Source organism: Urocampus carinirostris, chromosome 19 (assembly GCF_059441175.1).
Source record: "Urocampus carinirostris isolate Australia breed hairy pipefish chromosome 19, RoL_Ucar_1.0, whole genome shotgun sequence".
NCBI classification, from domain to species: domain Eukaryota; kingdom Metazoa; phylum Chordata; class Actinopteri; order Syngnathiformes; family Syngnathidae; genus Urocampus; species Urocampus carinirostris.
Genome location: NC_142367.1, coordinates 6,900 through 151,078, shown reverse-complemented (window position 1 = coordinate 151,078; position 144,179 = coordinate 6,900). Strand labels below are relative to the sequence as shown.

General features: G+C 45.2%; 1 protein-coding gene and 1 pseudogene across 3 annotated transcripts; both read left to right on the top strand.

The window, feature by feature from the left end:
- Nucleotides 1–32,281: 32,281 nt before the first annotated feature.
- On the top strand, nucleotides 32,282–122,252 carry LOC148346825 (uncharacterized). 3 transcript variants are annotated; one of them, XM_088323451.1, is made up of 7 exons: nucleotides 32,282–32,395; nucleotides 105,314–105,474; nucleotides 118,738–118,920; nucleotides 119,379–119,526; nucleotides 119,626–119,672; nucleotides 119,831–119,952; nucleotides 121,953–122,252. In XM_088323451.1, the coding sequence occupies exons 1-7, from the start codon at nucleotides 32,347–32,349 to the stop codon at nucleotides 122,065–122,067; spliced, it is 825 nt and encodes a 274-aa protein (XP_088179577.1). In that variant the 5' UTR covers nucleotides 32,282–32,346; the 3' UTR covers nucleotides 122,068–122,252. The 3 variants fall into 3 exon arrangements, with proteins under 3 accessions (XP_088179577.1, XP_088179576.1, XP_088179578.1); XM_088323450.1 differs by having other exon boundaries at nucleotides 119,623–119,672; XM_088323452.1 differs by lacking the exon at nucleotides 121,953–122,252 and adding an exon at nucleotides 120,056–120,685 and having other exon boundaries at nucleotides 119,623–119,672.
- On the top strand, nucleotides 105,487–108,677 carry LOC148346826 (uncharacterized; annotated as a pseudogene).
- Nucleotides 122,253–144,179: the final 21,927 nt, after the last annotated feature.

The following is a 144,179-nucleotide window of genomic DNA, read 5'->3' as shown; positions in this document are numbered from 1 at the left end:
CACCCACCACATTTTAAGAGGAAAACCGATTTTGTACTTACACAAGCCGCACCTGTATATAAGCCGCATGCGAACCCAAACCCGACTTTAAGTCCCGCGATTGAGACTAAATGTCCTTCATTAAAGTACACAGTCCAAAAATCACAGCCAGCAAAATGAACGGAAAATGATACCCGTACTTAAGGTTTGATGCAGACCTGCAGAGTCCGGGTCCTGTCTAAAGTAATCCAAGGAAAAACATGTATATTTCCAAATTTAATTTAATCTTCCTCCTTAGAACTGAAGCCATCATGGGGCGGCAGTGGCTCAGGGGGTAGAGAGCTCGCCTTGGGATCAAGAGATCGCAGTTCGAATCCCGGCTCCTCAGTGTTACATGTCGAAGTGTCCTTGGGTAAGACACTGAACCCCTAAAGCCCGCAATAAGCAGGTTAGCGCCTTATATGGCTGCACGGCCACTATTGGGAAAATGTGAAGCACACTGTAAAGTGCTTTTGACTTGAAAAGCGCTGTATAAATGCAGATCATTTCATCAAAGTCGTCTTCCTCGGTGTCGGAAAGAAACTTTGTCATTTAGATGTCGTCCCACGCTCCCTTATTCCAAAACACGCTAGCAACACGCTCGCAACACAGGAAACGGGTCTGGTAAAGTTTACGTGCAGTAGCTCTGTTTCCTTCTTTATCGGACTGCTCGATTGCTTTTAGCTTGAAAGCTGCGTCATGTGCCTTTCTTTTTGCATTTTGCATGATGAGGGTATGTTTACGCTAATTTAATTTGTGCAAAAGCCAAGAAGTTGCAGTCTTCCTCGGGGCATATATTATAACGGTCTAAATCTTACCTTTTGTACTCGAGCGTCGCTGGCAGCCGTTAGAAAAATTTCATAAATTGGCCGCATCACTGAATAAGCTGCAGGGTTGAAAGTTTGGGAAAAGAGTAGCAGCTTATATTCCGGAATTTACGGTATATATATATATATATATATATATATATATATATATATATATATATATATATATATATATATTTGGGGACTCCAGCAACTGTTGATATTAGGCTTCATTATTTAAAATAATTGAATAAATGTTATCAATACACAAAAGAGATGTAACACCAGAAGCATCTCTCAAAGAGAATAAAGCACCGCAGTGGATGCGCTTTATAACAGTCAACAGAGTTATGTGCATGACACAAGAACAGGAGCTTTACCAAGGGCGAAGGAGGTGCAAAGGCCGTGTCCCACCCACGGACTTGCTCTGACAACCCAAAAAAATATTTATGTAGTGGTGAGAGCAATTTGAAAAAAAGAAGAAAAAAAATCAATCAAAATAATAACAAAATTAAAAAGAAAGAAAAAGCTGGAAAAAAAACTAAGCAATAGAATAATTAAAAAAGAAGGCAAAAGAAAGGAGCTGAATAAAAACGTGAGAAGAATAGGAAAAAGCAAGAAAAGGTAAAATCTTGGGGAAAAAACATAAGACGGTCAGTTGGATGCTGACTCAATTAATTACTATGATGAGCACTTGAAAGCAGTGACCACCGACTATCCAGCGGAAGCTGTAAGCACTACATTTGGTCAGACCTGCCTTTACCTTGATTGGATTTTTTGATGTTGTCCTTTCTCCATTGGAGCACTTTATGTTCACCCCCCCATTAAAAAGAACTCAGGTTGTGTCCGCACCTGTGTCCTGTTGATGGCCACTCAGAGGTCGAGGGGCTACATAATACTCCTGGATATTTGAATGCATGGAGGGCGGGGTATGGTTGCAATGACTTTAAAGACACCCATCAATTCATGCTTCACAACAAGTTAGCTGGAGGGTCATTGTGTCGACCAGTCTGTTTACTCACCCTACAAGGGCATTGACTTTAATCCATGCAATTGTAAGTGCTACTTGTTGGGGTAATAGCACAGGCATGGAAGGTTATCAAGCTGAACAACATCAAACAGCACTACTCTCTTAATGCAACTGCATAACTTGGATAATGTTTTTAGCAAACTGTGATGTCCTCAAAAGTTGCACTGATGTTTTTTATTCTCATAAGTGCTTCATTTTGGGGTTGTCTCAGCTTTGCATGATCCTACGGGTGGGTTTTTTCGATTAAAGACAATCTTAAACCTTGTGTTGATGGCTTCTGCAGTTATTGCTATTGTTTATGTCATGTTGACGCACCAGTGCCTTGCCTAAGTGATGAAATCTCGGCTAAGCTTTCTTTTAATGAAGAATTACTCGCTATATGGAGCTGCATAACTTTTTTTTAGCAAACTTTGATGTTCTCAAAAGTTTCACTGATGTTTTGTAATCTCATAAGTGCTTCCTTTTGGGTTTCTCTCAGCTGCAAATGATCCAATGGGTGGGTTTCTCTGATTGACAACGATCAGAAAGAATCGTGTGGATGGCCACTCAATGTTTGAGGTGCTGCATAATACTCCTGGATATTTGTATGCATGGAGGGCGGGGCACGTTTCCCAGATTGATAATAATCTCACATGTTATTTTTGATGCCTTTTTATTTTTGAGGGACTTCAGATTACTCCTGGACATTTGTATACATGAAGGGCGGGGTAAGGTTGCAATGACTTTAAAGACAACCATCAGTTGCTACACAACAAGTTAGCTGGAGGGTCATTGTGTCGACCAGTCTGTTTACTCACCCTTCAAGGGCACTGACTTTAATCCATGCAAGTAACAAGTAAGTGCTACTTGTTGGGGTAATAGCACAGGCATGGAAGGTTATCGAGCCGAACAACATCAAACGGCACTACTGTCTAAATATAACTGCATCACTTGGATAATGTTTTTAGCAAACTGTGATGTCCTCAAAAGTTGCACTGATGTTTTTTTATTCTCATAAATGCTTCATTTTGGGGTTGTCTCAGCTTTGCATGATCCAACGGGTGGGTTTTTCCGATTAAAGACATTCTCAAACCTTGTGTTGATGGCCTCTGCAGTTATTTCTATTGTTTGTGTCATGTTGACGCACCAGTACCTTGCCTAAGTCATGAAATATCGGCTAAGCTGTATTTTAAGGAAGAATTACTCGCTAGATGGTGCTGCATAACTTGTTTTTAGCAAACTGATGTCCTCAAAAGTTGCACTGATGTTTGTAGTAACATAAGTGCAGTTGTCTCAGCTGTGCATGATCCAACGGGTGGTTTTTTTTTCAATTAATAACAATTTCAAAGCTTCGTGTTGATGGCCACTCAACGGTCGAGGGGCTGCATAATACTCCTGGATATTTGAATGCATGGAGGGCAACAGTGCCTTGTCTAAATCATTAAATCTCGGCTAAGCTTTCTTTTAACGACAAATTACTCGCTAGATGGAGCTGCATATCTTGTTTTTAGCAAATTCTGATGTTCTCAAAAGTTGCACTGATGTTTTGTATTCTCATAAGTGCTTTCTTTTGGGCATCAAACAGCAGTTGTAGAGGTTATTTAGCATGGAAATGCTTTAAATGTGTCCTTTTTGTTTTGTTTTATTTCAATTCCATTGGTTCATTTGTCACCAAAATTGCTCTGACAAAAGCACTTGTTTGTATTTTGAGAATAATAAGTGCTTCTTCTAGGGGTAGTTTTGTTGTCTTTGTACAAGGACTGGTCAGAAATGAAAATGTCTTCTTCTGTGACAGGTTTCAATTGACCACGAGTGAAGGTGTTCATCTCACAAGCTTTCCACACACTGCAGGGATTTCCTATGTGTAAGAGCTGATCTCATTTTTGATTACCACAACCCGACTGGAAACACTGACTTAAACTATTGCTGTGGTAATTGCTTTGGTTTAGGTCATATCTACGCACGAGTTCCTTCCGCCATTCATGAGAACTCGGGTAACCTGTCTTTTAAGGAAGAATTACTCGCTAGATGGAGCTGAATAACTTGTTTTTAGCAAACTCTGATGTTCTCAAAAACTGCATTGATGTTTTGTATTCTCATAAGTGCTTCCTTTTTGTTTTTTCTCAGCTGCAAATGATCCAATGGGTGGGTTTCTCTGATTGACAACAATCACATTGCAATGACTTCAAAGACACCCATCAATTTATGCTACAAAACAAGTTAGCTGAAGGGTCATTGTGTCGACCAGTCTATTTACTCACCCTACAAGGGCACTGATTTTAATACATCAATTGTAAGTGCTACTTGTTGGGGTAATAACACAGGCTTGAGCTATGAACTGAACAACATCAAAAGGCAATACTTTCTAAATGCAACTGCATGACTTGGATAATGTTTTTAGCAAACTGTGATGTCATCAAAAGTTGCACTGATGTTTTGTTTTCTCAATAGTGCTTCTTTTTTAGGGTTATCTCAGCTGTGCATGATCCGACTGGCGGGTTTCTCAAATTGATAACAGTTTCACATTTTCGAGGGACTGCAGAATACTCTTGGACATTTTTGTGCATGGAAGGGGGGGGGGTAAGGTATCAATGCCTTTAAAGACACCCATCACTTCATGCTAAACAACGAGTAAGCTGGAGGAACATTGTGCAAACCAGTCTTTTTTTTCACCCAACATGAGCACTGAATTGAAATTATGCAATACTAAGTGCTACTTGTTGGGGCAATAGCACAGACATGAGCTATGAGCTGAACAGCATCAAACAGCACTTGTAGAGGTCATTTAGCATGGAAATGCCTTAAATGTGTCCTTTCGGTTTTGTTTTTTTTCAATACCATTGGTTTATTTGTAACCAAAATTGCTCTGACAAAAGCACTCGTTTGTATTTTGAGAATAATAAGTTCTTCTTGTTGGGGTAGTTATGTTGTCTTTGTACAAGGACTGGTCGGAAATGAAAATGTCTTCTTCTGTGACAGGTTTCAATTGACCACAAGTGAAGGTGTTCATCTCACAAGCTTTCCACACACTGCAGGGATTTCCTATGTGTAAGAGCTGATCTCATTTTTGATTACCACAACCCGACTGGAAGCACTGACTTAAACTATTGCTGTGGTAAGTGCTTTGGTTTAAGTCACTTTTACACACGACTTCCTTCCCCCATTCATGAAAACTCTGCTTTACTGTCTTTTAAGGAAGAACTACTCGCTAGATGCAGTTGCATATTTTGGATGTTTTAAGCAAACTGTGATGTCCTCAAAATATGCACTGATGTTTTGTAGTCTCATAAGTGCTTCTTTTTGGGGCTGTCTCAGCTGTGCATGGTCCAATGGGTTGTTTTTTTTTCAATTAATAACAATCTCAAAGCTTCGTGTTGATGGCCACTCAATGGTCGAGGGGCTGCATAATACTCCTGGATATTTGATTGCATGGAGGGCGAGTAAGGTTGCAATGACTTTAAAGACACTCATCAATTCATGCTACACACTAAGTTAGCTGGAAGGTCATTGTGTCGACCAGTCTGTTTACTCACCCTACAAGGGCACTGACTTTAATCCGTGCAATTGTAAGTGCTACCTGTTGGGGTCATAGCACAGGCATGGAAGGTTATCGAGCCCAACAACATCAAACGGCACTACTCTCTAAATGCAACTGCATAACTTGGATAATGTTTTTAGCAAACTGTGATGTCCTGAAAAGTTGCACTGATGTTTTTTATTCTCATAAGTGCTTCATTTTGGGGTTGTCTCAGCTTTGAATGATCCAACGGGTGGCTGTTTCCGATTAAAGACAATCTCACACCTTGTGTTGATGGCCTCTGCAGTTATTGCTATTGTTTATGTCATGTTGACGCACCAGTGCCTTGTTTTGGGTTTGTCTCAGCTGCAAATGATCCAATGGGTGGGTTTCTCTGATTGACAACAATCAGAAAGAATCGTGTGGATGGCCACTCAATGTTTGAGGGGCTGCATAATACTCCTGGACATTTGTATGCATGGAGGGCGGGGCACGTTTCTCAGATTGATAATAATCTCACATGTTATTGTTGATGGCCTCTTTATTTTTGAGGGACTTCAGATTACTCCTGGACATTTGTATACATGGAGGGCGGGGTAAGGTTGCAATGACTTTAAAGACACCCATCAATTCATTATACACAAAAAGTTAGCTGGAGGGTCATTGTGTCGACCAGTCTGTTTACTCACCCTACAAGGGCACTGACTTTAATACATGCAATTGTAAGTGCTACTTGTTGGGGTAATAACACAGGCTTGAGCTATGAACTGAACAACATCAAACCGCACTACTTTCTAAATGCAACTGCACAACTTGCACAATGTTTTTAGCAAACTGTGATGTCCTCAAAAGTTGCACTGATGTTTTGTTTTCTCAATAGTGCTTCTTTTTAGGGTTGTCTCAGCTGTGCATGATCCGACTGGCAGTTTCTCAAATTGATAACATTCTCACATGTTATTGTTGATGGCCTCTTTATTTTCGAGGGACTGCAGAATACTCCTGGACATTTGTATGCATGGAGGGCGGGGTAAGGTATCAATGCCTTTAAAGACACCCATCACTTTGTGCTAGTCAAGTCAAGTCAAATTTATTTAAATAGCCCTTAATGAAAAAAATGTCTCAAAGGACTGCACAGGATTACAGTTACAAAATTACACAATTACCTGATCTTAAACCAGCATGCGGGCAAGGAAAACCTCAGTGTGAGGAGAAAAGAGAAACCTTGAGAAAGGACCTCACATGTGGTAATCCCCCTTCCAGGATTGACCAGGGTGAATTACAATTAGTATTACTGTACACATAATAGTAAACATTAGGTAAGATGTTTAAAATGTCCGGAAAGTGCATGAAATCAACAACGCCCCCAGCCTGCAAACCAGTCCAGAAAGTCTATGACGGCCATGACGCTGCCTCCCGTCTCTGCCAGCTGGTAAATGCAGGGGTTGACATGCTGCATGTCAGACGCCGGTCCGCTGACCCATCCTCAATCATCCTTCTCCTTCGTATCAGCCAGGCAGGCGTCGGAAAAAGACAGGCCAATACAGAATATGAGGTGGGCATCAATCAAATGCTTTGGAATAGAAGTGTGTCTTAAGCCTCGATTTAAAAACTTCCGTTGAGGTTGCAGATCTTATCTCCAGAGGCAGGGCGTTCCATAACACCGGGGCCCGGATGGAGAACGCTCTCGAGCCCGCAGACTTCTTGGCTCTCGGAGTCACAATTAGACCGGCATTTTCCGAGCGCAGACTCCGTGCAGGAACATAGGGGGAAATCAAATCTGAAAGATAAGAGGGTGCAAGCCCATGCAAACATGTATATGTTAATAAGAGAACCTTAAAGTCACATCTTAAGTGGACTGGGAGCCAGTGAGAGTTGGCCAATACAGGAGTAATATGCTCAAACTTTTTGGTCTTAGTCAAAAGTCTACCTGCCGCATTCTGAACAACAAGTTAGGTGGAGGAACATTGTGCAAACCAGTCTGTTTATTCACCCAGCATAGTCACTGACATCTTTCCCAACACATTTCCAATGGTAGCTGCATTGCTGCAAAAACGCCACCGGAGACACTCAGTAAATCGGCTGCCGTTCATTTCCAACGGCTGGATGTATTTCCAATGGTAGCCGCATTGCCCCAAAAACGCCACCGGAGGGCACTCATTAAATCGGCGGCCGTTCATTTCCATCGGCTCGATGTATTTGCAATGGTAGCTGCATTGCCGCCAAAACGCCACCGGAGGGCACTCATTTAATTGGCGGCCGTTCATTTCTAACGGCTCAATGTATTTTTGAAGGTAGCTGCATTGCCCCAAAAACGCAACCGGAGTGCACTCATTAAATCGGTGGGCGTTCATTTCGAACGGCTGGATGTATTTCCAATGGTAGCTGCATTGCCCCAAAAACGCCACCGGAGAACACTCATTAAATTGGCGGCCGTTCATTTCCAACGGCTCGATGTATTTCCAATAGTAGCTGCATTGCCGCAAAAACGCCACCAGAGGGCACTCATTAAATCGGCGGACGTTTATTTCGAATGGCTGGATGTATTTCCAATGGTAGCTGCATTGCCGCGAAAAGCAACGGGAGGGCACTCAATAAATTGGTGGCATTTCATTTCCAACGGCTCGATGTATTTCCAATGGTAGCTGCATTGCCGCAAGAACGCCACCGAAGGGCACTCATTAAATTGGCAGCCGTTCATTTCCAACGGCTTATTGTATTTCCAATGGTAGCTGCATTGCTGCAAAAACGCCACCGGAGACACTCATTAAATCGGCTGCCATTCATTTCCAACGTCTCGATGTATTTCCAATGGTAGCTGCATTGCCGCAAAAAGCGACCGGAGGGCACTCATTAAATCGGCGGCTGTTAATTTCCAACGGCTCGATGTATTTCCAATCGTAGCTGCATTGCCGCAAAAACGCCACCGGAGGGCACTCATTAAATCGGCAGCCGTTCATTTCGAATGGTTGGATGTATGTCCAATGGTAGCTGCATTGCTGCAAAAACGCCACCGGAGACACTCATTAAATCGGCTCCCATTCATTTCCAACGTCTCGATGTATTTCCAATGGTAGCTGCATTGCCGCAAAAAGCGACCGGTGGGCACTCATTAAATCGGCGGCTGTTAATTTCCAACGGCTCGATGTATTTCCAATCGTAGCTGCATTGCCGCAAAAACGCCACCGGAGGGCACTCATTAAATCGGCGGCCGTTCATTTCGAATGGTTGGATGTATGTCCAATGGTAGCTGCATTGCCGCAAAAACGCCACCGAAGGGCACTCATTAAATTGGCGGCAGTTCATTTCTAACGGCTCAATGTATTTTTAAAGGTAGTTGCATTCCCCCAAAAATGCCACCGGTGTGCATCATTAAATTGGCAGGCGTTCATTTCGAACGGCTGGATGTATTTCCGATGGTAGCTGCATTGCCGTAAGAATGCCACCGGAGGGCACTCATCAAATCGGCTGCCGTTCATTTCCAACGGCTCATTGTATTTCCGATGGTAGCTGCATTGCCGCAAATACGCCACCCAGGGCACTCATTAAATCGGCTGCCGTTCATTTAAAACGGCTCGATGTATTTCCGATGCTAGCTGCATTTCCGCAAATACGCCACCCAGGGCACTCATTAAATCGGCTGCCGTTCATTTACAACGGCTCGATGTATTTCCAATGGTAGCTGCATTGCTGCAAAAACGCCATCGGAGGGCACTCATTAAATCAAATGCCGTTCATTTCCAACGGCTCGATGTATTTCCATTGGTAGCTGCATTGCCGCAATAATGCAACCGAAGTGCACTCATTAAATCGGTGGGCGTTAATTTCGAACGGCTGGATGTATTTCCAATGGAAGCTGCATTGCCGCAAGAACACCACTGGAGGGCACTCAGTAAATTGGCGGCTGTTAATTTCCAACGGCTCGATGTATTTCCAATCGTAGCTGCATTGCCGCAAAAACGCCACCGGAGGGCACTCATTAAATCGGCAGCCGTTCATTTCGAATGGTTGGATGTATGTCCAATGGTAGCTGCATTGCTGCAAAAACGCCACCGGAGACACTCATTAAATCGGCTCCCATTCATTTCCAACGTCTCGATGTATTTCCAATGGTAGCTGCATTGCCGCAAAAAGCGACCGGAGGGCACTCATTAAATCGGCGGCTGTTAATTTCCAACGGCTCGATGTATTTCCAATCGTAGCTGCATTGCCGCAAAAACGCCACCGGAGGGCACTCATTAAATCGGCGGCCGTTCATTTCGAATGGTTGGATGTATGTCCAATGGTAGCTGCATTGCCGCAAAAACGCCACCGAAGGGCACTCATTAAATTGGCGGCAGTTCATTTCTAACGGCTCAATGTATTTTTAAAGGTAGTTGCATTCCCCCAAAAATGCCACCGGTGTGCATCATTAAATTGGCAGGCGTTCATTTCGAACGGCTGGATGTATTTCCAATGGTAGCTGCATTGCCGTAAGAATGCCACCGGAGGGCACTCATCAAATCGGCTGCCGTTCATTTCCAACGGCTCATTGTATTTCCGATGGTAGCTGCATTGCCGCAAATACGCCACCCAGGGCACTCATTAAATCGGCTGCCGTTCATTTAAAACGGCTCGATGTATTTCCGATGCTAGCTGCATTTCCGCAAATACGCCACCCAGGGCACTCATTAAATCGGCTGCCGTTCATTTACAACGGCTCGATGTATTTCCAATGGTAGCTGCATTGCTGCAAAAACGCCATCGGAGGGCACTCATTAAATCAAATGCCGTTCATTTCCAACGGCTCGATGCATTTCCATTGGTAGCTGCATTGCCGCAATAATGCAACCGAAGTGCACTCATTAAATCGGTGGGCGTTAATTTCGAACGGCTGGATGTATTTCCAATGGAAGCTGCATTGCCGCAAGAACACCACTGGAGGGCACTCAGTAAATTGGCGGCCGTTCATTTCCAAAGGCTAAATGTATTTTTAAAGCTAGCTAGATTGCCCCAAAAACGCAACCGAAGTGCACTCATTAAATCGGTGGGCGTTAATTTCGAACGGCTGCATGTATTTCCAGTGGTAGATGCATTGCCGCAAGAACGCCACCGGAGGGCACTCATTAAATTGGCGGCCGTTCTTTTCCAACGGCTGGATGTATTTCCAATGGTAGCTGCATTGCCGCAAGAACGCCACCGGAGGGCACTCATTAAATCGGCGGCTGTTCTTTTCGAACAGCTTGACGAATTTCCAATGGTAGTTTCATTGCCCCAAAAACGCCACCGGAGGGCACTCATTAAATCGGCGGCGGTTAATTTCAAACGGCTCGATGTATTTCCAATGGTAGCTGCATTGCCGCAAGAACGCCACCGGAGGGCACTCATTAAATCGGCGGTCGTTCATTTCCAACGGCTCGATGTATTTCCAATGGTAGCTGCATTGCCGCAAAAACGCCACCGGAGGGCACTCATTAAGTCGGCAGCCGTTCATTTTGAATGGCTGGATGTATTTCAAATGGTAGCTGCATTGCCGCAAGAACGCCACCGGAGGGCACTCATTCAATTGGCGGCCATTCATTTCCAACGGCTTATTACATTTCCAATGGTAGCTGCATTGCTGCAAAAACGCCACCAGAGACACTCATTAAAATGGCTGCCATTCATTTTCAACGGCTCGATGTAGTTCCAATGGTAGCTGCATTGCCGCAAAAAGCGACCGGAGGGCAGTCATTAAATCGGCAGATGTTCATTTCCAACAGCTCGATGTATTTCCAATGGTAGCTGCATTGCCGCAAAAACGCCACCGGAGGGCACTCACTAAATCGGCGGGCGTTCATTTCGAATGGCTGGATGTATATCCAATTGTACCTGCATTGCCGCAAAAACGCCACCGGAGAGCACTCATTAAATCGGCGGCTGTCCATTTCGGATGACTGGATGTATTTCCAATGGTAGCTGCATTGCCGCAAAATACCACTATAGGGAACACATTGAATGGGCAGGTGTTCATTTCGAAAGGTTGGATGTATTTCCAATGGTAGCTGCATTGCCACAAAAACGCCACCGGAGGGCACTCATTAATTCGGCGACCGTTCATTTCAAATGGCTAGATGTATTTCCAATGGTAGCTGCATATCCGCAAAAACGCCACCGCAGGGAGCTTATTAAATCGGCGGCCGTTCATTTCCAACGGCTCAATGTAACAACGCCACCGGAAGGCAATCTTTTAGTCAGCAGCCATTCATTTCGAACGGCTGGATGTATTACCAATGGTAGCTGCATTGCCCCAAAAACGCCACCGGAGGGCACTCATTAAATCGGCAGACGTTCATTTCGAACAGCTCGATGTATTACCAATGGTAGTTGCATTGCCCCAAAAACGCCACCGGAGGGCACTCATTAAATCAGCAGCGATTCATTTCCAACTCCTCGATGTATTTCCAATGGTAGCTGCATTGCCGCAAAAACAAAACCGGAGGGCACTCATTAAATCGGCGGCCGTTCATTTCGAATGGCTGGATGTATTTCCAATGGTAGCTGCATTGCCGCAAAAACGCCACCGGAGGGAACTCACTAAATCGGTGGGCGTTGATTTCGAATGGCTGGATGTATTTCCAATGGTAGCTGCATTGCCGCAAAAACGCCACCGGATGGAACTCACTAAATCGGCGGGCGTTATTTCCAACGTCTCAATGTATTTTCAATGGTAGCTGCATTGCAGGAAAAAGGCAACCGGGGGGCTCTCATTAAATTGGCGGCCGTTCATTTCCAACGGCTGGATGTATTTCCATTGGTAGCTGCATTGCCGCATAAACGCCACCCGAGGGCACTCATTTAATCGGCGGGCGTTCATTTCGAACGGCTGCATGTATTTCCAATGGTAGCTGCATTGCCGCAAAAACGCCACCGGATGGAACTCACTAAATCGGCGGGCGTTCATTTCCAACGTCTCAATGTATTTTCAATGGTAGCTGCATTGCAGGAAAAAGGCAACCGGGGGGCTCTCATTAAATTGGCGGCCGTTCATTTCCAACGGCTGGATGTATTTCCATTGGTAGCTGCATTGCCGCATAAACGCCACCCGAGGGCACTCATTTAATCGGCGGGCGTTCATTTCGAACGGCTGGATGTATTTCCGATGATAGCTGCATTGACGCAAAAACTCCACCGGGGGGCAGTCATTAAATCGGCGGCCGTTATTTTCCAACTGAGGGGACTCATTAAACTGATGGCTGTTCATTTTGAATTGCTGGATGTATTTCAAACGGTAGCTGCAATGACGCAAAAACGCCACCTGAGGGCACTCATTAAATCGGCTGGCATTCATTTCCAACGGCTGGATGTATATCCAATGGTAGCTGCATTGCCACAAAAACGCCACCGGAGGGCAGTCATTAAATCGGCGGCCATTAATTTCCAACGGCTGGATGAATTTCCAATAGTAGCTGCATTGCCGCAAGAACGCCACCGGGGGGCACTCATTAAATCGGCGGCCGTTCATTTTGAACGGCTTGATGTATTTCCATATGTAGCTGCAATGCCGCAAAAACGCCACCGGAAGGCACTCTTTAAATCGGCGGCTGTTCATTTCCGACGGCTGGATGTATTTCCAATGGTAGCTGTTTTTGGGCAAAAATGCCAACGGATGGCACTCATTAAATGGCGGCCGTTCATTTCCATCGGCTCAATGTATTTTTAATGGTAGTTGCATTGCCCCAACAAAGCCACCGGAGGGCACTCATTAAATCGGCGGCTGTTCATTTCCGACGGCTGGATGTTTTCCAGTGGTAGCTGATTTGGGGCAAAAATGCCAACGGAGGGCAAACATTAAATGGGCGGTTGTTCATTTCCAAAGGCTGGTTGTTATTCCAATGGTAGCTGCATTGCCGCAAAACGCCACCGGAGGACACTCATTGAATTGGCGGTTGTTCATTTCGAACGGCGGGATGTACTTCCAATGGTAACTGCATTGCTGCAAAAACGCCACCTGAGGGAACTCATTAAATGGGCAGGCGTTCATTTCGAAAGATTGGATGTATTTCCAATGGTAGCTGCATTTCCCTAACAATGCCACAGAGGGCACTCATTATATAGGCGGCCATTTATTTCGAATGGCTGGATGTATTTCCAATGGTAGCTGCATTGCCGCAAAAACACCACGAAAAGGTCACTCATTAAATCAGCGGCCGTTCATTTCGAATGGCTAAGTGTATTTCCAATGGTAGCTGCATTGCCGCAAAAACGCCACCGGAGGGAGCTCATTAAATCGGCGGCCGTTCATTTCCAACAGCTCAATGTATTTTCAATGGTAGCTGCATTGCCCCAACAACACCACCGGAAGGCACTCTTTTAGTCGGCAGCCATCCATTTCGAACGGCTGGATGTATTTCCAATGGTAGCTGCATTGCCACAAAAACGCCAACTGAGGGGACTCATTAAATCGGTGGCCGTTCATTTTGAATGGCTGGATGTATTTCCAATGGTAGCTGCATTGCTGCGAAAACGCCACGGGAGGGAGTTCATTAAATCGGCGGCCGTTCATTTCCAACGGCTCTATGTATTTTCAATGGTAGCTGCATTGCCCAAACAACGCCACCAGAGGGCACTCTTTAAGTCAGCTGCCATTCATTTCGAACGGCTGGATGTATTTGCAATGGTTGCTGCATTGCCGCAAAAACGCCACCGGAGGGCACTCATTAAATTGGCGGCCGTTCAATTCCAACGGCTGGATGTATTTCAAATGGTTGCTGCATTTCCGCAAAAACGCCACCGGAGGATCCTCATTAAATCGGCGGCCGTTCATTTCGAACGGCTGGATGTTATTTCAATGGTAGCTGCATTGCCGCAAAACGCCATCGGAGGACACTCATTGAATTGGTGGTTGTTCATTTCGAACGGCGGGATGTACTTCCAATGGTAACTGCATTGCCGCAAAAATGCCACCTGAGGGAACTCATTAAATTGGCAGGCATTCATTTCCAACGGCTGGATGTATTTCCAATGGTAGTTCTATTTGGGCAAAAATGCCAACGGATGGCACTCATTAAATCGGAGCCGTTCATTTCCAACGGCTCAATGTATTTCCAATGGTAGCTGCATTCCCACAACAACGCCAACTAAGGGGACCCATTAAATCGGTGGCCGTTCATTTTGAATGACTGGATGTATTTCCAATGGTAGCTGCATTGCCGCAAAAAAGCCACTGGAGGGAGCTCATTAAATGGCGGCCATTCATTTCCAACGGCTCAATGTATTTTTAATGGTAGCTGCATCGCCCCAACAAAGCCACCGGAGGGCACTCATTAATTCGGCTGCCGTTCATTTCCAACGGCTCATTGTATTTCCGATGGTAGCTGCATTGCCGCAAATACGCCACCCAGGGCACTCATTAAATCGGCTGCCGTTCATTTAAAACGGCTCGATGTATTTCCGATGCTAGCTGCATTTCCGCAAATACGCCACCCAGGGCACTCATTAAATCGACTGCCGTTCATTTACAACGGCTCGATGTATTTCCAATGGTAGCTGCATTGCTGCAAAAACGCCATCGGAGGGCACTCATTAAATCAAATGCCGTTCATTTCCAACGGCTCGATGTATTTCCATTGGTAGCTGCATTGCCGCAATAATGCAACCGAAGTGCACTCATTAAATCGGTGGGCGTTAATTTCGAACGGCTGGATGTATTTCCAATGGAAGCTGCATTGCCGCAAGAACACCACTGGAGGGCACTCAGTAAATTGGCGGCCGTTCATTTCCAAAGGCTAAATGTATTTTTAAAGCTAGCTAGATTGCCCCAAAAACGCAACCGAAGTGCACTCATTAAATCGGTGGGCGTTAATTTCGAACGGCTGCATGTATTTCCAGTGGTAGATGCATTGCCGCAAGAACGCCACCGGAGGGCACTCATTAAATTGGCGGCCGTTCTTTTCCAACGGCTGGATGTATTTCCAATGGTAGCTGCATTGCCGCAAGAACGCCACCGGAGGGAACTCATTAAATCGGCGGCTGTTCTTTTCGAACAGCTTGACGAATTTCCAATGGTAGTTTCATTGCCCCAAAAACGCCACCGGAGGGCACTCATTAAATCGGCGGCGGTTAATTTCAAACGGCTCGATGTATTTCCAATGGTAGCTGCATTGCCGCAAGAACGCCACCGGAGGGCACTCATTAAATCGGCGGTCGTTCATTTCCAACGGCTTGATGTAATTCCAACAGTAGCTGCATTGCCGCAAAAACGCCACCGGAGGGCACTCATTAAGTCGGCGGCCGTTCATTTTGAATGGCTGGATGTATTTCAAATGGTAGCTGCATTGCCGCAAGAACGCCACCGGAGGGCACTCATTCAATTGGCGGCCATTCATTTCCAACGGCTTATTACATTTCCAATGGTAGCTGCATTGCTGCAAAAACGCCACCAGAGACACTCATTAAAATGGCTGCCATTCATTTTCAACGGCTCGATGTAGTTCCAATGGTAGCTGCATTGCCGCAAAAAGCGACCGGAGGGCAGTCATTAAATCGGCAGATGTTCATTTCCAACAGCTCGATGTATTTCCAATGGTAGCTGCATTGCCGCAAAAACGCCACCGGAGGGCACTCACTAAATCGGCGGGCGTTCATTTCGAATGGCTGGATGTATATCCAATTGTACCTGCATTGCCGCAAAAACGCCACCGGAGAGCACTCATTAAATCGGCGGCTGTCCATTTCGGATGACTGGATGTATTTCCAATGGTAGCTGCATTGCCGCAAAATACCACTATAGGGAACACATTGAATGGGCAGGTGTTCATTTCGAAAGGTTGGATGTATTTCCAATGGTAGCTGCATTGCCACAAAAACGCCACCGGAGGGCACTCATTAATTCGGCGGCCGTTCATTTCAAATGGCTAGATGTATTTCCAATGGTAGCTGCATATCCGCAAAAAACGCCACCGCAGGGAGCTTATTAAATCGGCGGCCGTTCATTTCCAACGGCTCAATGTATTTTTAACGGTGGCTGCATTGCCCCAACAACGCCACCGGAAGGCAATCTTTTAGTCAGCAGCCATTCATTTCGAACGGCTGGATGTATTACCAATGGTAGCTGCATTGCCCCAAAAACGCCACCGGAGGGCACTCATTAAATCGGCAGACGTTCATTTCCAACAGCTCGATGTATTACCAATGGTAGTTGCATTGCCCCAAAAACGCCACCGGAGGGCACTCATTAAATCAGCAGCGATTCATTTCCAACTCCTCGATGTATTTCCAATGGTAGCTGCATTGCCGCAAAAACAAAACCGGAGGGCACTCATTAAATCGGCGGCCGTTCATTTCGAATGGCTGGATGTATTTCCAATGGTAGCTGCATTGCCGCAAAAACGCCACCGGAGGGAACTCACTAAATCGGTGGGCGTTGATTTCGAATGGCTGGATGTATTTCCAATGGTAGCTGCATTGCAGGAAAAAGGCAACCGGGGCGCTCTCATTAAATTGGCGGCCGTTCATTTCCAACGGCTGGATGTATTTCCATTGGTAGCTGCATTGCCGCATAAACGCCACCCGAGGGCATTCATTTAATCGGCGGGCGTTCATTTCGAACGGCTGCATGTATTTCCAATGGTAGCTGCATTGCCGCAAAAACGCCACCGGATGGAACTCACTAAATCGGCGGGCGTTCATTTCCAACGTCTCAATGTATTTTCAATGGTAGCTGCATTGCAGGAAAAAGGCAACCGGGGGGCTCTCATTAAATTGGCGGCCGTTCATTTCCAACGGCTGGATGTATTTCCATTGGTAGCTGCATTGCCGCATAAACGCCACCCGAGGGCACTCATTTAATCGGCGGGCGTTCATTTCGAACGGCTGGATGTATTTCCGATGATAGCTGCATTGACGCAAAAACTCCACCGGGGGGCAGTCATTAAATCGGCGGCCGTTATTTTCCAACTGAGGGGACTCATTAAACTGATGGCTGTTCATTTTGAATTGCTGGATGTATTTCAAACGGTAGCTGCAATGACGCAAAAACGCCACCTGAGGGCACTCATTAAATCGGCTGGCATTCATTTCCAACGGCTGGATGTATATCCAATGGTAGCTGCATTGCCACAAAAACGCCACCGGAGGGCAGTCATTGAATCGGCGGCCATTAATTTCCAACGGCTGGATGAATTTCCAATAGTAGCTGCATTGCCGCAAGAACGCCACCGGGGGGCACTCATTAAATCGGCGGCCGTTCATTTTGAACGGCTTGATGTATTTCCATATGTAGCTGCAATGCCGCAAAAACGCCACCGGAAGGCACTCTTTAAATCGGCGGCTGTTCATTTCCGACGGCTGGATGTATTTCCAATGGTAGCTGTTTTTGGGCAAAAATGCCAACGGATGGCACTCATTAAATGGCGGCCTAACAACGCCACAGAGGTCAATCATGATATAGGCGGCCATTCATTTCGAATGGCTGGATGTATTCCCAATGGTAGCCACATTGCCGCAGAAACGCAACCGGAGGGCACTTATTAAATAAGCAGCCATTCATTTCCAACGGCTGGATGTATTTTCAATGGTAGCTGCATTGCCCCAAAATACCACTGGAGGGAACACATTAAAAGGGCAGGCGTTCATTTCGAAAGGCTGGATGTTTTTCCAATGGTAGCTGCATTGCCGCAAAAACGCCACCGGAGGGCACTCATTAATTCGGCGGCTGTTCAATTCCAACGGCTGGATGTATTTCAAATGGTTGCTGCATTTCCGCAAAAACGCCACCGGAGGATCCTCATTAAATCGGCGGCCGTTCATTTCGAACGGCTGGATGTTATTTCAATGGTAGCTGCATTGCCGCAAAACGCCATCGGAGGACACTCATTGAATTGGTGGTTGTTCATTTCGAACGGCGGGATGTACTTCCAATGGTAACTGCATTGCCGCAAAAATGCCACCTGAGGGAACTCATTAAATTGGCAGGCATTCATTTCCAACGGCTGGATGTATTTCCAATGGTAGTTCTATTTGGGCAAAAATGCCAACGGATGGCACTCATTAAATCGGAGCCGTTCATTTCCAACGGCTCAATGTATTTCCAATGGTAGCTGCATTGCCACAACAACGCCAACTAAGGGGACCCATTAAATCGGTGGCCGTTCATTTTGAATGACTGGATGTATTTCCAATGGTAGCTGCATTGCCGCAAAAAAGCCACTGGAGGGAGCTCATTAAATGGCGGCCATTCATTTCCAACGGCTCAATGTATTTTTAATGGTAGCTGCATCGCCCCAACAATGCCACCGGAGGGCACTCATTAATTCGGCTGCTGTTCATTTCCGACGGCTGGATGTATTTCCAATGGTAGCTGCATTGCCCTAACAACGCCACAGAGGTCAATCATGATATAGGCGGCCATTCATTTCGAATGGCTGGATGTATTCCCAATGGTAGCCACATTGCCGCAGAAACGCAACCGGAGGGCACTTATTAAATAAGCAGCCATTCATTTCCAACGGCTGGATGTATTTTCAATGGTAGCTGCATTGCCCCAAAATACCACTGGAGGGAACACATTAAAAGGGCAGGCGTTCATTTCGAAAGGCTGGATGTTTTTCCAATGGTAGCTGCATTGCCGCAAAAACGCCACCGGAGGGCACTCATTAATTCGGCGGCTGTTCATTTCGAATGGCTAGATGTATTTCTAATGTTAGCTGCATTGCCGCAAAAACGCCACCGGAGGGAGCTCATTAAATCGGTGGCCATTCATTTCCAACGGCTCAATGTATTTTTAATGGTGGCTGCATTGCCCCAACAACGCCACCAGAGGGCACTCTTTAAGTCAGCTGCCATTCATTTCGAACGGCACGATGTAATTGCAATGGTTGCTGCATTGCCGCAAAAACGCCACCGGAGGGCACTCATTAAATTGGCGGCCGTTTAATTCCAACGGCTGGATGTATTTCAAATGGTTGCTGCATTTCCGCAAAAACGCCACCCGAGGGTACTCATTAAATTGGCGGCCGTTCATTTCGAACGGCTTGATATATTACCAATGGTAGCTGCATTGCCGAAAAACGCCACCGTAGGACACTCAAAAAATTGGCGGTGTTTCATTTTGAACGGCGGGATGTACTTCCAATGGACGCTGCATTGCTGCAAAAAAGCCACTGGAGGGAGCTCATTAAATGGCGGCCATTCATTTCCAACGGCTCAATGTATTTTTAATGGTAGCTGCATCGCCCCAACAATGCCACCGGAGGGCACTCATTAATTCGGCTGCTGTTCATTTCCGACGGCTGGATGTATTTCCAATGGTAGCTGCATTGCCCTAACAACGCCACAGAGGTCAATCATGATATAGGCGGCCATTCATTTCGAATGGCTGGATGTATTCCCAATGGTAGCCACATTGCCGCAGAAACGCAACCGGAGGGCACTTATTAAATAAGCAGCCGTTCATTTCCAACGGCTGGATGTATTTTCAATGGTAGCTGCATTGCCCCAAAATACCACTGGAGGGAACACATTAAAAGGGCAGGCGTTCATTTCGAAAGGCTGGATGTTTTTCCAATGGTAGCTGCATTGCCGCAAAAACGCCACCGGAGGGCACTCATTAATTCGGCGGCTGTTCATTTCGAATGGCTAGATGTATTTCTAATGTTAGCTGCATTGCCGCAAAAACGCCACCGGAGGGAGCTCATTAAATCGGTGGCCATTCATTTCCAACGGCTCAATGTATTTTTAATGGTGGCTGCATTGCCCCAACAACGCCACCAGAGGGCACTCTTTAAGTCAGCTGCCATTCATTTCGAACGGCACGATGTAATTGCAATGGTTGCTGCATTGCCGCAAAAACGCCACCGGAGGGCACTCATTAAATTGGCGGCCGTTTAATTCCAACGGCTGGATGTATTTCAAATGGTTGCTGCATTTCCGCAAAAACGCCACCCGAGGGTACTCATTAAATTGGCGGCCGTTCATTTCGAACGGCTTGATATATTACCAATGGTAGCTGCATTGCCGAAAAACGCCACCGTAGGACACTCAAAAAATTGGCGGTGTTTCATTTTGAACGGCGGGATGTACTTCCAATGGACGCTGCATTGCTGCAAAAACGCCACCTGAGGGCGCTCATTAAATTGGCAGGCATTCATTTCCAACGGCTGGATGTATTTCCGATGATAGCTGCATTGCCGCAAAAACTCCACCGGAGGACAGTCATTAAATTGGCGGCCGTTAATTTCGAATGGCTAGATGTATTTCCAATGGTAGCTGCATTGCCGCAAAAACGCCACCGGAGGGAGCTCATTAAATCGGCGGCCGTTCATTTCCAATGGCTCAATGTATTTTCAATGGTAGCTGCATTGCCCCAACAACACCACCGGAAGGCACTCTTTTAGTCGGCAGCCATCCATTTCGAACGGCTGGATGTATTTCCAATGGTAGCTGCATTGCCACGAAAACGCCAACTGAGGGGACTCATTAAATCGGTGGCCGTTAATTTTGAATGGCTGGATATATTTCCAATGGTAGCTGCATTGCTGCGAAAACGCCACCGGAGGGAGCTCATTAAATCGACGGCCGTTCATTTCCAACGGCTCTATGTATTTTCAATGGTAGCTGCATTGCCCAAACAACACCTCCAGAGGGCACTCTAAGTCAGCTGCCATTCATTGTGAACGGCTGGATGTATTTGCAATGGTTGCTGCATTGCCGCAAAAACGCCACTGGAGGGCACTCATTGAATTGGCGGCCGTTCAATTCCAACGGCTGGATGTATTTCAAATGGTTGCTGCATTTCCACAGAAACGCCACCGGAGGGTACTCATTAAATTGGCGGCCGTTCATTTTGAACGGCTAAATGTATTACCAATGGTAACTGCATTGCCGCAAAACGCCACCGTAGGACACTCAAAAAATTGGCGGTTGTTCATTTCGAACGGCGGGATGTACTTCCAATGGACGCTGCATTGCCGCAAAAACACCACCTGAGGGTACTCATTAAATTGGCAGGCATTCATATCCAACGGCTGGATGTATTTCCGATGATAGCTGCATTGCCGCAAAAACTCCACCGGAGGACAGTCATTAAATCGGCGGCCGTTAATTTCCAAAGGCTGGATGAATTTCCATAGGTAGCTACATTGCCGCAAAAACGCCACCGGAGGGCACTCATTAAATCGTCGGCCGTTCATCTTGAACGGCTGGATGTTTTTCCAATGGTAGCTGCATTTCCTCAAACACGCCACCGAAGTGAACTCATTAAATCGGCAGCTGTTCATTTCCGACGGCTGGATGTATTTCCAATGGTACCTGTATTGGGGCAAATATGCCAACAGAGGGCACTCATTAAATCGATGGCCGTTAATTTCCAACGGCTCAATGTATTTCCAATGGTAGCTGCATTGCCACAAAAACGCCAACTGAGGGGACTCATTAAACTGGTGGCCGTTCATTTTGAATGGCTGGATGTATTTCCGATGGTAGCTGCATTGCTGCAAAAACGCCACCTGAGGGCACTCATTAAATTGGCGAGCATTCATTTCCAACGGCTGGATGTATATAATAATAATAATAATAATAATAATTTCCTTGTATTGTCATTCTGTGTAACAATGTACACAGAACGAAATGTCGATTGCACCTGACCCGTTGTAGCGAGCCGATGCAGCCGCAGCCAACAGAGGGCGCCGCCGACCACGTTATCCAATGGTAGCTGCATTGCCACAAAAACGCCACCGGAGGAGACTCTTTAAATCGGCGGCTGTTCATTTCCGACGGTTGGATGTATTTCCAATGGTAGCTGTATTGGGGCAAAAATGCCAACGGATGGCACTCAATAAATCGGAACCGTTGATTTTCAACGGCTCAATGTAATTCCAATTGTAGCTGCATTGCCACAAAAACGCCAACTGAGGGGACTCATTAAATCGGTGGCCGTTCAATTCGAATGGCTGGATGTATTTGCAATGGTTGCTGCATTGCCGCAAAAACGCCACCGGAGGGCACTCATAAAAATGGCGGCCGTTTAATTCCAACGGCGGGATTATTTCAAATGGTTGCTGCATTTCCGCAAAAACGCCACCGAAGGGTACTCATTAAATCGGCGGCCGTTCATTTCGAACGGTTTGATATATTACCAATGGTAGCTGCATTGCCGCAAAACGCCACCGTAGGACACTCAAAAAATTGGCGGTTGTTCATTTCGAACGGCGGGATGTACTTCCAATGGTAGCTGTATTGGGGCAAAAATGCCAACGGATGGCACTCATTAAATCGGAACCGTTGATTTTCAACGGCTCAATGTAATTCCAATGGTAACTGCATTGCCGCAAAAACGCCACCTGAGGGCACTCATTAAATTCGCAGGCATTCATTTCCAACGGCTGGATGTATTTACGATGATAGCTGCATTGCCGCAAAAACTCCACCGGAGGACAGTCATTAAATCGGCGGCCGTTAATTTTCAAAGGCTGGATGAATTTCCAAAGGTAGCTACATTGCCGCAAAAACGCCACCAAAAGGTCACTAATTAAATCAGCGGCCGTTCATTTCGAATGGCTAGATGTATTTTCAATGGTAGCTGCATTGCCCCAACAACACAACCGGAAGCCACTCTTTCAGTCGGCAGCCATCCATTTCGAACGGCTGGATGTATTTCCAATGGTAGCTGTATTGGGGCAAAAATGCCAACGGATGGCACTCATTAAATCGGAACCGTTGATTTTCAACGGCTCAATGTAATTCCAATGGTAACTGCATTGCCGCAAAACGCCACCGTAGGACACTCAAAAAATTGGCGGTTGTTCATTTCGAACGGCGGGATGTACTTCCAATGGACGCTGCATTGCCGCAAAAACGCCACCTGAGGGCACTCATTAAATTGGCAGGCATTCATTTCCAACGGCTGGAAGTATTTCCGATGATAGCTGCATTGCCGCAAAAATTCCACCGGAGGACAGTCATTAATTTGGCGGCCGTTAATTTCCAAAGGCTGGATGAATTTCCAAAGGTAGCTACATTGCCGCAAAAACGCCACCGGAGGGCATTCATTAAATCGGCGGCCGTTCATTTTGAACGGCTGGATGTATTTCCAATGGTAGCTGCATTTCCGCAAACACGCCACCAAAGTGCACTCATTAAATCGGCAGCTGTTCATTTCCGACGGCTGGATGTAATTCCAATGGTACCTGTATTGGGGCAAAAATGCCAACAGAGGGCACTCATTAAATCGGTTGCCGTTAATTTCCAACGGCTCAATGTATTTCCAATGGTAGCTGCATTGCCACAAAAACGCAACCGAAGGGCACTCATTAAATCGGCGGCCGTTCATTTTGAACTAATTAAATAAGCAGCCGTTTATTTCCAACGGCTGACTGTATTTCCAATGGTAGCTGCATTGCCCCAAAATACCACTGGAGGGAACACATTGAATGGGCAGGCGTTCATTTCCAACGGCTGGATGTATTTCCAATGGTAGCTGCATTGCCGCAAAAACTCCACCGGAGGGCACTCATTGAATTGGGCGCTGTTCATCTCCAAAGGATCGATTTATTTCCAATGGTAGCAGTGTGGCCGCAAAAACGCCACCAGAGGGCACTCATTAAATAGGCGGTTGTTCATTTCAAACGGCGGGAGGTACTTCCAAGGGTAGCTGCACTGCCGCAAAAACGCCACCTGAGGGCACTCATTAAATTGGCGGGCGTTCATTTCCAACGGCTGGATGTATTTCCAATGGTAGCTGCATTGCCGCAAAAACGCCACCGGAGGGAGCTCATTAAATCGGCAGCCGTTCATTTCCAACGGTTCAAATTTATTTCCAATGGTAGCTGCATTGCCCCATCAACGCCAACAGAGGGAACTCTTTAAGTCAGCTGCCATTCATTTCGAATCGGCTGGATGTATTTGCAATGGTAGCTGCATTGCCACAAAAATGCCACCGGAGGGCACTCATTAAATTGGCGGTCGTTCAATTCCAACGGCTGGATGTTTTTCCAATGGTTGCTGCATTTCCGCAAAAACGCCATCAGAGGGCACACATTAAATGTGCGGGCGTTCATTTCGAAAGATTGGATGTATTTCCAATGGTAGCTGCATTGCCCCAACAACACCACAGAGGGCACTCATTATATGGGCGGCCATTCATTTCGAATGGCTGGATGTATTTCCAATGGTAGCTGCATTGCCCCCAAAACGTCACCGGAGGGCACTCATTAAATAAGCAGCCGTTCATTTCCAATGGATGGATGTATTTCCAATGGTAGCTGCATTGCCCCAAAATACCACTGGAGGGAACACATTAAATGGGTAGGCGTTCATTTCGAAAGGCTGGATGTATTTCCAATGGTAGCTGCATTGCCGCAAAAACGCCACCGAAAGGCACTCTTTTAGTCGGCAGCCATTCATTTCGAACGGCTGGATGTATTTCCAATGGTAGCTGCATTGCCACAAAAATGCCAACTGAGGGGACTCTTTAAATCGGCGGCTGTTCATTTCCGACGGTTGGATGTATTTCCAATGGTAGCTGTATTGGGGCAAAAATGCCAACGGATGGCACTCATTAAATCGGAACCGTTGATTTTGAACGGCTCAATGTAATTCCAAATGTAGCTGCATTGCCACAAAAACGCCAACTGAGGGGACTCATTAAATCGGTGGCCGTTCATTTCGAATGGCTGGATGTATTTGCAATGGTTGCTGCATTGCCGCAAAAACGCCACCGGAGGGCACTCATTAAAATGGCGGCCGATTAATTCCAACGGCTGGATGTATTTCAAATGGTTGCTGCATTTCCGCAAAAACGCCACCGAAGGGTACTCATTAAATCGGCGGCCGTTCATTTCGAACGGCTTGATATATTACCAATGGTAGCTGCATTGCCGCAAAAACACCTCCGGAGGGCACACATTAAATGGGCAGGCGTTCATTTCCGAAGGCTGGATGTATTTCGAATGGTAGCTGCATTGCCGCAAAACGCCACCGTAGGACACTCAAAAAATTGGCGGTTGTTCATTTCGAACGGCGGGATGTACTTCCAATGGACGCTGCATTGCCGCAAAAATGCCACCTGAGGGCACTCATTAAATTCGCAGGCATTCATTTCCAACGGCTGGATGTATTTACGATGATAGCTGCATTGCCGCAAAAACTCCACCGGAGGACAGTCATTAAATCGGCGGCTGTTAATTTTCAAAGGCTGGATGAATTTCCAAAGGTAGCTACATTGCCGCAAAAACTCCACCAAAAGGTCACTCATTAAATCAGCGGCCGTTCATTTCGAATGGCTAGATGTATTTTCAATGGTAGCTGCATTGCCCCAACAACACCACCGGAAGGCACTCTTTTAGTCGGCAGCCATCCATTTCGAACGGCTGGATGTATTTCCAATGTATTGGGGCAAAAATGCCAACGGATGGCACTCATTAAATCGGAACCATTGATTTTCAACGGCTCAATGTAATTCCAATGGTAACTGCATTTCCGCAAAACGCCACCGTAGGACACTCAAAAAATTGGCGGTTGTTCATTTCGAACGGCGGGATGTACTTCCAATGGACGCTGCATTGCCGCAAAAACGCCACCTGAGGGCACTCATTAAATTGGCAGGCATTCATTTCCAACGGCTGGATGTATTTCCGATGATAGCTGCATTGCCGCAAAAACTCCACCGGAGGACAGTCATTAAATCGGCGGCCGTTAATTTCCAAAGGCTGGATGAATTTCCAAAGGTAGCTACATTGCCGCAAAAACGCCACCGGAGGGCATTCATTAAATCGGTGGCCGTTCATTTTGAACGGCTGGATGTATTTCCAATGGTAGCTGCATTTCCGCAAACACGCCGCCGAAGTGCACTCATTAAATCGGCAGCTGTTCATTTCCGACGGCTGGATATATTTCCAATGGTACCCTTTATTGGGGCAAAAATGCCAACAGAGGGCACTCATTAAATCGGTTGCCGTTAATTTCAAACGGCTCAATGTATTTCCAATGGTAGCTGCATTGCCACAAAAACGCAACCGAAGGGCACTCATTAAATCGGCGGCCGTTCATTTTGAACGGCTTGATGTATTTCCAATGATAGCTGCATTGCCGCAAAAATGCCACTGGAGGAGACTCTTTAAATCGGCGACTGTTCATTTCCGACGGCTGGATGTATTTCCAATGGTAGCTATATTGGGGCAAAAATGCCAACGGATGGCACTCATTAAATCGAAACCGTTGATTTTCAACGGCTCAATGTAATTCCAATTGTAGCTGCATTGCCACAAAAACGCCAACTGACTGGACTCATTAAATCGGTGGCCGTTCATATCGAATGGCTGGATGTAATTCCAATGGTAGCTGCATTGCCGCAAACAGGCCACCGGAGGGAGCTCATTAAATGGCGGCCGTTCATTTCCATCGGCTCAATGTATTTTTAATGGTAGCTGCATTGCCCAAACAAAGCCACCGGAGGGCACTCATTTAATCGGCGGCTGTTCATTTCCGATGGCTGGATGTATTTCCAATGGTAGCTGTATTGGGGCAAAAATGCCAACGGAGGGCACTCATTAAATCGGTGGCCGTTACTTTCCAACGGCTCAATGTATTTCCAATGGTAGCTGCATTGCCACAAAAACGCCAACTGAGGGGATTCATTAAATCGGTGGCCGTTCATTTCGAATGGCTGGATGTATTTCCAATGGTAGCTGCATTGACCCAAAAACGCCACCTGAGAGCACTCATTAAATGGGCGGCTGTTCATTTCGAATGGCTGGATGTATTTCCAATGGTAGCTGCATTGCCCCAAAATACCACTGGAGGGAACACATTGAATGGGCAGGCGTTCATTTCCAACGGCTGGATGTATTTCCAATGGTAGCTGCATTGCCGCAAAAACTGCACCGGAGGGCACTCATTGAATTGGGCGCTGTTCATCTCCAAAGGCTCGATTTATTTCCAATGGTAGCAGTGTGGCCGCAAAAATGCCACCAAAGGGCACTCATTAAATAGGCGGTTGTTCATTTCAAACGGCGGGATGTACTTCCAAGGGTAGCTGCACTGCCGCAAAAACGCCACCTGAGGGCACTCATTAAATTGGCGGGCGTTCATTTCCAACGGCTGGATGTATTTCCAATGGTAGCTGCATTGCCGCAAAAACGCCACCGGAGGGAGCTCATTAAATCGGCGGCCGTTCATTTCGAATGGCTGGATGTATTTCCAATGGTAGCTGCATTGACCCAAAAACGCCACCTGAGAGCACTCATTAAATGGGCAGCTGTTCATTTCGAATGGCTGGATGTATTTCCAATGGTAGCTGCATTGCCGCAAAAACGCCACCGGGGGGGTATCATTCAATCGGCTGCCGTTCATTTCCAACGGCTGGATGTATTTCCAATGGTAGCTGCATTGCCCCAAAATACCACTGGAGGGAACACATTGAATGGGCAGGCGTTCATTTCCAACGGCTGAATGTATTTCCAATGGTAGCTGCATTGCCGCAAAAACTGCACCGGAGGGCACTCATTGAATTGGGCGCTGTTCATCTCCAAAGGCTCGATTTATTTCCAATGGTAGCAGTGTGGCCGCAAAAACGCCACCAGAGGGCACTCATTAAATAGGCGGTTGTTCATTTCAAACGGCGGGATGTACTTCCAAGGGTAGCTGCACTGCCGCAAAAACGCCACCTGAGGGCACTCATTAAATTGGCGGGCGTTCATTTCCAACGGCTGGATGTATTTCCAATGGTAGCTGCATTGCCGCAAAAACTCCACCGGAGGGAGCTCATTAAATCGGCGGCCGTTCATTTCCAACGGCTCAATATATTTCCAATGGTAGCTGCATTGCCCCATCAACGCCAACAGAGGGCACTCTTTAAGTCAGCTGCCATTCATTTCGAAACGGCTGGATGTATTTGCAATGGTAGCTGCATTGCCCCATCAACGCCAACAGAGGGCACTCTTTAAGTCAGCTGCCATTCATTTCGAAACGGCTGGATGTATTTGCAATGGTAGCTGCATTGCCGCAAAAACGCCACCGGAGGGCACTCATTAAATAAGCAGCCGTTCATTTCCAACGGATGGATGTATTTCCAATGGTAGCTGCATTGCCCCAAAATACCACTGGAGGGAACACATTAAATGGGCAGGCGTTCATTTCGAAAGGCTGGATGTATTTCCAATGGTAGCTGCATTGCCGCAAAAACGCCACCGAAAGGCACTCTTTTAGTCGGCAGCCATTCATTTCGAACGGCTGGATGTATTTCCAATGGTAGCTGCATTGCCACAAAAATGCCAACTGAGGGGACTCATTAAATCGGTGGCCGTTCATTTTGAATGGCTGGATGATTTCCAATGGTAGCTGCATTGCTGCGAAAACGCCACCGAAGGGAGTTCATTAAATCGGCGGCCGTTCATTTCCACCGGCTCAATGTATTTTCAATGGTAGCTGCATTGCCCCAACAACGCCACCAGAGGGCACTCTTTAAGTAGCTGCCATTCATTTCGAACGGCTGGATGTATTTGCAATGGTTGCTGCATTGCCGCAAAAACGCCACCGGAGGGCACTCATTAAATTGGCAGCCATTCAATTCTAACGGCTGGATGTATTTAAAATGGTTTCTGCATTTCCGCGAAAACGCCACCGGTGGGTCCTCATTAAATCGGCGGCTGTTAATTTCGAACGGCTGGATGTATTACCAATGGTAGCTGCATTGCCGCAAAAACGCCTCCGGAGGACACACATTAAATGGGCGGGCGTGTATTTCCAATGGCTGGATGCATTTCCAATTGTAGCTGCATTGCCGCAAAATGCCACCGGAGGGCACTCATTAAATTGGGGGTTGTTCATTTCGAACGGCGGGATGTACTTCCAATGTTAGCTGCATTGCCGCAAAAACGCCACCTGAGGGCACTCATTAAATTGGCGCGCAATAATTTCCAACGGCTGGATGTATTTCCAATGGTAGCTGCATTGCTAAAAACGCCACCGGAGGGCAGTCATTAAATCGGCGGCCGTTAAATTCCAACGGCTCGATATATTTCCAATGGTAGCTACATTACCAGAAAATACGCCACCGGAGGGCACTCATTAAATCGGCGGCTGTTCATTTCCGACGGCTGGATGTATTTCCAATGAAGCTGTATTGGGGCAAAAATGCTAACGGAGGGCACTCATTAAATCGGTGGCTTATAATTTCCAACGGCTCAATGTATTTCCAATGGTAGCTGCATTGCCACAAAAACGCCAACTGAGGGCACTGATTAAATCGGTGGCCGTTCATTTCGAACGGCTGGATGTATGCTAATGGTAGCTGCATTGCCGCAAAAACGCCACCGGAGGGCACTCATTAAATCGGCGGCCGTTCATTTTGAATGGCTGGATGTCTTTCCAATGGTAGCTGCATTGCCGCAAAAACGCCACCGGAGGGAACTCATTGGTGGCCGTTGTTTGCCCAATTCCGACTCCCGTACAGAATCCCACCTCTCGCGTGAACGCACATTCTGCTCCGCTTCCAACAAAAGCGATCGTATTCTATATAAAACGCTTATTAAAACAATAAAGCGAGCTATTCATAACAATGGGGGTTGTCTAGATAACGCGTTTATTTAAACATTAAAGCGTGATCGTATTCTACAAAATGCGTTTGTTCATGCGGATGAAAAAGTCACCAACGTCAATGGACGCTTCCGACAAATGCAATCGTATTCTATATAATACGCTTTTTAAAAAAATAAAGCGAGCTAATTGTAATAATTGGGAGATCCTAGTCTATATAACGCGTGTATTCAAATAATAAAGTGCGATCGTATTCTACAAAATGCGATTGTTATCGTGGATGAAAAATTCACCAACGTCAATGTAAGCTATGATTTCCGCAATCACAACTAATTGTACACAAATAGCATTTATTTGATGTACTATAATAGCCTTATGTAATGTCTTTTTTATTGTGAATGAAACCGTGGTTGCATTGGATCCCGCGGTGTAAACAAATGGTTGTTGTTTTTTTCATTTAAAATTGGACTTCCCTGCCTATACTGTTTGCAAAATAAGACACGCTTTAAACCTTATGTTTTGGGGTTTTGGGATCCAACTACAGAGGAATACCTCCACTTTGCGATGTGTTACTGAATAGGTGTTCGACAGATCTAGTTCGTTTTTATTACTACTATTAATAATAATAATAGTAGTATTATGAGAAACGTCTGAAAGTTTTCAAATTCACTGTGCTGACATATTGATGCCACAGAAGGTTACTCTACAAGTTACAAGTCTGTATCTCCAACAGAGTCTATTTTAGCAAGGTAGTCAGATTTTTGCCTGCCCAAATTCCCCCCGCTAACTCCTGAATAAAAACTCCAAATGACCACAAATTCACTGTGATGACTTATTGATGCCACAGGAGGTTGCTCTTGAAAGTACAAGTCTGTATCTCCAACAGAGTCTATTTTAGCAGGGGAGTCAGATTTTGGTGGGTATGATGCCTGCCCATCCCCCCCCCCCCCTGCTAACTCCTGAATTAAAACTCCAAATGACCCCAAATTCACTGTGCTGACTTATTGATGCTACAGAAGGTTACTCTAGAAATTACAAGTCTGTATCTCCAACAGAGTCTATTTTAGCAGGGGAGTCAGATTTTGGTAGGTAAGATGCCTGCCCATCCCCCCCCCTGCTAACTCCTGAATTAAAACTCAAAATGACCCCAAATTCACTGTGCTGACTTATTGATGCCACAGAAGGTTACTCTAGAACAGGGGTCGGGAACCTATGGCTGGCGAGCCATATATGGCTCTTTCTATGAGTATCTGTGGCTCAGAGACCAATTTGATTGCATGCAAAATTTCTCCATCTTGTTCAAAACCGGAGTTGTCTATCCTATTCAGGTACACGTAGACCAAATCAAAACTAAATCCGAAGGTAACACTTCACAGTATATATAGGGCACGTTTTTCACTACAATTTACAGTCAAAGTGTCACACAAAAAAAGGGGGAAAAAAAACTCGTTTTGGCTGTACAACGCTAAAGAATCCTTTATTTAAAAGTTCACAATACAATCTGTGTTCAGTGTTCAGATACTTTATGATGAATCCACAGAACTGTAAATACGCCAAAACACCGGAAGAGAACTTAGTCATTTGATTGGGTGAGTGGGAGGGATGGGTGGAGCTATGCAAAAAGTACAAGCATTCCCTCCCATCTCTCGCCAAAGGTAAGCACATAAGGCTCCCTATTCTCAGAATGTTGTGACGTTTTTACAAAATAAATGCTTGCATCTGGTTTTGAAACCAATATGTATGAAAAAAAAAGGTCAAAAGGAGTTGAACCGATCTTGAGTAATTGCAAGAAAGAGACAAGTTTAAAGTGGTCTGTTTGTTGAATTTGGGACAGGGGCTCTGGCATTATTCTCTTTTCATAATTTTTATCAAATCATCAAAAATAAATGTGCTGAAGACTAAGCTTTTGTCTGGGGCGCCGGTTTAGCAATTTAGTAAATTTGTCTTATAATATATGGTGTGGCTCTTTCCCAAAATAAAATTAATATTTTTTGCTTTTATGGCTCTTTGAGTCAAAAAGGTTCCCGACCCCTGCTCTAGAAGTTACAAGTTTGTATCTCCAACAGAGTCTATTTTAGCAGGGGAGTCAGATTTTTTTGCCTGCCCAAATCCTACCACCAATGCTAACTCCTGACTAAAAACTCCAAATGACCCCAAATTCACTGTGCTTACTTATTTATGCCACAGAAGGTTACTCTTCAAGTCACAAGTCTGTATCTCAAACAGGATCTATTTTAGCAGGGGAGTCAGATTTTGGCAGGTAAAATGCCTGCCCAATTTCTCCCCCCCATGCTAACTCCTGAATTAAACCTCGGAATGACCCCAAGTGTGGTGTCGTGTAATACACTTCCTTTCCTGCGGTGTCGCTGTATACTAATGTGCAGCCTTGTACTTGTGCTTGAGAACTACCGAGGAAGAAGTTAAGTAGACACTCTATGGATGTACCGTCCGTGCCTGTCCTGAATCTATTACTACAATCCTACTACATAAACAACATATCGGCGACGAAGATGACTTGGATCAGAATCTCACAACCACTTGCTTTGCTTGAAACCCCAGGTGAGCGTACAATGTTGTACATCACGTGGATTTAGATGTTCGAAAATTAGCTGCTAGCATTGACTGCAAACAACATACCGGACAAACGAAAACGTGCACTACTGCTGCACTGTTCAGGCACAGAAGGTCAGAGAATTTTTCTTTCCCTTCCCGACACTGGCACTTGTTACAAATCCGCCTGTGATGCGCCAGAAAACTTTCTTTGTACCGAAGATGAATGTCGTGGCTGAGAGTAGCAAGTTCCGTCAGCGTGCTCAGAGACCGGGCGAGACGACTGGTCAGTTCATTGCTGCATTGAGGGAATTAATTACAAACTGTGACTTAGCACGTTTGCTGATGATATGATTAGGGATCAATTCATTGATCGAGGATCAGAGAACGCTTGCATTGCAGCAAAAACGCCACCGGAGGGCACTCATTAAATCGGCAGCCATTCATTTCCAACGGCTGGATCTATTTCCAATGGTAGCTGCATAGCAGCATAAACGCCACCGGAGGGATCTCATTAAATCGGTGGCCATTCATTTCAAACGGCTGGATGTATTTCCAATGGTAGCTGGCATGCCGCAAAAACGCCACCAGAAGGCACTCATCAAATTGGGCGCCGTTGATTTCCAGAGGCTCGATGTATTTCGAATGGTAGCTGCATTGCCGCAAAACGCCACCGAAGGGCACTCATTAAATCCGCGGTTGTTCATTTCGAACGGCGGGATGTACTTTCAATGGTAGCTGCATTGTAGCAAAAACGCCACCTGAGGGCACTCATTAAATCAGCGGTTGTTCATTTCCAGCGGCTGGATGTAATTCCAATGGTAGCTGCATTGCCGCAAAAACGCCACCGGAGGGCACTCATTAAATCGGCGGTTGTTCATTTCGAACGGCGGGATGTACTTCCAATGGTAGCTGCATTGCCGCAAAAACGCCACCTGAGGGCACTCATTAAATTGGCGGGCATTTATTTCCAACGGCTGGATGTATTTCCAATGGTAGCTGCATTGCCGCAAAAACGCCACCGGAGGGCAGTCATTAAATCGGAGGCCGTTAATTTCCAACGGCTGGTTGAATTTCCAATTGTAGCTGCATTGCCGCAAAAACACCACCGGAGGGTACTCATTAAATTGGTGGCCGTTCATTTCGAATGGCTGGATGTATTTCCAATGTTAGCTGCATTGCCGCGAAAACGCAACCGGAGGGAGCTCATTAAATAGCGGCCGTTCATTTCCAACGGCTCAATGTATTTTCAATGCTACCTGCATTTCCCCAACAACACCACCGGAGGGCACTCTTTAAGTCAGCTGCCATTCATTTCGAATGGCTGGATCTATTTCCAATGGCAGCTGCATTGCCGCAAAAACGTTACCGGAGGGCACTCATTAAATCGGCGGCCGTTCATTTCGAACGGCTGGATCTATTTCCAATGGTAGTTGCATTGCCGCAAAGACGCCACCGGAGGGCATACATTACATGGGCGGGCGTTCATTTCGAAAGATTGGATGTATTTCCAATGGTAGCTGCATTGCCCCAAAAATGCCACCGGAGGTACCTCATTATAGAGGCGGCCGTTCATTTCGAATCGCTGGATGTATTTCCAATGGTAGCTGTATTGCCAAAAAACGCCACCGGAGGGCACTCATTAAATAGGCGGCCGTTCATTTCGAAAGCCTGGATGTATTTCCAATGGTAGCTGCATTGCCTCAAAAACGTCACCGGAGGGCACTCATTAAATTGGTGGGTGTTCATTTCCAACAGCTCAATGTAGTTCCAAAGGTAGCTGCATTGCTGCAAAAACGCCACCGGGGGGTCTCATTCAATCGGTTGCTGTTAGTTTCCAACGGCTTGATGTATTTCCAATTGTAGCTGCATTGCAACAAAAACGCCACCGGAGGGAACTCATTAAAACGGCAGCTGTTCATTTCCAACGGCTGGATGTATTTCCAATGGTTGCACAGCATTGCCGCAAAAACTCCACCGGAGGGAACACATTAAATAGGCGGGCGTTCATTTCGAATCGCTGCATGCATTTCCAATGGTAGCTGCATTATCGCAAAAACGCCCCCGAAGGGCACTCATTAAATCGGCGGCCGTTCATTTCGAATGGCTGGATGTATTTCCAATGGTAGCTGCATTGCTGCAAAAATGCCACCGGAGGGCACTCATTAAATCGGCTGCCGTTCATTTCCAACGGATGGATGTATTTCCAATGGTAGCTGCATTGCCGCAAAAATGCCACCGGAGGAAACTGATTAAATTGACGGCCGTTCATTTCGAACGGCTGGATGTATTTCCAATGGTATCTGCATTGCTTCAAAAACGCCAACAGAGGGCACTCATAAAATCGACGGCTGTTTATTTCCAACGGCTGGATGTATTTCCAATGGTCGCTGTATTGCCACAAAACGCCACCGGAGGGCACTCATTAAATCGGCGGTTGTTCATTTCGAACGGCGGGATGTACTTCCAATGGTAGCTGCATTGCCGCAAAAACGCCACCTGAGGGCACTCATTAAATTGGCGGTTGTTCATTTCCAACGGCTGGATGTATTTCCAATGGTAGCTGCATTGCCGCAAAAACACCACCGGGGGCACTAATTAAATCGGCGGCAGTTCATTTTGAATGGCTGGATGTATTTCCAATGGTGGCTGAATTGACGCAAAAACGCCACCTGAGGGCACTCATTAAATCGACGGTTGTTCATTTCCAACGGCTCAATGTGTTTCCAATGGTAGCTGCATTGCCGCAAAAACGCCACCGGAGGGTTATCATTAAATCGGTGGGCATTCATTTCCAAATACTGAATGTATTTCCAATGTTAACTGCATTGCCGCAAAAACGCCACTGAGGGCATTCATTAAATTGGCGGCCGTTCATTTCCAACGGCTCAATGTATTTCCAATGGTAGCTGCATTGGCGCAAAAATGCCACCGGAGGGGACTCATTAAATCGGCAGCCTTTCATTTCCAAAGGTTAGATATATTTTCAATGGTAGCCTCATTGCAACAAAAACGCCACCGGAGGCACTATTAAATCGGCAGCCGTTCATTTCGAACGGCTGGATGTATTTCCAATGGTAGCTGCATTGCCGCAACAACGCCACCGGGGGCACTCATTAAATCGGCGGCAGTTCATTTTGAATAGCTGGATGTATTTCCAATGGTGGCTAAATTGCCACGAAAACGTCACCGGAGGGCACTCGTTAAATCGGCAGCCGTTCATTTCGAACGGCTGAATGTATTTCCAATGGTAGCTGCATTGCCGCAAAAACACCACCAGAGAGCACTCATTAAATCGGTGGGCGTTCATTTCCAACGGCTCAATGAATTTCCAATGGCAACTGCATTGCCACAAAAATGCCACCAGGGGGCACTCATTCAATTGGCTGCCGTTCATTCCGAACGGCTGGAGGTATTTCAGTTGGTAGCTGCATTGCCGCATAATGCCACCGGAGGGCACTCATTAAATCGGCGGTTGTTCATTTCGAACGGCGGGATGTACTTCCAATAATAATAATAATAATAATAATTTCCTTGTATTGTCATTCTGTGTAACAATGTACACAGAACGAAATGTCGATTGCACCTGACGTTGTAGCGAGCCGATGCAGCCGCAGCCAACAGAGGGCGCCGCCGACCACTTTTTAAGTCTTAGGAATGACTCGGCCGGGGCGCGAACCACCGACCTCCCAGTCTCAAAGCGGGCGCCTTACCATCTAGGCTACTGAGCTGGTATAGCTGCATTGCCGCAAAAACGCCACGGGAGGGCACTCATTAAATCGGCGGGCGTTCATTTCAAGCGGCGGGATGTACTTCCAATGGTAGCTGCATTGCCGCAAAAACGCCACCGGAGGGCACTCATTAAATCGGTGGCCGTTAATTTCCAACGGCTCAATGTATTTCCAATGGTAGCTGCATTGCCGCAAAAACGCAAATTGAGGGCACTCATTAAATTGGTGGCCGTTCATTTCGAATGGCTGGATGTATTTCCATGGTAGCTGCATTGCCGCAAAGACACCACCGAGGGCACTCATTAAATAGGCAGGCGTTCATTTCCAACAATTCAATGTATTTCCAATGGTATCTGCATTGCCGCAAAAACGCCACCGGAGGGAACTCATTAAATCGGCGGCCGGTCATTTCCAACGACTCAATGTATTTCCAACGGTAGCTGCATTGCCGCAAAGACGCCACCTGAGGGCACTCATTAAATCGGTCGCCGTTCTTTTCGAACGGCTCAATGTGTTTCCAAACGTAGCTGCATTGCCGCAAAAACGCCACCTAAGGGCACTCATTAAATCGGCGGTTGTTCATTTCCAACGGCAGGATGTATTTCCAATGGTAGCTGCATTGCCGCAAAAACGCCAATGGAGGGCAGTCATTAAATCGGCAGCCGTTCATTTCCAACGGCTCAATGTATTTCCAATGGTTGCTGCATTGCCCCAAAAACGCCAACTGAGGGAACTCATTAAATCGGCAGACGTTCATTTCGAATGGCTGGATGTATTTCAGATGGTAGCTACATTGCCGCAAAAACGCCACCTGAGGGAGCTCATAAGTCGGCAGACGTTCATTTCCTACGGCTCAATGTATTTTCAATGGTAGCTGCATTGCCTCAAAAACGCCATCGGAGGGCACTCATTAAATAGGCGGCTGTTCGGTTTCAAACGGCTGGATGTATTTCCAATGGTAGCTGCATTGCTGCAAAAATGCCACCGGAGAGCACTCATTAAATCAGTGGGCGTTCATTTCCAACAGTTCAATGTATTTCCAATGGTAGCTGCATTGCCACAAAAACTTCACCGGGGGGCACTCATTCAATTGGCTGCCGTTCATTTCGAACGGCTGGAGGTATATCAGTTGGTAGCTTCATTGCCGCAAAATGCCACCGGAGGGCACTCATTAAATCGGCGGTTGTTCATTTCGAACGGCGGGATGTACTTCCAATGGTAGCTGCATTGCCGCAAAAACGCCACCTGAGGGCACTCATTAAATTGTCGGTTGTTCATTTCCAGCGGCTGGATGTATTTCCAATGGTAGCTGCATTGCCGCAAAAACGCAACGGAGGGCATTTATTTAATTGGCTGTCATTGATTTCCAACGGCTCAATGTGTTTCCAATGATAGCTGCATTGCCGCAACAAGGCCACCGGGGGGCACTCATTAAATCGGCGGCCGTTCATTTCCAACGGCTTAATGTATTTCCAATGGTAGCTGCATTGCCACAAAAACGCCACCGGAGGGCACTTATTAAATCGGCCGCCCTTCATTTCCAAAGGCTCGATATATTTCCAATGGTAGCTGCATTGCAACAAAAACACCACCGGAGGCACTATTAAATCGGCAGCCGTTCATTTCAAACGGCTGGATGTATTTCCAATGGTAGCTGCATTGCCGCAAAAACGCCAATGGAGGGCAGTCATTAAATCGGCAGCCGTTCATTTCCAACGGCTCAATGTATTTCCAATGGTAGCTGCATTGCCCCAAAAACGCCAACTGAGGGAACTCATTAAATCGGCAGACGTTCATTTCGAATGGCTGGATGTATTTCAGATGGTAGCTACATTGCCGCAAAAACGCCACCTGAGGGAGCTCATAAGTCGGCAGACGTTCATTTCCTACGGGTCAATGTATTTTCAATGGTAGCTGCATTGCCTCAAAAACGCCATCGGAGGGCACTCATTAAATAGGCGGCTGTTCGGTTTCAAACGGCTAGATGTATTTCCAATGGTAGCTGCATTGCTGCAAAAATGCCACCGAGAGCACTCATTAAATCAGTGGGCGTTCATTTCCAACGGTTCAATGTATTTCCAACGGTAGCTGCATTGCCACAAAAACTTCACCGGGGGGCACTCATTCAATTGGCTGCCGTTCATTTCGAACGGCTGGAGGTATATCAGTTGGTAGCTGCATTGCCGCAAAATGCCACCGGAGGGCATTTATTTAATTGGCTGTCATTGATTTCCAACGGCTCAATGTGTTTCCAATGATAGCTGCATTGCCGCAACAAGGCCACCGGGGGGCACTCATTAAATCGGCGGCCGTTCATTTCCAACGGCTCAATGTATTTCCAATGGTAGCTGCATTGCCACAAAAACGCCACCGGAGGGCACTTATTAAATCGGCCGCCTTTCATTTCCAAAGGCTCGATATATATCCAATGGTAGCTGCATTGCAACAAAAACACCACCGGAGGCACTATTAAATCGGCAGCCGTTCATTTCAAACGGCTGGATGTATTTCCAATGGTAGCTGCATTGCCGCAAAAACGCCACCGGGGGCTCTCATTAAATCGGCGGCAGTTCATTTTCAATGGCTGGATGTGTTTCCAATGGTAGCTGCATTGCCTCAAAAACGCCACCGGAGGGTTCTCATTAAATCGGTGGGCATTCATTTCCAAAAGCTGAATGTATTTCCGATGTTAGCTGCATTGCCGCAAAAACGCCACCGAGGGCATCTATTAAATTGGCGGCCGTTCATTTCCAACGGCTCAATGTATTTCCAATGGTAGCTGCATTGCCGCAAAAATGCCACCGGAGGGCACTGATTAAATCGGCCGCCTTTCATTTCCAAAGGTTAGATATATTTCCAATGGTAGCAGCATTGCCCCAACAACGCCACCGGAGGGCACTCTTTAGGTCAGCGGCTATTCATTTCGAGCGGCTGGATGTATTTCCAATGGTAGCTGCATTGCCGCAAAAACACCACCGGAGATTAATCATTAAATCGGCAGCCGTTCATTTCGAACGGCTGAATGTATTTCAAATGGTAGCTGCATTAGCGCAAAAACGCCACCAGAGAGCACTCATTAAATCGGTGGGCGTTCATTTCCAACGGCTCAATGTATTTCCAATGGTAGCTGCATTGCCACAAAAATGCCACCAGGGGGCTCTCATTCAATTGGCTGCCGTTCATTTCGAACGGCTGGAGGTATTTCAGTTGGTAGCTGCATTGCCGCTTAATGCCACCGGAGGGCACTCATTAAATCGGCTGTTGTTCATTTCGAACGGCGGGATGTACTTCCAATGGTAGCTGCATTGCCGCAAAAACGCCACCGGAGGGCACTCATTAAATCGGCGGGCGTTCATTTCAAGCGGCGGGATGTACTTCCAATGGTAGCTGCATTGCCGCAAAAACTTCACCGGAGGGCACTCATTAAATCGGTGGCCGTTAATTTCCAACGGCTCAATGTATTTCCAATGGTAGCTGCATTGCCGCAAAAACGCAAACTGAGGGCACTCATTAAATTGGCGGCCGTTCATTTCGAATGGCTGGATGTATTTCCAATGGTAGCTGCATTGCCGCAAAGACGCCACCTGAGGGCACTCATTAAATCGGTCGCCATTCTTTTCGAACGGCTCAATGTGTTTCCAATGGTAGCTGCATTGCCGCAACAACGCCACCGGGGGGCACTCATTAAATCGGCGGCCGTTTATTTTGAATGGCTGGATGTATTTCCAATGGTGGCTGAATTGCCGCAAAAACGCCACCAGGGGCACTCATTAAATAGGCAGGCGTTCATTTCCAACAATTCAATGTATTTCCAATGGTATCTGCATTGCCGCAAAAACGCCACCGGAGGGAACTCATTAAATCGGCGGCCGGTCATTTTGAATGGCTGGATGTATTTCAGATGGTAGCTACATTGCCGCAAAAACGCCACCTGAGGGAGCTAATAAGTCGGCAGACGTTCATTTCCTACGGCTCAATGTATTTTCAATGGTAGCTGCATCGCCGCAAAAACGCCATCGGAGGGCACTCATTAAATAGGCGGCTGTTCGGTTTCAAACGGCTGGATGTATTTCCAATGGTAGCTGCATTGCTGCAAAAATGCCACCGGAGAGCACTCATTAAATCAGTGGGCGTTCATTTCCAACGGTTCAATGTATTTCCAATGGTAGCTGCATTGCCACAAAAACTTCACCGGGGGGCACTCATTCAATTGGCTGCCGTTCATTTCGAACGGCTGGAGGTATATCAATTGTTAGCTGCATTGCCGCAAAATGCCACCGGAGGGCACTCTTAAATCGGCGGTTGTTCATTTCGAACGGCGGGATGTACTTCCAATGGTAGCTGCATTGCCGCAAAAACGCCACCTGAGGGCACTCATTAAATTGGCGGTTGTTCATTTCCAACGGCTGGATGTATTTCCAATGGTAGCTGCATTGCCGCAAAAACGCCACCTGAGGGTACTCATTAAATCGACGGTTGTTCATTTCCGACGGCTGGATGTATTTCCAATGGTAGCTGAATTGCCGCAAAAACGCAACCGGAGGGCACTCATTAAATTGGCGGCCGTTCATTTCGAAAGGCTGGATGTATTTCCAATGGTAGCTGCATTGCAGCAAAAACGCAACGGAGGGCATTTATTTAATTGGCTGTCATTGATTTCCAACGGCTCAATGTGTTTCCAATGATAGCTGCATTGCCGCAACAAGGCCACCGGGGGGCACTCATTAAATCGGCGGCCGTTCATTTCCAACGGCTCAATGTATTTCCAATGGTAGCTGCATTGCCGCAAAAACGCCACCTGAGGGCACTCATTAAATTGGCGATTGTTCATTTCCAACGGCTGGATGTATTTCCAATGGTAGCTGCATTGCCGCAAAAACGCCACCTGAGGGTACTCATTAAATCGACGGTTGTTCATTTCCGACGGCTGGATGTATTTCCAATGGTAGCTGAATTGCCGCAAAAACGCAACCGGAGGGCACTCATTAAATTGGCGGCCGTTCATTCCGAACGGCTGGAGGTATTTCAGTTGGTAGCTGCATTGCCGCATAATGCCACCGGAGGGCACTCATTAAATCGGCGGTTGTTCATTTCGAACGGCGGGATGTACTTCCAACAATAATAATAATAATAATAATTTCCTTGTATTGTCATTCTGTGTAACAATGTACACAGAACGAAATGTCGATTGCACCTGACCCGTTGTAGCGAGCCGATGCAGCCGCAGCCAACAGAGGGCGCCGCCGACCACTTTTTAAGTCTTAGGAATGACTCGGCCGGGGCGCGAACCACCGACCTCCCAGTCTCAAAGCGGGCGCCTTACCATCTAGGCTACTGAGCTGCTATAGCTGCATTGACGCAAAAACGCCACGTGAGGGCACTCATTAAATCGGCGGGCGTTCATTTCAAGCGGCGGGATGTACTTCCAATGGTAGCTGCATTGCCGCAAAAACGCCACCGGAGGGCACTCATTAAATCGGTGGCCGTTAATTTCCAACGGCTCAATGTATTTCCAATGGTAGCTGCATTGCCGCAAAAACGCAAATTGAGGGCACTCATTAAATTGGTGGCCGTTCATTTCGAATGGCTGGATGTATTTCCATGGTAGCTGCATTGCCGCAAAGACACCACCGAGGGCACTCATTAAATAGGCAGGCGTTCATTTCCAACAATTCAATGTATTTCCAATGGTATCTGCATTGCCGCAAAAACGCCACCGGAGGGAACTCATTAAATCGGCGGCCGGTCATTTCCAACGACTCAATGTATTTCCAACGGTAGCTGCATTGCCGCAAAGACGCCACCTGAGGGCACTCATTAAATCGGTCGCCGTTCTTTTCGAACGGCTCAATGTGTTTCCAAACGTAGCTGCATTGCCGCAAAAACGCCACCTAAGGGCACTCATTAAATCGGCGGTTGTTCATTTCCAACGGCAGGATGTATTTCCAATGGTAGCTGCATTGCCGCAAAAACGCCAATGGAGGGCAGTCATTAAATCGGCAGCCGTTCATTTCCAACGGCTCAATGTATTTCCAATGGTTGCTGCATTGCCCCAAAAACGCCAACTGAGGGAACTCATTAAATCGGCAGACGTTCATTTCGAATGGCTGGATGTATTTCAGATGGTAGCTACATTGCCGCAAAAACGCCACCTGAGGGAGCTCATAAGTCGGCAGACGTTCATTTCCTACGGCTCAATGTATTTTCAATGGTAGCTGCATTGCCTCAAAAACGCCATCGGAGGGCACTCATTAAATAGGCGGCTGTTCGGTTTCAAACGGCTGGATGTATTTCCAATGGTAGCTGCATTGCTGCAAAAATGCCACCGGAGAGCACTCATTAAATCAGTGGGCGTTCATTTCCAACAGTTCAATGTATTTCCAATGGTAGCTGCATTGCCACAAAAACTTCACCGGGGGGCACTCATTCAATTGGCTGCCGTTCATTTCGAACGGCTGGAGGTATATCAGTTGGTAGCTTCATTGCCGCAAAATGCCACCGGAGGGCACTCATTAAATCGGCGGTTGTTCATTTCGAACGGCGGGATGTACTTCAATGGTAGCTGCATTGCCGCAAAAACGCCACCTGAGGGCACTCATTAAATTGTCGGTTGTTCATTTCCAGCGGCTGGATGTATTTCCAATGGTAGCTGCATTGCCGCAAAAACGCAACGGAGGGCATTTATTTAATTGGCTGTCATTGATTTCCAACGGCTCAATGTGTTTCCAATGATAGCTGCATTGCCGCAACAAGGCCACCGGGGGGCACTCATTAAATCGGCGGCCGTTCATTTCCAACGGTTCAATGTATTTCCAATGGTAGCTGCATTGCCACAAAAACGCCACCGGAGGGCACTTATTAAATCGGCCGCCCTTCATTTCCAAAGGCTCGATATATTTCCAATGGTAGCTGCATTGCAACAAAAACACCACCGGAGGCACTATTAAATCGGCAGCCGTTCATTTCAAACGGCTGGATGTATTTCCAATGGTAGCTGCATTGCCGCAAAAACGCCAATGGAGGGCAGTCAATAAATCGGCAGCCGTTCATTTCCAACGGCTCAATGTATTTCCAATGGTAGCTGCATTGCCCCAAAAACGCCAACTGAGGGAACTCATTAAATCGGCAGACGTTCATTTCGAATGGCTGGATGTATTTCAGATGGTAGCTACATTGCCGCAAAAACGCCACCTGAGGGAGCTCATAAGTCGGCAGACGTTCATTTCCTACGGGTCAATGTATTTTCAATGGTAGCTGGATTGCCTCAAAAACGCCATCGGAGGGCACTCATTAAATAGGCGGCTGTTCGGTTTCAAACGGCTAGATGTATTTCCAATGGTAGCTGCATTGCTGCAAAAATGCCACCGAGAGCACTCATTAAATCAGTGGGCGTTCATTTCCAACGGTTCAATGTATTTCCAATGGTAGCTGCATTGCCACAAAAACTTCACCGGGGGGCACTCATTCAATTGGCTGCCGTTCATTTCGAACGGCTGGAGGTATATCAGTTGGTAGCTGCATTGCCGCAAAATGCCACCGGAGGGCATTTATTTAATTGGCTGTCATTGATTTCCAACGGCTCAATGTGTTTCCAATGATAGCTGCATTGCCGCAACACGGCCACCGGGGGGAACTCATTAAATCGGCGGCCGTTCATTTCCAACGGCTCAATGTATTTCCAATGGTAGCTGCATTGCCACAAAAACGCCACCGGAGGGCACTTATTAAATCGGCCGCCTTTCATTTCCAAAGGCTCGATATATATCCAATGGTAGCTGCATTGCAACAAAAACACCACCGGAGGCACTATTAAATCGGCAGCCGTTCATTTCAAACGGCTGGATGTATTTCCAATGGTAGCTGCATTGCCGCAAAAACGCCACCGGGGGCTCTCATTAAATCGGCGGCAGTTCATTTTCAATGGCTGGATGTGTTTCCAATGGTAGCTGCATTGCCTCAAAAACGCCACCGGAGGGTTCTCATTAAATCGGTGGGCATTCATTTCCAAAAGCTGAATGTATTTCCGATGTTAGCTGCATTGCCGCAAAAACGCCACCGAGGGCATCTATTAAATTGGCGGCCGTTCATTTCCAACGGCTCAATGTATTTCCAATGGTAGCTGCATTGCCGCAAAAATGCCACCGGAGGGCACTGATTAAATCGGCCGCCTTTCATTTCCAAAGGTTAGATATATTTCCAATGGTAGCAGCATTGCCCCAACAACGCCACCGGAGGGCACTCTTTAGGTCAGCGGCTATTCATTTCGAGCGGCTGGATGTATTTCCAATGGTAGCTGCATTGCCGCAAAAACACCACCGGAGATTAATCATTAAATCGGCAGCCGTTCATTTCGAACGGCTGAATGTATTTCAAATGGTAGCTGCATTAGCGCAAAAACGCCACCAGAGAGCACTCATTAAATCGGTGGGCGTTCATTTCCAACGGCTCAATGTATTTCCAATGGTAGCTGCATTGCCACAAAAATGCCACCAGGGGGCTCTCATTCAATTGGCTGCCGTTCATTTCGAACGGCTGGAGGTATTTCAGTTGGTAGCTGCATTGCCGCGTAATGCCACCGGAGGGCATTCATTAAATCGGCGGTTGTTCATTTCGAACGGCGGGATGTACTTCCAATGGTAGCTGCATTGCCGCAAAAACGCCACCGGAGGGCACTCATTAAATCGGCGGGCGTTCATTTCAAGCGGCGGGATGTACTTCCAATGGTAGCTGCATTGCCGCAAAAACTTCACCGGAGGGCACTCATTAAATCGGTGGCCGTTAATTTCCAACGGCTCAATGTATTTCCAATGGTAGCTGCATTGCCGCAAAAACGCAAACTGAGGGCACTCATTAAATTGGCGGCCGTTCATTTCGAATGGCTGGATGTATTTCCAATGGTAGCTGCATTGCCGCAACAACGCCACCGGGGGGCACTCATTAAATCGGCGGCCGTTTATTTTGAATGGCTGGATGTATTTCCAATGGTGGCTGAATTGCCGCAAAAACGCCACCAGGGGCACTCATTAAATAGGCAGGCGTTCATTTCCAACAATTCAATGTATTTCCAATGGTATCTGCATTGCCGCAAAAACGCCACCGGAGGGAACTCATTAAATCGGCGGCCGGTCATTTTGAATGGCTGGATGTATTTCAGATGGTAGCTACATTGCCGCAAAAACGCCACCTGAGGGAGCTAATAAGTCGGCAGACGTTCATTTCCTACGGCTCAATGTATTTTCAATGGTAGCTGCATCGCCGCAAAAACGCCATCGGAGGGCACTCATTAAATAGGCGGCTGTTCGGTTTCAAACGGCTGGATGTATTTCCAATGGTAGCTGCATTGCTGCAAAAATGCCACCGGAGAGCACTCATTAAATCAGTGGGCGTTCATTTCCAACGGTTCAATGTATTTCCAATGGTAGCTGCATTGCCACAAAAACTTCACCGGGGGGCACTCATTCAATTGGCTGCCGTTCATTTCGAACGGCTGGAGGTATATCAGTTGTTAGCTGCATTGCCGCAAAATGCCACCGGAGGGCACTCTTAAATCGGCGGTTGTTCATTTCGAACGGCGGGATGTACTTCCAATGGTAGCTGCATTGCCGCAAAAACGCCACCTGAGGGCACTCATTAAATTGGCGGTTGTTCATTTCCAACGGCTGGATGTATTTCCAATGGTAGCTGCATTGCCGCAAAAACGCCACCTGAGGGTACTCATTAAATCGACGGTTGTTCATTTCCGACGGCTGGATGTATTTCCAATGGTAGCTGAATTGCCGCAAAAACGCAACCGGAGGGCACTCATTAAATTGGCGGCCGTTCATTTCGAAAGGCTGGATGTATTTCCAATGGTAGCTGCATTGCAGCAAAAACGCAACGGAGGGCATTTATTTAATTGGCTGTCATTGATTTCCAACGGCTCAATGTGTTTCCAATGATAGCTGCATTGCCGCAACAAGGCCACTGGGGGGCACTCATTAAATCGGCGGCCGTTCATTTCCAACGGCTCAATGTATTTCCAATGGTAGCTGCATTGCCGCAAAAACGCCACCTGAGGGCACTCATTAAATTGGCGGTTGTTCATTTCCAACGGCTGGATGTATTTCCAATGGTAGCTGCATTGCCGCAAAAACGCCACCTGAGGGTACTCATTAAATCGACGGTTGTTCATTTCCGACGGCTGGATGTATTTCCAATGGTAGCTGAATTGCCGCAAAAACGCAACCGGAGGGCACTCATTAAATTGGCGGCCGTTCATTTAGAACGGCTGGAGGTATTTCAGTTGGTAGCTGCATTGCCGCATAATGCCACCGGAGGGCACTCATTAAATCGGCGGTTGTTCATTTCGAACGGCGGGATGTACTTCCAACAATAATAATAATAATAATAATTTCCTTGTATTGTCATTCTGTGTAACAATGTACACAGAACGAAATGTCGATTGCACCTGACCCGTTGTAGCGAGCCGATGCAGCCGCAGCCAACAGAGGGCGCCGCCGACCACTTTTTAAGTCTTAGGAATGACTCGGCCGGGGCGCGAACCACCGACCTCCCAGTCTCAAAGCGGGCGCCTTACCATCTAGGCTACTGAGCTGCTATAGCTGCATTGCCGCAAAAACGCCACGGGAGGGCACTCATTAAATCGGCGGGCGTTCATTTCAAGCGGCGGGATGTACTTCCAATGGTAGCTGCATTGCCGCAAAAACGCCACCGGAGGGCACTCATTAAATCGGTGGCCGTTAATTTCCAACGGCTCAATGTATTTCCAATGGTAGCTGCATTGCCGTAAAAACGCAAATTGAGGGCACTCATTAAATTGGTGGCCGTTCATTTCGAATGGCTGGATGTATTTCCATGGTAGCTGCATTGCCGCAAAGACACCACCGAGGGCACTCATTAAATAGGCAGGCGTTCATTTCCAACAATTCAATGTATTTCAAATGGTATCTGCATTGCCGCAAAAACGCCACCGGAGGGAACTCATTAAATCGGCGGCCGGTCATTTCCAACGACTCAATGTATTTCCAACGGTAGCTGCATTGCCGCAAAGACGCCACCTGAGGGCACTCATTAAATCGGTCGCCGTTCTTTTCGAACGGCTCAATGTGTTTCCAAACGTAGCTGCATTGCCGCAAAAACGCCACCTAAGGGCACTCATTAAATCGGCGGTTGTTCATTTCCAACGGCAGGATGTATTTCCAATGGTAGCTGCATTGCCGCAAAAACGCCAATGGAGGGCAGTCATTAAATCGGCAGCCGTTCATTTCCAACGGCTCAATGTATTTCCAATGGTTGCTGCATTGCCCCAAAAACGCCAACTGAGGGAACTCATTAAATCGGCAGACGTTCATTTTGAATGGCTGGATGTATTTCAGATGGTAGCTACATTGCCGCAAAAACGCCACCTGAGGGAGCTCATAAGTCGGCAGACGTTCATTTCCTACGGCTCAATGTATTTTCAATGGTAGCTGCATTGCCTCAAAAACGCCATCGGAGGGCACTCATTAAATAGGCGGCTGTTCGGTTTCAAACGGCTGGATGTATTTCCAATGGTAGCTGCATTGCTGCAAAAATGCCACCGGAGAGCACTCATTAAATCAGTGGGCGTTCATTTCCAACAGTTCAATGTATTTCCAATGGTAGCTGCATTGCCACAAAAACGTCACCGGGGCGCACTCATTCAATTGGCTGCCGTTCATTTCGAACGGCTGGAGGTATATCAGTTGGTAGCTTCATTGCCGCAAAATGCCACCGGAGGGCACTCATTAAATCGGCGGTTGTTTATTTCGAACAGCGGGATGTACTTCCAATGGTAGCTGCATTGCCGCAAAACGCCACCTGAGGGCACTCATTAAATTGTCGGTAGTTCATTTCCAGCGGCTGGATGTATTTCCAATGGTAGCTGCATTGCCGCAAAAACGCAACGGAGGGCATTTATTTAATTGGCTGTCATTGATTTCCAACGGCTCAATGTGTTTCCAATGATAGCTGCATTGCCGCAACAAGGCCACCGGGGGGCACTCATTAAATCGGCGGCCGTTCATTTCCAACGGCTCAATGTATTTCCAATGGTAGCTGCATTGCCACAAAAACGCCACCGGAGGGCACTTATTAAATCGGCCGCCCTTCATTTCCAAAGGCTCCATATATTTCCAATTGTAGCTGCATTGCAACAAAAACACCACCGGAGGCACTATTAAATCGGCAGCCGTTCATTTCAAACGGCTGGATGTATTTCCAATGGTAGCTGCATTGCCGCAAAAACGCCAATGGAGGGCAGTCATTAAATCGGCAGCCGTTCATTTCCAACGGCTCAATGTATTTCCAATGGTAGCTGCATTGCCCCAAAAACGCCAACTGAGGGAACTCATTAAATCGGCAGACGTTCATTTCGAATGGCTGGATGTATTTCAGATGGTAGCTACATTGCCGCAAAAACCCCACCTGAGGGAGCTCATAAGTCGGCAGACGTTCATTTCCTACGGGTCAATGTATTTTCAATGGTAGCTGCATTGCCTCAAAAACGCCATCGGAGGGCACTCATTAAATAGGCGGCTGTTCGGTTTCAAACGGCTAGATGTATTTCCAATGGTAGCTGCATTGCTGCAAAAATGCCACCGAGAGCACTCATTAAATCAGTGGGCGTTCATTTCCAACGGTTCAATGTATTTCCAATGGTAGCTGCATTGCCACAAAAACTTCACCGGGGGGCACTCATTCAATTGGCTGCCGTTCATTTCGAACGGCTGGAGGTATATCAGTTGGTAGCTGCATTGCCGCAAAATGCCACCGGAGGGCATTTATTTAATTGGCTGTCATTGATTTCCAACGGCTCAATGTGTTTCCAATGATAGCTGCATTGCCGCAACACGGCCACCGGGGGGAACTCATTAAATCGGCGGCCGTTCATTTCCAACGGCTCAATGTATTTCCAATGGTAGCTGCATTGCCACAAAAACGCCACCGGAGGGCACTTATTAAATCGGCCGCCTTTCATTTCCAAAGGCTCGATATATATCCAATGGTAGCTGCATTGCAACAAAAACACCACCGGAGGCACTATTAAATCGGCAGCCGTTCATTTCAAACGGCTGGATGTATTTCCAATGGTAGCTGCATTGCCGCAAAAACGCCACCGGGGGCTCTCATTAAATCGGCGGCAGTTCATTTTCAATGGCTGGATGTGTTTCCAATGGTAGCTGCATTGCCTCAAAAACGCCACCGGAGGGTTCTCATTAAATCGGTGGGCATTCATTTCCAAAAGCTGAATGTATTTCCGATGTTAGCTGCATTGCCGCAAAAACGCCACCGAGGGCATCTATTAAAATGGCGGCCGTTCATTTCCAACGGCTCAATGTATTTCCAATGGTAGCTGCATTGCCGCAAAAATGCCACCGGAGGGCACTGATTAAATCGGCCGCCTTTCATTTCCAAAGGTTAGATATATTTCCAATGGTAGCAGCATTGCCCCAACAACGCCACCGGAGGGCACTCTTTAGGTCAGCGGCTATTCATTTCGAGCGGCTGGATGTATTTCCAATGGTAGCTGCATTGCCGCAAAAACACCACCGGAGATTAATCATTAAATCGGCAGCCGTTCATTTCGAACGGCTGAATGTATTTCAAATGGTAGCTGCATTAGCGCAAAAACGCCACCAGAGAGTACTCATTAAATCGGTGGGCGTTCATTTCCAACGGCTCAATGTATTTCCAATGGTAGCTGCATTGCCACAAAAATGCCACCAGGGGGCTCTCATTCAATTGGCTGCCGTTCATTTCGAACGGCTGGAGGTATTTCAGTTGGTAGCTGCATTGCCGCTTAATGCCACCGGAGGGCATTCATTAAATCGGCGGTTGTTCATTTCGAACGGTGGGATGTACTTCCAATGGTAGCTGCATTGCCGCAAAAACGCCACCGGAGGGCACTCATTAAATCGGCGGGCGTTCATTTCAAGCGGCGGGATGTACTTCCAATGGTAGCTGCATTGCCGCAAAAACTTCACCGGAGGGCACTCATTAAATCGGTGGCCGTTAATTTCCAACGGCTCAATGTATTTCCAATGGTAGCTGCATTGCCGCAAAAACGCAAACTGAGGGCACTCATTAAATTGGCGGCCGTTCATTTCGAATGGCTGGATGTATTTCCAATGGTAGCTGCATTGCCGCAACAACGCCACCGGGGGGCACTCATTAAATCGGCGGCCGTTTATTTTGAATGGCTGGATGTATTTCCAATGGTGGCTGAATTGCCGCAAAAACGCCACCAGGGGCACTCATTAAATAGGCAGGCGTTCATTTCCAACAATTCAATGTATTTCCAATGGTATCTGCATTGCCGCAAAAACGCCACCGGAGGGAACTCATTAAATCGGCGGCCGGTCATTTTGAATGGCTGGATGTATTTCAGATGGTAGCTACATTGCCGCAAAAACGCCACCTGAGGGAGCTAATAAGTCGGCAGACGTTCATTTCCTACGGCTCAATGTATTTTCAATGGTAGCTGCATCGCCGCAAAAACGCCATCGGAGGGCACTCATTAAATAGGCGGCTGTTCGGTTTCAAACGGCTGGATGTATTTCCAATGGTAGCTGCATCGCTGCAAAAATGCCACCGGAGAGCACTCATTGAATCAGTGGGCGTTCATTTCCAACGGTTCAATGTATTTCCAATGGTAGCTGCATTGCCACAAAAACTTCACCGGGGGGCACTCATTCAATTGGCTGCCGTTCATTTCGAACGGCTGGAGGTATATCAGTTGTTGGCTGCATTGCCGCAAAATGCCACCGGAGGGCACTCTTAAATCGGCGGTTGTTCATTTCGAACGGCGGGATGTACTTCCAATGGTAGCTGCATTGCCGCAAAAACGCCACCTGAGGGCACTCATTAAATTGGCGGTTGTTCATTTCCAACGGCTGGATGTATTTCCAATGGTAGCTGCATTGCCGCAAAAACGCCACCTGAGGGTACTCATTAAATCGACGGTTGTTCATTTCCGACGGCTGGATGTATTTCCAATGGTAGCTGAATTGCCGCAAAAACGCAACCGGAGGGCACTCATTAAATTGGCGGCCGTTCATTTCGAAAGGCTGGATGTATTTCCAATGGTAGCTGCATTGCAGCAAAAACGCAACGGAGGGCATTTATTTAATTGGCTGTCATTGATTTCCAACGGCTCAATGTGTTTCCAATGATAGCTGCATTGCCGCAACAAGGCCACTGGGGGGCACTCATTAAATCGGCGGCCGTTCATTTCCAACGGCTCAATGTATTTCCAATGGTAGCTGCATTGCCGCAAAAACGCCACCTGAGGGCACTCATTAAATTGGCGGTTGTTCATTTCCAATGGCTGGATGTATTTCCAATGGTAGCTGCATTGCCGCAAAAACGCCACCTGAGGGTACTCATTAAATCGACGGTTGTTCATTTCCGACGGCTGGATGTATTTCCAATGGTAGCTGAATTGCCGCAAAAACGCAACCGGAGGGCACTCATTAAATTGGCGGCCGTTCATTCCGAACGGCTGGATGTACTTCCAACAATAATAATAATAATAATAATTTCCTTGTATTGTCATTCTGTGTAACAATGTACACAGAACGAAATGTCGATTGCACCTGACCCGTTGTAGCGAGCCGATGCAGCCGCAGCCAACAGAGGGCGCCGCCGGCCACTTTTTAAGTCTTAGGAATGACTCGGCCGGGGCGCGAACCACCGACCTCCCAGTCTCAAAGCGGGCGACTTACCATCTAGGCTACTGAGCTGGTATAGCTGCATTGCCGCAAAAACGCCACGGGAGGGCACTCATTAAATCGGCGGGCGTTCATTTCAAGCGGCGGGATGTACTTCCAATGGTAGCTGCATTGCCGCAAAAACGCCACCGGAGGGCACTCATTAAATCGGTGGCCGTTAATTTCCAACGGCTCAATGTATTTCCAATGGTAGCTGCATTGCCGCAAAAACGCAAATTGAGGGCACTCATTAAATTGGTGGCCGTTCATTTCGAATGGCTGGATGTATTTCCATGGTAGCTGCATTGCCGCAAAGACACCACCGAGGGCACTCATTAAATAGGCAGGCGTTCATTTCCAACAATTCAATGTATTTCCAATGGTATCTGCATTGCCGCAAAAACGCCACCGGAGGGAACTCATTAAATCGGCGGCCGGTCATTTCCAACGACTCAATGTATTTCCAACGGTAGCTGCATTGCCGCAAAGACGCCACCTGAGGGCACTCATTAAATCGGTCGCCGTTCTTTTCGAACGGCTCAATGTGTTTCCAAACGTAGCTGCATTGCCGCAAAAACGCCACCTAAGGGCACTCATTAAATCGGCGGTTGTTCATTTCCAACGGCAGGATGTATTTCCAATGGTAGCTGCATTGCCGCAAAAACGCCAATGGAGGGCAGTCATTAAATCGGCAGCCGTTCATTTCCAACGGCTCAATGTATTTCCAATGGTTGCTGCATTGCCCCAAAAACGCCAACTGAGGGAACTCATTAAATCGGCAGACGTTCATTTCGAATGGCTGGATGTATTTCAGATGGTAGCTACATTGCCGCAAAAACGCCACCTGAGGGAGCTCATAAGTCGGCAGACGTTCATTTCCTACGGCTCAATGTATTTTCAATGGTAGCTGCATTGCCTCAAAAACGCCATCGGAGGGCACTCATTAAATAGGCGGCTGTTCGGTTTCAAACGGCTGGATGTATTTTCAATGGTAGCTGCATTGCTGCAAAAATGCCACCGGAGAGCACTCATTAAATCAGTGGGCGTTCATTTCCAACAGTTCAATGTATTTCCAATGGTAGCTGCATTGCCACAAAAACTTCACCGGGGGGCACTCATTCAATTGGCTGCCGTTCATTTCGAACGGCTGGAGGTATATCAGTTGGTAGCTTCATTGCCGCAAAATGCCACCGGAGGGCACTCATTAAATCGGCGGTTGTTCATTTCGAACGGCGGGATGTACTTCCAATGGTAGCTGCATTGCCGCAAAAACGCCACTTGAGGGCACTCATTAAATTGTCGGTTGTTCATTTCCAGCGGCTGGATGTATTTCCAATGGTAGCTGCATTGCCGCAAAAACGCAACGGAGGGCATTTATTTAATTGGCTGTCATTGATTTCCAACGGCTCAATGTGTTTCCAATGATAGCTGCATTGCCGCAAAAACGCCACCTAAGGGCACTCATTAAATCGGCGGACGTTCATTTCCAACGGCTCAATGTATTTCCAATGGTAGCTGCATTGCCACAAAAACGCCACCGGAGGGCACTTATTAAATCGGCCGCCCTTCATTTCCAAAGGCTCGATATATTTCCAATGGTAGCTGCATTGCAACAAAAACACCACCGGAGGCACTATTAAATCGGCAGCCGTTCATTTCAAACGGCTGGATGTATTTCCAATGGTAGCTGCATTGCCGCAAAAACGCCAATGTTGGGCAGTCATTAAATCGGCAGCCGTTCATTTCCAACGGCTCAATGTATTTCCAATGGTAGCTGCATTGCCCCAAAAACGCCAACTGAGGGAACTCATTAAATCGGCAGACGTTCATTTCGAATGGCTGGATGTATTTCAGATGGTAGCTACATTGCCGCAAAAACGCCACCTGAGGGAGCTCATAAGTCGGCAGACGTTCATTTCCTACGGGTCAATGTAATTTCAATGGTAGCTGCATTGCCTCAAAAACGCCATCGGAGGGCACTCATTAAATAGGCGGCTGTTCGGTTTCAAACGGCTAGATGTATTTCCAATGGTAGCTGCATTGCTGCAAAAATGCCACCGAGAGCACTCATTAAATCAGTGGGCGTTCATTTCCAACGGTTCAATGTATTTCCAATGGTAGCTGCATTGCCACAAAAACTTCACCGGGGGGCACTCATTCAATTGGCTGCCGTTCATTTCGAACGGCTGGAGGTATATCAGTTGGTAGCTGCATTGCCGCAAAATGCCACCGGAGGGCATTTATTTAATTGGCTGTCATTGATTTCCAACGGCTCAATGTGTTTCCAATGATAGCTGCATTGCCGCAACAAGGCCACCGGGGGGCACTCATTAAATCGGCGGCCGTTCATTTCCAACGGCTCAATGTATTTCCAAGGGTAGCTGCATTGCCACAAAAACGCCACCGGAGGGCACTTATTAAATCGGCCGCCTTTCATTTCCAAAGGCTCGATATATATCCAATGGTAGCTGCATTGCAACAAAAACACCACCGGAGGCACTATTAAATCGGCAGCCGTTCATTTCAAACGGCTGGATGTATTTCCAATGGTAGCTGCATTGCCGCAAAAACGCCACCGGGGGCTCTCATTAAATCGGCGGCAGTTCATTTTCAATGGCTGGATGTGTTTCCAATGGTAGCTGCATTGCCTCAAAAACGCCACCGGAGGGTTCTCATTAAATCGGTGGGCATTCATTTCCAAAAGCTGAATGTATTTCCGATGTTAGCTGCATTGCCGCAAAAACGCCACCGAGGGCATCTATTAAATTGGCGGCCGTTCATTTCCAACAGCTCAATGTATTTCCAATGGTAGCTGCATTGCCGCAAAAATGCCACCGGAGGGCACTGATTAAATCGGCCGCCTTTCATTTCCAAAGGTTAGATGTATTTCCAATGGTAGCAGCATTGCCCCAACAACGCCACCGGAGGGCACTCTTTAGGTCAGCGGCTATTCATTTCGAGCGGCTGGATGTATTTCCAATGGTAGCTGCATTGCCGCAAAAACACCACCGGAGATTAATCATTAAATCGGCAGCCGTTCATTTCGAACGGCTGAATGTATTTCAAATGGTAGCTGCATTAGCGCAAAAACGCCACCAGAGAGCACTCATTAAATCGGTGGGCGTTCATTTCCAACGGCTCAATGTATTTCCAATGGTAGCTGCATTGCCACAAAAATGCCACCAGGGGGCTCTCATTCAATTGGCTGCCGTTCATTTCGAACGGCTGGAGGTATTTCAGTTGGTAGCTGCATTGCCGCTTAGTGCCACCGGAGGGCACTCATTAAATCGGCGGTTGTTCATTTCGAACGGCGGGATGTACTTCCAATGGTAGCTGCATTGCCGCAAAAACGCCACCGGAGGGCACTCATTAAATCGGCGGGCGTTCATTTCAAGCGGCGGGATGTACTTCCAATGGTAGCTGCATTGCCGCAAAAACTTCACCGGAGGGCACTCATTAAATCGGTGGCCGTTAATTTCCAACGGCTCATTGTATTTCCAATGGTAGCTGCATTGCCGCAAAAACGCAAACTGAGGGCACTCATTAAATTGGCGGCCGTTCATTTCGAATGGCTGGATGTATTTCCAATGGTAGCTGCATTGCCGCAAAGACGCCACCTGAGGGCACTCATTAAATCGGTCGCCATTCTTTTCGAACGGCTCAATGTGTTTCCAATGGTAGCTGCATTGCCGCAACAACGCCACCGGGGGGCACTCATTAAATCGGCGGCCGTTTATTTTGAATGGCTGGATGTATTTCCAATGGTGGCTGAATTGCCGCAAAAACGCCACCAGGGGCACTCATTAAATAGGCAGGCGTTCATTTCCAACAATTCAATGTATTTCCAATGGTATCTGCATTGCCGCAAAAACGCCACCGGAGGGAACTCATTAAATCGGCGGCCGGTCATTTTGAATGGCTGGATGTATTTCAGATGGTAGCTACATTGCCGCAAAAACGCCACCTGAGGGAGCTAATAAGTCGGCAGACGTTCATTTCCTACGGCTCAATGTATTTTCAATGGTAGCTGCATCGCCGCAAAAACGCCATCGGAGGGCACTCATTAAATAGGCGGCTGTTCGGTTTCAAACGGCTGGATGTATTTCCAATGGTAGCTGCATTGCTGCAAAAATGCCACCGGAGAGCACTCATTAAATCAGTGGGCGTTCATTTCCAACGGTTCAATGTATTTCCAATGGTAGCTGCATTGCCACAAAAACTTCACCGGGGGGCACTCATTAAATCGGTCGCCGTTCTTTTCGAACGGCTCAATGTGTTTCCAAACGTAGCTGCATTGCCGCAAAAACGCCACCTGAGGGCACTCATTAAATTGGCGGTTGTTCATTTCCAACGGCTGGATGTATTTCCAATGGTAGCTGCATTGCCGCAAAAACGCCACCTGAGGGTACTCATTAAATCGACGGTTGTTCATTTCCGACGGCTGGATGTATTTCCAATGGTAGCTGAATTGCCGCAAAAACGCAACCGGAGGGCACTCATTAAATTGGCGGCCGTTCATTTCGAAAGGCTGGATGTATTTCCAATGGTAGCTGCATTGCAGCAAAAACGCAACGGAGGGCATTTATTTAATTGGCTGTCATTGATTTCCAACGGCTCAATGTGTTTCCAATGATAGCTGCATTGCCGCAACAAGGCCACCGGGGGGCACTCATTAAATCGGCGGCCGTTCATTTCCAACGGCTCAATGTATTTCCAATGGTAGCTGCATTGCCACAAAAACGCCACCGGAGGGCACTTATTAAATCGGCCGCCTTTCATTTCCAAAGGCTCGATATATTTTCAATGGTAGCTGCATTGCAACAAAAACACCACCGGAGGCACTATTAAATCGGCAGTCGTTCATTTCAAACGGCTGGATGTATTTCCAATGGTAGCTGCATTGCCGCAAAAACGCCACGGGGGGCACTCATTAAATCGGCGGCAGTTCATTTTGAATGGCTGGATGTGTTTCCAATGGTAGCTGCATTGCCTCAAAAACGCCACCGGAGGGTTCTCATTAAATCGGTGGGCATTCATTTCCAAAAGCTGAATGTATTTCCAATGTTAGCTGCATTGCCGCAAAAACGCCACCGAGGGCATCTATTAAATTGGCGGCCGTTCATTTCCAACGGCTCAATGTATTTCCAATGGTAGCTGCATTGCCGCAAAAATGCCACCGGAGGGCACTTATTAAATCGGCCGCCTTTCATTTCCAAAGGTTAGATGTATTTCCAATGGTAGCAGCATTGCCCCAACAACGCCACCGGAGGGCACTCTTTAGGTCAGCGGCTATTCATTTCGAGCGGCTGGATGTATTTCCAATGGTAGCTGCATTGCCGCAAAAACACCACCGGAGATTAATCATTAAATCGGCAGCCGTTCATTTCGAACGGCTGAATGTATTTCAAATGGTAGCTGCATTAGCGCAAAAACGCCACCAGAGAGCACTCATTAAATCGGTGGGCGTTCATTTCCAACGGCTCAATGTATTTCCAATGGTAGCTGCATTGCCACAAAAATGCCACCAGGGGGCTCTCATTCAATTGGCTGCCGTTCATTTCGAACGGCTGGAGGTATTTCAGTTGGTAGCTGCATTGCCGCTTAGTGCCACCGGAGGGCACTCATTAAATCGGCGGTTGTTCATTTCGAACGGCGGGATGTACTTCCAATGGTAGCTGCATTGCCGCAAAAACGCCACCGGAGGGCACTCATTAAATCGGCGGGCGTTCATTTCAAGCGGCGGGATGTACTTCCAATGGTAGCTGCATTGCCGCAAAAACTTCACCGGAGGGCACTCATTAAATCGGTGGCCGTTAATTTCCAACGGCTCATTGTATTTCCAATGGTAGCTGCATTGCCGCAAAAACGCAAACTGAGGGCACTCATTAAATTGGCGGCCGTTCATTTCGAATGGCTGGATGTATTTCCAATGGTAGCTGCATTGCCGCAAAGACGCCACCTGAGGGCACTCATTAAATCGGTCGCCATTCTTTTCGAACGGCTCAATGTGTTTCCAATGGTAGCTGCATTGCCGCAACAACGCCACCGGGGGGCACTCATTAAATCGGCGGCCGTTTATTTTGAATGGCTGGATGTATTTCCAATGGTGGCTGAATTGCCGCAAAAACGCCACCAGGGGCACTCATTAAATAGGCAGGCGTTCATTTCCAACAATTCAATGTATTTCCAATGGTATCTGCATTGCCGCAAAAACGCCACCGGAGGGAACTCATTAAATCGGCGGCCGGTCATTTTGAATGGCTGGATGTATTTCAGATGGTAGCTACATTGCCGCAAAAACGCCACCTGAGGGAGCTAATAAGTCGGCAGACGTTCATTTCCTACGGCTCAATGTATTTTCAATGGTAGCTGCATCGCCGCAAAAACGCCATCGGAGGGCACTCATTAAATAGGCGGCTGTTCGGTTTCAAACGGCTGGATGTATTTCCAATGGTAGCTGCATTGCTGCAAAAATGCCACCGGAGAGCACTCATTAAATCAGTGGGCGTTCATTTCCAACGGTTCAATGTATTTCCAATGGTAGCTGCATTGCCACAAAAACTTCACCGGGGGGCACTCATTAAATCGGTCGCCGTTCTTTTCGAACGGCTCAATGTGTTTCCAAACGTAGCTGCATTGCCGCAAAAACGCCACCTGAGGGCACTCATTAAATTGGCGGTTGTTCATTTCCAACGGCTGGATGTATTTCCAATGGTAGCTGCATTGCCGCAAAAACGCCACCTGAGGGTACTCATTAAATCGACGGTTGTTCATTTCCGACGGCTGGATGTATTTCCAATGGTAGCTGAATTGCCGCAAAAACGCAACCGGAGGGCACTCATTAAATTGGCGGCCGTTCATTTCGAAAGGCTGGATGTATTTCCAATGGTAGCTGCATTGCAGCAAAAACGCAACGGAGGGCATTTATTTAATTGGCTGTCATTGATTTCCAACGGCTCAATGTGTTTCCAATGATAGCTGCATTGCCGCAACAAGGCCACCGGGGGGCACTCATTAAATCGGCGGCCGTTCATTTCCAACGGCTCAATGTATTTCCAATGGTAGCTGCATTGCCGCAAAAACGCCACCGGAGGGCACTCATTAAATCGGCCGCCTTTCATTTCCAAAGGCTCGATATATTTTCAATGGTAGCTGCATTGCAACAAAAACACCACCGGAGGCACTATTAAATCGGCAGTCGTTCATTTCAAACGGCTGGATGTATTTCCAATGGTAGCTGCATTGCCGCAAAAACGCCACGGGGGGCACTCATTAAATCGGCGGCAGTTCATTTTGAATGGCTGGATGTGTTTCCAATGGTAGCTGCATTGCCTCAAAAACGCCACCGGAGGGTTCTCATTAAATCGGTGGGCATTCATTTCCAAAAGCTGAATGTATTTCCAATGTTAGCTGCATTGCCGCAAAAACGCCAACGAGGGCATCTATTAAATTGGCGGCCGTTCATTTCCAACGGCTCAATGTATTTCCAATGGTAGCTGCATTGCCGCAAAAATGCCACCGGAGGGCACTGATTAAATCGGCCGCCTTTCATTTCCAAAGGTTAGATATATTTCCAATGGTAGCAGCATTGCCCCAACAACGCCACCGGAGGGCACTCTTTAGGTCAGCGGCTATTCATTTCGAGCGGCTGGATGTATTTCCAATGGTAGCTGCATTGCCGCAAAAACACCACCGGAGATTAATCATTAAATCGGCAGCCGTTCCTTTCGAACGGCTGAATGTATTTCCAATAGTAGCTGCATTAGCGCAAAAACGCCACCAGAGAGCACTCATTAAATCGGTGGGCGTTCATTTCCAACGGCTCAATGTATTTCCAATGGTAGCTGCATTGCCACAAAAATGCCACCAGGGGGCTCTCATTCAATTGGCTGCCGTTCATTTCGAACGGCTGGAGGTATTTCAGTTGTTAGCTGCATTGCCGTTTAATGCCACCGGAGGGCACTCATTAAATCGGCGGTTGTTCATTTCGAACGGCGGGATTTACTTCCAATGGTAGCCGCATTGCCGCAAAAACGCCACCAGAGAGCACTCATTAAATCGGTGGGCGTTCATTTCCAACGGCTCAATGTATTTCCAATGGTAGCTGCATTGCCCCAAAAACGCCAACTAAGGGGACCCATTAAATCGGTAGACGTTCATTTCGAATGGCTGGATGTATTTCAGATGGTAGCTACATTGCCGCAAAAACGCTACCTGAGGGAGCTCATAAGTCGGCAGACGTTCATTTCCTACGGCTCAATGTATTTTCAATGGCAGCTGCATTCCCGCAAAAACGCCATCGGAGGGCACTCATTAAATAGGCGGCTGTTCGGTTTCAAACGGCTGGATGTATTTCCAATGGTAGCTGCATTGCTGCAAAAATGCCACCGGAGAGCACTCATTAAATGAGTGGGCGTTCATTTCCAACGGTTCAATGTATTTCCAATGGTAGCTGCATTGCCACAAAAACTTCACTGGGGGCACTCATTCAATTGGCTGCCGTTCATTTCGAACGGCTGGAGTTATATCAGTTGGTAGCTGCATTGCCGCAAAATGCCACCGGAGGGCACTCATTAAATCGGCGGTTGTTCATTTCGAACGGCGGGATGTACTTCCAATGGTAGCTGCATTGCCGCAAAAACGCCACCTGAGGGCACTCATTAAATTGGCGGTTGTTCATTTCCAACGGCTGGATGTATTTCCAATGGTAGCTGCATTGCCGCAAAAACGCCACCTGAGGGTACTCATTAAATCGACGGTTGTTCATTTCCGACGGCTGGATGTATTTCCAATGGTAGCTGAATTGCCGCAAAAACGCAACGGAGGGCATTTATTTAATTGGCTGTCATTGATTTCCAACGGCTCAATGTGTTTCCAATGATAGCTGCATTGCCGCAACAAGGCCACCGGGGGGCACTCATTAAATCGGCGGCCGTTCATTTCCAACGGCTCAATGTATTTCCAATGGTAGCTGCATTGCCGCAAAAACGCCACCGGAGGGCACTCATTAAATCGGCCGCCTTTCATTTCCAAAGGCTCGATATATTTCCAATGGTAGCTGCATTGCAACAAAAACACCACCGGAGGCACTATTAAATCGGCAGCCGTTCATTTCAAACGGCTGGATGTATTTCCAATGGTAGCTGCATTGCCGCAAAAACGCCACCGGGGGCACTCATTAAATCGGCGGCAGTTCATTTTGAATGGCTGGATGTGTTTCCAATGGTAGCTGCATTGCCGCAAAAACGCCACCGGAGGGTTCTCATTAAATCGGTGGGCATTCATTTCCAAAAGCTGAATGTATTTCCAATGTTAGCTGCATTGCCGCAAAAACGCCAACGAGGGCATCTATTAAATTGAAGGCCGTTCATTTCCAACGGCTCAATGTATTTCCAATGGTAGCTGCATTGCCGCAAAAATGCCACCGGAGGGCACTGATTAAATCGGCCGCCTTTCATTTCCAAAGGTTAGATATATTTCCAATGGTAGCAGCATTGCCCCAACAACGCCACCGGAGGGCACTCTTTAGGTCAGCGGCTATTCATTTCGAGCGGCTGGATGTATTTCCAATGGTAGCTGCATTGCCGCAAAAACACCACCGGAGATTAATCATTAAATCGGCAGCCGTTCATTTCGAACGGCTGAATGTATTTCCAATGGTAGCTGCATTAGCGCAAAAACGCCACCAGAGAGCACTCATTAAATCGGTGGGCGTTCATTTCCAACGGCTCAATGTATTTCCAATGGTAGCTGCATTGCCACAAAAATGCCACCAGGGGGCTCTCATTCATATGGCTGCCGTTCATTTCGAACGGCTGGAGGTATTTCAGTTGGTAGCTGCATTGCCGCTTAATGCCACCGGAGGGCACTCATTAAATCGGCGGTTGTTCATTTCGAACGGCGGGATGTACTTCCAATGGTAGCTGCATTGCCGCAAAAACGCCACCGGAGGGCACTCATTAAATCGGCAGGCGTTCATTTCAAGCGGCGGGATGTACTTCCAATGGTAGCTGCATTGCCGCAAAAACTTCACCGGAGGGCACTCATTAAATCGGTGGCCGTTAATTTCCAACGGCTCAATGTATTTCCAATGGTAGCTGCATTGCCGCAAAAACGCAAACTGAGGGCACTCATTAAATTGGCGGCCGTTCATTTCGAATGGCTGGATGTATTTCCAATGGTAACTGCATTGCCGCAAAAACGCCACCGAGGGCACTCATTAAATAGGCATGCGTTCATTTCCAACAATTCAATGTATTTCCAATGGTATCTGCATTGCCGCAAAATGCCACCAGAGAGCACTCATTAAATCGGTGGGCGTTCATTTCCAACGGCTCAATGTATTTCCAATGGTAGCTGCATTGCCCCAAAAACGCCAACTGAGGGAACTCATTAAATCGGTAGACGTTCATTTCGAATGGCTGGATGTATTTCAGATGGTAGCTACATTGCCGCAAAAACGCCACCTGAGGGAGCTATTAAGTCGGCAGACGTTCATTTCCTACGGCTCAATGTATTTTCAATGGCAGCTGCATTGCCGCAAAAACGCCATCGGAGGGCACTCATTAAATAGGCGGCTGTTCGGTTTCAAACGGCTGGATGTATTTCCAATGGTAGCTGCATCGCTGCAAAAATGCCACCGGAGAGCACTCATTAAATCAGTGGGCGTTCATTTCCAACGGTTCAATGTATTTCCAATGGTAGCTGCATTGCCACAAAAACTTCACCGGGGGGCACTCATTCAATTGGCTGCCGTTCATTTCGAACGGCTGGAGGTATATCAGTTGGTAGCTGCATTGCCGCAAAATGCCACCGGAGGGCACTCATTAAATCGGCGGTTGTTCATTTCGAACGGCGGGATGTACTTCCAATGGTAGCTGCATTGCCGCAAAAACGCCACCTGAGGGCACTCATTAAATTGGCGGTTGTTCATTTCCAACGGCTGGATGTATTTCCAATGGTAGCTGCATTGCCGCAAAAACGCCACCTGAGGGTACTCATTAAATCGACGGTTGTTCATTTCCGACGGCTGGATGTATTTCCAATGGTAGCTGAATTGCCGCAAAAACGCAACGGAGGGCATTTATTTAATTGGCTGTCATTGATTTCCAACGGCTCAATGTGTTTCCAATGATAGCTGCATTGCCGCAACAAGGCCACCGGGGGGCACTCATTAAATCGGCGGCCGTTCATTTCCAACGGCTCAATGTATTTCCAATGGTAGCTGCATTGCCGCAAAAACGCCACCGGAGGGCACTCATTAAATCGGCCGCCTTTCATTTCCAAAGGCTCGATATATTTCCAATGGTAGCTGCATTGCAACAAAAACAACACCGGAGGCACTATTAAATCGGCAGCCGTTCATTTCAAACGGCTGGATGTATTTCCAATGGTAGCTGCATTGCCGCAAAAACGCCACCGGGGGCACTCATTAAATCGGCGGCAGTTCATTTTGAATGGCTGGATGTGTTTCCAATGGTAGCTGCATTGCCGCAAAAACGCCACCGGAGGGTTCTCATTAAATCGGTGGGCATTCATTTCCAAAAGCTGAATGTATTTCCAATGTTAGCTGCATTGCCGCAAAAACGCCAACGAGGGCATCTATTAAATTGGCGGCCGTTCATTTCCAACGGCTCAATGTATTTCCAATGGTAGCTGCATTGCCGCAAAAATGCCACCGGAGGGCACTGATTAAATCGGCCGCCTTTCATTTCCAAAGGTTAGATATATTTCCAATGGTAGCAGCATTGCCCCAACAACGCCACCGGAGGGCACTCTTTAGGTCAGCGGCTATTCATTTCGAGCGGCTGGATGTATTTCCAATGGTAGCTGCTTTGCCGCAAAAACACCACCGGAGATTAATCATTAAATCGGCAAACGTTCCTTTCGAACGGCTGAATGTATTTCCAATAGTAGCTGCATTAGCGCAAAAACGCCACCAGAGAGCACTCATTAAATCGGTGGGCGTTCATTTCCAACGGCTCAATGTATTTCCAATGGTAGCTGCATTGCCACAAAAATGCCACCAGGGGGCTCTCATTCAATTGGCTGCCGTTCATTTCGAACGGCTGGAGGTATTTCAGTTGGTAGCTGCATTGCCGCTTAATGCCACCGGAGGGCACTCATTAAATCGGCGGTTGTTCATTTCCAACGACTCAATGTATTTCCAATGGTAGCTGCATTGCCACAAAAACGCCACCGGAGGGCACTCATTCAATTGGCTGCCGTTCATTTCGAACGGCTGGATGTATTTCAGTTGGTAGCTGCATTGCCGCAAAATGCCACCGGAGGGCACTCATTAAATTGGAGGTTGTTCATTTCCAATGGCTCGATGTATTTCCAATGTTAGCTGCATTGCCGCAAAAACGCCACTAGAGAGCACTCATTAAATCGGTGGGCGTTCATTTCCAACGGCTCAATGTATTTCCAATGGTAGCTGCATTGCCCCAAAAACGCCAACTGAGGGAACTCATTAAATCGGTAGACGTTCATTTCGAATGGCTGGATGTATTTCAGATGGTAGCTACATTGCCGCAAAAACGCCACCTGAGGGAGCTCATAAGTAGGCAGACGTTCATTTCCTACGGCTCAATGTATTTTCAATGGCAGCTGCATTGCCGCAAAAACGCCATCGGAGGGCACTCATTAAATAGGCGGCTGTTCGGTTTCAAACGGCTGGATATATTTCCAATGGTAGCTTCATTGCTGCAAAAATGCCACCGGAGAGCACTCATTAAATCAGTGGGCGTTCATTTCCAACGGTTCAATGTATTTCCAATGGTAGCTGCATTGCCACAAAAACTTCACCGGGGGGCACTCATTCAATTGGCTGCCGTTCATTTCGAACGGCTAGAGGTATATCAGTTGGTAGCTGCATTGCCGCAAAATGCCACCGGAGGGCACTCATTAAATCGGCGGTTGTTCATTTCGAACGGCGGGATGTACTTCCAATGGTAGCTGCATTGCCGCAAAAACGCCACCTGAGGGCACTCATTAAATTGGCGGTTGTTCATTTCCAACGGCTGGATGTATTTCCAATGGTAGCTGCATTGCCGCAAAAACGCCACCTGAGGGTACTCATTAAATCGACGGTTGTTCATTTCCGACGGCTGGATGTATTTCCAATGGTAGCTGAATTGCCGCAAAAACGCAACTGGAGGGCACTCATTAAATAAGCGGCCGTTCATTTCCAACGGCTCAATGTATTTCCAATGGTAGCTGCATTGCCGCAAAAATGCCACCGGAGGGCACTGATTAAATCGGCCGCCTTTCATTTCCAAAGGTTAGATATATTTCCAATGGTAGCAGCATTGCCCCAACAACGCCACCGGAGGGCACTCTTTAGGTCAGCGGCTATTCATTTCGAGCGGCTGGATGTATTTCCAATGGTAGCTGCATTGCCGCAAAAACACCACCGGAGATTAATCATTAAATCGGCAGCCGTTCCTTTCGAACGGCTGAATGTATTTCCAATAGTAGCTGCATTAGCGCAAAAACGCCACCAGAGAGCACTCATTAAATCGGTGGGCGTTCATTTCCAACGGCTCAATGTATTTCCAATGGTAGCTGCATTGCCACAAAAATGCCACCAGGGGGCTCTCATTCAATTGGCTGCCGTTCATTTCGAACGGCTGGAGGTATTTCAGTTGTTAGCTGCATTGCCGCTTAATGCCACCGGAGGGCACTCATTAAATCGGCGGTTGTTCATTTCGAACGGCGGGATTTACTTCCAATGGTAGCCGCATTGCCGCAAAAACGCCACCAGAGAGCACTCATTAAATCGGTGGGCGTTCATTTCCAACGGCTCAATGTATTTCCAATGGTAGCTGCATTGCCCCAAAAACGCCAACTAAGGGGACCCATTAAATCGGTAGACGTTCATTTCGAATGGCTGGATGTATTTCAGATGGTAGCTACATTGCCGCAAAAACGCTACCTGAGGGAGCTCATAAGTCGGCAGACGTTCATTTCCTACGGCTCAATGTATTTTCAATGGCAGCTGCATTCCCGCAAAAACGCCATCGGAGGGCACTCATTAAATAGGCGGCTGTTCGGTTTCAAACGGCTGGATGTATTTCCAATGGTAGCTGCATTGCTGCAAAAATGCCACCGGAGAGCACTCATTAAATGAGTGGGCGTTCATTTCCAACGGTTCAATGTATTTCCAATGGTAGCTGCATTGCCACAAAAACTTCACTGGGGGCACTCATTCAATTGGCTGCCGTTCATTTCGAACGGCTGGAGTTATATCAGTTGGTAGCTGCATTGCCGCAAAATGCCACCGGAGGGCACTCATTAAATCGGCGGTTGTTCATTTCGAACGGCGGGATGTACTTCCAATGGTAGCTGCATTGCCGCAAAAACGCCACCTGAGGGCACTCATTAAATTGGCGGTTGTTCATTTCCAACGGCTGGATGTATTTCCAATGGTAGCTGCATTGCCGCAAAAACGCCACCTGAGGGTACTCATTAAATCGACGGTTGTTCATTTCCGACGGCTGGATGTATTTCCAATGGTAGCTGAATTGCCGCAAAAACGCAACGGAGGGCATTTATTTAATTGGCTGTCATTGATTTCCAACGGCTCAATGTGTTTCCAATGATAGCTGCATTGCCGCAACAAGGCCACCGGGGGGCACTCATTAAATCGGCGGCCGTTCATTTCCAACGGCTCAATGTATTTCCAATGGTAGCTGCATTGCCGCAAAAACGCCACCGGAGGGCACTCATTAAATCGGCCGCCTTTCATTTCCAAAGGCTCGATATATTTCCAATGGTAGCTGCATTGCAACAAAAACACCACCGGAGGCACTATTAAATCGGCAGCCGTTCATTTCAAACGGCTGGATGTATTTCCAATGGTAGCTGCATTGCCGCAAAAACGCCACCGGGGGCACTCATTAAATCGGCGGCAGTTCATTTTGAATGGCTGGATGTGTTTCCAATGGTAGCTGCATTGCCGCAAAAACGCCACCGGAGGGTTCTCATTAAATCGGTGGGCATTCATTTCCAAAAGCTGAATGTATTTCCAATGTTAGCTGCATTGCCGCAAAAACGCCAACGAGGGCATCTATTAAATTGGCGGCCGTTCATTTCCAACGGCTCAATGTATTTCCAATGGTAGCTGCATTGCCGCAAAAATGCCACCGGAGGGCACTGATTAAATCGGCCGCCTTTCATTTCCAAAGGTTAGATATATTTCCAATGGTAGCAGCATTGCCCCAACAACGCCACCGGAGGGCACTCTTTAGGTCAGCGGCTCTTCATTTCGAGCGGCTGGATGTATTTCCAATGGTAGCTGCATTGCCGCAAAAACACCACCGGAGATTAATCATTAAATCGGCAAACGTTCCTTTCGAACGGCTGAATGTATTTCCAATAGTAGCTGCATTAGCGCAAAAACGCCACCAGAGAGCACTCATTAAATCGGTGGGCGTTCATTTCCAACGGCTCAATGTATTTCCAATGGTAGCTGCATTGCCACAAAAATGCCACCAGGGGGCTCTCATTCAATTGGCTGCCGTTCATTTCGAACGGCTGGAGGTATTTCAGTTGGTAGCTGCATTGCCGCTTAATGCCACCGGAGGGCACTCATTAAATCGGCGGTTGTTCATTTCCAACGACTCAATGTATTTCCAATGGTAGCTGCATTGCCACAAAAACGCCACCGGGGGGCACTCATTCAATTGGCTGCCGTTCATTTCGAACGGCTGGATGTATTTCAGTTGGTAGCTGCATTGCCGCAAAATGCCACCGGAGGGCACTCATTAAATTGGAGGTTGTTCATTTCCAATGGCTCGATGTATTTCCAATGTTAGCTGCATTGCCGCAAAAACGCCACTAGAGAGCACTCATTAAATCGGTGGGCGTTCATTTCCAACGGCTCAATGTATTTCCAATGGTAGCTGCATTGCCCCAAAAACGCCAACTGAGGGAACTCATTAAATCGGTAGACGTTCATTTCGAATGGCTGGATGTATTTCAGATGGTAGCTACATTGCCGCAAAAACGCCACCTGAGGGAGCTCATAAGTAGGCAGACGTTCATTTCCTACGGCTCAATGTATTTTCAATGGCAGCTGCATTGCCGCAAAAACGCCATCGGAGGGCACTCATTAAATAGGCGGCTGTTCGGTTTCAAACGGCTGGATATATTTCCAATGGTAGCTTCATTGCTGCAAAAATGCCACCGGAGAGCACTCATTAAATCAGTGGGCGTTCATTTCCAACGGTTCAATGTATTTCCAATGGTAGCTGCATTGCCACAAAAACTTCACCGGGGGGCACTCATTCAATTGGCTGCCGTTCATTTCGAACGGCTAGAGGTATATCAGTTGGTAGCTGCATTGCCGCAAAATGCCACCGGAGGGCACTCATTAAATCGGCGGTTGTTCATTTCGAACGGCGGGATGTACTTCCAATGGTAGCTGCATTGCCGCAAAAACGCCACCTGAGGGCACTCATTAAATTGGCGGTTGTTCATTTCCAACGGCTGGATGTATTTCCAATGGTAGCTGCATTGCCGCAAAAACGCCACCTGAGGGTACTCATTAAATCGACGGTTGTTCATTTCCGACGGCTGGATGTATTTCCAATGGTAGCTGAATTGCCGCAAAAACGCAACTGGAGGGCACTCATTAAATAAGCGGCCGTTCATTTCCAACGGCTCAATGTATTTCCAATGGTAGCTGCATTGCCGCAAAAATGCCACCGGAGGGCACTGATTAAATCGGCCGCCTTTCATTTCCAAAGGTTAGATATATTTCCAATGGTAGCAGCATTGCCCCAACAACGCCACCGGAGGGCACTCTTTAGGTCAGCGGCTATTCATTTCGAGCGGCTGGATGTATTTCCAATGGTAGCTGCATTGCCGCAAAAACACCACCGGAGATTAATCATTAAATCGGCAGCCGTTCATTTCGAACGGCTGAATGTATTTCCAATGGTAGCTGCATTAGCGCAAAAACGCCACCAGAGAGCACTCATTAAATCGGTGGGCGTTCATTTCCAACGGCTCAATGTATTTCCAATGGTAGCTGCATTGCCACAAAAATGCCACCAGGGGGCTCTCATTCATATGGCTGCCGTTCATTTCGAACGGCTGGAGGTATTTCAGTTGGTAGCTGCATTGCCGCTTAATGCCACCGGAGGGCACTCATTAAATCGGCGGTTGTTCATTTCGAACGGCGGGATGTACTTCCAATGGTAGCTGCATTGCCGCAAAAACGCCACCGGAGGGCACTCATTAAATCGGCAGGCGTTCATTTCAAGCGGCGGGATGTACTTCCAATGGTAGCTGCATTGCCGCAAAAACTTCACCGGAGGGCACTCATTAAATCGGTGGCCGTTAATTTCCAACGGCTCAATGTATTTCCAATGGTAGCTGCATTGCCGCAAAAACGCAAACTGAGGGCACTCATTAAATTGGCGGCCGTTCATTTCGAATGGCTGGATGTATTTCCAATGGTAACTGCATTGCCGCAAAAACGCCACCGAGGGCACTCATTAAATAGGCATGCGTTCATTTCCAACAATTCAATGTATTTCCAATGGTATCTGCATTGCCGCAAAATGCCACCAGAGAGCACTCATTAAATCGGTGGGCGTTCATTTCCAACGGCTCAATGTATTTCCAATGGTAGCTGCATTGCCCCAAAAACGCCAACTGAGGGAACTCATTAAATCGGTAGACGTTCATTTCGAATGGCTGGATGTATTTCAGATGGTAGCTACATTGCCGCAAAAACGCCACCTGAGGGAGCTATTAAGTCGGCAGACGTTCATTTCCTACGGCTCAATGTATTTTCAATGGCAGCTGCATTGCCGCAAAAACGCCATCGGAGGGCACTCATTAAATAGGCGGCTGTTCGGTTTCAAACGGCTGGATGTATTTCCAATGGTAGCTGCATCGCTGCAAAAATGCCACCGGAGAGCACTCATTAAATCAGTGGGCGTTCATTTCCAACGGTTCAATGTATTTCCAATGGTAGCTGCATTGCCACAAAAACTTCACCGGGGGGCACTCATTCAATTGGCTGCCGTTCATTTCGAACGGCTGGAGGTATATCAGTTGGTAGCTGCATTGCCGCAAAATGCCACCGGAGGGCACTCATTAAATCGGCGGTTGTTCATTTCGAACGGCGGGATGTACTTCCAATGGTAGCTGCATTGCCGCAAAAACGCCACCTGAGGGCACTCATTAAATTGGCGGTTGTTCATTTCCAACGGCTGGATGTATTTCCAATGGTAGCTGCATTGCCGCAAAAACGCCACCTGAGGGTACTCATTAAATCGACGGTTGTTCATTTCCGACGGCTGGATGTATTTCCAATGGTAGCTGAATTGCCGCAAAAACGCAACGGAGGGCATTTATTTAATTGGCTGTCATTGATTTCCAACGGCTCAATGTGTTTCCAATGATAGCTGCATTGCCGCAACAAGGCCACCGGGGGGCACTCATTAAATCGGCGGCCGTTCATTTCCAACGGCTCAATGTATTTCCAATGGTAGCTGCATTGCCGCAAAAACGCCACCGGAGGGCACTCATTAAATCGGCCGCCTTTCATTTCCAAAGGCTCGATATATTTCCAATGGTAGCTGCATTGCAACAAAAACACCACCGGAGGCACTATTAAATCGGCAGCCGTTCATTTCAAACGGCTGGATGTATTTCCAATGGTAGCTGCATTGCCGCAAAAACGCCACCGGGGGCACTCATTAAATCGGCGGCAGTTCATTTTGAATGGCTGGATGTGTTTCCAATGGTAGCTGCATTGCCGCAAAAACGCCACCGGAGGGTTCTCATTAAATCGGTGGGCATTCATTTCCAAAAGCTGAATGTATTTCCAATGTTAGCTGCATTGCCGCAAAAACGCCAACGAGGGCATCTATTAAATTGGCGGCCGTTCATTTCCAACGGCTCAATGTATTTCCAATGGTAGCTGCATTGCCGCAAAAATGCCACCGGAGGGCACTGATTAAATCGGCCGCCTTTCATTTCCAAAGGTTAGATATATTTCCAATGGTAGCAGCATTGCCCCAACAACGCCACCGGAGGGCACTCTTTAGGTCAGCGGCTATTCATTTCGAGCGGCTGGATGTATTTCCAATGGTAGCTGCATTGCCGCAAAAACACCACCGGAGATTAATCATTAAATCGGCAAACGTTCCTTTCGAACGGCTGAATGTATTTCCAATAGTAGCTGCATTAGCGCAAAAACGCCACCAGAGAGCACTCATTAAATCGGTGGGCGTTCATTTCCAACGGCTCAATGTATTTCCAATGGTAGCTGCATTGCCACAAAAATGCCACCAGGGGGCTCTCATTCAATTGGCTGCCGTTCATTTCGAACGGCTGGAGGTATTTCAGTTGGTAGCTGCATTGCCGCTTAATGCCACCGGAGGGCACTCATTAAATCGGCGGTTGTTCATTTCCAACGACTCAATGTATTTCCAATGGTAGCTGCATTGCCACAAAAACGCCACCGGGGGGCACTCATTCAATTGGCTGCCGTTCATTTCGAACGGCTGGATGTATTTCAGTTGGTAGCTGCATTGCCGCAAAATGCCACCGGAGGGCACTCATTAAATTGGAGGTTGTTCATTTCCAATGGCTCGATGTATTTCCAATGTTAGCTGCATTGCCGCAAAAACGCCACTAGAGAGCACTCATTAAATCGGTGGGCGTTCATTTCCAACGGCTCAATGTATTTCCAATGGTAGCTGCATTGCCCCAAAAACGCCAACTGAGGGAACTCATTAAATCGGTAGACGTTCATTTCGAATGGCTGGATGTATTTCAGATGGTAGCTACATTGCCGCAAAAACGCCACCTGAGGGAGCTCATAAGTAGGCAGACGTTCATTTCCTACGGCTCAATGTATTTTCAATGGCAGCTGCATTGCCGCAAAAACGCCATCGGAGGGCACTCATTAAATAGGCGGCTGTTCGGTTTCAAACGGCTGGATATATTTCCAATGGTAGCTTCATTGCTGCAAAAATGCCACCGGAGAGCACTCATTAAATCAGTGGGCGTTCATTTCCAACGGTTCAATGTATTTCCAATGGTAGCTGCATTGCCACAAAAACTTCACCGGGGGGCACTCATTCAATTGGCTGCCGTTCATTTCGAACGGCTAGAGGTATATCAGTTGGTAGCTGCATTGCCGCAAAATGCCACCGGAGGGCACTCATTAAATCGGCGGTTGTTCATTTCGAACGGCGGGATGTACTTCCGATGGTAGCTGCATTGCCGCAAAAACGCCACCTGAGGGCACTCATTAAATTGGCGGTTGTTCATTTCCAACGGCTGGATGTATTTCCAATGGTAGCTGCATTGCCGCAAAAACGCCACCTGAGGGTACTCATTAAATCGACGGTTGTTCATTTCCGACGGCTGGATGTATTTCCAATGGTAGCTGAATTGCCGCAAAAACGCAACTGGAGGGCACTCATTAAATAAGCGGCCGTTCATTTCCAACGGCTCAATGTATTTCCAATGGTAGCTGCATTGCCGCAAAAATGCCACCGGAGGGCACTGATTAAATCGGCCGCCTTTCATTTCCAAAGGTTAGATATATTTCCAATGGTAGCAGCATTGCCCCAACAACGCCACCGGAGGGCACTCTTTAGGTCAGCGGCTATTCATTTCGAGCGGCTGGATGTATTTCCAATGGTAGCTGCATTGCCGCAAAAACACCACCGGAGATTAATCATTAAATCGGCAGCCGTTCATTTCGAACGGCTGAATGTATTTCCAATGGTAGCTGCATTAGCGCAAAAACGCCACCAGAGAGCACTCATTAAATCGGTGGGCGTTCATTTCCAACGGCTCAATGTATTTCCAATGGTAGCTGCATTGCCACAAAAATGCCACCAGGGGGCTCTCATTCATATGGCTGCCGTTCATTTCGAACGGCTGGAGGTATTTCAGTTGGTAGCTGCATTGCCGCTTAATGCCACCGGAGGGCACTCATTAAATCGGCGGTTGTTCATTTCGAACGGCGGGATGTACTTCCAATGGTAGCTGCATTGCCGCAAAAACGCCACCGGAGGGCACTCATTAAATCGGCAGGCGTTCATTTCAAGCGGCGGGATGTACTTCCAATGGTAGCTGCATTGCCGCAAAAACTTCACCGGAGGGCACTCATTAAATCGGTGGCCGTTAATTTCCAACGGCTCAATGTATTTCCAATGGTAGCTGCATTGCCGCAAAAACGCAAACTGAGGGCACTCATTAAATTGGCGGCCGTTCATTTCGAATGGCTGGATGTATTTCCAATGGTAACTGCATTGCCGCAAAAACGCCACCGAGGGCACTCATTAAATAGGCATGCGTTCATTTCCAACAATTCAATGTATTTCCAATGGTATCTGCATTGCCGCAAAATGCCACCAGAGAGCACTCATTAAATCGGTGGGCGTTCATTTCCAACGGCTCAATGTATTTCCAATGGTAGCTGCATTGCCCCAAAAACGCCAACTGAGGGAACTCATTAAATCGGTAGACGTTCATTTCGAATGGCTGGATGTATTTCAGATGGTAGCTACATTGCCGCAAAAACGCCACCTGAGGGAGCTATTAAGTCGGCAGACGTTCATTTCCTACGGCTCAATGTATTTTCAATGGCAGCTGCATTGCCGCAAAAACGCCATCGGAGGGCACTCATTAAATAGGCGGCTGTTCGGTTTCAAACGGCTGGATGTATTTCCAATGGTAGCTGCATCGCTGCAAAAATGCCACCGGAGAGCACTCATTAAATCAGTGGGCGTTCATTTCCAACGGTTCAATGTATTTCCAATGGTAGCTGCATTGCCACAAAAACTTCACCGGGGGGCACTCATTCAATTGGCTGCCGTTCATTTCGAACGGCTGGAGGTATATCAGTTGGTAGCTGCATTGCCGCAAAATGCCACCGGAGGGCACTCATTAAATCGGCGGTTGTTCATTTCGAACGGCGGGATGTACTTCCAATGGTAGCTGCATTGCCGCAAAAACGCCACCTGAGGGCACTCATTAAATTGGCGGTTGTTCATTTCCAACGGCTGGATGTATTTCCAATGGTAGCTGCATTGCCGCAAAAACGCCACCTGAGGGTACTCATTAAATCGACGGTTGTTCATTTCCGACGGCTGGATGTATTTCCAATGGTAGCTGAATTGCCGCAAAAACGCAACGGAGGGCATTTATTTAATTGGCTGTCATTGATTTCCAACGGCTCAATGTGTTTCCAATGATAGCTGCATTGCCGCAACAAGGCCACCGGGGGGCACTCATTAAATCGGCGGCCGTTCATTTCCAACGGCTCAATGTATTTCCAATGGTAGCTGCATTGCCGCAAAAACGCCACCGGAGGGCACTCATTAAATCGGCCGCCTTTCATTTCCAAAGGCTCGATATATTTCCAATGGTAGCTGCATTGCAACAAAAACAACACCGGAGGCACTATTAAATCGGCAGCCGTTCATTTCAAACGGCTGGATGTATTTCCAATGGTAGCTGCATTGCCGCAAAAACGCCACCGGGGGCACTCATTAAATCGGCGGCAGTTCATTTTGAATGGCTGGATGTGTTTCCAATGGTAGCTGCATTGCCGCAAAAACGCCACCGGAGGGTTCTCATTAAATCGGTGGGCATTCATTTCCAAAAGCTGAATGTATTTCCAATGTTAGCTGCATTGCCGCAAAAACGCCAACGAGGGCATCTATTAAATTGGCGGCCGTTCATTTCCAACGGCTCAATGTATTTCCAATGGTAGCTGCATTGCCGCAAAAATGCCACCGGAGGGCACTGATTAAATCGGCCGCCTTTCATTTCCAAAGGTTAGATATATTTCCAATGGTAGCAGCATTGCCCCAACAACGCCACCGGAGGGCACTCTTTAGGTCAGCGGCTATTTATTTCGAGCGGCTGGATGTATTTCCAATGGTAGCTGCATTGCCGCAAAAACACCACCGGAGATTAATCATTAAATCGGCAAACGTTCCTTTCGAACGGCTGAATGTATTTCCAATAGTAGCTGCATTAGCGCAAAAACGCCACCAGAGAGCACTCATTAAATCGGTGGGCGTTCATTTCCAACGGCTCAATGTATTTCCAATGGTAGCTGCATTGCCACAAAAATGCCACCAGGGGGCTCTCATTCATATGGCTGCCGTTCATTTCGAACGGCTGGAGGTATTTCAGTTGGTAGCTGCATTGCCGCTTAATGCCACCGGAGGGCACTCATTAAATCGGCGGTTGTTCATTTCGAACGGCGGGATGTACTTCCAATGGTAGCTGCATTGCCGCAAAAACGCCACCGGAGGGCACTCATTAAATCGGCAGGCGTTCATTTCAAGCGGCGGGATGTACTTCCAATGGTAGCTGCATTGCCGCAAAAACTTCACCGGAGGGCACTCATTAAATCGGTGGCCGTTAATTTCCAACGGCTCAATGTATTTCCAATGGTAGCTGCATTGCCGCAAAAACGCAAACTGAGGGCACTCATTAAATTGGCGGCCGTTCATTTCGAATGGCTGGATGTATTTCCAATGGTAACTGCATTGCCGCAAAAACGCCACCGAGGGCACTCATTAAATAGGCATGCGTTCATTTCCAACAATTCAATGTATTTCCAATGGTATCTGCATTGCCGCAAAATGCCACCAGAGAGCACTCATTAAATCGGTGGGCGTTCATTTCCAACGGCTCAATGTATTTCCAATGGTAGCTGCATTGCCCCAAAAACGCCAACTGAGGGAACTCATTAAATCGGTAGACGTTCATTTCGAATGGCTGGATGTATTTCAGATGGTAGCTACATTGCCGCAAAAACGCCACCTGAGGGAGCTATTAAGTCGGCAGACGTTCATTTCCTACGGCTCAATGTATTTTCAATGGCAGCTGCATTGCCGCAAAAACGCCATCGGAGGGCACTCATTAAATAGGCGGCTGTTCGGTTTCAAACGGCTGGATGTATTTCCAATGGTAGCTGCATCGCTGCAAAAATGCCACCGGAGAGCACTCATTAAATCAGTGGGCGTTCATTTCCAACGGTTCAATGTATTTCCAATGGTAGCTGCATTGCCACAAAAACTTCACCGGGGGGCACTCATTCAATTGGCTGCCGTTCATTTCGAACGGCTGGAGGTATATCAGTTGGTAGCTGCATTGCCGCAAAATGCCACCGGAGGGCACTCATTAAATCGGCGGTTGTTCATTTCGAACGGCGGGATGTACTTCCAATGGTAGCTGCATTGCCGCAAAAACGCCACCTGAGGGCACTCATTAAATTGGCGGTTGTTCATTTCCAACGGCTGGATGTATTTCCAATGGTAGCTGCATTGCCGCAAAAACGCCACCTGAGGGTACTCATTAAATCGACGGTTGTTCATTTCCGACGGCTGGATGTATTTCCAATGGTAGCTGAATTGCCGCAAAAACGCAACGGAGGGCATTTATTTAATTGGCTGTCATTGATTTCCAACGGCTCAATGTGTTTCCAATGATAGCTGCATTGCCGCAACAAGGCCACCGGGGGGCACTCATTAAATCGGCGGCCGTTCATTTCCAACGGCTCAATGTATTTCCAATGGTAGCTGCATTGCCGCAAAAACGCCACCGGAGGGCACTCATTAAATCGGCCGCCTTTCATTTCCAAAGGCTCGATATATTTCCAATGGTAGCTGCATTGCAACAAAAACAACACCGGAGGCACTATTAAATCGGCAGCCGTTCATTTCAAACGGCTGGATGTATTTCCAATGGTAGCTGCATTGCCGCAAAAACGCCACCGGGGGCACTCATTAAATCGGCGGCAGTTCATTTTGAATGGCTGGATGTGTTTCCAATGGTAGCTGCATTGCCGCAAAAACGCCACCGGAGGGTTCTCATTAAATCGGTGGGCATTCATTTCCAAAAGCTGAATGTATTTCCAATGTTAGCTGCATTGCCGCAAAAACGCCAACGAGGGCATCTATTAAATTGGCGGCCGTTCATTTCCAACGGCTCAATGTATTTCCAATGGTAGCTGCATTGCCGCAAAAATGCCACCGGAGGGCACTGATTAAATCGGCCGCCTTTCATTTCCAAAGGTTAGATATATTTCCAATGGTAGCAGCATTGCCCCAACAACGCCACCGGAGGGCACTCTTTAGGTCAGCGGCTATTCATTTCGAGCGGCTGGATGTATTTCCAATGGTAGCTGCATTGCCGCAAAAACACCACCGGAGATTAATCATTAAATCGGCAAACGTTCCTTTCGAACGGCTGAATGTATTTCCAATAGTAGCTGCATTAGCGCAAAAACGCCACCAGAGAGCACTCATTAAATCGGTGGGCGTTCATTTCCAACGGCTCAATGTATTTCCAATGGTAGCTGCATTGCCACAAAAATGCCACCAGGGGGCTCTCATTCAATTGGCTGCCGTTCATTTCGAACGGCTGGAGGTATTTCAGTTGGTAGCTGCATTGCCGCTTAATGCCACCGGAGGGCACTCATTAAATCGGCGGTTGTTCATTTCCAACGACTCAATGTATTTCCAATGGTAGCTGCATTGCCACAAAAACGCCACCGGGGGGCACTCATTCAATTGGCTGCCGTTCATTTCGAACGGCTGGATGTATTTCAGTTGGTAGCTGCATTGCCGCAAAATGCCACCGGAGGGCACTCATTAAATTGGAGGTTGTTCATTTCCAATGGCTCGATGTATTTCCAATGTTAGCTGCATTGCCGCAAAAACGCCACTAGAGAGCACTCATTAAATCGGTGGGCGTTCATTTCCAACGGCTCAATGTATTTCCAATGGTAGCTGCATTGCCCCAAAAACGCCAACTGAGGGAACTCATTAAATCGGTAGACGTTCATTTCGAATGGCTGGATGTATTTCAGATGGTAGCTACATTGCCGCAAAAACGCCACCTGAGGGAGCTCATAAGTAGGCAGACGTTCATTTCCTACGGCTCAATGTATTTTCAATGGCAGCTGCATTGCCGCAAAAACGCCATCGGAGGGCACTCATTAAATAGGCGGCTGTTCGGTTTCAAACGGCTGGATATATTTCCAATGGTAGCTTCATTGCTGCAAAAATGCCACCGGAGAGCACTCATTAAATCAGTGGGCGTTCATTTCCAACGGTTCAATGTATTTCCAATGGTAGCTGCATTGCCACAAAAACTTCACCGGGGGGCACTCATTCAATTGGCTGCCGTTCATTTCGAACGGCTAGAGGTATATCAGTTGGTAGCTGCATTGCCGCAAAATGCCACCGGAGGGCACTCATTAAATCGGCGGTTGTTCATTTCGAACGGCGGGATGTACTTCCAATGGTAGCTGCATTGCCGCAAAAACGCCACCTGAGGGCACTCATTAAATTGGCGGTTGTTCATTTCCAACGGCTGGATGTATTTCCAATGGTAGCTGCATTGCCGCAAAAACGCCACCTGAGGGTACTCATTAAATCGACGGTTGTTCATTTCCGACGGCTGGATGTATTTCCAATGGTAGCTGAATTGCCGCAAAAACGCAACTGGAGGGCACTCATTAAATAAGCGGCCGTTCATTTCCAACGGCTCAATGTATTTCCAATGGTAGCTGCATTGCCGCAAAAATGCCACCGGAGGGCACTGACTAAATCGGCCGCCTTTCATTTCCAAAGGTTAGATATATTTCCAATGGTAGCAGCATTGCCCCAACAACGCCACCGGAGGGCACTCTTTAGGTCAGCGGCTATTCATTTCGAGCGGCTGGATGTATTTCCAATGGTAGCTGCATTGCCGCAAAAACACCACCGGAGATTAATCATTAAATCGGCAGCCGTTCATTTCGAACGGCTGAATGTATTTCCAATGGTAGCTGCATTAGCGCAAAAACGCCACCAGAGAGCACTCATTAAATCGGTGGGCGTTCATTTCCAACGGCTCAATGTATTTCCAATGGTAGCTGCATTGCCACAAAAATGCCACCAGGGGGCTCTCATTCATATGGCTGCCGTTCATTTCGAACGGCTGGAGGTATTTCAGTTGGTAGCTGCATTGCCGCTTAATGCCACCGGAGGGCACTCATTAAATCGGCGGTTGTTCATTTCGAACGGCGGGATGTACTTCCAATGGTAGCTGCATTGCCGCAAAAACGCCACCGGAGGGCACTCATTAAATCGGCAGGCGTTCATTTCAAGCGGCGGGATGTACTTCCAATGGTAGCTGCATTGCCGCAAAAACTTCACCGGAGGGCACTCATTAAATCGGTGGCCGTTAATTTCCAACGGCTCAATGTATTTCCAATGGTAGCTGCATTGCCGCAAAAACGCAAACTGAGGGCACTCATTAAATTGGCGGCCGTTCATTTCGAATGGCTGGATGTATTTCCAATGGTAACTGCATTGCCGCAAAAACGCCACCGAGGGCACTCATTAAATAGGCATGCGTTCATTTCCAACAATTCAATGTATTTCCAATGGTATCTGCATTGCCGCAAAATGCCACCAGAGAGCACTCATTAAATCGGTGGGTGTTCATTTCCAACGGCTCAATGTATTTCCAATGGTAGCTGCATTGCCCCAAAAACGCCAACTGAGGGAACTCATTAAATCGGTAGACGTTCATTTCGAATGGCTGGATGTATTTCAGGTGGTAGCTACATTGCCGCAAAAACGCCACCTGAGGGAGCTATTAAGTCGGCAGACGTTCATTTCCTACGGCTCAATGTATTTTCAATGGCAGCTGCATTGCCGCAAAAACGCCATCGGAGGGCACTCATTAAATAGGCGGCTGTTCGGTTTCAAACGGCTGGATGTATTTCCAATGGTAGCTGCATCGCTGCAAAAATGCCACCGGAGAGCACTCATTAAATCAGTGGGCGTTCATTTCCAACGGTTCAATGTATTTCCAATGGTAGCTGCATTGCCACAAAAACTTCACCGGGGGGCACTCATTCAATTGGCTGCCGTTCATTTCGAACGGCTGGAGGTATATCAGTTGGTAGCTGCATTGCCGCAAAATGCCACCGGAGGGCACTCATTAAATCGGCGGTTGTTCATTTCGAACGGCGGGATGTACTTCCAATGGTAGCTGCATTGCCGCAAAAACGCCACCTGAGGGCACTCATTAAATCGACGGTTGTTCATTTCCGACGGCTGGATGTATTTCCAATGGTAGCTGAATTGCCGCAAAAACGCAACCGGAGGGCACTCATTAAATTGGCGGCCGTTCATTTCGAATGGCTGGATGTATTTCCAATGGTAGCTGCATTGCCGCAAAAACGCAACGGAGGGCATTTATTTAATTGGCTGTCATTGATTTCCAACGTCTCAATGTGTTTCCAATGATAGCTGCATTGCCGCAACAAGGCCACCGGGGGGCACACATTAAATCGGCGGCCGTTCATTTCCAACGGCTCAATGTATTTCCAATGGTAGCTGCATTGCCGCAAAAACGCCACCGGAGGACACTCATTAAATCGGCCGCCTTTCATTTCCAAAGGCTCGATATATTTCCAATGGTAGCTGCATTGCAACAAAAACACCACCGGAGGCACTATTAAATCGGCAGCCGTTCATTTCAAACGGCTGGATGTATTTCCAATGGTAGCTGCATTGCCGCAAAAACGCCACCGGGGGCACTCATTAAATCGGCGGCAGTTCATTTTGAATGGCTGGATGTGTTTCCAATGGTAGCTGCATTGCCGCAAAAACGCCACCGGAGGGTTCTCATTAAATCGGTGGGCATTCATTTCCAAAAGCTGAATGTATTTCCAATGTTAGCTGCATTGCCGCAAAAACGCCACCGAGGGCATCTATTAAATTGGCGGCCGTTCATTTCCAACGGCTCAATGTATTTCCAATGTTAGCTGCATTGCCGCAAAAACGCCACCGAGGGCATCTATTAAATTGGCGGCCGTTCATTTCCAACGGCTCAATGTATTTCCAATGGATAGATAGATAGATAGATAGATAGATAGATAGATAGATAGATAGATAGATAGATAGATACTTTATTCATCCCCGAAGGGAAAGTAGCAGCATTGCCCCAACAACGCCACCGGAGGGCACTCTTTAGGTCAGCGGCTATATTCATTTCGAGCGGCTGGATGTATTTCCAATGGTAGCTGCATTGCCGCAAAAAAACCACCGGAGATTAATCATTAAATCAGCAGCCGTTCATTTCGAACGGCTGAATGTATTTCCAATGGTAGCTGCATTAGCGCAAAAACGCCACCAGGGAGCACTCATTAAATCGGTGGGCGTTCATTTCCAACGGCTCCATGTATTTCCAATGGTAGCTGCTTTGCCACAAAAATGCCACCAGGGGCCTCTCATTCAATTGGCTGCCGTTCATTTCGAACGGCTGGAGGTATTTCAGTTGGTAGCTGCATTGCCGCTTAATGCCACCGGAGGGCACTCATTAAATCGGCGGTTGTTCATTTCGAACGGCGTGATGTACTTCCAGTGCTAGCTGCATTGCCGCAAAAACGCCACCGGAGGGCACTCATTAAATCGGCGGGCGTTCATTTCAAGCGGCGGGATGTACTTCCAATGGTAGCTGCATTGCCGCAAAAACTTCACCGGAGGGCACTCATTAAATCGGTGGCCGTTAATTTCCAACGGCTCAATGTATTTCCAATGGTAGCTGCATTGCCGCAAAAACGCAAACTGAGGGCACTCATTAAATCGATCGCCATTCTTTTCGAACGGCTCAATGTGTTTCCAATGGTAGCTGCATTGCCGCAACAACGCCACCGGGGGGCACTCATTAAATCGGCGGCCGTTTATTTTGAATGGCTGGATGTATTTCCAATGGTGGCTGAATTGCCGCAAAAACGCCACTGAGGGCACTCATTAAATAGGCAGGCGTTCATTTCCAACAATTCAATGTATTTCCAATGGTATCTGCATTGCCGCAAAAACGCCACCAGAGGGAACTCATTAAATCGGCGGCCGGTCATTTCCAACGACTCAATGTATTTCCAATGGTAGCTGCATTGCCACAAAAACGCCACCGGGGGGCACTCATTCAATTGGCTGCCGTTCATTTCGAACGGCTGGATGTATTTCAGTTGGTAGCTGCATTGCCGCAAAATGCCACCGGAGGGCACTCATTAAATTGGAGGTTGTTCATTTCCAATGGCTGGATGTATTTCCAATGGTAGCTGCATTGCCGCAAAAACGCCACCAGAGAGCAGTCATTAAATCGGTGGGCGTTCATTTCCAACGGCTCAATGTATTTCCAATGGTAACTGCATTGCCACAAAAACGCCACCAGGGGGCACTCATTCAATTGGCTGCCGTTCATTCCGAACGGCTGGAGGTATTTCAGTTGGTAGCTGCATTGCCGCATAATGCCACCGGAGGGCACTCATTAAATCGGTGGTTGTTCATTTCGAACGGCGGGATGTACTTCCAATGGTAGCTGCATTGCCGCAAAAACGCCACCAGAGGGCACTCATTAAATCGGCGGGCGTTCATTTCAAGCGGCGGGATGTACTTCCAATGGTAGCTGCATTGCCGCAAAAACGCCACCGGAGGGCACTCATTAAATCGGTGGCCGTTCATTTCCAACGGCTCAATGTATTTCCAATGTTAGCTGCATTGCCGCAAAATGCCACCGGAGGGCACTCATTAAATCGGCGGTTGTTCATTTCGAACGGCGGGATGTACTTCCAATGGTAGCTGCATTGCCGCAAAAACGCCACCTGAGGGCACTCATTAAATTGGCGGTTGTTCATTTCCAACGGCTGGATGTATTTCCAATGGTAGCTGCATTGCCGCAAAAACGCCATCGGAGGGCACTCATTAAATAGGCGGCTGTTCGGTTTCAAACGGCTGGATGTATTTCCAATGGTAGCTGCATTGCTGCAAAAATGCCACCGGAGAGCACTCATTAAATCAGTGGGCGTTCATTTCCAACGGTTCAATGTATTTCCAATGGTAGCTGCATTGCCACAAAAACTTCACTGGGGGGCACTCATTCAATTGGCTGCCGTTCATTTCGAACGGCTGGAGTTATATCAGTTGGTAGCTGCATTGCCGCAAAATGCCACCGGAGGGCACTCATTAAATCGGCGGTTGTTCATTTCGAACGGCGGGATGTACTTCCAATGGTAGCTGCATTGCCGCAAAAACGCCACCTGAGGGCACTCATTAAATTGGCGGTTGTTCATTTCCAACGGCTGGATGTATTTCCAATTGTAGCTGCATTGCCGCAAAAACGCCACCTGAGGGTACTCATTAAATCGACGGTTGTTCATTTCCGACGGCTGGATGTATTTCCAATGGTAGCTGAATTGCCGCAAAAACGCAACGGAGGGCATTTATTTAATTGGCTGTCATTGATTTCCAACGGCTCAATGTGTTTCCAATGATAGCTGCATTGCCGCAACAAGGCCACCGGGGGGCACTCATTAAATCGGCGGCCGTTCATTTCCAACGGCTCAATGTATTTCCAATGGTAGCTGCATTGCCGCAAAAACGCCACCGGAGGGCACTCATTAAATCGGCCGCCTTTCATTTCCAAAGGCTCGATATATTTCCAATGGTAGCTGCATTGCAACAAAAACAACACCGGAGGCACTATTAAATCGGCAGCCGTTCATTTCAAACGGCTGGATGTATTTCCAATGGTAGCTGCATTGCCGCAAAAACGCCACCGGGGGCACTCATTAAATCGGCGGCAGTTCATTTTGAATGGCTGGATGTGTTTCCAATGGTAGCTGCATTGCCGCAAAAACGCCACCGGAGGGTTCTCATTAAATCGGTGGGCATTCATTTCCAAAAGCTGAATGTATTTCCAATGTTAGCTGCATTGCCGCAAAAACGCCAACGAGGGCATCTATTAAATTGGCGGCCGTTCATTTCCAACGGCTCAATGTATTTCCAATGGTAGCTGCATTGCCGCAAAAATGCCACCGGAGGGCACTGATTAAATCGGCCGCCTTTCATTTCCAAAGGTTAGATATATTTCCAATGGTAGCAGCATTGCCCCAACAACGCCACCGGAGGGCACTCTTTAGGTCAGCGGCTATTCATTTCGAGCGGCTGGATGTATTTCCAATGGTAGCTGCATTGCCGCAAAAACACCACCGGAGATTAATCATTAAATCGGCAAACGTTCCTTTCGAACGGCTGAATGTATTTCCAATAGTAGCTGCATTAGCGCAAAAACGCCACCAGAGAGCACTCATTAAATCGGTGGGCGTTCATTTCCAACGGCTCAATGTATTTCCAATGGTAGCTGCATTGCCACAAAAATGCCACCAGGGGGCTCTCATTCAATTGGCTGCCGTTCATTTCGAACGGCTGGAGGTATTTCAGTTGGTAGCTGCATTGCCGCTTAATGCCACCGGAGGGCACTCATTAAATCGGCGGTTGTTCATTTCCAACGACTCAATGTATTTCCAATGGTAGCTGCATTGCCACAAAAACGCCACCGGGGGGCACTCATTCAATTGGCTGCCGTTCATTTCGAACGGCTGGATGTATTTCAGTTGGTAGCTGCATTGCCGCAAAATGCCACCGGAGGGCACTCATTAAATTGGAGGTTGTTCATTTCCAATGGCTCGATGTATTTCCAATGTTAGCTGCATTGCCGCAAAAACGCCACTAGAGAGCACTCATTAAATCGGTGGGCGTTCATTTCCAACGGCTCAATGTATTTCCAATGGTAGCTGCATTGCCCCAAAAACGCCAACTGAGGGAACTCATTAAATCGGTAGACGTTCATTTCGAATGGCTGGATGTATTTCAGATGGTAGCTACATTGCCGCAAAAACGCCACCTGAGGGAGCTCATAAGTAGGCAGACGTTCATTTCCTACGGCTCAATGTATTTTCAATGGCAGCTGCATTGCCGCAAAAACGCCATCGGAGGGCACTCATTAAATAGGCGGCTGTTCGGTTTCAAACGGCTGGATATATTTCCAATGGTAGCTTCATTGCTGCAAAAATGCCACCGGAGAGCACTCATTAAATCAGTGGGCGTTCATTTCCAACGGTTCAATGTATTTCCAATGGTAGCTGCATTGCCACAAAAACTTCACCGGGGGGCACTCATTCAATTGGCTGCCGTTCATTTCGAACGGCTAGAGGTATATCAGTTGGTAGCTGCATTGCCGCAAAATGCCACCGGAGGGCACTCATTAAATCGGCGGTTGTTCATTTCGAACGGCGGGATGTACTTCCAATGGTAGCTGCATTGCCGCAAAAACGCCACCTGAGGGCACTCATTAAATTGGCGGTTGTTCATTTCCAACGGCTGGATGTATTTCCAATGGTAGCTGCATTGCCGCAAAAACGCCACCTGAGGGTACTCATTAAATCGACGGTTGTTCATTTCCGACGGCTGGATGTATTTCCAATGGTAGCTGAATTGCCGCAAAAACGCAACTGGAGGGCACTCATTAAATAAGCGGCCGTTCATTTCCAACGGCTCAATGTATTTCCAATGGTAGCTGCATTGCCGCAAAAATGCCACCGGAGGGCACTGATTAAATCGGCCGCCTTTCATTTCCAAAGGTTAGATATATTTCCAATGGTAGCAGCATTGCCCCAACAACGCCACCGGAGGGCACTCTTTAGGTCAGCGGCTATTCATTTCGAGCGGCTGGATGTATTTCCAATGGTAGCTGCATTGCCGCAAAAACACCACCGGAGATTAATCATTAAATCGGCAGCCGTTCATTTCGAACGGCTGAATGTATTTCCAATGGTAGCTGCATTAGCGCAAAAACGCCACCAGAGAGCACTCATTAAATCGGTGGGCGTTCATTTCCAACGGCTCAATGTATTTCCAATGGTAGCTGCATTGCCACAAAAATGCCACCAGGGGGCTCTCATTCATATGGCTGCCGTTCATTTCGAACGGCTGGAGGTATTTCAGTTGGTAGCTGCATTGCCGCTTAATGCCACCGGAGGGCACTCATTAAATCGGCGGTTGTTCATTTCGAACGGCGGGATGTACTTCCAATGGTAGCTGCATTGCCGCAAAAACGCCACCGGAGGGCACTCATTAAATCGGCAGGCGTTCATTTCAAGCGGCGGGATGTACTTCCAATGGTAGCTGCATTGCCGCAAAAACTTCACCGGAGGGCACTCATTAAATCGGTGGCCGTTAATTTCCAACGGCTCAATGTATTTCCAATGGTAGCTGCATTGCCGCAAAAACGCAAACTGAGGGCACTCATTAAATTGGCGGCCGTTCATTTCGAATGGCTGGATGTATTTCCAATGGTAACTGCATTGCCGTAAAAACGCCACCGAGGGCACTCATTAAATAGGCATGCGTTCATTTCCAACAATTCAATGTATTTCCAATGGTATCTGCATTGCCGCAAAATGCCACCAGAGAGCACTCATTAAATCGGTGGGCGTTCATTTCCAACGGCTCAATGTATTTCCAATGGTAGCTGCATTGCCCCAAAAACGCCAACTGAGGGAACTCATTAAATCGGTAGACGTTCATTTCGAATGGCTGGATGTATTTCAGATGGTAGCTACATTGCCGCAAAAACGCCACCTGAGGGAGCTATTAAGTCGGCAGACGTTCATTTCCTACGGCTCAATGTATTTTCAATGGCAGCTGCATTGCCGCAAAAACGCCATCGGAGGGCACTCATTAAATAGGCGGCTGTTCGGTTTCAAACGGCTGGATGTATTTCCAATGGTAGCTGCATCGCTGCAAAAATGCCACCGGAGAGCACTCATTAAATCAGTGGGCGTTCATTTCCAACGGTTCAATGTATTTCCAATGGTAGCTGCATTGCCACAAAAACTTCACCGGGGGGCACTCATTCAATTGGCTGCCGTTCATTTCGAACGGCTGGAGGTATATAAGTTGGTAGCTGCATTGCCGCAAAATGCCACCGGAGGGCACTCATTAAATCGGCGGTTGTTCATTTCGAACGGCGGGATGTACTTCCAATGGTAGCTGCATTGCCGCAAAAACGCCACCTGAGGGCACTCATTAAATCGACGGTTGTTCATTTCCGACGGCTGGATGTATTTCCAATGGTAGCTGAATTGCCGCAAAAACGCAACCGGAGGGCACTCATTAAATTGGCGGCCGTTCATTTCGAATGGCTGGATGTATTTCCAATGGTAGCTGCATTGCCGCAAAAACGCAACGGAGGGCATTTATTTAATTGGCTGTCATTGATTTCCAACGTCTCAATGTGTTTCCAATGATAGCTGCATTGCCGCAACAAGGCCACCGGGGGGCACACATTAAATCGGCGGCCATTCATTTCCAACGGCTCAATGTATTTCCAATGGTAGCTGCATTGCCGCAAAAACGCCACCGGAGGACACTCATTAAATCGGCCGCCTTTCATTTCCAAAGGCTCGATATATTTCCAATGGTAGCTGCATTGCAACAAAAACACCACCGGAGGCACTATTAAATCGGCAGCCGTTCATTTCAAACGGCTGGATGTATTTCCAATGGTAGCTGCATTGCCGCAAAAACGCCACCGGGGGCACTCATTAAATCGGCGGCAGTTCATTTTGAATGGCTGGATGTGTTTCCAATGGTAGCTGCATTGCCGCAAAAACGCCACCGGAGGGTTCTCATTAAATCGGTGGGCATTCATTTCCAAAAGCTGAATGTATTTCCAATGTTAGCTGCATTGCCGCAAAAACGCCACCGAGGGCATCTATTAAATTGGCGGCCGTTCATTTCCAACGGCTCAATGTATTTCCAATGTTAGCTGCATTGCCGCAAAAACGCCACCGAGGGCATCTATTAAATTGGCGGCCGTTCATTTCCAACGGCTCAATGTATTTCCAATGGATAGATAGATAGATAGATAGATAGATAGATAGATAGATACTTTATTCATCCCCGAAGGGAAAGTAGCAGCATTGCCCCAACAACGCCACCGGAGGGCACTCTTTAGGTCAGCGGCTATATTCATTTCGAGCGGCTGGATGTATTTCCAATGGTAGCTGCATTGCCGCAAAAAAACCACCGGAGATTAATCATTAAATCAGCAGCCGTTCATTTCGAACGGCTGAATGTATTTCCAATGGTAGCTGCATTAGCGCAAAAACGCCACCAGCGAGCACTCATTAAATCGGTGGGCGTTCATTTCCAACGGCTCAATGTATTTCCAATGGTAGCTGCTTTGCCACAAAAATGCCACCAGGGGCCTCTCATTCAATTGGCTGCCGTTCATTTCGAACGGCTGGAGGTATTTCAGTTGGTAGCTGCATTGCCGCTTAATGCCACCGGAGGGCACTCATTAAATCGGCGGTTGTTCATTTCGAACGGCGTGATGTACTTCCAGTGCTAGCTGCATTGCCGCAAAAACGCCACCGGAGGGCACTCATTAAATCGGCGGGCGTTCATTTCAAGCGGCGGGATGTACTTCCAATGGTAGCTGCATTGCCGCAAAAACTTCACCGGAGGGCACTCATTAAATCGGTGGCCGTTAATTTCCAACGGCTCAATGTATTTCCAATGGTAGCTGCATTGCCGCAAAAACGCAAACTGAGGGCACTCATTAAATCGATCGCCATTCTTTTCGAACGGCTCAATGTGTTTCCAATGGTAGCTGCATTGCCGCAACAACGCCACCGGGGGGCACTCATTAAATCGGCGGCCGTTTATTTTGAATGGCTGGATGTATTTCCAATGGTGGCTGAATTGCCGCAAAAACGCCACTGAGGGCACTCATTAAATAGGCAGGCGTTCATTTCCAACAATTCAATGTATTTCCAATGGTATCTGCATTGCCGCAAAAACGCCACCAGAGGGAACTCATTAAATCGGCGGCCGGTCATTTCCAACGACTCAATGTATTTCCAATGGTAGCTGCATTGCCACAAAAACGCCACCGGGGGGGCACTCATTCAATTGGCTGCCGTTCATTCCGAACGGCTGGAGGTATTTCAGTTGGTAGCTGCATTGCCGCATAATGCCACCGGAGGGCACTCATTAAATCGGTGGTTGTTCATTTCGAACGGCGGGATGTACTTCCAATGGTAGCTGCATTGCCGCAAAAACGCCACCAGAGGGCACTCATTAAATCGGCGGGCGTTCATTTCAAGCGGCGGGATGTACTTCCAATGGTAGCTGCATTGCCGCAAAAACGCCACCGGAGGGCACTCATTAAATCGGTGGCCGTTCATTTCCAACGGCTCAATGTATTTCCAATGTTAGCTGCATTGCCCCAAAAACGCCAACTGAGGGAACTCATTAAATCGGTAGACGTTCATTTCGAATGGCTGGATGTATTTCAGATGGTAGCTACATTGCCGCAAAAACGCCACCTGAGGGAGCTCATAAGTCGGCAGACGTTCATTTCCTACGGCTCAATGTATTTTCAATGGTAGCTGCATTGCCGCAAAAACGCCATCGGAGGGCACTCATTAAATAGGCGGCTGTTCGGTTTCAAACGGCTGGATGTATTTCCAATGGTAGCTGCATTGCTGCAAAAATGCCACCGGAGAGCACTCATTAAATCAGTGGGCGTTCATTTCCAACGGTTCAAAGTATTTCCAATGGTAGCTGCATTGCCACAAAAACTTCACCGGGGGGCACTCATTCAATTGGCTGCCGTTCATTTCGAACGGCTGGAGGTATATCAGTTGGTAGCTGCATTGCCGCAAAATGCCACCGGAGGGCACTCATTAAATCGGCGGTTGTTCATTTCGAACGGCGGGATGTACTTCCAATGGTAGCTGCATTGCCGCAAAAACGCCACCTGAGGGCACTCATTAAATTGGCGGTTGTTCATTTCCAACGGCTGGATGTATTTCCAATGGTAGCTGCATTGCCGCAAAAACGCCACCTGAGGGTACTCATTAAATCGACGGTTGTTCATTTCCGACGGCTGGATGTATTTCCAATGGTAGCTGAATTGCCGCAAAAACGCAACAAAGGGCACTCATTAAATTGGCGGCCGTTCATTTCGAATGGCTGGATGTATTTCCAATGGTAGCTGCATTGCCGCAAAAACGCAACGGAGGGCATTTATTTAATTGGCTGTCATTGATTTCCAACGTCTCAATGTGTTTCCAATGATAGCTGCATTGCCGCAACAAGGCCACCGGGGGGCACTCATTAAATCGGCGGCCGTTCATTTCCAACGGCTCAATGTATTTCCAATGGTAGCTGCATTGCCGCAAAAACGCCACCGGAGGGCACTCATTAAATCGGCCGCCTTTCATTTCCAAAGGCTCGATATATTTCCAATGGTAGCTGCATTGCAACAAAAACACCACAGGAGGCACTATTAAATCGGCAGCCGTTCATTTCAAACGGCTGGATGTATTTCCAATGGTAGCTGCATTGCCGCAAAAACGCCACCGGGGGCACTCATTAAATCGGCGGCAGTTCATTTTGAATGGCTGGATGTGTTTCCAATGGTAGCTGCATTGCCGCAAAAACGCCACCGGAGGGTTCTCATTAAATCGGTGGGCATTCATTTCCAAAAGCTGAATGTATTTCCAATGTTAGCTGCATTGCCGCAAAAACGCCACCGAGGGCATCTATTAAATTGGCGGCCGTTCATTTCCAACGGCTCAATGTATTTCCAATGTTAGCTGCATTGCCGCAAAAACGCCACCGAGGGCATCTATTAAATTGGCGGCCGTTCATTTCCAACGGCTCAATGTATTTCCAATGGTAGCAGCATTGCCCCAACAACGCCACCGGAGGGCACTCTTTAGGTCAGCGGCTATATTCATTTCGAGCGGCTGGATGTATTTCCAATGGTAGCTGCATTGCCGCAAAAAAACCACCGGAGATTAATCATTAAATCGGCAGCCGTTCATTTCGAACGGCTGAATGTATTTCCAATGGTAGCTGCATTGCCGCAAAAACGCAAATTGAGGGCACTCATTAAATCGATCGCCATTCTTTTCGAACGGCTCAATGTGTTTCCAATGGTAGCTGCATTGCCGCAACAACGCCACCGGGGGGCACTCATTAAATCGGCGGCCGTTTATTTTGAATGGCTGGATGTATTTCCAATGGTGGCTGAATTGCCGGAAACACGCCACTGAGGGCACTCATTAAATAGGTAGGCGTTCATTTCCAACAATTCAATGTATTTCCAATGGTATCTGCATTGCCGCAAAAACGCCACCGGAGGGAACTCATTAAATCGGCGGCCGGTCATTTCCAACGACTCAATGTATTTCCAATGGTAGCTGCATTGCCACAAAAACGCCACCGGGGGGCACTCATTCAATTGGCTGCCGTTCATTTCGAACGGCTGGATGTATTTCAGTTGGTAGCTGCATTGCCGCAAAATGCCACCAGAGGGCACTCATTAAATTGGAGGTTGTTCATTTCCAATGGCTGGATGTATTTCCAATGGTAGCTGCATTGCCGCAAAAACGCCACCAGAGAGCAGTCATTAAATCGGTGGGCGTTCATTTCCAACGGCTCATCGTATTTCCAATGGTAACTGCATTGCCACAAAAATGCCACCAGGGGGCACTCATTCAATTGGCTGCCGTTCATTCCGAACGGCTGGAGGTATTTCAGTTGGTAGCTGCATTGCCGCATAATGCCACCGGAGGGCACTCATTAAATCGGCGGTTGTTCATTTCGAACGGCGGGATGTACTTCCAATGGTAGCTGCATTGCCGCAAAAACGCCACCAGAGGGCACTCATTAAATCGGCAGGCGTTCATTTCAAGCGGCGGGATGTACTTCCAATGGTAGCTGCATTGCCGCAAAAACGCCACCGGAGGGCACTCATTAAATCGGTGGCCGTTCATTTCCAACGGCTCAATGTATTTCCAATGGTAGCTGCATTGCCCCAAAAACGCCAACTGAGGGAACTCATTAAATCGGTAGACGTTCATTTCGAATGGCTGGATGTATTTCAGATGGTAGCTACATTGCCGCAAAAACGCCACCTGAGGGAGCTCATAAGTCGGCAGACGTTCATTTCCTACGGCTCAATGTATTTTCAATGGCAGCTGCATTGCCGCAAAAACGCCATCGGAGGGCACTCATTAAATAGGCGGCTGTTCGGTTTCAAACGGCTGGATGTATTTCCAATGGTAGCTGCATTGCTGCAAAAATGCCACCGGAGAGCACTCATTAAATCAGTGGGCGTTCATTTCCAACGGTTCAATGTATTTCCAATGGTAGCTGCATTGCCACAAAAACTTCACCGGGGGGCACTCATTCAATTGGCTGCCGTTCATTTCGAACGGCTGGAGGTATATCAGTTGGTAGCTGCATTGCCGCAAAATGCCACCGGAGGGCACTCATTAAATCGGCGGTTGTTAATTTCGAACGGCGGGATGTACTTCCAATGGTAGCTGCATTGCCGCAAAAACGCCACCTGAGGGCACTCATTAAATTGGCGGTTGTTCATTTCCAACGGCTGGATGTATTTCCAATGGTAGCTGCATTGCCGCAAAAACGCCACCTGAGGGTACTCATTAAATCGACGGTTGTTCATTTCCGACGGCTGGATGTATTTCCAATGGTAGCTGAATTGCCGCAAAAACGCAACCGGAGGGCACTCATTAAATTAGCGGCCGTTCATTTCGAATGGCTGGATGTATTTCCAATGGTAGCTGCATTGCCGCAAAAACGCAACGGAGGGCATTTATTTAATTGGCTGTCATTGATTTCCAACGTCTCAATGTGTTTCCAATGATAGCTGCATTGCCGCAACAAGGCCACCGGGGGGCACTCATTAAATCGGCGGCCGTTCATTTCCAACGGCTCAATGTATTTCCAATGGTAGCTGCATTGCCGCAAAAACGCCACCGGAGGTCACTCATTAAATCGGCCGCCTTTCATTTCCAAAGGCTCGATATATTTCCAATGGTAGCTGCATTGCAACAAAAACACCACCGGAGGCACTATTAAATCGGCAGCCGTTCATTTCAAACGGCTGGATGTATTTCCAATGGTAGCTGCATTGCCGCAAAAACTTCACCGGGGGCACTCATTAAATCGGCGGCAGTTCATTTTGAATGGCTGGATGTGTTTCCAATGGTAGCTGCATTGCCGCAAAAACGCCACCGGAGGGTTCTCATTAAATCGGTGGGCATTCATTTCCAAAAGCTGAATGTATTTCCAATGTTAGCTGCATTGCCGCAAAAACGCCACCGAGGGCATCTATTAAATTGGCGGCCGTTCATTTCCAACGGCTCAATGTATTTCCAATGTTAGCTGCATTGCCGCAAAAACGCCACCGAGGGCATCTATTAAATTGGCGGCCGTTCATTTCCAACGGCTCAATGTATTTCCAATGGTAGCAGCATTGCCCCAACAACGCCACCGGAGGGCACTCTTTAGGTCAGCGGCTATATTCATTTCGAGCGGCTGGATGTATTTCCAATGGTAGCTGCATTGCCGCAAAAAAACCACCGGAGATTAATCATTAAATCAGCAGCCGTTCATTTCGAACGGCTGAATGTATTTCCAATGGTAGCTGCATTAGCGCAAAAACGCCACCAGAGAGCACTCATTAAATCGGTGGGCGTTCATTTCCAACGGCTCAATGTATTTCCAATGGTAGCTGCTTTGCCACAAAAATGCCACCAGGGGGCTCTCATTCAATTGGCTGCCGTTCATTTCGAACGGCTCGAGGTATTTCAGTTGGTAGCTGCATTGCCGCTTAATGCCACCGGAGGGCACTCATTAAATCGGCGGTTGTTCATTTCGAACGGCGTGATGTACTTCCAGTGCTAGCTGCATTGCCGCAAAAACGCCACCGGAGGGCACTCATTAAATCGGCGGGCGTTCATTTCAAGCGGCGGGATGTACTTCCAATGGTAGCTGCATTGCCGCAAAATGCCACCGGAGGGCACTCATTAAATTGGAGGTTGTTCATTTCCAATGGCTGGATGTATTTCCAATGGTAGCTGCATTGCCGCAAAAACGCCACCAGAGAGCAGTCATTAAATCGGTGGGCGTTCATTTCCAACGGCTCAATGTATTTCCAATGGTAACTGCATTGCCACAAAAATGCCACCAGGGCGCACTCATTCAATTGGCTGCCGTTCATTCCGAACGGCTGGAGGTATTTCAGTTGGTAGCTGCATTGCCGCATAATGCCACCGGAGGGCACTCATTAAATCGGCGGTTGTTCATTTCGAACGGCTGGATGTACTTCCAATCGTAGCTGCATTGCCGCAAAAACGCCACCGGAGGGCACTCATTAAATCGGCGGGCGTTCATTTCAAGCGGCGGGATGTACTTCCAATGGTAGCTGCATTGCCGCAAAAACGCCACCGGAGGGCACTCATTAAATCGGTGGCCGTTGATTTCCGACGGCTCAATGTATTTCCAAGGGTAGCTGCATTGCCGCAAAAACGCAAACTGAGGGCACTCATTAAATTGGTGGCCGTTCATTTCGAATGGCTGGATGTATTTCCATGGTAGCTGAATTGCCGCAAAGACGCCACCTGAGGGCACTCATTAAATCGGTCGCCTTTCTTTTCGAACGGCTCAATGTGTTTCCAATGGTAGCTGCATTGCCACAAAAATGCCACCAGGGGGCTCTCATTCAATTGGCTGCCGTTCATTTAAACGGCTGGAGGTATTTCAGTTGGTAGCTGCATTGCCGCTTAATGCCACCGGAGGGCACTCATTAAATCGGCGGTTGTTCACTTCGAACGGCGGGATGTACTTCCAATGGTAGCTGCATTGCCGCAAAAACGCCACCGGAGGGCACTCATTAAATCGGCGGGCGTTCATTTCAACCGGCGGGATGTACTTCCAATGGTAGCTGCATTGCCGCAAAAACTTCACCGGAGGGCACTCATTAAATCGGTGGCCGGTAATTTCCAACGGCTCAATGTATTTCCAATGGTAGCTGCATTGCTGCAAAAACTTAAACTGAGGGCACTCATTAAATTGGCGGCCGTTCATTTCGAATGGCTGGATGTATTTCCAATGGTAGCTGCATTGCCGCAAAGACGCCACCGGGGGACACTCATTAAATCGGCGGCCGTTTATTTTGAATGGCTGGATGTATTTCCAATGGTGGCTGAATTGCCGCAAAAACGCCACTGAGGGCACTCATTAAATAGGCAGGCGTTCATTTCCAACAATTCAATGTATTTCCAATGGTATCTGCATTGCCGCAAAAACGCCACCGGAGGGAACTCATTAAATCGGCGGCCGGTCATTTCCAACGACTCAATGTATATCCAATGGTAGCTGCATTGCCACAAAAACGCCACCGGGGGGCACTCATTCAATTGGCTGCCGTTCATTTCGAACGGCTGGATGTATTTCAGTTGGTAGCTGCATTGCCGCAAAATGCCACCGGAGGGCACTCATTAAATTGGAGGTTGTTCATTTCCAATGGCTGGATGTATTTCCAATGGTAGCTGCATTGCCGCAAAAACGCCACCAGAGAGCAGTCATTAAATCGGTGGGCGTTCATTTCCAACGGCTCAATGTATTTCCAATGGTAACTGCATTGCCACAAAAATGCCACCAGGGGGCACTCATTCAATTGGCTGCCGTTCATTCCGAACGGCTGGAGGTATTTCAGTTGGTAGCTGCATTGCCGCATAATGCCACCGGAGGGCACTCATTAAATCGGCGGTTGTTCATTTCGAACGGCGGGATGTACTTCCAATGGTAGCTGCATTGCCGCAAAAACGCCACCGGAGGGCACTCATTAAATCAGCGGGCGTTCATTTCAAGCGGCGGGATGTACTTCCAATGGTAGCTGCATTGCCGCAAAAACGCCACCGGAGGGCACTCATTAAATCGGTGGCCGTTGATTTCCAACGGCTCAATGTATTTCCAAGGGTAGCTGCATTGCCGCAAAAACGCAAACTGAGGGCACTCATTAAATTGGTGGCCGTTCATTTCGAATGGCTGGATGTATTTCCATGGTAGCTGCATTGCCGCAAAGACGCCACCTGAGGGCACTCATTAAATCGGTCGCCTTTCTTTTCGAACGGCTCAATGTGTTTCCAATGGTAGCTGCATTGCCACAAAAATGCCACCAGGGGGCTCTCATTCAATTGGCTGCCGTTCATTTAAACGGCTGGAGGTATTTCAGTTGGTAGCTGCATTGCCGCTTAATGCCACCGGAGGGCACTCATTAAATCGGCGGTTGTTCATTTCGAACGGCGGGATGTACTTCCAATGGTAGCTGCATTGCCGCCAAAACGCCACCGGAGGGAGCTCATTAAATCGGCGGGCGTTCATTTCAAGCGGCGGGATGTACTTCCAATGGTAGCTGCATTGCCGCAAAAACTTCACCGGAGGGCACTCATTAAATCGGTGGCCGGTAATTTCCAACGGCTCAATGTATTTCCAATGGTAGCTGCATTGCTGCAAAAACGCAAACTGAGGGCACTCATTAAATTGGCGGCCGTTCATTTCGAATGGCTGGATGTATTTCCAATGGTAGCTGCATTGCCGCAAAGACGCCACCTCAGGGCACTCATTAAATCGGTCGCCGTTCTTTTCGAACGGCTCAATGTGTTTCCAATGGTAGCTGCATTGCAGCAACAACGCCACCGGGGGGCACTCATTAAATCGGCGGCCGTTTATTTTGAATGGCTGGATGTATTTCCAATGGTGGCATAATTGCCGCAAAAACGCCACCGAGGGCACTCATTAAATAGGCAGGCGTTCATTTCAACAATTCAATGTATTTCCAATGGTATCTGCATTGCCGCAAAAACACCACCGGAGGGAACTCATTAAATCGGCGGCCGGTCATTTCCAACGACTCAATGTATTTCCAATGGTAGCTGCATTGCCACAAAAACGCCACCGGGGGGCACTCATTCAATTGGCTGCCGTTCATTTCGAACGGCTGGATGTATTTCAGTTGGTAGCTGCATTGCCGCAAAATGCCACCGGAGGGCACTCATTAAATTGGAGGTTGTTCATTTCCAATGGCTGGATGCAATTCCAATGGTAGCTGCATTGCTGCAAAACGCCACCGGATTGCACTCATTAAATCGGCGGTTGTTCATTTCGAACGGCGGGATGTACTTCCAATGGTAGCTGCATAGCCGCAAAAACGCCACCTAAGGGCACTCATTAAATCGGCGGTTGTTTATTTCCAACGGCAGGATCTATTTCCAATGGTAGCTGCATTGCCGCAAAAACGCCACCGGAGGGCACTCATTAAATCGGCTGGCGATCATTTCGAGCGGCGGGATGTACTTCCAATGGTAGCTGCATTGCCGCAAAAACGCCACCGGAGGGCACTCATTAAATCGGTGGCCGTTAATTTCCAACAGCTCAATGTATTTCCAATGGTAGCTGCATTGCCGCAAAAACGCAAACCGAGGGCACTCATTAAATTGGCGGCCGTTCATTTCGAATGGCCTGATGTATTTCCAATGGTAGCTGCATTGCCGCAAAGACGCCACCCGAGGGCACTCATTAAATCGGTCGCCGTTCATTTAGAACGGCTCAATGTGTTTCCAATGGTAGCTGCATTGCCGCAAAGACGCCACCTGAGGGCACTCATTAAATCGGTCGCCGTTCATTTAGAACGGCTCAATGTATTTCCAATGGTGGCTGAATTGCCGCAAAAACGCCACCGAGGGCACTCATTAAATAGGCAGGCGTTCATTTCCAACAATTCAATGTATTTCCAATGGTATCTGCATTGCCGCAAAAACGCCACCGGAAGGAACTCATTAAATCGGCGGCCGTTTATTTCCAACGACTCAATGAATTTCCAATGGTAGCTGCATTGCCACAAAAACGCCACCGGGGGGCACTCATTCAATTGGCTGCCGTTCATTTCGAACGGCTGGATGTATTTCAGTTGGTAGCTGCATTGCCGCAAAATGCCACCGGAGGGCACTCATTAAATTTGAGGTTGTTCATTTCCAATGGCTGGATGCAATTCCAATGGTAGCGGCAATGCCGCAAAACGCCACCGGATTGCACTCATTAAATCGGCGGTTGTTCATTTCGAACGGCGGGATGTACTTCCAGTCGTAGCTGCATTGCCGCAAAAAGACCACCTAAGGGCACTCATTAAATCAGCGGTTGTTCACTTCCAACGGCAGGATGTATTTCCAATGGTAGCTGCATTGCCGCAAAACGCCACCGGAGGGCACTCATTAAATCGGCGGGCGATCATTTTGAGCGGCGGGATGTACTTCCAATGGTAGCTGCATTGCCGCAAAAACGCCACCGGAGGGAACTCATTAAATCGGTGGCCGTTAATTTCCAACGGCTGAATGTATTTCCAATGGTAGCTGCATTGCCGCAAAAACGCCAACTGAGGGAACTCATTAAATCGGTGGCCCTTCATTTCGAATGGCTGGATGTTTTTCCAATGGTAGCTTCATTGCCGCAAAAACGCCACCGGAGGGCACTCATTAAATCGTCGGCCGTTAATTTCCAACAGCTGGATGTATTTCCAATGGTAGCTGTATTGCCGCAAAAACGCCATCGGAGGGCACTCATTAAATAGGCGGCTGTTCGGTTTCAAACGGCTGGATGTATTTCCAATGGTAGCTGCATTGCTGCAAAAATGCCACCGGAGGGCATTCATTAAATCGGTGGCCGTTAATTTCCAACGGCTCAATGTATTTCCAATGGCAGTTGCAGTGCCGAAAATCCCCAACTGAGTGCACTCATTAAATCGGCGGCTGTTCATTTCCAACGGCTCAATGTATTTTCAATGGTAGCTGCATTGCCCCAACAATGCCACCGGAGGGCACTCTTTAAGTCAGATGCCATTCATTTCAAACGGCTGGATGTATTTTCAATGGTAGCTGCATTGCCGCAAAAACGCCACCGGAGGGTTCTCATTAAATCGGCGGCCGTTCATTTCGAACGGCTGGATGGATTTCCAATGCTAGCTGCATTGCCGCAAAAACGCCACCGGAGGGCACTCATAAATCGGTGGCCGTTCATTTCCAACGGCTGAATGTATTTCCAATGTTAGCTGCATTGCCGCAAAAACGCCACCAAGGGCATTTCTAAATTGGCAGCCGTTCATTTCCAACGGCTCAATGTGTTTCCAACGGTAGCTGCATTGCCGCAAAAAACGCCACCGAGGGGCACTCATTAAATTGGCGGCCGTTCATTTTGAATGGCTGGATATATTTCCTATGGTGGCTGAATTGCTGCAAAAACGCCACCGAGGGCACTCATTGAATTGGCAGGCGTTCATTTCCAACAATTCAATGTATTCCCAATCGTAGCAGCATTGCCGCAAAAACGCCACCGGAGGGAACTCATTAAATTGGCGGCCGTTCATTTCCAACGGCTCAATGTATTTTCAATGGTAGCTGCATTTCCCCAACAACGCCACTGGAGGGCACTCTTTAAGTCAGCGGCCATTCATTTCGAACGGCTGGATGTATTTCCAATGGTAGCTGCATTGCCCCAACAACGCCACCGGAGGGCACTCTTTAAGTCAGCGGCCATTCATTTCGAACAGCTGGATGTATTTCCAATGGTAGATGCATTGCGGCAAAAACGCCACCGAAGGGCATTCATTAAATCGGCAGCCGTTCATTTCGATTGGCTGGATGTATTTTCAATGGTAGCTGCATTGCCGCAAAAACGCCACCGGAGGGTTCTCATTAAATCGGTGGGCCTTCATTTCCAACGGCTGAATGTATTTCCAATGTTAGCTGCATTCCCGCAAAAACGCCACCGAGGGCATTCATTAAATTGGCGGCCGTTCATTTCCAACGGCTCAATGTTTTTCCAATGGTAGCTGCATTGCCGCAAAAACGCCACCAGAGGGCACTCATTAAATCGGCCGCCTTTCATTTCCAAAGGTTCGATGTATTTCCAATGGTAGCTGCATTGCCGCTAAAACGCCACCGGGGGGCAGTCATTAAATCGGCGGCCCTTCATTTTGAATGGCTCGATGTATTTCCAATGCTGGCTGAATTGCCGCAAAAACGCCACCGGAGGGCACTCATTGAATTGGCAGGCGTTCATTTCCAACAATTTAATGTATTTCCGATGGGTAGCTGCATTGCCGCAAAAACGCCACCGGAGGGAACTCATTAAATCGGTGGCCGTTCATTTCCAACGGCTCAATGTATTTTCAATGGTAGCTGCATTGCCCCAACAACGCCACTGGAGGGCACTCTTTAAGTCAGCGGCCATTCATTTCGAACGGCTGGATGTATTTCCAATGGTAGCTGCATTGCCGCAAAAACGCCACCGGAGGGCATTCGTTAAATCGGCAGCCGTTCATTTCGAACGGCTGGATGTATTACCAATGCTAGCTTCATTGCCGCTGTAGGAGAAAATGTAGGTTCGATAATCTTTTAAGTCTTCTTTCGTGATTGAATTAAGTACATCGGAAACCAGCCATGAGGGGGAGCCTTTTATTTCGTCATCCCAAAAGAACTCAGAGAACTCCAGACATAACAATGCTTTTATAGCTTCAGTTTGAGTACAACCCATAAGCGGCCCTAGTCCTCAGTAATCAACAAGGAAGATGCTGTCGTACCCTTATTAGGACATGTTGTTCGCCTCAGTTTGCTCAGAGAGTCCTTGAAGAAGGGCCTTGCAGGTCTCATGCCCTTTTAGGGAAACTCAACTGTCTTGCCAAGGATCTTCTCGAATGATGTCAACATTCCCTCACTACTGTAAGCAATGTAAGCAAGTCTTTCTACATTTCTAAATGTACGCAACTCTATTCTACAAATGCAAGTCTATTTTCCACAACACCGCAAAAATGCCACCGGAGGGCACTCATTAAATCGGCGGCTGTTCATTTCCAACGGCTGGATGTATTTCCAATGGTAGCTGCATTGCCGCAAAAATGCCACCGGAGGGCACTCATTAAATCGGTGGCCGTTAATTTCCATTGGCTCAATGTCTTTCCAATGGTAGATGCATTGCCACAAAAACGCCAACTGAGGGGACACATTAAATCGGTTGCCGTTCATTTCCAACGGCTGGATGTATTTCCAATGGTAGTTGCATTGCCGCAAAAACGCCACCTGGGCGCTGTTCATTTCGAACGGCTTGATGTATTTCCAATGGTAGCTGCATTGCTGCAAAAACGCCACCGGAGGGTACTCATTAAATCGGCGGCTGTTCATTTCCAATGGGCGGATGTATTTCCAATGGTAGCTGCCTTGCTGCAAAAACGCCATCGAGGGCATTCATTAAATAGGCGGCCGTTCATTTCCAACTTCTCATTGTATTTCCAATGGTAGCTGCATTGCTGCAAACACGCAACCGGAGACACTCATTAAATCGGCTGCCGTTCATTTCCAACGGCTCGATGTAGTTCCAATGGGTGCTGCATTGCCCCAAAAACGCCACTGGAGGGAACTCGTTAAATTGGCGACCGTTCATTTCCAATGACTCATTGTATTTCCAATGGTAGCTGCATTGCTGCAAAAACGCAACCGGAGACACTCATTAAATCGGCTGCTGTTCATTTCCAACAGCTTGATGTATTTGTTAGCCCATTTGTAGCAATGACAATAAAGGTATGTTCTATTCTATTCTATTCTATTCTATTTCCAATGGTAGTTGCATTGCCGCAAAAAGCGACCGGAGGGATCTCATTAAATCGGCGGCCGTTCATTTCCAACGGCTCGATGTATTTCCAATGCTAAGTGCATTGCTGCAAGAATGCCACCGGAGGGCACTCATTAAATCGGCGGCTGTTCATTTCGAACAGCTGGATGTATTGTAGCTGCATTGCCGCAAAAACGCCACCGGAGGGCACTCATTAAATCAGCGGCCGTTCATTTCGAATGGCTGGATGTATTTCCAACGGTAGCTGCATTGCCGCAAAAATGCCACTGGAGGGCACACCTTTTAATCGGCGGCCGTTCATTTCCAAATGCTGGATGTAGTTCCAATGGTAGTTGCATTGCCGCAAATACGCCACCTGGGCGCTCATTAAATCTGCGGCTGTTCATTTCGAACGGCTTGATGTATTTCCAATGGTAGCTGCATTGCTGCAAAAACGCCACCGGAGGGTACTCATTAAATCGGCGGCTGTTCATTTCCAATGGGCGGATGTATTTCCAATGGTAGCTGCCTTGCTGCAAAAACGCCATCGAGGGCATTCATTAAATAGGCGGCCGTTCATTTCCAACTGCTCATTGTATTTCCAATGGTAGCTGCATTGCTGCAAAAACGCAACCGGAGACACTCATTAAATCGGCTGCCGTTCATTTCCAACGGCTCGATGTAGTTCCAATGGGTGCTGCATTGCCCCAAAAACGCTACTGGAGGGAACTCATTAAATTGGTGACCGTTCATTTCCAATGATTCATTGTATTTCCAATGGTAGCTGCATTGCTGCAAAAACGCAAGCGGAGACATTCATTAAATCGGCTGCCGTTCATTTCCAACAGCTTGATGTATTTCCAATGGTTGTTGCATTGCCGCAAAAAGCGACCGGAGGGATCTCATTAAATCGGCGGCTATTCATTTCCAACGGCTCGATGTATTTCCAATGCTAAGTGCATTGCTGCAAGAATGCCACCGGAGGGCACTCATTAAATCGGCGGCTGTTCATTTCGAACAGCTTGACGTATTTCCAATGGTGGCTTCATTGCCCCAAAAACGCCACCGGAGGGATTTCATTAAATCGGCGGACGTTCATTTCCAACAGCTCATTGTATTTCCATTGGTAGCTGCATTTCCTCAAAAACGCCACCGAGGGCACACATTTATTCGGCGGCCGTTCATTTCCAACGGCACGAAGTATTTCCAATGGTAGTTGCATTGCCCCAAAGACGCCACCGGAGGGCATTCATTAAATCGGTGGCTGTTCATATCCAACGGCTCATTGTATTTCCAATGGTAGCTGCATTGCCGCAAAAACGCCACCGGAGACAGTCATTAAATCGGCTTCCGTTCATTTTCAACGGCTGGATGTATTTCCAATGGTAGCTGCATTGCCGCAAAAACGCCACCGGAGGGAACTCATTAAATCGGCAGCTGTTCATTTCGAACAGCTTGACGTATTTCCAATGGTGACTTAATTGCCGCAAAAACGCCACCGGTGGGCACTCATTAAATCGGCGGCCGTTCATTTCCAACGGCTCGATGTATTTCCAATGGTAAGTGCATTGCCGCATGAACGCCACCGGAGGGCACTCATTAAATCGGGGGCTGTTCATTTCGAACAGCTCGATGTATTTCCAATGGTAGCTAAATTGCCGCAAGAACGCCACCGGAGGGCACTCATTAAATCGGCGGCTGTTCATTTCGAACAGCTTGACATATTTCCAATGGTGGCTTCATTGCCCCCAAAACGCCACCGGAGAGCACTCATTAAATCGGCGGCGGTTCATTTCCAACGGCACGAAGTATTTCCAATGGTAGTTGCATTCTCCCAAAAACGCCACCGGAGGGCACTCATTAAATCGGTGGCTGTTCATATCCAACGGCTCATTGTATTTCCAATGGTAGCTGCATTGCCGCAAAAACGCCACTGGAGACAGTCATTAAATCGGCTTCCGTTCATTTTCAACGGCTGGATGTATTTCCAATGGTAGCTGCATTGCCGAAAAAACGCCACCGGAGGGCACTCATTAAGTAGGCGGCAGTTGTTGTGCCCAAATCCGACTCCTGTGCAAATTCCTCCCCCCCTTCGCGTGAACGCGCATTCTGCTTCGCTTCCAACAAAAGCGATCGTATTCTATATAAAACGCTTATTAAAACAATAAAGCGAGCTAATTATAACAATTGGGAGATCCTTGTCAATATAACGCGTTTATTTAAACAATAAAGCGCTATTGTATTCTACAAATTGCGTCCGTCAACGCGGATGCAAAAGTTACAATTGTAAATGTACACTTCCGACAAAAGCGATCGTATTCTATATAATACGCTATTTTAAAAAATAAAGTGAGCTAATCATAACAATTGGGAGATCCTAGTCTATATAACGTGTTTATTCAAACAATAAAGTGCGATCGTATTCTACAAAATGCGTTTGTTAACGCAGATGAAAAATTCACCAACGTCAATGTACGCCAGACCTGGGCACTCCGGTCCTGGAGGGCCATATGTTCTGCATGATTTTTGAGGTTTCTCTGATCCAATACAGGGGATTCCAATCACCAGTATCGTTAACGAGCACTTGCTAGCTTGCTAACGAGCTTATAATTTGTATCACCTGAGTTAAAGAAGAGCAAACTTCAAAATCTGGCAGGACGTATGCCCCTCCAGGACCGGAGTGCCCAGGTCTGATATACGCTCACATTTAGGCCAATCCCCTAAAATAGTTTAAAAAAACTGTAGGAGCTAAGAATCACACTATCACAGCAAAGACACTCCGCAATCATTTTGTCTCGGGCTTAAAATGACACAAAGATTTCCCTTTCCATTTCTGAGTTCCGTCCAAAATGTTCCCTTTTTTTTTTGTCCAAGCAATTTGTACTGAAAAAATATTTGACCAAAAAGACCAACATTTAGCACTTTTGAGGTAAAATATTTTATTTAAGTTTATAAGTGCTCCATATGTGTATGTAGATAGATGGATAGACTGGCTGGCTGGCTGGCTGGCTGGCTGGCTGCTAGACAGACAGATAGAAAGACAGACAGATAGAAAGACAGATGGACAGACGGACAGACGGACGGACGGATGGACAGGCACATAGATTGACAGACATATACAAAGATTGACGGACAGACAGACACAAAATAGCCCTTCTAGAGGGACGTGTCCCTGAGCTAGAGCAGTTTAAAAGGAAAATGTTAGGTGCCGCGGACACCACTGCTAGCGTGGGTTGTAGCGAACCTGCTAGTCCGGTTAGCATTAGCCCTAAACGGCATGCTAATCGAGGTTAGCCAATCCAGTCACATAATAAGTTCAGCCCCCTAGCTAGTCCCACTCCACCCCGGTCTACTGGAGCCCGCACCCTAGTTATAGGTGACTCCATCACCCGTAACATAAAGATTAGCACCCCAGCCACAATTATGTGTATATCTGGGGCCAGAGCACCCGACATTGAGGCTAATTTGAGGGAGCTGACATGCAAATCTAGACACCAGGACAGGGCTAGCTACACCGATATAGTCATTCACGTCGGCTCTAATGATACTAAAATGAGGCAATCTGAGATTACAAAGGAAAATATTGCTAGGACCTGTAATCTCGCCAGAAAGATGACTCTGCATCTGTAATTGTCTCTGGCCCCTTGCCTGCGAGAGGCAATGATGAGAGGTTTAGCAGACTAGTCTCACTAAACCGGTGGCTGGCAAGTTTCTGTAGTCAGCAGGGATTTAGGTATGTGGATAACTGGCCTGCTTTCTGGGGCCGACCTGACCTGCTTAGGAGAAACGGCCTTCACCCTAAATGGGAAGGTGCTCTCACTCTTTCTAAAAATATATTACTGTTTAAGCCTTCCATGACAGGGTACACTAGTGCAGGCCAGGTCACAGGTGATGAACCTGAGTGAACCTGTGATCACGGGTGTGGAGTCTGTATTGCTAGGGCTAACTAGCGCTATGCTAGATTCACATAGTTTTTGTAGTTTAGAGCGTTCCATTGCCTGCACCACACACCCTGAACTGTACTTTGTTCAATAGCATCTTCTTCTGTGCTTCTTACCTCTGATTTTCCCTTGTTAGGTGAGGAGGGAGAAGAAATAACATTATTTTCTACCACTAGTCATCCTGCTACTCCACCTGTCAACAATATTCCTGTGGTATGGAATTCGGGCCGCATCTGCCGCCATGCAAAGCACAAGACGCAGGACTGGCAGTATAATCCTGTGGAGGTTACCACCAAGGTAACCATAAGGTTCAAAACTCGGGAAAGTGCTCAGCTCAGTCCACAGTGCTGAAGCTTGGCCTTCTGAATATTAGATCACTAGCCTCCAAAGCTTTACTTGTCAACGACCTTATTAATGAAAACAATCATAAACTTGTTGGCCCTTGTGAGACCTGGTTAAAACCAAATGAGTTTGTAGTGTTAAATGAGGCTTCTCCCTCTAACTTTGTCGGAAAGTAAGTTGAAATTTACTCCTGGTACCCCTACTGTTATTAAAACGTTTTAAGCACTTGTTATGAGGTCTTTTATGTCAACACCAATTTATGTAGTTGTTGTGTATCGCCCACCCTGACCATACTTAAATTTTTTGGATGAATTTTCGGAACTGTTAGTAACTTATGCGGACAATGTTGTAATTATTGGTGATTTTAATGTTCACATAAAATCAAATTCACTTGCAAATTCTTTTAAGTCACTGATTGATACATTTGGTTTCAATCAAATAGTTGATGTGCCCACTCATAAAGATGGGAACACTCTAGATCTTGTTCTGACCCGGGGCGTAGTAGCCTCAAATGTTACAGTGTTACCTTATCCTAATGCCATCTCTGATCACGATCTTGTTAAGTGAGAGGTGCTGTTCAATGTTTACAGTAATAAGGAAAATTTAGGTTTTAGCAGTCGCAATATCCGCCCTGCAGTGGGATTAACTTTAAAAGAACTATTACCTACGGTAACTGCAGCCTTCCCTTCGTACACTGGGTCTGTTGACTCACTCACAAACAGCTTTAATACTGCTTTGGTTAATGTTCTTGTTTCTGTGGCGCCCCTAAGGCATACATTTCGACCTAAGAAGCATACACCTTGGTTTACTGAAGAAACCAGGTCACTCAAACAAGGTTGCAGGAAACTTAAACGAAATTGACGCACTACAAAGCTGGAAGTCTTCCGACTGGCCTGGTGTGACAGCTTGCTGAAATATAAAGTAGCTCTTGCCTCAGCTAAAGCATCGTTTTTCTCTAAGATTATCGTTATACATAAGAGTAATCTGAAATTTTTGTTTGTCACAATTGCGAAACCTTCCAGACAACAACTTAACCCAAATAGCTCTACTTATTCTGCTGATGACTTTATGGAATGTTTTAATAGAAATATTCAACTCATTAGGAATGAAATTTTAAATGTACGCTCTACAACCTCGTCCTACCTCAAAAATGTGGAGGTGTTAAGAAAGGAATGTGTCGGCGGTTGTTTAGAAACATTCTCCAGTTTCAATGATTTGTCCTTTGATAGTCTAACACAGATGGTTAGTAGGGCCAAACAAACTACTTGCCTGCTTGATCCGTTTCCAGTTTCATTGGTGAAGGATCTGTTTGGGATCTTAGGACCATCAGTTTAAAATATTATTAATATATCGCTATCCTTGGGTATTATTCCTTTAGCTTTCAAGTCTGCCGTCATTAAACCCTTGCTTAAGCAACCTAACCTTGATCCAGAAAGCCTAGGTAATTATAGGCCAGTGTCAAATCTGCCATTTTTACTTGAAAAGGTCGTTGCACAGCAGCTAAATGACTTCGTGTCAGAAAATACCCTCTTTTGAACTGGCCAGTCAGCATTTAGGGCAAATCACTCTTCTGAGACAGCCCTGGCTAAAGTAACCAATGATCTCCTTTTAGCAATATATTCCGGTGCCTCATCAATGTTACTGCTACTGGATCTCAGTGCTGCTTTTGATACTGTCGACCACAACATATTGCTTGTTCGTCTGGAATGCATTGGTATCTCAGGAACTGTACTCTGGTGTTTTAGGTCCGACCTGTCAGACAGGATGCAACGTGTTAACTAAGGCAATCTGACCTCTAAACACTCTGATGTCCCCTGTGGAACACCACTTGGTGACATTATCTGCAAGTATAATCTTAGTTTCCATTTCTATGCAGATGGCACTCAACTGTATGTGCCACTGGAGACAACTGGACAGTTAAATTTTCAAAATCTGGAGGCTTGCCTTACTGAGATTCAAAGATGGATGTCACTTATTTTTTTGCGCCTTAACCGAGAAAAAAACTGAAATGTCGATTATTGGTCCAGCTCACTGTTGTGAGTTTTTTTTTCAAACACTGCCCTGAACCTAGACAAATGTAATATCACCCATAGTGACTCGGGTCAAAAATCTAGGTGTTATATTTGATCCTAATCCGTCGTTTCAGTCACACGTGAAAAATATTACTAGAATAGTTTTCTACCACCTCCGTAATATTGCGAAGATTCGTTTGATGCTGTCCAAATCAGATGCAGAGGTTTTAATTCATGCGTTTATTACTTCTCGGCTTGATGACTGTAATGCAGGGGTCGGGAACCTTTTTGACTCAAAGAGCCATAAAAGCAAAAAATATTAATTTTATTTTGGGAAAGAGCCACGCCATATATTATGAGACAAATGTACTAAATTGCTAAACCCGCACCCCAGACAAAAGCTTAGTCTTCAGCACATTTATTTTTGATGATTTGATAAAAATTATGAAAAGAGAATAATGCCAGAGCCCCTGTCCCAAAATCAACAAACATACCACTTGTCTCTTTCTTGCAATTACTCAAGATCGGTTAAACTCCTTTTGACCCTTTTTTTCATATATATTGGTTTCAAAACCAGATGCAAGCAGTTATTGTGTAAAAACGTCACAACATTCTGCAAATAGGGAGCCTGATGAGCTCACTTTTGGCGCAGACAGCGTAGGGCGAGAGATGGGAGGGAGTGCTTGCACTTTTTGCATAGCTCCACCCATCCCTCCCACTCACCCAATCAAATGACTAAGTTCTCTTCCGGTGTTTTAGCGTATTTACAGTTCTGTGGATTCATCATAAGGTATCTGAACACTGAACACAGATTATATAGTGAACTTTTATATAAAGGATTCTTTAGCGTTGTAAAACCAAAACGAGTTTTTTTTCCCCCTTTTTTTGTGTGTTACTTGACTGTAAATTGTAGTGAAAAACGTGCCCTATATATACTGCAAAGTAATATCCTGTTATTTAGCTTTGGTTTGGCTTTGCGTGTATCAGAATAGGATAGACAACTCAAGTTTTAAGCAAGATGGAGAAATTTTGCATGCAATCAAATTTGTCTCTGAGCCACAGATACTCATAGAAAGAGCCATATATGGCTCGTGAGCCATAGGTTCCCGACCCCTGCTGTAATGTATTGCTTTCTGGTCTCCCCATGTCTAGGTTCAGAATGCGGCAGCTAGACTTTTGACTAAGACGAAAAAGTTTGAGCATATTACTCCTGTATTGGCCAACTTACACTGGCTCCCAGTCCACTTAAGATGTGACTTTAAGGTTCTCTTATTAACATACAAATGTTTGCATGGACTTGCACCCTCTTATCTGATTTGATTTCCCCCTATGTTCCTGCACGGAGTCTCCTCTCGGAAAATGCCGGTTTACTTGTGACTCCGAGAGCCAAGAAGTCTGCAGGCTTGAGAGCGTTCTCCATCCGGGCCTCGGTGCTATTGAATGCCCTGCCTCCGGAGATAAGATCTGCAACCTCAATGGAAGTTTTTAAATCAAGGCTTAAGACACACTTCTTTTCCAAAGCTTATGATTGATGCCCACCTCATATTCTGTACTGTCCTGTCTTTTTCCGACTGCCTGGCTGGTGGTGATACGAAGGAGAAGGACGATTTGAGATGAGTCAGTGGACCAGCGTTTGACCTGAAGCATGTCAACGCCTGCATTGACCAGCTGGCAGAGATGGGAAGCTGCGTCGTGGCCGTCATAGACTTTCTGGACTAATTTACAGGCTGGGGGCGTCGTTGCTGTCATGCACTTTCCGGACAAATTTTCAACATGTTACCTAGTGTTTACTATGTTTGTGTACTGTAATGCTAAATCTAATTCACCCTGGTCATCCTGAAAGGGGGATTACCACTTGTGAGGTCCCATCTCAAGGTTTCTCTTTTTCCTCACGCTGAGGTTTTGAGTTGTTCCTTGCCCGCATGTTGGTTTAAGATCAGTTAATTAGTTTTGATTGCTTCAGCAAGGCACGATTACATTGCCAAGTGCTGTAAGCACAGGGCAATGTAGTTGTGCTTGCAACTATTATAATCCTCCGAGATATTATTATTATATCTATCTTCTTCCGCCGACTTTTAACGGGGAACTCCTCCCAGAGCTTTTAGAATACCCCATCGATTCATATATCAAAAATTTCGGCCCGACCGGGACTCTTGTTGTGTGTCTATTCACAGCGATAGGAGTCCCCATCCGGAATAATGGGTTTTGAAATTCTCCCATCCGTAATACATGGGCCCATTCATTTCTATGGGTAGTCATGGAAACGAGGGCTTTTCCAGACGGTAGTCATAGTAAGCAGGGACTGTCCAGGGTGGCCCGACCCAAATTTCCTTTAACCATGGGTAAATGGTGAATTCCAAAGAGTGGATGCTAGCGAGAGGATGCTAACTATGTGCGCCGCTAGCAAAGTGTTGGGCTGGCATAGCCAGCCACAACATTAGCGCAAGCTAGCTGTAAACACTGTTGGTGATCAGTTGCCAGCCCAAGTATTAGCGATGAGAGGTTGATGCTATGCTGACTAATGCTAGCAGTAAAAACTGTTGGTGACAAGTTGGGCTGGCTAAGCCAGCCCAAGTATTCGCTCAAGCTAGCTGTAAACACTGCCAGCAATGGGTTAGGCTGGCACAGCCAGCCCAAGTATTAGCGCAAGCTAGCTGTAAACACTGTCGGCAATGCTAACTTCTTCATAGTAAAATTTTTTGGTAATTTTGGCTACATTTTAACGACTTCATATTTACAACTTATGCTAATGGCCTCATGTTAATGAGTTATGCTAACAGGTACATTTTAAAAAGTGATGCTAACGGCTAAATGCTAACTTTTTCATGCTAAAATTTTTTGGTAAAGGCAATATTTTAATGACTTCATATTTACAAATTATGCCAATGGTCTCATGTTCACTGCAAAAATTGAAAGTATGGACTAGTGTAATTTACTTGAATTCAGTGTATTTATCTGATCACAATTTTTTGGGACTTATTTACTTATTCAGGCTGAAGATAGTTAAGATACTATCACTTGTTTCAAGAAAATTAATATTGTGCCAACTAACTTATATTATTCAAGTAATTGTAAGCAAATGTATCTTAAATTGTCGAAGAGATAGCCTAGAGGCATATTAACAACTCAGCTTAAGGATATTTTTTACTTGTTTCAAGACTCACATCAACTTGTTTTAAGAATGGAACCCAACTCATTGAGATAATGTAAGAATTGATTTTATGAATCATCATATGTATTCATTTACTCAGGTACAATTCAGTGTCGCAGTGTGAATGGTTGTTTGTCTGTTTGTGTTAGCCATGTGATGAGGTGGCGACTCAACCAGGGTGTACCCTGCCTTACGCCCGAGGTAAATGGGATAGGCTCCAGCCCTCCCACCCGTGACCCCGAAAGGGACAAAGCGGTAGAAGATGGGTGGATGGATGGACAATTTAGTGTTCAATATTAAACCTTTTACTCTTGGTACGATGTTTTAAGAATAGACATTAGCCAGTTAAGGTAGCAGGTGTAGCCTTAACTATAAAGCAATGTGGGAAACAATGTCTAGTCTGTAAATGTCACTAAACTTAAACATGATTTTATCAATTTAGTCGACCATTAACAATAACAAAGCATGAACTTTTCTCAAAACACTGTGGGGAATACCTCAACTACTTTAAGTTATAGCTATGGTTACATGTTTGGTAGACGCCTTCATCCAACATGACATACCCATCAAAACACCAATATAATGTTAAAAAAAAAATAATCAGGAGATTTGTGTAAGAGGTCCTTAAGTTTGATTGGCTTGTAGGCACAACAGCACTCATGCAGTTTCCATCTTAATCCCCAGCTCTGCATTTCACCACATGGTTTGTTCACATATTTACATTGTATCCGCTTGGCAGGGGCTAAACACACACAAATATCTTGCCAATCACATGCACAAAGTGGCAACATAGAACGAACATGTTAAAATTGCATAGAATCACATTTAATTCTGCGTCCAAAGTCCGGAGCCAGCTAGGCCTTGCTCATACAGATAGCCCCCACAAACCTCAGTCCAAATATCAAATATATTTAGTGTTTGTCAAAATGTAAACTCATGCATAAATGAGCACAATTTCTGCCGTTCATAATGTGTCATTTTAAACACTCGAATTCAAGAGCACACCAGTTAAGTCATATTTTCTAAAAACGTATATCTTTTCATTAAATGGTGCAAAGTGGTATGCAGTGTAATCAGCTAATTTCTCCAAATCTATGAACTCTGTTGCCAGGGCAGCATTTGGTACAGCGATTTCATAAGACAATAAATCTCGAATGAAATCCAATGTATCATATATTTGATATTCGAAACAAAATAAAGATGAATCTACAACAAAAATATTATTTATCAAACCTAAAAGTAAGAAGCGTGTCTTTTGAATCCGTGATGATGAAAGTATTATTATTTAGTTATTGCGGTTAATGGGGACCAAAACCACCCCCAAAAATTGAAAATCCGCGAAGTAGCGACGCCCCTTCCAAAATGCTTGAAAAAATAAAAATAAAATAATATATATATTTTTTTATTATTTTATTTTATTATTATTTTTTAGACCTGCAAAGCTCTGAACCTGCGAACGTGGAACCACGAAGTAGCGACGCCCCTTCAAAAATGCTTTAAAAAAAAAAATATATATATATATACATATATATATATATATATATATATATATATATATATATATATATATATATATATATATATATATATATATATATAGATATATAGATATATAGATATATAGATATATAGATATACACGGGGGGACAGACATCTCACTCGCTCATTCACACCTAGGGACAATTTGGACTGGCCAATTCACCTGAAATGCATGTTTTTGGAATGTGGGAGGAAACCGGAGTGCCCGGAGGAAACCCACGCAAGCAGTGGGAGAATATACAAACTCCGCACAGGAAGTCTGGAGCTGGATTTGAACCCACGCAGGAGGTTCCCATGACTTGCCGCGCATATAAATATATATATATATATATATATATATATATATATATATGTATACCGTATTTTCCGCACTATAAGGCACGATGTGTTAAGAATAGACATTTAAGCCTTTATTTTTTTTTAAAGCTGACCATGCGCCTTATAATACAGTGCGCCTTATTTATTGATCAATATTAGTTCGCAAAGTCTTGCAACTAACTTGCAGCCGCCAACTAGTTTTCCCCCGAACATCAAGTAGTCCGCGGTGTATGCTGAGATTTATTTACCGGCGTTTCATTGGCTAACCAATGTGTCAATCGTCATTTGAATCGATCACTATTGGCCAAAGTTATTCGGAGGTCAAGGGGCGGATCCTTTTTATCATTTACAGGCTAGCATTGGCTTAAACGGCAAAACAAAGCCTGCAATAGGCCAAAAAAGATGCGTCAATCATCAGTTGAATCGATCACTATTGGCTAAAGTTATTCGGAGGTCAAGAGGCGGATCCTTTTTATCATTTACAGGCTGGCATTGGCTTTCACGGCTGAACAAAGCCTGCATTTGGCCGAAAAAGATGAATTTGTATAGCACGTGGCTGACGGCATACAGAAAGCATTTTTTACTATACTGTATTTGTAAATATTTTATTCTGGATTTACTACATTCACGGATATAAGAGGACCACGGCTGCACATTATCATGAACACAACGACTTCGGTGAGCTACTCCGGCTATATATCTTGTTTCAGACTGAACTAGATTTTTCTGTGATAAGCGGTGCAGATAATGGATGGAATAGAGTGTCTATTTTTAAATTAAACTCAATTCCAAGTGTTTATTGTCATATGCACAGTAAAGTTGCGAGTGAAAAAGAAAATATAAACTAGGGAATGGTTGGCATTTCTTGAATCCCAAGACTTTAACCTTCTGAATGATGGAACGATGCATTTGAGTGACATCGTACGGACACAGCATCCGCACGTGTTCTCGACACGTATTTGCGTCTTTGCAAGCTTTGGGAATATTAAGGGGGTAATAAGTTGGACTGAACTATCTGACTGTTTTGTCCACGTTCCCATTGTAGCGCCTTATAATCGGGTGCGTCTTATGTATCTCAAAAATAGGACCAAAAACTATTTTTTCGGGGTGCACCCTATAACCCGGTGCGCCTTATAGTGCGGAAAATACGGTATATATAAATACAGTGCATCCGGAAAGTATGCACAACGCTTCACTTTTTCCACATTTTTTTATGTTACAGCCTCATTCCAAATTGTATTAATTTAATCTCTTATCTAAAAATTCTACACAAAACTTTTTTTTAAAACTTTTTTTGAATTTTTTAAAAATAGAAATCTCAGAAATCACATTTACATAAGTATTCACAGCCTTTGCCATGAAGCTCAAAATTGAGCTCAGGTGCATCTTTTTTCGACTGATCATCCTTGAGATCTTTCTACAGCTTAATTGGAGTCCACCTGCAGTAAATTCAGTTGATTGGACATGATTTGGAAAGGCACACACCTGTCTATATAAGGTCCCACAGTTGAGTGTGCATGTCAGAGCACAAACACCAAGCATGAAGTCAAAAGAACTGTCTGCAGACCTGCGAGACAGGATTGTCCTGAGGCACAAATCTGGGGAGGGATACAAAAAAAATTCTGATGCTTTGAAGGTCCCAATGAGCACAGTGGCCTCCATTTTTTGTAAATGAAAGACATTTGGAACCACCAGGACTCTTCCTAGAGCTGGCCGGCCTTTCTAAACTGAGCGATCGGGGAAGAAGGGCCTTAGTCAGGGAGGTGACCAAGAACCCGATGGTCACTCTGTCAGAGCTCCAGCGTTCCTCTGTGGAGAGAGGAGAGCCTTCCAGATGGACAACCATCTCTGCAGCAATCCACCAATCAGGCCTGTATGGTAGAGTTGCCAGACGAAAGCCACTCTTTAGTAAAAGAAACATGGAAGCCCGTCTGGAATTTGCCAAAAAGCACCTGAATGACTCTCGGACCATGGGAAACAAAATTGTCTGGTCTGATGAGACAAAGATTGAACTCTTTGGTGTGAATGCCAGGCGCCATGTTTGGAGGAAACCAGGCACCGCTCATCACCAGGCCAATACCATCCCTACAGTGAAGCATGGTGGTGGCAGCATCATGCTGTGGGGATGTTTTTCAGCAGCAGGAACTGGCAGACTAGTCAGGGTAGAAGGAAAAATGAATGCATATAGAGATATTCTGGATGAAAACCTGCTCCAGAGCGCTCTTGACCTCAGGCTGGGGCGAAGGTTCATTTTTCAGCAGGACAACGACCCAAAGCACACAGCCAAGATCTCAAAAGATTGGCTTCAGAACCACTCCGTGAATGTCCTGGAGTGGCCCAGCCAGAGTCCAGACTTGAATCCGATCGAACATCTCTGGAGAGATCTGATAATGGCTGTGCACAAACGTCTCCCATCCAACCTGACTGAGCTTGAGACTGTATTTGCTGCCAAAGGTGGATCAACAAAGTATTAAGCAAAGGCTGTGAATACTTATGTAAATATGATTTCTTAGTTTTTCTATTTTTAATAAATTCAAAAAAAAACTTTTTCACATTGTCATAATGGAGTATTTTGTGTAGAATTTTGAGATAAGAGATTAAATTAATACAATTTGGAATGAGGCTGTAACATAACAAAATGTGGAAAAAGTGAAGCACTGTGAATACTTTCCGGATGCACTGTACATATATGCTTTATATATATAAAGCACGGTGGGGCAGTGGTTAGCGCATGTGCGGCACAGTTCAAGTCATGGGAACCTCCTGCGTGGGTTCAAATCCAGCTCCAGACTTCCTGTGCGGAGTTTGTATGTTCTCCCCCTGCTTGCGTGGGTTTCCTCTGGGGACTCCGTTTTCCTCCCACATTCCAAAAACATGCATTTCATGTGAATTGGTCCAAATTGTCCCTAGGTGTGAAAAGAGCGAGTGAGATGTCTGTCCCCGTGTGCCCTGCGATTGGCTGGCAACCAGTTCAGGGTGACCCCTGCCCACTGCCCGGAGATGGCTGGGATGGGCTCCAGCCCCCCCGCGACCCTAATGAGGATAAGCGGTACGGCTAATGAGATGAGATATATATATATATATATATATATATATATATATATATATATATATATATATATATACAAATATAATTTGTATTATTTTTTCAGACCCGCGAAGCTCTGAACCCGCGAACGTCAAACCGCGAGTAGTAGTAAGTAAGTAGCGAGGTCCCACTGTACTCTAATCAAATCGAGTTTGGTTGTGTTGATGGTGTCGTCGTCGTTAAGTCACTCAAGGCGCATAAGGTAATCCATAGTAGCGCCAGACTCGCTCGTGGGAGGCTCCGTAGTTCTCCGAAGGAGAGGGGGCTGCAACTGTCCTGTGCCGCCAGGCCTGACGGGGTGCGACCCAAGCAAACCAAGCAGACGAAGCCTCTAAAGTCCTTAGTACGTTCGGACAGGGCGGTGCATGATTTATGGAAGCCCCTTGGGCAGATAGCACAGGTGATTGGGGTGTGGTCGGAGTGAATGGTTCGAAAGCACCACTGGCATTTGGACTGGAGGCCAGGATTGCTCTCGAAGTCGCCCGCCCTAAGAAGAACAGAGAGAGGAGAGTAGAAGAGAGAGAAAGAGAGGGACAGATAGAAAGAGAGAAAGACAGACAGAGTAAAACGCAAAAAGGGGGAAAAGAGAGTGAGAGAGGTGGGGAGAGAGTAGGAAAGAGAGGGATAGAGAAAATGAGAGACAAGAGTGTAAAGGGGGAAGAGAGAAAAGGAGAGACAAAGAAGGAGAGAGGACCAAGAAAGAAAGAAAGAGCGAGTCTGAGTGGACTGAGTTGGATTCGTAAGGCTCCCCCTGGAGAGAGCCCTTCGCAGGACACCACGGGAAGGTTCCTAGTCTTTGTCCTCTGTTGATGGTGTTGCACACGTTAGGTGCTAGTTTCCGCCTTTTTCGCGCTGGAGAATTTTATATCAAAACAATAGGGATGCCATTTTCAATGCAAGTGACTGACCCGTACAGTGTTCTAACTAAAACTGGATAGTCTTTACTTCGAAACACAAATGTAATATTTATAAATGAGAACACTATATTTTTCCCCTGAGATAGTTCATAGATTTTGTTTAATAATTGTATATTGCGTTCCTTTATATGGTTCCGCCCATTTATTCAGACCTACTTGGACTCGCTTATACAACCCCAACGTTCGACGAACTCCATTCGGTATTTTGACTTCGAGAGAAGTGAAAACACTTTTACAATTAAAAGGTTTGTATTGTCTTAACATTTAACAAGAAACAATGTGATTAAAAATAAAATATTATACTTAACGGTATTTATGCAAAGTTAACGGTTTAAATCAATGATCGTTTTGTAAGGGGTTAGCTCGAGTTTTAAGCTAACCCCTTAAAAAACGGTCGTTGATTTAAACCGTTAACTATGGAATTGAGCTAACCCCTTACAAAATGGTCGTTGATTTAAACTGTTAACTATAATATATAACGTTAAAACTAGTCCACATTACGACAAGAGCCTGTACTAATCTAAGCGACCAGGATTACATGTTACACAGTTTCTCTCTTTGTTCAGCATGAATATAAATTCATATACAGTATCCAGACATGCATATTCTGATTTTGCAAAACATCAGGACTCCATGCAAAACGCAGGGGGCTACACCAGCAAGGGGAAAAAAAGAGACGCCTTGAGTTTGGCATCACAGAGAAAGAAGATGAGGGGGATTTTGACTCCAGCACTTTCACTGTCATTGTCTCCCCAATCTGAAGTAGCACCATCAGCAGCCCAGAAAGTGAAGGGGACCCCCAAGTCATAACCAGCACTCCAGCAAAACAAGCTGATGCTTAGTTTCCGCCTTTTTCGCGCTGGATAATTCCATATCAAAAAAATAGGGATGCCATTTACAATGCAAGTGGCTGACCCGTACAGTGTCCTAACTAAAACTGGATAGTCTTTACTTCGAAACACAAATTTAATATTTATAAATGAGAACACTATATTTTTTCCCTGAGATAGTTCATAGATTTTGTTTAATAATTGTATATTGCGTTCCTTTATATGGTTCCGCCCATTTATTCGGAAATACTTGGACTCGCTCACACTACCTCAACGTTCGACGAACTCCATTCGGTATTTTGACTTGGAGAGAAGTGAAAATACTTTTACAATTAAAAGGTTTGTATTGTCTTAACATTTAACAAGAAACAATGTGATTAAAAGTAAAATATGATTCTTAACGGTATTTATGCGTAGTTAACGGTTTAAATCAATGACCATTTTGTAAGGGGTGAGCTCAAGTTTTAAGCTAACCCCTTAATAAACGGTCGTTGATTTAAACCGTTAACTATGGAATTGAGCTAACCCCTTACAAAATGGTCGTTGATTTAAACTGTTAACAATAATATATAACGTTAAAACTAGTCAACATTACGACAAGAGCCCTGTACTAATCTAAGCGACCAGGATTACATGTTACACAGTTTCTCTCTTTGTTCAGCATGAACATAAATTCATATACAGTATCCACACATGCATATCCTGCTTTTGCAAAACATCAGGACTCCACGCAAAACGCAGGGGGCTACACCGGCAAGGGGAAAAAAAGAGACGCCTTGAGTTTGGCGCCACAGAGAAAAGATGAGGGGGATTTTGACTCCAGCATTTTCACTTTCATTGTCTCCCCAAGCTGCAGTAGCACCATCAGCAGCCCAGAAAGTGAAGGGGACCCCCAAGTCATAACCAGCACTCCAGCAAAACAAGCTGATGCTCTCTGTAATTTTATAAAACAAAATGTAGCATTCACAATGGAGTAGACCCATTCATTGAAATTACACAAAATACAAGATAAATCAGCACTGCACATAGTTCTACTTCTTTTAGGAGGGCACAGACAACATCTCCAGCTTTTATTGAAATTTTCAACTGGTGGGCTGAACAGAAACAAGAAAAAGCAGAAAAGGACAAGGCCAGGCACCACAAAACTCTCATAAATACTATTGTTTTACAGGGGGGTGAAAATGTTGACCTTGTAATGTTTGCCTTTTCCTGTTTCTAATCAAGTAATATTAATGAATGTCTTCATTAGCTGTAGTGGACATTTTGTCTTTGTTCCAGTAGAAACAATAGCATGAATAACATTAGCAAGAAGCAAATAATTTTGACCTCAACTGTGTTGTGATATTTTCTTTTACCTTTTTAGAATGTAGGCAGGACAGCCGCATGGCCATATCGCAATACCAAACAGAACAGAGCTGATGTGGCACAACTTCTTGACCTTGAGTTTGAGGGGAAGAGGGCCTTCATTGATTCGGACACAATAAGGGAACAAGACAGACCGGCAAAAATATTGAAGGCATATCCATGCTTTCGAGATATTGATCATGTAAGTATGATCACAATTCACACTTTGATTCAGTTGAACAGTGAAATTGTTCTTTTGAACATTGGGTGCATACTGCTTTGATACATTAAATAGCTGTTTCAGACCCCATTTCCATGCAGGAAAACCTTTCATGTATTTTCTCTGAAAAATGAAAATGAGCAATCTGGTTTTATTTCTGCATGTAGACAGGGAAAACAGCATTTATGCATTGTGGTGTGATTTTTCCTTCTTTAGAATATCTGATAGTCCATCTGTTTCGCATGTTATTTGCAACACACCTGTCTATTAGCGTTTTATCATCAGTGTGAATAGAATTATTTTCACAAATGGAGGAGGGGAAGGGGAACATAGTTTTTCAGAATACCTCTCTACATATAATTGTTGTTTTCAAGTGATGCTTTAACTACTATGTGTTGGATATTTCCATACAACACTTCTTTGTGTCTTCCCCACCAAAGGTTCTTGATGAACTAAGACGAATAATAGACAACAACAACTCCAACTACGTGCAAGAGCTGAGGGAGCGGTGGCTCGAATTCAAATCTAGATTATGCCTCTATGGGGTTTACAAGAGGGCAATGAAACCTCCAATGTCACTTTCAGCTGGTAAGAACAGCCAACATAATACCAATAGAATCTGTATCCTTGTTTGTTTCTGTATACTGAGAGACAAATATTTGATTTGATTTTTTTTTTTTTTAGAAGAGCAAGCAATAAACCTCTTGACCATGCTGCTCATTCATGTTCTTCTGGTAAGTCACAAACTTTTACATAAGTACATACTAAACTTTCTCAAATATGGCTGCTCCTTTTGTTGGTCCTCTATTCTGTTCATACTAAATTGTCATGTTTAGTCGGGGAATGGAGGGATGTGATTGCTGTCCTACTGATGTTGTGTTTTTCTGTTAAGCCCACAGAGGACCCCGAGACGTTCCTGAACAGAAGGCCACTCACCACACCACTCCTTTTGGTGGATGAAAATCTCGACTCCTTTCTCTGCCTTGGAACCGAAGCAATCCCATCACCCAAAAGGTACCTAGGGGATGCAGTATTCTACATAATTGCATACTATTATGTATTAAATATGACCTACCCTAAATGTGTGGCCTCTGTTCTTTCCCTTCTACAAACTGAGGTCCTGGGGGACTCAATCCATGACAAAGATGCCACACCAGCTTTCAAACGAGCAAGAAGTGATTGGATGGCCTTTTTTGCATAACTTTGTATAATGCTGCCTCCCCTCGGGAACACACCCACACACCCATCCATGGACGTACTTTGAGAACTTTTTCTGTTATAAACATTTGTGACCCCTTACGCTTTGGCCTCTCAGTCTCCCTGTAAGTGTGTGTTTTAATTGCCTTGTTTTGAGTTTAAGCATTGATTTAAAAAAAACAACCCAACTGATGTTCTTAAAATTAGACAAAAAAGAATGTTTGCAGTTCTCTTTTAGAAATTGGTAACTTGCACTCTATATTCTGTAGGCAAAAAAATGTGTTGTCTGTTTGACAGTTCACTGATACATGTGTAAGTGATAACTTTGATTTAGATTCAGATTCAGATCTACTTTATTGTCATTCTAGTACACGTGTATACAGAACGAAATGTCGATGCATCTGACCCCCACAGATTTACAGTTCGCCAACAAACGTTTCAAGATCTTGTCAAGAAAATGAGTATTTTTGTTACTGGTATGTCAATTGTGTTTTGTGATAATGACAAAGGTTTGTGGTTTGCCAATAAAATGGTAATTTTCACATTAAAACTATTTTTGCATTTGTATAGTATATCGAAACGTAGAGAATTTCTTGAAACAAGACTTCCTCGCCTAAGATTTTTATTACTTATTACAAGCAAATGTATCTTGTTTTTGACCCATTTTCTAATTTATTTTCAACTTAATACAAGAATATTGATCTTGTTGTAACCTTCATGCTAACTACTTTTGAGCAATCCTGGCTTAAACCCAGTTTGTTTCTAAACAATAATTCTCCAAAACAAGCACAAATATCTTAAAATGAGACAAAAAAAAAAACTTGACAAGTACACTTAATAGTATTACTGCATATAATAACATTTTTAGGTATCTTATTTTCTTTTTTTTTTTTCTTGTTTCAAGAAAACTTTATGAGTCGGATTTTCTTGCTGCACTGGCAGATAATTTTGCTTGAAACAAGTAAATTTCCTGCAATAGTGGCTAGATTTTCTTGTTTTTTTAGAGGCAGTTTTTGCAGTGTTGACGAGTTATGTTAATGGGTAACTGCTAAAGAGTGATTCTAACGGCTAAATGCTAACTTCATGCAAAAAGATTTTGGTAATGGCAATATTGTAACGAATTAATATTTAAAAATTATGCTAATGGCCTCATTTGATGAGTTATGTTAACGGATACATGCTAAAAAGTGATGCTAAAGGCTAAATGCTAACTTCTTCATGCTGCAAAATTATTCTAATGCTAACATGCTAACGACTCAGCAAATTGAATGGGCTCAATGCATTCCGGATGGGCCAATTAAAATCGAACGGCCCATTCTATTTGAACATGTATATTTCAAAAGTTTTTAAAGTGTAATAACAGTGTTATTACTATGGTTTTTACCATGAATGTGTTTTTTAGACCTCCACAAGGCATATCCTTGTTGCTAACGGTTGTGGGCCCATCTCAAATGAACTTGCCAGTACCGGTGTGGGGGGGCAGAGTCCCCCCACATAACCAAGTAAAAAATAACAGAAACATCTCTCTGAGCTAAAAACTTTATGCTAACTCATAATGCTAACAACCGGGGTTATATATACATACCGGGATCATCTTCCAGATCAATCACAACTCTTACAATTGCCGCGGGAATTGTCTAGTTGTGTAATTGTAATCCTGTGCAGTCCTTGTCATGATTGCCGAAGTGAAGACACCTGTGGCAATCGTTTGGCACGCCGGAGCGCGCTCTCTAATTTGCCGACGTTCACTTCTTAACCAGTCAGCGTCCAGACAAGGACGTCCGATTGTACTCCTGTGTTCCTGTGTGTTTCGCCAGATTAGCAAGTACCAAAGACTACTCTCCTGTTTTGATTCCTGCCTTCGGTTCCGACCTGTTTCTGCCCCATGTTTACGAGCTACTCTCCTGCCCTGGCCATCGACCTCCCCGCTAAGACGTATTGATTCTGCCTACCTGTCACGGGACTGCCGTCCGTCCAATCGCTGCGAGCCTTCAGCTCCCGCTAAGAGAAGTGCGACTTCCGCATCACGAAGCGACCTGCTCCCCACAATCAACGATCACTGGATCGTGGGTGCCAGCTTACATCTCTTTTCAAATAAAACTTAGAAACTAACGCAATTGGGTTCCCGTCTCCGTTCCTGGTTCCTGACAGTCCTTTGAGACATTTTTGTGATTAAGGGCTTTATAAATGAATCTGACTTGACTCGACAAGGCTTAAAACACACTTATATTATAAATTATAAGAATGACCTATATACCATTTTGACAGTATCTGTGTACTGTTTGTTAATGCTACATCCATTGCAACCCGGTCAACCTTTTTATTTTAAATTTTTATTCTTCATTATATATTGTACTTTTCTTTTTTTAAATAAAAAAAAATTAACGTGACAATTTGTTAATGCAACATCCATTACAGCCTCGTCATTCTGGAAGGGGGATTACCTCATTTGCGGTACCTTCTCAAGGTTTCTTCATTTTCCTCATGCTGAGATATTTGAGTTTTTCCTTGCCCTAATGGATGTTTAAATCAGATGGTGCAATGATAGTCTGTATTTTGCAATAGTCTGATCTCTGCAGCCCTTTGAGACTACTTATGATTAAGGGATATACAAAAAACATTACTTGGCCAGCCATCTCCGGGCAGTGGGCAGGAGACACCCTGAACTGGTTGCCAGCCAATCACAGGGCACACAGGGACAGACAACTCATTCGCTCATTCACACCTAGGGACAATTTGGACCGGCCAATTCACCTGAAATGCATGTTTGGGTGTAAATTACTGTTCGATTACATTCCCAACAAATACAAAGACTGAATGGTTTAAGTTGTATTACATTCCCAAAAAATGAAGACGAAGTGGTTTTGGTAAATCGAAATGACGGTTAAACCCGGAGCAGTCGAGGCGACGTAGGTACACCCCCATTTCATGTTTTCCCTTTATTTTTTAGATTTGTTGGGTTGGTGATCGTTTATATGTGATTTATTGATCGAATCATATGACAGATGTATCGCAAAATAGTCAGTAGAACAACGCAGACACATCTGGGTCATGCTCAGACCTGAGTCTCATAGGAGCAGTGTCATTTGGGTGCCCTAAGCACAAATGCTTTATGGTGCCCCCCATCACCACCACACAAAAAAATTGAAATTGAAGTTCTCAGTGCAATTTTTTTATTCACAAAACACCGCAACAAACACGAGAATTAAATGAGAAATGTTCCTTGTGTTTCTTTTGGATTAATAGGGTGAGGACGTTTTCATTTGTTATTTTTAAAATATTGTTTTAACATGCTTTGTATGTGATTTGTGTTAGTAATTTAGTGCTGTTAAAATAACGCCCAACTATCTGAGTTTGAGAGCTTTGTTTAGAAAAATGTGATTACCAAACTGTTTAATCTTTTTTTAAATTTCTGTTTTGTTTTTACAATTCGGTTGTATTCTTGCTTTAAAAAAAAAATCTAATACGCAGAATAGTTTTCATATTATAGGGCGGTCGCGTGAGACCCGCATCTAAGAGGCCAGTGCGCCGGAGCGGTCACATCTAATAGGCCATATGAGCCAGTGTTATGCCGAGAAATGCATCCCTGCCGAGATTTGCATCCTCTCGCTACCATATCCATTTTTACCTCGTTTTATCTCACTTTTATATCACTTTTCGGGAATGTAGTGGCGAATATATAACCAAAACCTCTTTGTCTTGCATTTGTTGGGAATGTAATACAACTTAAAGCATTCCGTCTTTGTGTTTGTTGTGAATGTAATCGAACGGTAATGCACACCGTATACAATACACTTTTGAGCAGGTAACATGTTTATTTTGCCTTTTTCTATTCAAATCGCTTGTATTTAAACTGTTATGCCCTCTATTATGAAGCTTATTTCAGCATAATAAGCTTTACTGTAGAGTGCATAACAGTTCTCAAAAGTGACTCAAAAGTACCAGGGTTGCTGGGGTGCTCGAACCCCCCCCAACTATCTTTTAGTAGTGGGCAGAGAAAACTATGAACTGATGGCTAGCCAAATTGCATGTCACAGAATCAAGAAACTCACTCACTCATTTACATCTAGGGACAATTTGGACCGGCGAACTAACTATGCATGCATGTCTTTGGAATATGGGAAACCAGAGTGCCTAGGGAGAATATGCAAACCCCGCGGCACCTGGACTTGAACCCTAAATCTCCGCACTGTGGGTTGTACGCTAACCGCCCACTTGCTGTGCCGCCTCTAAAAAAAAAAAAAACTGCGCTGATTAAACATTCCACTTGTCATGGTCGCCTTGGCGACCGGTCTGCCCCGCCCCCTGGGCCCAGCTGAAGCAGTTCAACTAATCGAGTGTCTGCTATTTAAGGCTGGATTGTGGGCTTTGCGGGTGCGGGCTCATTACATATACACACTCCCGGTCTGTTATGCCTTGTCCTGTTTTAGTTTAAAACATTGTCCGTTCTGTTATGCCTTGTCCTGTTTAGTTGGGTTGGAAGAATCAACTGTTTTTTTCGTCATGTCCCAGAGTTTTGGACAACTTTTATTTTGTTAAATAAAACTTTTGGATCGTTACGCAATTGAGTTCTCCCTTCATGCCTCCTGCCTCCGTTCTGTTCCGATCATTCCTTCCACTCCACTCCGTCTCGTGACAGAATGAGCCCGCCAACATTTGAACTCAGCGAACGATCCCTGCGCGATTTGGGGAGAGCTGGAGGACGCCGTTTGGCAAGCAGAGGTAACCTTCCCTGCCCGTTCGAACCACGGCCCGCCCGTCGTGGCCATTGCTGTGCCTCGAATGGGGTCCCGGGAAGAATTGACGCCTGCCTGTTCGACTCTCATGCCTGCCTGCCCGACTCCCGTGCCGATTGCCTGCTATTCCGTCTCCCCTGCGTGCCAGTCCGACTCCGACTCCGCGGCCTGCCAGTCCGACTCCGACTCCGTGGCCTGCCAGTCCGACTCCGACTCCGCGGCCTGCCAGTCCAACTCCGACTCCGCGGCCTGCCAGTCCGACTCCGACTCCGCGGCCTGCCAGTCCGACTCCGACGCCTGCCAGTCCGACTCCGACTCTGCCGCCTGCCAGTCCGACTCCGACTCTGCCGCCTGCCAGTCCGACTCCGACTCTGCCGCCTGCCAGTCCGACTCCGACTCTGCTGCCTGCCAGTCCGACTCCGACTCTGCTGCCTGCCAGTCCGACTCCGTCTCTGCTGCCTGCCAGTCCGACTCCGACTCCGCGGCCTGCCTGCCTGTTCGACTCTCCGGTCTGCCTGCCTGTTCGACTCTCCGGCCTGCCTGCCTGTTCGACTCCCTTGTTTGTCTGTCTGTTTTCGCCTGTCCAGTTTGCCCGCCGGACCCCCCCTGCCGAGCGCCGATTCCGATCCGCCCGACGCAGATGGCGCCTGCCTCTCCCCGTTCCTGCGTGTTCGGAGGAGGGAGCGGGGTTGCCCCAATCGTGAGCGTCGAACCATTCCGGGGCGCGAGGTAGTAATTTTTTTTTTCTTTTTGGGACCTCGGGAGCTGTCCCTTAAAGGGGGGGCTCTGTCATGGTCGCCTTGGCGACCGGTCTGCCCCGCCCCCTGGGCCCAGCTGAAGCAGTTCAACTAATCGAGTGTCTGCTATTTAAGGCTTGATTGTGGGCTTTGCGGGTGCGGGCTCATTACATATACACACTCCCGGTCTGTTATGCCTTGTCCTGTTTTAGTTTAAAACATTGTCCGTTCTGTTATGCCTTGTCCTGTTTAGTTGAGTTGGAAGAATCAACTGTTTTTTTCGTCATGTCCCAGAGTTTTGCACAACTTTTATTTTGTTAAATAAAACTTTTGGATCGTTACGCAATTGAGTTCTCCCTTCCTGCCTCCTGCCTCCGTTCTGGTCCGATCATTCCTTCCACTCCACTCCGTCTCGTGACACCACTGGTCCTGTCCCCTAGATGTTGCTGTCATGTGTAGTGCAGACAGAAATGAGTCCCAGGAAGACTACAAACTACGTAGAAGGAATGGGAGCAAAAAAACACCTATTTTCTTTCAGCATTTCTCAAGGAAAGTCAAAAAGTAGGGAATATATATATTAGACATATTTTTTGTACCACTCGTTTGGTGAGTGAGTCCCTTAAGCACACCATTGCATCATTTCCTGAGATTCGGCCTGCAACCTCAGTGGAACTGTTTAAATCTAGTTTTAAACACACAATTCTATTCTCTAGTTTATGAATGACCTTTTTATCCTGTTGACAACTTCAGTGTATTATTTGTTATTGCAACATCCATTGCGGCCTGGTCATCCTGGAAGGGGGATTACCTCATGTGCAGTATCTTCTCAAGGTTTCTTTATTTTTGAGTTTTTCCTTGCCCTCATGTAGGTTTTAGATCAGGGGATGGTGTCGTAATAGTCTGGTTTGCAATAATCGGTGGTCTGTGCAGCTCTTTGAGACTCCTTATCATCATAGATCAAGGGTTATACAAACAAACATGACTTGAGTTGACTATGTTCTGTCTTGGGTAAGTACAGCCTGAGCGCGCCCGTCCATCTCTCTCCAGACCAACAGGTGTTTCCACCAAGCAGTAAATATTACACACTGTCCCTTTAAAATATTTCAAAAAGGTAATCACCTTTTGGCTGACAAAGCATTGACTTTTCTGTACTTTCGGGTTGAGTGCCATCTTGTGGGATTTTTCCCGTACTGCAGGTCTGATTGTAAATACATTGAGCCTTTGAAATGGATGGGCGTCTTAACGAGTGCCCTCCGGTGGCGTTTTTGCGGTACTGCCGCTCACAGAAACACTTTAAGACAATGGAGTTGAATGTGTCTCAAGTTTTTTCACACTGTCCCTTTAAGTTCTGACTAAACGTGACTGTTTTCAACGGTTCCGAGGGCTGCAATTAAAAATGCTTAGAGTCAATTTACGTAAAATTACTTCTTTTTATTTACAGATTGTCCCTTTATGTCCGAGGCAAGCAGGGGCATTTCTGAGGCACTGCAACCTGAAATTTGAAAAAACGCTTTGAGCCAAAGTCATTAAATGGGTTTCACGTTTTTCCACTCACTGTGCCTTTAATTTTTGACAAAACTTGGCTGTTTCAACTGTTCTGCAGGCAGTAATAAAAACAAAACCCTATGAGTCAATTTAAATAAAAATACTTTTTTCAATTTAAACATTGTCTCTTTATGGCTGACAAAGCATTGACTTTTCTGATACAAATTCTCCCATACAAATGAATTGGCACCTATTTAACAGTGTTGCACTTTTGGGTTGAGTGCCATCTTGTGGGATTTTTGCCGTACTGCAGCTCCCGTTGTAAATACATTGAGCCGTTGGAAAAGAATGGGCGCCTATTTAACGAGGGCCTTCCGGTGGCGATATTGCGGTGCTGCAGCTCACATTAGAAAAATGCTTTGAGACAATGGAGTTGAATGTGTCTCAAGTTTTTTCACACACTGTCCCTTTAAATTCTGACAAAACTTGGCTGCTTTTAAGGGTTCTGTGGGCACAAATTAAATACAATTTGAGTCAATATAATTTCATGGGACTCAGGTTTGTTCACACGGTGTCCCTTTATGGATAACACCCTTGTGCCCGCCAATAGTGGATGTTCCCGGCTTGTGTTTGGGAACTTGTCGGCCGAACTCCGGAGCTTGTGTTTGCGGACTTGTGCCCGCCACTAGTGAATGTAGACCTGGCTTGTGTTTGGGGACGAGTGGGCCGAGCACCGGGTCTTGAGTTTGGGGACTGGTGCCCGCCACCAGTGGATGTTTTCCCGGCTTGTGTTTGGGGACTAGTGGGCCGAACCCCGGGCTGGTGTTTGAGGACTTGTGCCTGCCACCAGTGGATGTTTTATTATGCAATTCTCAGCCTGAAACGCTCACAGAAACAATCATTTAATAATGACAATAACTTTGTAACCATACATACTAGAATCATAAATCTTGCTTTCCCGGGTTAGAAAACTTGTGAATTGTATATATTTAGTGCAGGAATGGTGGAAAATTTCTACTCTTTTAGTTATGCAAACTTTTAAAAAAGTGTGTCTGGCATCCTAAATACCGCTTTATTATGCGTTTCTCAGCTTGAAACTTCGAAAATAACATCATTTAATAATGACAACAACTTTGTAACCATACATGCCACAATCATAAAACTTGCTTTCCTGGGTAGGAAAACCTGAAAATGGTATATATTTAGTGCAGGAATGGTGGAAAATTTTAACTTTTTTAGTTATGCAAACTTTTAAAAAAGTGTTACTGGCATCCGAAATACCTCTTTATAATGCGTTTTTCAGCTTGAAACTCCAAAAATAACATCATTTAACAATGACGATAACTTTGTAACCGTACAAGCTAGAATCATTGAACTTGCTTTCCCGGGTTGGAAAACTTGTGAATTTTATATATTCTGTGCAGGAATGGTGTAAAAAGTTCAACTTTTTAATTATGCAAATTTAAAAAAATGTGACTGGCAAACTAAATACTGCTTTATTATGCGTTTCTCAGCCTAAAATGTTTTAAAATATCATCATTTAATAATGACGATAACTTTGTAAACGTTGTGACTTTTTTTCAAAATCCCCCGATAGAAATGAATTGGCACGTTAACGGTGTTGTACTTTCGGGTTGAGTGCCATCTTGTGGGATTTTTCCCGTACTGCAGGTCCTATTGAAAACACATTGTGCCTTTGGAAATGAATGGGTGTCTATTTAACGAGTTTCCTCCGGTGGCGTTTTTGCGGTACTGCAGCTCACAGAAACACTTTAAGAAAATTGAGTTGAATGTTTCTCAAGTTTTTTCGGACTGTCCCTTTAAGTTCCGACTAAACTTGACTGTTTTCAACGGATCTGAGGGCTGCAATTAAAAATGCTCAGAGTCAATTTACGTAAAATTACTTCTTTTTATATACACATTGTCCCTTTATGTCGAGGCAAGCAGGGGCATTTCTGAGGCACTGCAACCTGAAATTTGAAAAAACGCTTTGAGCCAAAGTCATTAAATGGGTTTCACGTTTTTTCACTCACTGTGCCTTTAATTTTTGACAAAACGTGGCTGTTTCAACTGTTCTTCATGCAATAGTAAAAACAAAACCTTATGATTCAATGTAAATAAAAAGCCTTTTTTTCAATTTAAACACTGTCTCTTTATGGCTGACAAAGCATTGACTTTTCTGATACAAATGCTCCCATACATATGAATTGGCACCTATTTGACGGTGTTGCACTTTTGAGTTGAGTGCCATCTTGTGGGATTTTTGCCGTACTGCAGCTCCCGTTGTAAATACATTGAGCCATTGGAAATGAATGGGCGCCTATTTAACGAGGGCCCTCCGGGTGCGATATTGTGGTACTGCAGCTCACATTAGAAAAATGCTTTGAGACAATGGAGTTGAATGTGTCTCAAGTTTTTTCACACACTGTCCCTTTACATTCTGTCAAAACTTGGCTGCTTTTAAGGGTTCTGTGGGCACAAATTAAATACAATTTGAGTCAATATAATTTCATGGGACTCAGGTTTGTTCACACGGTGTCCCTTTATGGATAACACTCTTGTGCCCGCCAATAGTGGATGTTCCCGGCTTGTGTTTGGGAACTTGTCGGCCGAACTCCGGGGCTTGTGTTTGGGGACTTGTGCCCGCCACTAGTGGATGTAGACCTGGCTTGTGTTTGGGGACAAGTGGGCCGAGCACCGGGTCTTGAGTTTGGGGACTGGTGCCCGCCACGAGTGGATGTTTTCCCGGCTTGTGTTTGGGGACTAGTGGGCCGAACCCCAGGCTGGTGTTTGCCCGCCACTTGTGGATGTTTTATTATGCATTTCTCAGCCTGAAACGCTCAAAGAAACAATAATTTAATAATGACAATAACTTTGTAACCATACATACTAAAATCATAAATCTTGCTTTCCCGGAAAACTTGTGAATTGTATGTATTTAGTGCAGGGATGGTGGAAAATTTCAACTCTTTTCCTTATGCAAACTTTTAAAAAAGTGTGTCTGGCATCCTAAATACCGCTTTATTATGCGTTTATCAGCTTGAAACTTCGAAAATAACATCATTTAATAATGACAACAACTTTGTAACCATACATGCCAGAATCATAAAACTTGCTTTCCTGGGTAGGAAAACCTGAAAATGGTATATATTTAGTGCAGGAAATTTTTTGGTTTGAACAAATTTATTGACACTAAAAACAGAAAACAATCATGACAATCTCAACAGCAATTAAGCACATTCACAATATTATATTCCAATATTACGTTTTTAACAGCAAACACAAAGTGAGGTTTGAACAAACCTTCTCGAAAATCAAACATATTCACAATTTCATTATACAACATCTTTGTTAGTGTCAATAGATCCGTCCAGGCCAAAGTCGATTGTCCTCGGTCTGAACAAATCCACTGACACCAACAGCAGCAAAACACAGCCATCAAGCTTATTCACAATTTAGTGCAGGAATGGTGGAAAATTTTAACTTTTTTCGTTATGCAAACTTTTAATAATGTGTGACTGGCATCCTAAATACCTCTTTATAATGCGTTTTTCAGCTTGAATCTCCAAAAATAACATCATTTATAATGACAATAACTTTGTAACCGTACAAGCTAGAATCATTGAACTTGCTTTCCCGGGTTGGAAAACTTGTGAATTTTATATATTCTGTGCAGGAATGGTGTAAAAAGTTCAACTTTTTAGTTATGCAACTTTTAAAAAAATGTGACTGGCAAACTAAATACTGCTTTATTATGCGTTTCTCAGCCTAAAATGTTTTAAAATATCATCATTTAATAATGACGATAACTTTGTAACCGTTGTGACTTTTTTTCAAAATCCCCCGATAGAAATGAATTGGCACCTTAACGGTGTTGTACTTTCGGGTTGATTGCCATCTTGTGGGATTTTTCCCGTACTGCAGGTCCTATTGTAAATACATTGTGCCTTTGAAATGGATGGGCGTCTTAACGAGTGCCCTCCGGTGGCGTTTTTGCGGTACTGCCGCTCACAGAAACACTTTAAGAAAATTGAGTTGAATGTTTCTCAAGTTTTTTTGGACTGTCCCTTTAAGTTCTGATTAAACTTGACTGTTTTCAACGGATCTGAGGGCTATAATTAAAAATGCTCAGAGTCAATTTACGTAAAATTACTTCTTTTTATATAAACATTGTCCCTTTATGTCGAGGCAAGCAGGGGCATTTCTGAGGCACTGCAACCTGAAATTTGAAAAAACGCTTTGAGCCAAAGTCATTAAATGGGTTTCACGTTTTTTCACTCACTGTGCCTTTAATTTTTGACAAAACGTGGCTGTTTCAACTGTTCTTCATGCAATAGTAAAAACAAAACCTTATGATTCAATGTAAATAAAAAGACTTTTTTTTTTAATTTAAACACTGTCTCTTTATGGCTGACAAAGCATTGACTTTTCTGATACAAATGCTCCGATACATATGAATTGGCACCTATTTGACGGTGTTGTCTTTTTGAGTTGAGTGCCATCTTGTGGGATTTTTGCCGTACTGCAGCTCCCGTTGTAAATACATTGAGCCATTGGAAATGAATGGGTGCCTATTTAACGAGGGCCCTCCGGTGGCAATATTGTGGTACTGCAGCTCACATTAGAAAAATGCTTTGAGACAATGGAGTTGAATGTGTCTCAAGTTTTTTCACACTCTGTCCCTTTAAATTCTGTCAAAACTTGGCTGCTTTTAAGGGTTCTGTGGGCACAAATTAAATACAATTTGAGTCATTATAATTAATATAACTTTTTGAGTTATGCAAGTTTTCATAAAAGTGTGACTTGCAGGCTGGAAAGCCCATTTTTAAGCTTATCTGCGCCTGAAACGTCCGAAAAAGCAATCATTTAATAATGACAATAACTTTTGAACCATGCATGCTAGAATCATAATTCTTGCTTTCCTGGGTTGGAAATCTTCTGAATTTTTTATATTTAGTGCAGATTTGGTGAAAAAAGCTCAACTTTTTGAGTTATGCAAGTTTTCATAAAAGTGTGACTTGCAGGCTGGAAAGCCCATTTTTAAGCTTATCTGCGCCTGAAACGTCCGAAAAAGCAATGATTTAATAATGACAATAACTTTGGAACCATGCATGCTAGAATCATAATTCTTGCTTTTCTAGGTTGGAAATCTTCTGAATTTTCTATATTTAGTGCAGATTTGGTGAAAAAAGCTCAAGTTTTTGAGTTATGCAAGTTTTCATAAAAGTGTGACTTGCAGGCTGGAAAGCCCATTTTTGCACTTCTCTGAGCCTAAAACGTCCGAAAAAGCAATCATTTAATAATGACAATAACTTTTGAACCATGCATGCTAGAATCATAAATCTTGCTTTCCTGGGTTGGAAATCTTCTGAATTTTCTATATTTAGTGCAGATTTGGTGAAAAAAGCTCAACTTTTTGAGTTATGCAAGTTTTCATAAAAGTGTGACTTGCAGGCTGGAAAGCCCATTTTTAAGCTTATCTGCGCCTGAAACGTCCGAAAAAGCAATCATTTAATAATGACAATAACTTTTGAACCATGCATGCTAGAATCATAATTCTTGCTTTCCTGGGTTGGAAATCTTCTGAATTTTCTATTTTTAGTGCAGATTTGGTGAAAAAAGCTCAACTTTTTGAGTTATGCAAGTTTTCATAAAAGTGTGACTTGCAGGCTGGAAAGCCCATTTTTAAGCTTATCTGCGCCTGAAACGTCCGAAAAAGCAATCATTTAATAATGACAATAACTTTGGAACCATGCATGCTAGAATCATAATTCTTGCTTTTCTAGGTTGGAAATCTTCTGAATTTTCTATATTTAGTGCAGATTTGGTGAAAAAAGCTCAAGTTTTTGAGTTATGCAAGTTTTCATAAAAGTGTGACTTGCAGGCTGGAAAGCCCATTTTTGCACTTCTCTGAGCCTAAAACGTCCGAAAAAGCAATCATTTAATAATGACAATAACTTTTGAACCATGCATGCTAGAATCATAAATCTTGCTTTCCTGGGTTGGAAATCTTCTGAATTTTCTATATTTAGTGCAGATTTGGTGAAAAAAGCTCAACTTTTTGAGTTATGCAAGTTTTCATAAAAGTGTGACTTGCAGGCTGGAAAGCCCATTTTTAAGCTTATCTGCGCCTGAAACGTCCGAAAAAGCAATCATTTAATAATGACAATAACTTTTGAACCATGCATGCTAGAATCATAATTCTTGCTTTCCTGGGTTGGAAATCTTCTGAATTTTCTATATTTAGTGCAGATTTGGTGAAAAAAGCTCAACTTTTTGAGTTATGCAAGTTTTCATAAAAGTGTGACTTGCAGGCTGGAAAGCCCATTTTTAAGCGTATCTGCGCCTGAAACGTCCGAAAAAGCAATCATTTAATAATGACAATAACTTTGGAACCATGCATGCTAGAATCATAATTCTTGCTTTTCTAGGTTGGAAATCTTCTGAATTTTCTATATTTAGTGCAGATTTGGTGAAAAAAGCTCAAGTTTTTGAGTTATGCAAGTTTTCATAAAAGTGTGACTTGCAGGCTGGAAAGCCCATTTTTGCACTTCTCTGAGCCTAAAACGTCCGAAAAAGCAATCATTTAATAATGACAATAACTTTTGAACCATGCATGCTAGAATCATAAATCTTGCTTTCCTGGGTTGGAAATCTTCTGAATTTTCTATATTTAGTGCAGATTTGGTGAAAAAAGCTCAACTTTTTGAGTTATGCAAGTTTTCATAAAAGTGTGACTTGCAGGCTGGAAAGCCCATTTTTAAGCTTATCTGCGCCTGAAACGTCCGAAAAAGCAATCATTTAATAATGACAATAACTTTTGAACCATGCATGCTAGAATCATAATTCTTGCTTTCCTGGGTTGGAAATCTTCTGAATTTTCTATATTTAGTGCAGATTTGGTGTAAAAAGCTCAACTTTTTGAGTTATGCAAGTTTTCATAAAAGTGTGACTTGCAGGCTGGAAAGCCCATTTTTAAGCTTATCTGCGCCTGAAACGTCCGAAAAAGCAATAATTTAATAATGACAATAACTTTGGAACCATGCATGCTAGAATCATAATTCTTGCTTTCCTGGGTTGGAAATCTTCTGAATTTTCTATATTTAGTGCAGATTTGGTGAAAAAAGCTCAAGTTTTTGAGTTATGCAAGTTTTCATAAAAGTGTGACTTGCAGGCTGGAAAGCCCATTTTTAAGCTTATCTGCGCCTGAAACGTCCGAAAAAGCAATCATTTAATAATGACAATAACTTTGGAACCATGCATGCTAGAATCATAATTCTTGCTTTTCTAGGTTGGAAATCTTCTGAATTTTCTATATTTAGTGCAGATTTGGTGAAAAAAGCTCAAGTTTTTGAGTTATGCAAGTTTTCATAAAAGTGTGACTTGCAGGCTGGAAAGCCCATTTTTGCACTTCTCTGAGCCTAAAACGTCCGAAAAAGCAATCATTTAATAATGACAATAACTTTTGAACCATGCATGCTAGAATCATAAATCTTGCTTTCCTGGGTTGGAAATCTTCTGAATTTTCTATATTTAGTGCAGATTTGGTGAAAAAAGCTCAACTTTTTGAGTTATGCAAGTTTTCATAAAAGTGTGACTTGCAGGCTGGAAAGCCCATTTTTAAGCTTATCTGCGCCTGAAACGTCCGAAAAAGCAATCATTTAATAATGACAATAACTTTTGAACCATGCATGCTAGAATCATAATTCTTGCTTTCCTGGGTTGGAAATCTTCTGAATTTTCTATATTTAGTGCAGATTTGGTGTAAAAAGCTCAACTTTTTGAGCTATGCAAGTTTTCATAAAAGTGTGACTTGCAGGCTGGAAAGCCCATTTTTAAGCTTATCTGCGCCTGAAACGTCCGGAAAAGCAATCATTTAATAATGACAATAACTTTGGAACCATGCATGCTAGAATCATAATTCTTGCTTTTCTAGGTTGGAAATCTTCTGAATTTTCTATATTTAGTGCAGATTTGGTGAAAAAAGCTCAAGTTTTTGAGTTATGCAAGTTTTCATAAAAGTGTGACTTGCAGGCTGGAAAGCCCATTTTTGCACTTCTCTGAGCCTAAAACGTCCGAAAAAGCAATCATTTAATAATGACAATAACTTTTGAACCATGCATGCTAGAATCATAAATCTTGCTTTCCTGGGTTGGAAATCTTCTGAATTTTCTATATTTAGTGCAGATTTGGTGAAAAAAGCTCAACTTTTTGAGTTATGCAAGTTTTCATAAAAGTGTGACTTGCAGGCTGGAAAGCCCATTTTTAAGCTTATCTGCGCCTGAAACGTCCGAAAAAGCAATAATTTAATAATGACAATAACTTTGGAACCATGCATGCTAGAATCATAATTCTTGCTTTCCTGGGTTGGAAATCTTCTGAATTTTCTATATTTAGTGCAGATTTGGTGAAAAAAGCTCAAGTTTTTGAGTTATGCAAGTTTTCATAAAAGTGTGACTTGCAGGCTGGAAAGCCCATTTTTAAGCTTATCTGCGCCTGAAACGTCCGAAAAAGCAATCATTTAATAATGACAATAACTTTGGAACCATGCATGCTAGAATCATAATTCTTGCTTTTCTAGGTTGGAAATCTTCTGAATTTTCTATATTTAGTGCAGATTTGGTGAAAAAAGCTCAAGTTTTTGAGTTATGCAAGTTTTCATAAAAGTGTGACTTGCAGGCTGGAAAGCCCATTTTTGCACTTCTCTGAGCCTAAAACGTCCGAAAAAGCAATCATTTAATAATGACAATAACTTTTGAACCATGCATGCTAGAATCATAAATCTTGCTTTCCTGGGTTGGAAATCTTCTGAATTTTCTATATTTAGTGCAGATTTGGTGAAAAAAGCTCAACTTTTTGAGTTATGCAAGTTTTCATAAAAGTGTGACTTGCAGGCTGGAAAGCCCATTTTTAAGCTTATCTGCGCCTGAAACGTCCGAAAAAGCAATCATTTAATAATGACAATAACTTTTGAACCATGCATGCTAGAATCATAATTCTTGCTTTCCTGGGTTGGAAATCTTCTGAATTTTCTATATTTAGTGCAGATTTGGTGTAAAAAGCTCAACTTTTTGAGCTATGCAAGTTTTCATAAAAGTGTGACTTGCAGGCTGGAAAGCCCATTTTTAAGCTTATCTGCGCCTGAAACGTCCGGAAAAGCAATCATTTAATAATGACAATAACTTTGGAACCATGCATGCTAGAATCATAATTCTTGCTTTTCTAGGTTGGAAATCTTCTGAATTTTCTATATTTAGTGCAGATTTGGTGAAAAAAGCTCAAGTTTTTGAGTTATGCAAGTTTTCATAAAAGTGTGACTTGCAGGCTGGAAAGCCCATTTTTGCACTTCTCTGAGCCTAAAACGTCCGAAAAAGCAATCATTTAATAATGACAATAACTTTTGAACCATGCATGCTAGAATCATAAATCTTGCTTTCCTGGGTTGGAAATCTTCTGAATTTTCTATATTTAGTGCAGATTTGGTGAAAAAAGCTCAACTTTTTGAGTTATGCAAGTTTTCATAAAAGTGTGACTTGCAGGCTGGAAAGCCCATTTTTAAGCTTATCTGCGCCTGAAACGTCCGAAAAAGCAATAATTTAATAATGACAATAACTTTGGAACCATGCATGCTAGAATCATAATTCTTGCTTTCCTGGGTTGGAAATCTTCTGAATTTTCTATATTTAGTGCAGATTTGGTGAAAAAAGCTCAAGTTTTTGAGTTATGCAAGTTTTCATAAAAGTGTGACTTGCAGGCTGGAAAGCCCATTTTTAAGCTTATCTGCGCCTGAAACGTCCGAAAAAGCAATCATTTAATAATAATAATAATAATAATAATAATTTCCTTGTATTGTCATTCTGTGTAACAATGTACACAGAACGAAATGTCGATTGCATCTGACCCGATGCAGCCGCAGCCAAGAGAGGGCGCCGCCGACCACTTTTTAAGTCTTAGGAATGACTCGGCCGGGGCGCGAACCCGAACCTCCCAGTCTCAAAGCGGGCGCCTTACCATCTAGGCTACTGAGCTGGTAATGACAATAACTTTGGAACCATGCATGCTAGAATCATAATTCTTGCTTTTCTAGGTTGGAAATCTTCTGAATTTTCTATATTTAGTGCAGATTTGGTGAAAAAAGCTCAAGTTTTTGAGTTATGCAAGTTTTCATAAAAGTGTGACTTGCAGGCTGGAAAGCCCATTTTTGCACTTCTCTGAGCCTAAAACGTCCGAAAAAGCAATCATTTAATAATGACAATAACTTTTGAACCATGCATGCTAGAATCATAAATCTTGCTTTCCTGGGTTGGAAATCTTCTGAATTTTCTATATTTAGTGCAGATTTGGTGAAAAAAGCTCAACTTTTTGAGTTATGCAAGTTTTCATAAAAGTGTGACTTGCAGGCTGGAAAGCCCATTTTTAAGCTTATCTGCGCCTGAAACGTCCGAAAAAGCAATCATTTAATAATGACAATAACTTTTGAACCATGCATGCTAGAATCATAATTCTTGCTTTCCTGGGTTGGAAATCTTCTGAATTTTCTATATTTAGTGCAGATTTGGTGTAAAAAGCTCAACTTTTTGAGCTATGCAAGTTTTCATAAAAGTGTGACTTGCAGGCTGGAAAGCCCATTTTTAAGCTTATCTGCGCCTGAAACGTCCGGAAAAGCAATCATTTAATAATGACAATAACTTTGGAACCATGCATGCTAGAATCATAATTCTTGCTTTTCTAGGTTGGAAATCTTCTGAATTTTCTATATTTAGTGCAGATTTGGTGAAAAAAGCTCAAGTTTTTGAGTTATGCAAGTTTTCATAAAAGTGTGACTTGCAGGCTGGAAAGCCCATTTTTGCACTTCTCTGAGCCTAAAACGTCCGAAAAAGCAATCATTTAATAATGACAATAACTTTTGAACCATGCATGCTAGAATCATAAATCTTGCTTTCCTGGGTTGGAAATCTTCTGAATTTTCTATATTTAGTGCAGATTTGGTGAAAAAAGCTCAACTTTTTGAGTTATGCAAGTTTTCATAAAAGTGTGACTTGCAGGCTGGAAAGCCCATTTTTAAGCTTATCTGCGCCTGAAACGTCCGAAAAAGCAATCATTTAATAATGACAATAACTTTTGAACCATGCATGCTAGAATCATAATTCTTGCTTTCCTGGGTTGGAAATCTTCTGAATTTTCTATATTTAGTGCAGATTTGGTGAAAAAAGCTCAACTTTTTGAGTTATGCAAGTTTTCATAAAAGTGTGACTTGCAGGCTGGAAAGCCCATTTTTAAGCTTATCTGCGCCTGAAACGTCCGAAAAAGCAATCATTTAATAATGACAATAACTTTGGAACCATGCATGCTAGAATCATAATTCTTGCTTTTCTAGGTTGGAAATCTTCTGAATTTTCTATATTTAGTGCAGATTTGGTGAAAAAAGCTCAAGTTTTTGAGTTATGCAAGTTTTCATAAAAGTGTGACTTGCAGGCTGGAAAGCCCATTTTTGCACTTCTCTGAGCCTAAAACGTCCGAAAAAGCAATCATTTAATAATGACAATAACTTTTGAACCATGCATGCTAGAATCATAAATCTTGCTTTCCTGGGTTGGAAATCTTCTGAATTTTCTATATTTAGTGCAGATTTGGTGAAAAAAGCTCAACTTTTTGAGTTATGCAAGTTTTCATAAAAGTGTGACTTGCAGGCTGGAAAGCCCATTTTTAAGCTTATCTGCGCCTGAAACGTCCGAAAAAGCAATCATTTAATAATGACAATAACTTTGGAACCATGCATGCTAGAATCATAATTCTTGCTTTTCTAGGTTGGAAATCTTCTGAATTTTCTATATTTAGTGCAGATTTGGTGAAAAAAGCTCAAGTTTTTGAGTTATGCAAGTTTTCATAAAAGTGTGACTTGCAGGCTGGAAAGCCCATTTTTGCACTTCTCTGAGCCTAAAACGTCCGAAAAAGCAATCATTTAATAATGACAATAACTTTTGAACCATGCATGCTAGAATCATAAATCTTGCTTTCCTGGGTTGGAAATCTTCTGAATTTTCTATATTTAGTGCAGATTTGGTGAAAAAGGCTCAACTTTTTGAGTTATGCAAGTTTTCATAAAAGTGTGACTTGCAGGCTGGAAAGCCCATTTTTAAGCTTATCTGCGCCTGAAACGTCCGAAAAAGCAATCATTTAATAATGACAATAACTTTTGAACCATGCATGCTAGAATCATAATTCTTGCTTTCCTGGGTTGGAAATCTTCTGAATTTTCTATATTTAGTGCAGATTTGGTGAAAAAAGCTCAACTTTTTGAGTTATGCAAGTTTTCATAAAAGTGTGACTTGCAGGCTGGAAAGCCCATTTTTAAGCTTATCTGCGCCTGAAACGTCCGAAAAAGCAATCATTTAATAATGACAATAACTTTGGAACCATGCATGCTAGAATCATAATTCTTGCTTTTCTAGGTTGGAAATCTTCTGAATTTTCTATATTTAGTGCAGATTTGGTGAAAAAAGCTCAAGTTTTTGAGTTATGCAAGTTTTCATAAAAGTGTGACTTGCAGGCTGGAAAGCCCATTTTTGCACTTCTCTGAGCCTAAAACGTCCGAAAAAGCAATCATTTAATAATGACAATAACTTTTGAACCATGCATGCTAGAATCATAAATCTTGCTTTCCTGGGTTGGAAATCTTCTGAATTTTCTATATTTAGTGCAGATTTGGTGAAAAAAGCTCAACTTTTTGAGTTATGCAAGTTTTCATAAAAGTGTGACTTGCAGGCTGGAAAGCCCATTTTTAAGCTTATCTGCGCCTGAAACGTCCGAAAAAGCAATCATTTAATAATGACAATAACTTTTGAACCATGCATGCTAGAATCATAATTCTTGCTTTCCTGGGTTGGAAATCTTCTGAATTTTCTATATTTAGTGCAGATTTGGTGAAAAAAGCTCAACTTTTTGAGTTATGCAAGTTTTCATAAAAGTGTGACTTGCAGGCTGGAAAGCCCATTTTTAAGCTTATCTGCGCCTGAAACGTCCGAAAAAGCAATCATTTAATAATGACAATAACTTTGGAACCATGCATGCTAGAATCATAATTCTTGCTTTTCTAGGTTGGAAATCTTCTGAATTTTCTATATTTAGTGCAGATTTGGTGAAAAAAGCTCAAGTTTTTGAGTTATGCAAGTTTTCATAAAAGTGTGACTTGCAGGCTGGAAAGCCCATTTTTGCACTTCTCTGAGCCTAAAACGTCCGAAAAAGCAATCATTTAATAATGACAATAACTTTTGATCCATGCATGCTAGAATCAGAAATCTTGCTTTCCTGGGTTGGAAATCTTCTGAATTTTCTATATTTAGTGCAGATTTGGTGTAAAAAGCTCAACTTTTTGAGTTATGCAAGTTTTCATAAAAGTGTGACTTGCAGGCTGGAAAGCCCATTTTTAAGCTTATCTGCGCCTGAAACGTCCGGAAAAGCAATCATTTAATAATGACAATAACTTTGGAACCATGCATGCTAGAATCATAATTCTTGCTTTTCTAGGTTGGAAATCTTCTGAATTTTCTATATTTAGTGCAGATTTGGTGAAAAAAGCTCAAGTTTTTGAGTTATGCAAGTTTTCATAAAAGTGTGACTTGCAGGCTGGAAAGCCCATTTTTGCACTTCTCTGAGCCTAAAACGTCCGAAAAAGCAATCATTTAATAATGACAATAACTTTTGAACCATGCATGCTAGAATCATAAATCTTGCTTTCCTGGGTTGGAAATCTTCTGAATTTTCTATATTTAGTGCAGATTTGGTGAAAAAAGCTCAACTTTTTGAGTTATGCAAGTTTTCATAAAAGTGTGACTTGCAGGCTGGAAAGCCCATTTTTAAGCTTATCTGCGCCTGAAACGTCCGAAAAAGCAATCATTTAATAATGACAATAACTTTTGAACCATGCATGCTAGAATCATAATTCTTGCTTTCCTGGGTTGGAAATCTTCTGAATTTTCTATATTTAGTGCAGATTTGGTGAAAAAAGCTCAACTTTTTGAGTTATGCAAGTTTTCATAAAAGTGTGACTTGCAGGCTGGAAAGCCCATTTTTAAGCTTATCTGCGCCTGAAACGTCCGAAAAAGCAATCATTTAATAATGACAATAACTTTGGAACCATGCATGCTAGAATCATAATTCTTGCTTTTCTAGGTTGGAAATCTTCTGAATTTTCTATATTTAGTGCAGATTTGGTGAAAAAAGCTCAAGTTTTTGAGTTATGCAAGTTTTCATAAAAGTGTGACTTGCAGGCTGGAAAGCCCATTTTTGCACTTCTCTGAGCCTAAAACGTCCGAAAAAGCAATCATTTAATAATGACAATAACTTTTGAACCATGCATGCTAGAATCATAAATCTTGCTTTCCTGGGTTGGAAATCTTCTGAATTTTCTATATTTAGTGCAGATTTGGTGAAAAAAGCTCAACTTTTTGAGTTATGCAAGTTTTCATAAAAGTGTGACTTGCAGGCTGGAAAGCCCATTTTTAAGCTTATCTGCGCCTGAAACGTCCGAAAAAGCAATCATTTAATAAGACAATAACTTTTGAACCATGCATGCTAGAATCATAATTCTTGCTTTTCTAGGTTGGAAATCTTCTGAATTTTCTATATTTAGTGCAGATTTGGTGAAAAAAGCTCAACTTTTTGAGTTATGCAAGTTTTCATAAAAGTGTGACTTGCAGGCTGGAAAGCCCATTTTTGCACTTCTCTGAGCCTAAAACGTCCGAAAAAGCAATCATTTAATAATGACAATAACTTTTGAACCATGCATGCTAGAATCATAAATCTTGCTTTCCTGGGTTGGAAATCTTCTGAATTTTCTATATTTAGTGCAGATTTGGTGAAAAAAGCTCAACTTTTTGAGTTATGCAAGTTTTCATAAAAGTGTGACTTGCAGGCTGGAAAGCCCATTTTTAAGCTTATCTGCGCCTGAAACGTCCGAAAAAGCAATCATTTAATAATGACAATAACTTTTGAACCATGCATGCTAGAATCATAATTCTTGCTTTCCTGGGTTGGAAATCTTCTGAATTTTCTATATTTAGTGCAGATTTGGTGAAAAAAGCTCAACTTTTTGAGTTATGCAAGTTTTCATAAAAGTGTGACTTGCAGGCTGGAAAGCCCATTTTTAAGCTTATCTGCGCCTGAAACGTCCGAAAAAGCAATCATTTAATAATGACAATAACTTTGGAACCATGCATGCTAGAATCATAATTCTTGCTTTTCTAGGTTGGAAATCTTCTGAATTTTCTATATTTAGTGCAGATTTGGTGAAAAAAGCTCAAGTTTTTGAGTTATGCAAGTTTTCATAAAAGTGTGACTTGCAGGCTGGAAAGCCCATTTTTGCACTTCTCTGAGCCTAAAACGTCCGAAAAAGCAATCATTTAATAATGACAATAACTTTTGAACCATGCATGCTAGAATCATAAATCTTGCTTTCCTGGGTTGGAAATCTTCTGAATTTTCTATATTTAGTGCAGATTTGGTGAAAAAAGCTCAACTTTTTGAGTTATGCAAGTTTTCATAAAAGTGTGACTTGCAGGCTGGAAAGCCCATTTTTAAGCTTATCTGCGCCTGAAACGTCCGAAAAAGCAATCATTTAATAATGACAATAACTTTTGAACCATGCATGCTAGAATCATAATTCTTGCTTTCCTGGGTTGGAAATCTTCTGAATTTTCTATATTTAGTGCAGATTTGGTGAAAAAAGCTCAACTTTTTGAGTTATGCAAGTTTTCATAAAAGTGTGACTTGCAGGCTGGAAAGCCCATTTTTAAGCTTATCTGCGCCTGAAACGTCCGAAAAAGCAATCATTTAATAATGACAATAACTTTGGAACCATGCATGCTAGAATCATAATTCTTGCTTTTCTAGGTTGGAAATCTTCTGAATTTTCTATATTTAGTGCAGATTTGGTGAAAAAAGCTCAAGTTTTTGAGTTATGCAAGTTTTCATAAAAGTGTGACTTGCAGGCTGGAAAGCCCATTTTTGCACTTCTCTGAGCCTAAAACGTCCGAAAAAGCAATCATTTAATAATGACAATAACTTTTGAACCATGCATGCTAGAATCAGAAATCTTGCTTTCCTGGGTTGGAAATCTTCTGAATTTTCTATATTTAGTGCAGAGTTGGTGAAAAAAGCTCAACTTTTTGAGTTATGCAAGTTTTCATAAAAGTGTGACTTGCAGGCTGGAAAGCCCATTTTTAAGCTTATCTGCGCCTGAAACGTCCGAAAAAGCAATCATTTAATAATGACAATAACTTTTGAACCATGCATGCTAGAATCATAATTCTTGCTTTCCTGGGTTGGAAATCTTCTGAATTTTCTATATTTAGTGCAGATTTGGTGAAAAAAGCTCAACTTTTTGAGTTATGCAAGTTTTCATAAAAGTGTGACTTGCAGGCTGGAAAGCCCATTTTTAAGCTTATCTGCGCCTGAAACGTCCGAAAAAGCAATCATTTAATAATGACAATAACTTTGGAACCATGCATGCTAGAATCATAATTCTTGCTTTTCTAGGTTGGAAATCTTCTGAATTTTCTATATTTAGTGCAGATTTGGTGAAAAAAGCTCAAGTTTTTGAGTTATGCAAGTTTTCATAAAAGTGTGACTTGCAGGCTGGAAAGCCCATTTTTGCACTTCTCTGAGCCTAAAACGTCCGAAAAAGCAATCATTTAATAATGACAATAACTTTTGAACCATGCATGCTAGAATCATAAATCTTGCTTTCCTGGTTTGGAAATCTTCTGAATTTTCTATATTTAGTGCAGATTTGGTGAAAAAAGCTCAACTTTTTGAGTTATGCAAGTTTTCATAAAAGTGTGACTTGCAGGCTGGAAAGCCCATTTTTAAGCTTATCTGCGCATGAAACGTCCGAAAAAGCAATCATTTAATAATGACAATAACTTTTGAACCATGCATGCTAGAATCATAATTCTTGCTTTCCTGGGTTGGAAATCTTCTGAATTTTCTATATTTAGTGCAGATTTGGTGAAAAAAGCTCAACTTTTTGAGTTATGCAAGTTTTCATAAAAGTGTGACTTGCAGGCTGGAAAGCCCATTTTTAAGC

Excerpts from the sequence above, each read along its gene's own strand:
- LOC148346825 (XM_088323450.1), top strand. The coding sequence starts at position 32,347 with ATGACTTGGATCAGAATCTCACAACCACTTGCTTTGCTTGAAACCCCA. Across the intron at positions 105,475-118,737 it reads CTGTGGAGGTTACCACCAAG|AATGTAGGCAGGACAGCCGC; the intron begins GTAACCATAAGG and ends TTACCTTTTTAG. Across the intron at positions 119,527-119,622 it reads TCCAATGTCACTTTCAGCTG|AAGAGCAAGCAATAAACCTC; the intron begins GTAAGAACAGCC and ends TTTTTTTTTTAG.